General features: G+C 27.1%; 2 protein-coding genes across 5 annotated transcripts; one reads left to right on the forward strand and one right to left on the reverse strand.

Annotated features, from left to right (window-relative positions):
- Positions 1-17,235: 17,235 nt before the first annotated feature.
- Positions 17,236-88,859, forward strand: LOC101235859 (serine/threonine-protein phosphatase 4 regulatory subunit 4). Of its 4 annotated transcripts, XM_065800314.1 has the most exons (23): positions 17,236-17,373; positions 17,561-17,634; positions 26,448-26,698; positions 42,451-42,542; positions 44,949-45,055; positions 45,140-45,247; positions 46,222-46,343; positions 46,617-46,739; positions 49,965-50,074; positions 50,306-50,377; positions 50,449-50,568; positions 56,871-56,948; positions 67,605-67,670; positions 74,846-75,025; positions 77,357-77,462; positions 77,771-77,898; positions 79,224-79,388; positions 84,295-84,336; positions 85,170-85,235; positions 86,311-86,374; positions 86,686-86,739; positions 86,896-86,962; positions 88,715-88,859. In XM_065800314.1, exons 1-23 carry the CDS (start codon positions 17,272-17,274, stop codon positions 88,761-88,763), a joined length of 2,346 nt encoding a protein of 781 aa, XP_065656386.1. In that variant the 5' UTR covers positions 17,236-17,271; the 3' UTR covers positions 88,764-88,859. The 4 variants fall into 4 exon arrangements, with proteins under 4 accessions (XP_065656386.1, XP_065656387.1, XP_065656388.1 ...); XM_065800315.1 differs by lacking the exon at positions 86,686-86,739; XM_065800316.1 differs by lacking the exon at positions 79,224-79,388.
- A 9,186-nt stretch (positions 88,860-98,045) lies between these two features.
- LOC100212338 (protein Dr1) lies at positions 98,046-107,256 on the reverse strand. The gene is made up of 7 exons (XM_065800319.1): positions 106,933-107,256; positions 101,381-101,467; positions 100,449-100,543; positions 100,231-100,299; positions 98,891-98,923; positions 98,701-98,772; positions 98,046-98,621 (listed from the first exon to the last, which is right to left on the reverse strand). The coding sequence occupies exons 1-7, from the start codon at positions 107,006-107,008 to the stop codon at positions 98,364-98,366; spliced, it is 690 nt and encodes a 229-aa protein (XP_065656391.1). The 5' UTR covers positions 107,009-107,256; the 3' UTR covers positions 98,046-98,363.
- Positions 107,257-144,179: the final 36,923 nt, after the last annotated feature.

Below are 144,179 nucleotides of genomic sequence, written 5' to 3' on the forward strand. Positions count from 1 at the left end.
ACCATTCAGTTACTTTAACAATTCTTTATTGACTGTTTTAAGTAGAGTTTTTATATTACTATGGGAATAAAATAAATTGGTATCGTCAGCAAACAAAATAGTCTAAAATATTCGAAGCTCTGCTTAAGTTGTTAATGTATATTAAAAACAAAAGTGGTCCTAAAATGGATCCTTGAGGAACTCCACAAGTGATTGTCTTACTGTCAGTTTTACCACCATCATAAGAAACATACTGTTTTCTATTAGACAAGTAGCTTTTAAACCAAACTATATTTGTATTCTTAACTCCTTAATTTACTTGTTTTTTTAATAAAATATGGTGGTCAACTGTGTCGAAGGCTTTGCTAAAGTCTATAAAAATACCTAAAGTTTACACTTTTTTATCAAAGGCTCAAAAAATATCATGAAAAAGTTTAAGAATAGCATGATCAGTTGAATGACCTTATTTGAACCCAAATTGTTTGTTGTACAAAATATTATTTGTTTCTAGAAAAGAGAATAGTCTATTATACATTATTCGTTCCAGTATTTTAGAGAAGCAAGGAAGAATGGAAATAGGTCTATAATTAGAGACATTAGAAGGATCACCTGATTTAAAAACCGGTATAACTCTTGCAGTTTTAAAACTTTTCCTTATTTTAAAGAAAAATTAAAAATATGCAACAGTGGTGTTATTAAATAATGCATAGATTTTATTACAACATTACTGCTTATTTCATCAACTCCTAGTCCTTTGTTTTGTTTTAATGTTTGAAAAGCAATTAACAACTCATTTTTAGTCAGTTTTATTGTTGGTCATTATTGTATTGTTAGCAGTTAAATATGACTCTACGCTAAATTTACTAAGTTTTAGTTTCAAGGCTAAATTTGATCCTACACAAACAAAAACTTGATTAAATGTTTTTGCACTTTTTGATTCATTAAGTATATCAACGCCATTTAAGTTTATTGTGTTTGGAAGACAAGTAGTTGATAACTTTTTTTTACCAATTAATTCTTTAATGACATTCCAGGTTTTCTGAGTGTCGCCTTTGAATTTTAGTAATTGATTTGAATAATATATATTCTTTGAACAATCTATAACTAACTGAAAAATACCTTTATATTTTTTATAATTGGATTCATTATCAAATGTTCTTTTTTTAAGAAATTTTTCGTACAAACGTTGTTTCTTTTTTGATGATTTTAATATTCCGGTAGTTATCCATGGGTTCAAATACATTTTAGATTTAATAATTTTTTTTATCTCTGGAAATGCATTATTGTAATGTTTTTGAAATATTTGAAAAAAATTGTCATAGGCTTTGTCAGTGCTTTTTATTTGTAATATATTTCCCCAGTTTTCAGAAGATAAAGATTGATTATAAAGTTTAATAGCATTATTTAATGCAGTTCGAATGACTTTAGAAAATATCCTTCAGTTAATCTTTTGAATATCTTGATATTCTGCATTGATGCCTTCAGTTATGCAAAAGTTTATGTTAAAAATTTTTTTGTTTCCTTATGATATTTATTTCAAATGTCAACTACTTCTGCAAAATTTCAAATGTCATCTACTTCTGCAAAATTTCAAATGTCAACTTCTTTTGCAAAATTTCTGTGAAAATTGGACGTTAAATAAAACTTTAAAGTGGATTTCCAGCTTTTCAAAACTTCGGATTTTCAGCTTTTCAAAACTTCGGATTTTCAGATTTTCAAAACTTCGGATTTTCGGCTTTTCAAAACTTTGGATATTCAAAGTAAATTATTTTTCCCTGCGGATCACAGAGGTGAGCAAAACCCATCAAAATCAACTTTTATATTGGAGTAATTTTTTTTTGTAAATGTAATCTGGAGAAGCAAGCACTCTAAAACTGACATATTTTTTTTCTTTACTATGATTTTTAAGCTCATTTTATCAATTTTACCACAAAAATGGCAACAAATTTTTATTCAAATGAAAATGTAAAAAATCATATAAAAATGAAATATGACAAATAAGACAATTTTACAACATTTTAATTTCTTAAAGTTATATATTAGTCCATCGACATCATATGTTGAAACATGACAAAGAAACATGAAAATTTATTTTTTATGTTTACTTTTTCTCAAAGTGTTTTTCAATAAAACCTCTTAACAGGGGCGTCGCCAGCATTTTTTGGTCTTTGAGATAGCTAACTTCCAGACATGGAGCAATCTCCAAACATTTATATGTTTATACTTATATCAAATAAGGATGCTTTGAAAAAAATTGCGATGATTAGAGCTTGGGAACAAAAAAGCCCCAAAATTTTGTCCCATTCCAGCCCCAAACGTGAGAGCAACAAGTTGCTGAAATATTTTTTATAGTATTTTCAACTAGACTTGTATTCATCAATAAACTTTAAGTTTCATAGTGTTATCTCTTAGCGTTCAAAAATGATGACAATATAAAATTTGTAACCCCCTCAAATTGAGGGGGAGGGGGGTTTAAACTTTATATGGTCATAATTTTTGAACGCTAAAATATTTTACTATGAAACTTAAAATTTATGGATGAATATAAGTCTAGTTGAAAATAGTATAAAAAATGTTTCATCAACTTGTTGCTCTCACTATTGGAGCAAGGGGAGGGGACAAAATTTGGGGCTTTTTTGTTCCTAGGCTCCAACCATCGCAATTTTTTGCAAAGCATCCTTATTTGACATAAGTATAAACATATAAATTTTCGGAGTTTGCTCAAAAATTTATATGTTTATACTTATGTCAAATTTTAAAGACCAAAAAATGCTGGCGGCGCCCCTGCCTCTTAAAATGTGCAACCTATTTTTTCAACGCTTACCTTTACGCAAAGCAGAAAAACACTAAACCGCACATGTGATCTGCTTTAAATTATATTCTCATATACAGATAAAAACTTACAAAAAATTTTCTGAGCTCAGCTGAGCACAGTAGGTGCTAGGCTTATTATTATAAATGATATGCAATTGTAGATTTTGCTTTAAAAAACTGAAGAAGACGCATAAAAAACGGTTTTGGATTTTTAATCATTTAAATTTTATTAAAGACTTTTTTCAATAGCACAATGTTATTGTGGAAAGTTATGGAACATTTTTTTTATTGTGACTTTAGTTTAATAATTTTTTTTATTAGTAATTATTTTTGCTATGTTTATGAGGTTTTTTAATGTACATTTTTGTGGATTGCTGTACTGTGTTAACTTTATGTGAACATGTGTAAAAAGATGATTTATGGAATAGAAGATTTATTATTTGTACTTATGTATGCAAAAAGTATTTACTTATGGAAAAAGAAGAACTTAGTTAACTAAACATTTATTAAACAGAAATTAGTTTGTTTACGAGAAAAAAGGATTTTTAATTTCTCGTTGTGTTGAAAGCGAGATAACTACATCATCTAGTACATTTAGTTTTAATGTCGTCTAAATAACTTTTCTAAAATGCCGTTTTCACTTGAATATTGTACTTTAATTGAGTTAAATGTGTTTTGTTCATTTAAATAACGCCCCAAAAATGGGAAAACAGTAAATTATTTGTGAAAAATTATCATTTCATACACCCTAGCATTAATGTTTTACATTAAAACAGAGAGCAATATAAAAATAAAATTCTCCAGGCCCCAAACAAACTATGATCTTATAATAAAAATGCTTTACAACTATAATACTAAGGTGTCCAGAATGAGGAGGAGTCAGGGAAAAGTCAAAAACTACAATCAATCTGATACCATCTTGACAACCTATGACCACTCCTACTTGTGCAATCATAACCACTCCTGGAGACCAAATATAGTCATATTTGAATTCGCCAACCTTTATTACCTGTATTTAGAATACAAATGTTTCATCTAACTAAAAAAACCATAGGAACTTCTCGGAACCATCCTTTATCTTCCCTAAAATGACCACCTTTAGGGGTCCACTCCCAGAAACCAAATATAACCAGATTTGAATTTCCTGATCTCAATTACCTATAATTAGACATACAACATGTATATCTGATTGAAAAATCATCAAGATATTAAGACCAAGAGTTTGTTTCAAAAGAATACATAAAGGCTAAACATTCTCAAAAAAAAAATGTCAAAAAACTGTTGGTTTTTTTTTACCCTATATCTTTTATGATTAATCTTTACATTTTTTGACCTATAAACTTTTTTTAGTACTCTTTACTTTTCCTGTAATAAATATAAAATCTCTTTATTTTTTTTTAATCACAGTTATAAGCCTGTTAAGACATAGAGATGTCTATAAAAAAGACTACTGTATACAGTTACGATCGACAACGAAAAACCTTTAAAATTAATAATCTATACAAAAAAAACTACCTAATTACTATAATAGAGTCATTAATAAAATGGGCATATTTTACAATAACACATATAACACTATAATCAAATAACAATTATTATTAATATAGGTACCAATACAACTGATCTATATTATAACTAGATAGCGCATCTCCAATGCCGAAATTGACGCCGAAAATATATTTTGGCGGCCATATATATATGTATTATAACATAAAATTATTAATGATTAAATAATACCAGTTTACTTAATATTTTTTTAATGTTTTTCCCTGACACTTTCTCAGTGGCCAGATCATAAAGCTTGACTTTGCAATAACATTGAGAAATTATTTTGATTAATCTAAAAACATTAATACCCGTATCAAACATATGTTCATGCAAGTCTCTAAATATAACAGACCCTAAACTTTCTAAAATGGAAATAGATATAGCTTCTTGGATATTTTTGGACCGTGGCAGTTTTGCAGGTACTGTTGCTAGCATTTTTGTAATTTGTTTTTCAGTTTCTTTACAAACATTAATACTATCTTTTGTTGGTTTCATAAGACCACCATTGCCCTTTACCCTAAGAAAATTGAATTCTGGAGCATGTTTTTTAGAACCAAGTGTATTACAACATAACACACAAAAAATTTGCTTTTTTGCCATTTTAACAACGAAGCCAGATATACAAGAAATAGCTGCCTCTTTATACTCATTTAGCAATGAAATATCAGTAATAAAAGAATAATCATGATCAGTAACCTTGGATGTTCTTTCAGATTTGTTGTATTTTCTGATTACGTTTACTTATAAAGTATTCATACTGCTGTTATTTATCGTAACTGAATCATCTAAGACATTTAAATTATTTTCTGCTTGCAGTTTTTCACAATTATCTGATCCTCCATCAGGGTCGTTCCAAAGAGATTTTTATGGGGGGTGACGTATCTGTTTTTTGCCGACTAAAGCTAAAAAAATATTTAATTTTGCCAACTAAATATTTAATTTTGCCGACTCTAGTGTCCAATTTACCTACTAATAAATTTCATAAGGGCGCTTGACACCCCCTACGCCCTTCCCCTCCTTGGGACAACCTGTCCTCCATCAATATGGCTTCGAAGTGAAATTTGTTTATATGCTGCATTGAATTGTTGGGTTGTTGGGTTATTGTTAAATCCTTCTGATCCTTGTATTGATCCAAAAAAAAACTTAAGATGGTCTTGACTTAACTTATATGTTAGGGGTGTGGAGTAGTAAAAAAAAAAAGTACCAAATCCGACTCCGACTCCAATTGTTTAATTTTTTCAGAGTACAAATTCCGACTCCAATTCCAACTCCAAAGCGAAATTTTTGAAAAATTCTTTGAATTCTTTAAAAAGTATTACGCAATAACTGGAAATTTGTTTTTTTGCCAAATATATGAAAAACCTTTGATAGTTAAATATTCTGTTCATGCACGTGCAATACCGAGAAGTTTTACTATTGGAGACAGAGTCGCGATTTTGTTTAGCAACTCCGACTCCGCTAAAAATGTCGCGACTCCGACTCCACAGCCCTGGTTAGTAGATACTTCAAAGGTGCTTCAGGAATTTCAACAAGGTTATATATATATATATATATATATATATATATATATATATATATATATATATATATATATATATATATATATATATATATATATATAATACATACAATCAGTGACGGATCTAGGAATTTTCGGTGGGGAGGAATGTTGAAATATTTTTGTATTTTGTACCATATTTGCGTCTCCTAAAAAAAAAAAGTAAGGTTCTCATTTTCTATGATATTATTAGGACTTTCAGATTCTGTTGAGGGGGGGGGGGGGATGCATACCCTATCCCCTCCAACCTCCCTGGTTCCGTCACTGCATGCAATGTATATATAATTTTAGACATAACTTTCAGACATAAGTTTTAATTACCATTAAAAATCTAATGAACCTAGTTTTTTATCTTGATGCATTCAACAATCTATGAGATGAGTCCTTTAAGTTTGAAATATAATGATTTGTTTCATCAAGAAATTTATCCCATATATGCTTATTACTCATTTTTAGTGCAGGTTTATAACCTTTGGCAAAAGGATTTCTTGGGTTTGAAATGTCAAACAATCTATCAAACATTCTAATAAATTTGACTGTTGCACCACTTCCGTAAAACTGCATTAATTTAAGGTCTTTGCAGCAGATCTCTGTTGCATTAGCTACTCTTGAACTAATTGCCTGAGCAGCAAGATTCACTTTTATTTTTTGTTGCCTCCAATTGATTGTGCTAGTCTTAATTTATTTCCAAGGCGTAATTCTTCATTTTCTTGCAGTTTTTGAAGATAGTCTGTATATTTAAATGACATCACATTGTTTGCGCTATCAAACAAAACATCACTATCTGCAAAGCAATTCCGAATTAGCTTGAACATGTGACAAATATTGAGGAAAGTATGAACTTTTTTTATCAGAGTTGAGAGGGTGAGTAAAAGAAGTATTTATTTTTAAAGCATCAATTGAAACACCAAGGTTTGATAACATTGAAATGTGACACGAGGGCCCATCATATGTTTGTGATATGACTTCAACACCAACATCTGTCAATCGTTTAATACATAAGTTTACAATGTTTTCTCGTTCGGCACCATTTAACCAATCTATAAAAAATTATCTGCATAAAACTTTCCATGAGCTGTTTATACTAGCAGCCATTAGAACTAGGGTATCCTTTGCAACCGGGGATGATTCATCTTGTATGCCATTCCCAAGATCAACACACCCCTTAAATGCTTTTCCATCCCATGATATGTGTTTTTTAATAGCCATTTCATCTAACATAAGTGAGCAAATGACTTTAGATCCTAACTTTTTAGCTTCTAACACCTTGTATTTAAGTGCTACAAAAGCTGGCTTTGTAAAACCTGGTTCTGCTGAGACTTTTTCATACCGTTTCCTAATTTACGTTTGATATGGTAAATGAAAGTTAAATGTTTTTTGCACATAATCATAAACTTTACTTGAATAAAACTGCAGGAGGTAAGTACAAAGGATTTAATTTCTTCTGAATATTTAAATACTTTTACGCATAATCATTCATCTGGTTAGAGCCTGAGGAACTTCCAAAAATGTATTTAATAGCATTTCTTCACAATTTAATAATATTTTTTGTTTTTAACTTAATATTTTTACAACTGATTTATGAGATGTCTTTTTTTTTTTTCATTCTTAGAGATTTTTACCTTCCGCTTTTACCTTCTTTTTTAAAGACTCAATATCTTGTTATTTGTCTACAATCTGTTATTTGTTTTTCTAGAGTTAAACTGCAATTATGTTTCTTTTGGGGAGCCAACTTTCATGCAGAAAAGTATAACACTAATTTGAAAATAACTTTATTTCAGAACTTTCAAAAGTTAATCTCTTAACAGGAACTTTTCTCTCTTTCATTTTCTAATATTGCAAGAAAGAAAAAAATTTATATATCTATATATATACAGTTGTATAATTTTCAAGTTTTATATCAAATTAGAAGGAACCTGTAAGTTGTGTTTACTCACAGAGCTTAGCTAACAGTTCATGCAGCATTTATAAAATAAAAGCTTACAATACCGAAATGTTTTTACATGTTTTAGCTGCTTACCATACAGTTGTGTTAAAAACCCTCTAGCTCACTACATAAGGTAATTAAGAACTAAAAGGTACATATTGAACAAACCTGTACAATACATCAAAACATAATTGATTTAAGTGGTCTGGGAACTTTTTAATTCTTTTAGGAAAAGAAGTTTCCTTTCAGTTTGTCCGGTTCTGTCAATATCTTTTTTTAAAAAAAAATGACAAGAACATACCAGAGCGCATCAAACTGCTGCTCGTTAGATTTTATTCTTGACGGTATATTTTGATGGCACGTTCTTTTCTTTTTTCAGTGCTTAAAGGAAATCTGAATAAAATTAGTAGGAAAAATAACGTGTGAATTTTATTATGTTTGTTATATTTTTTGCCCAACTGATATTATTTAAATCCGTTTGTTTACATTGCAAGCAAACTAACACAGATCAATAAATTTTTTTAATGTTTTTATTTTTAAAAGTTATTAGATCACCTATGAAATGTTCTAGGAAACTTTCGTTTTAAAAATGATTCATCACCAGAGACTCTATCATTATCATTTCTTTTACTGTCACTATGTTTTCTTTTATTGCAACCAAATCCAACACACTGTATCCCTAGCTTCTTAGAGGTTTCTCCAATTATTTATAGAATGGATAATGAAAATATTTTACTGAAAAGTTATTATTATTATTCAAAAAATAATAACAATTTTCTATAAATTTTTCTTATGTTTAATACAAAAAAATGTAAATTAGATCACTAAAATAAAAAAATAGTTTGATTACCTAACAATATTTAACTAAATAATTTTTCCGTGGGTCCTCCCAAAATGGCGCAGGCGAAAGTTTTTTGGTTTCAAAAATTACGCTATTTCCTAAAGAGATGCGTTATCCAGTTATTATATCGATTAGTGATTAATACCGGTATACAAAATTACGGACCTTAATTATGCGTTTTTAAACGCACATAAACCAACGTAAGCTTGAAGTTTTCGGGACTTTTTTTATAAGATACTTGGAAAAATATTTTAATTTCTTAAATTACAAAAAAAATTGAAAAAATATTTTCCACTTTTCTTATAAAAAAATCCAAAAATTTCACGTTTACATAGGTTAGAAACTTGGGAGTTTTCAAACTACTTAAAAGAAATAGTTGTTTTTTTAAACAATTAAATATTTTAATTGTGGCAATTTTTTATTTAATTTAATGACTAAAATAATCTTTAAAGAAAACCGTTTTATTTTTTTAATAACGATAGCAATTTGATAAAGGTTTTTAAACCTTTAATATTCAAATAAAAAATTTTGTTATTTAAATACTTAAAATAAAGAATTAAAGTAAATAACTATATACATTGATTAGAGCTATCATGACCCCTACGGGGTAACTTGCTCCAATTTCATTAGGGTAAATTGAATCACAATATAACTGCAGGTTGGACGGATTTTAAGCACTATTCTAAAATAATGGATGCAGGGCTGGATTAAAGTACTGTGCTGCCCTAAGCATATAGACTATTAGAAATTTCATGGGCGGGATACAATGCTTTTAATGAAAAATCCCTAAAAAGGTAGTGGCTTAAGTACTTCTTCGCTTTCCAATTGAGGCGCTGCAAACTCTCCCAGCAAAGTCTGGGGGTCTTGGAATTCAAAATTCATGCTCAAGTATATCTTATAATATACTTAAGTTCTTATACTCTATGGTATTGTTTACCGGGTGTACTGGTATAAAGTGAGCATTAAGATACAAGTGTGTCCATAGGGAACATTTTTTGTGAATTTTTTTTGTTTAGTTGATATAAAACATCTGTCAAACATGTTAAATATACATTAAGCCATTTAACAAATAACTCTATACTTTCTTATTGTGTAAAATGAGGAATTTTTATTCCAGAAAGCAATGATTTACGAAAAGCATTAATTTTTTGTTTTCATATGAAGAAAAATGGTTTTAAAGGTTCAGAGCCAACGATTTCGATGTAAGAAATGAAGTACGCGAAAACCATCAAAAAAATTTTTAAAGACACCGAATCGCAAGCAATATTGGATAAAGATGATACTTTGAGTCAAAAGCAAATTTATAATCGTTTTGTAACACATCCTCATTTAACATTATTATGAAAATTAAAATGTTTAGAGTTTACATCATGCCTGGAAAATAATTACATTGAACATGTGAAAACAGTGGCTCCAGTTTGGCATATGTATAGTATTTCATCAGTATTTGTTGAGTTTTTGTAAACATGAGGAGCTGAGAATTGGATTGGTGTTTTGGATAAAATCAAGGAAGTTGTGATTAATAATCCCAACTTGTGCTCTGTGATTGAGAAAGAAGAAAAGATAAGGATGAATATTAAATTCTTTAAATCTTATGGTTTTTTCTTAAAAAATAAAATATCTTTTAGTTCAATTGGTAACACTTATTGTACACAAAAACTGTGCTGCTGCATTAAGAGCAAAACTAGGGAGCAAAAACCCGACCCGAATAACCGCGGGTACCCGTAGACGGGTAATTTTAATAACTTTAGTTACCTGATATCTAAGCTATCGGGTCCGTTATTACCCAAAATCAAACTACCCAAATATTATCCGTAGAAGTACTCAAAAATAGGGTAATAAAATTACCCGATTTCTTTACCCGAAAATTGGGGAATAATTGAATATATCGGATAATGAAATGACCCAATAATTCGGGTAATAAAATTACCCAATCCTCGAACCGAAATTTTCGCACAATCGGGTATTTTCGTTCATTTTTTTTTGTTATTATTTTATTGCATAAAAAAAATAAAAACAAAAAAATTAACGAAAAAAAGAAAGTAAAAATTTCTTTTTTAAAAACTTGTTTACTGTTTTATTTAATACGCTACCCGCTTTTGTTACCCGATCAAACTACCCGTATTTCGGTCTTTTTTTTTATTAATTTAATTACGACTATTTTAAATCCTTCCTATAAAATTATATATGTATGTATGTATGTACATTATTGTGCAAGTTAGTTCGGACAGTAGCAAAATTGGAATAATTTTCACAATAATCCCAACTTTTAGCTATGATACTAAAGATTCTCTTATTTTTTCAGATAAATAAGTGTTTTACTGTAGTCTAGTGGTGTCTGGCAACTCTTTGCTGCCGGGAAGACATTCTAGCAAACGCATCAGTGGCTTCAGTGCTACTCCAGGCTTTGTGCAGAAAGGTTGTGACGGAGATTGTGACGGATTATTCACCTCGCATTCACAATGGACATCACTCCCAAGAAACGTGCAAGCATTATAGCTCTTAAAGAACATGCTGGTTTGAGTATTAGACAGATTTCTAAGCAAATGAAGGTGGCCAAGTCAACCGTTGGTGACATCTTGAAAAGAAAAAAAGACGCTGGTGAATCTTCAACACTGCGACAAGGAAGATGTGGAAGAAAACGCAAGACAACACCTCGCGATGATACAGTTATCATCCGAGAAAGTATAAAGAATCCTAAGAAAACAAGTGCAGACCTTTAGAGAGATTTGTCCACATCAAGCGTAAATATTTCTTCTTCAACTGTCCAACGAAGGCTCCTTGAAGTTGGCAGATTTACCAGAAAACCTCTAAAGAAACAGTTATTGACATCGGTTATGAAGAGTAAACGTCTTCAATGGGCACGTAGGTGTTCTCAATGGATAGCAGACGACTGGAAAAAAGTAGCATTCTCCGACGAATCGCATTTTGAAGTCCATGGCTACAGGTCAAAGTTTGTGAGACGAAGCAAAGGTGAACCGCTTCGGTCAGGACATATTCAACAAGCACCCAAATATCCGCCTAAGAAGATGCCTTGGGGTAGTTTTAGTGCTAAAGGCCTTGGACGACTCATTAACGTAGAGGGAATGATGAATAGTGATAAATACAAGGCTATTTTGGAGACTTATTTGCTTCCTAGTATGACAAGAGACTTTCCTGATGGAGATGGCATTTTTCAGCAGGATCACGCACCATGCCATACTTCACGTAAAATGCGCACATTCTTTGGAGAAAGTGGATTAGAGATTTTAGACTGGCCTGGAAATTCTCCAGACATCAATCCCATTGAAAACTTATGGGCTATAATCAAACAAAGACTCCTGAAAGATGACTGTTCGACAATGGCAAAGCTAATTAGTGTTGTAATTAGGACCTGGTATCATGATGAGCAAATGACTAAAATGTGTTCATCTTTGGTCGAATCCATGCCAAATCGTGTTCAAATGCTTGTAAAAGCAAAATGAGGTCATATCTCTTATTAACTATATCATATTTTGTACCATTGGCATGTTTTTTTTGAATAAAACTTCAATGTGGCAATAATTCTGTTGTTTCAACCACTATCCGAACTAATTTGCACAATACTGTATGTATGTAAGTATGTATGTATGTATGTATGTATGTATGTATGTATGTATGTATGTATGTATGTATGTATGTATGTATGTATGTATGTATGTATGTATGTATGTATGTATGTATGTATGTATGTATGTATGTATGTATGTATGTATGTATGTATGTATGTATGTATGTATGTATGTATGTATGTATGTATGTATGTATGTATGTATGTATGTATGTATGTATGTATGTATGTGTGTATGTATGTATGTATGTATGTATGTCTGTATGTATGTATGTATGTATTTATGTATGTATGTATGTATGTATGTATGTATGTATGTATGTATGTATGTATGTATGTATGTATGTATGTATGTATGTATGTATGTATGTATGTATGTATGTATATAAATTTTATCTTCATATTTCCATATATAATATATATATAAATATTATTTTTCATATTTCCATATAATAATAATAATAATAATAATAATAATAATAATATATATATATATATATATATATATATATAATTTATACATTATTTTGGTATAATATATATATATATATATACATACATATAAAATAAAGAGAAGCCCATAAAAGTTTTAAGGCCTTCTCTTAACTATCTTCTTATTTTATTCATTTATTTATTTATTTTTTATGTAAAGGCCTTCTCTTTTTCACTAGTCGGGTAGTTAAATAGGGTAGCATGTCTTAATACGCCACCGGATTTTAATACGCAATCATCGGAACTACCCGATATACGGAACTACCCACTAGTCGGATAACATTTTTAAAAATTCAGGTAATATATATTTTTTTCTCTTCTTTTTATAAATTTTTTTCTTTTCTTTTCAGATGACCAAGCCATCAAAAAAATGGGAATTTTTCACTAAGGTCAATGACGACAAAGCCACCTGCAAAGAGTGTCATAAAGAATTTACAGCAACGCAGGGATGAATAAGAGTTTTGCGCAAACACCTCAAAGAAAAACGTGCAGATCTGTTCACAGAATTGGAAAGAAAAGGTGCAGATAGAATGAGGGCTAATGACTCTTTCAAGGTTAATTCTGACGATTCTAAATCGCAGTCACTAATTGGACCATCTGAACCACAGCAACCACCCACCAAATAGCCAAGAGAAGAACCAGAGAAGAGGAAAGCCCAGATTAAAAATGTCTGGGATGAGGATAATATTCATCAAGTAAGGCTAATCACAGAAATCACTAGGTGGGTGGTAGAAGAGATGAAACCATATTCAGTAGTGGAAGCTAAAGTATTCATTTTACATGCTCAAAAGTGCTACCTTAGGCCAATACAATGAAATTTCAGCACATGAGTTCACACTGAGTTGCAGAAAAATTCCAAAAATCTATAAGTTCATGAAAAAAAAATTATTGACTTATTAAATACAGAAAAAGATGGACTTGATGGAATTGCCTTAACATCAGATATCTGGAGAGCCAAAACAAATCATACTTACATAAGCTTGACAGGACACTACCTAGACAAAAATTTCCACCTGAGATGATTCCCTTTCGCAATGAAGTATTTTCCAGAGGACCATACGGCAAATAACATCAGTGCCAAGATAACAGATATGGTTTACGAAATAGAGTTGAATCCCAAAATTGTGAGGTGGATCACCATTGTTACAGACGGCGCTGCAAATATTCAAAAGGGATCAAAAACAAATAGTGGCATTGATTCCAACATGTGGAGCGTCGACCACAAGATCCACTTGATTGTCACGGGTTTGCTAGCTGCAAAAGACAAGGAAAAGAAAATGTACATATGTCCACAAAGGAATCAACTTCACAAAAAGATGACGGGTTTAGTAAACTATTTTCACAACTCAGGGAACAGACAATCAATTTTTTCAAAAAAGCAAAGGCCCTTAAAATGACAGCAACTAATTTGGTACAGAACTGTCCAACGCGCTAGAATTCAGACTTTGCCTAGCTGAAATTAATAATTGCTCTTCTTCCAGCCATGGAACAAATAGTTGGGCCTGATGGTGATACATCTTGTACACAAGATGTATCACAAGGTTGTACCCATACTTGTTACAATAAAGTTAGGACTTGAGACAATTTAAAAATTGATGAAGGATCCCTTAATCCAAGAAGTTACAAACTACTTTTTGCTGGAGAAGTATAAAAGATTCCCACATTGTGGAAGTGTACAGATAGATTACGCTGTGGCCTAATTCTCGGGTCCCAAAGCAAAAGGAGCAATGACAGAAAGACTAGACCGTTTTGACCTTGCGAGGAACACCCTTGTGAACACACTGAAGGACCTTGTTGACAGAGATCACACACTGCAAACCACACCACCTGAAACCTCATCCCAAAACATAGAAGCTGTGGACTTTTTGGATGCCGACAGTTTAATGGCTACTTTGTTGGACAATCACCACACACGAAGGTATGGAGCAACATATGCGCACAAAGGAGGGATATCAGTTGCAAAAGTAAATATAATAAAAGAGGTAGACAAATACCTTGGTGATGCACCAGCCGAGAAAACAGTGGACATTTTGAACTTTTGGAGGGTCAATGCTGGCAAATACCCAATGCTTGCAAGGCTTGCTAAGCAGATTCTGGCTTTCCCAGCATCATCTGCTTCTTCTGAAAGAGTTTTCTCAAGTGCAGGGAACATTTGCATTGTAAGGAGAACAAATTTAAGTGTAAGCAAAATAGAGCAGCTAGTGTTCATGAAAGAAAACAGTAAATTACTGGATAAAATTTCAAATTTAAGATGGTCAGGCTACTTTAAATTTTTTGCTTATCCTAAAACATTTCATATTTCAATTTTTTTCGTTATTTTTAATTCATTGTGATAAATGTATTTTTACTTCTTCGGGTATTTCTAGGGGTTTCAAGTATCAGGTATTCTACGGGTATTAAAAACAATCGGGTATTACCCGATTTAAAAAGAAACAGGTTTTTATAACTTTCGGGTAATTACCCGATTATTTAAATTCAGGTAATACCCGAAACAACTACCCGGATCCGAGTTCGGGTCCCTAATTATTATTATTATTGTTTTAATTATTTTTATTATTATTATTACTATTATAGTATATAGTTTTTATAATCTTTATTATTATTTTTAACCGCTATCATCCATATTATTATTTTTATTTACTCCTACTTGTATGATAATTATTATCTCCATTTTATTATTATTAAACTTGACAGGTGTTTTCTATATAATAGTACTAACACTATTTGTGAATATCTTTGATGTAACAGATTTCAAGTTTTATCTTAGTATCTCAGTTTTATCTAAGTATTTCAGTGTTCAAAAGTTACGACCGCGTAGAGTTTAAGAGACTTTACATGGTCATAACTTTCGAACATTAATTATTTTTTAAAACTTAAATAGTATTATTTTTTAAAACTTCAGTTTTTATGCTCATCCAAAAATCTAGAAAACGCAAAATTTTTTTTCCATGAAACAAATACTCTGATAAAAAATAACCTGCATAACAAAAATGACAATTCTAAAACAACTCTAAATAAAAAGACTTAGAAAATTGGTAAATCTTTTTAAGAGTTTTCATAAGAATTTATTAAGACTAGACCTGGTAACAAAGATTTAAATTGTTTTTAACTCTTCTATTTATCACACTGTAGTGCAAATACTCGAAACCTGTGTTTATCATAATAAAGGACAAAAAAATTTTGCAAAGCGATTACAGTGATAAACACAGTTATTTATTCAACGATTGATAAAACAGTTTCTAAATGTGAGAGTAGAAAAAAAAGTTCTTGAAAATACAAATATAGCTTTGTTTATAAAATATTTTTTTTTATAAAGAAATCTTTTATCTAAAAGACGATTGTATTTTAGTATTATTTTATTTAATGGTATCAGATTCTCATCTAATAGAATATCTTAATTATAGTGTTAAGTCAACATTATTACTTTATAACCGCTTTAAACTTGTTTATTTTACATAAAAATGGTTTTAAATTATTTCAGGTTTCATTATTCATGAGACTTTACACTGACCTGTTTCCATACCAATTCTTTTTTGAGTTGTAAGCGAAAAGTAAACAAATGCAAAGCGCGGAATTTCATTTGTCGAGATTTCCAATTTCCAAAAAATGTTTTGCAAAAAAATTTAATGTAATACCTTATACTAATATTATATTCAATATAGTTCGATACTATATTAAATAAACTATATTTGATGTATTTAGTGTAGAGTTTTAAACTTGATATGAAATAGAATGTAGTTAAAATACAAATGTTTTAATAATTGAGCTAAAAAACTATCAACAACTTATTTATTATTTCACTCAAATGGTTTTTAAGCATTAGTTAAGTGAATTAAATAGGTTAATAAAAAGGTATAAACAAAAATAATTTTATAATTTAAAGCTATCGCTGCTTAATTTTATATAAATGTATATCACAAAGATATTGAATAAACTTTAAGTTGCACACATGAATGTTATATATTGATTGTTTAAATCACCAAAAACTCATGTCCACTTTTGAAAACCTGTTTCAAAAAAAGAGGTTTTCAAAAGTATATTCTTTGTTAATTAACTATTTATAAGTTATTTCAGAAGATGAGTTAAAATGATAATTTGTTTATTAATAATATCATTAATTATTTATTTTCAATATTGTTTATGGCCAAAATGTGTAACTGTCAAATATGGATATAATTCTTTTGTGATTTAAACCATCAATATAGGCTGCTATATATATATATATATATATATATATATATATATATATATATATATATATATATATATATATATATATATATATATATATATATATATATAATTTTTAAGTTATAAATTGAAAATTAGACATCAATCTGGCCAAAAATGTGTTAGTACAAATACATAAAAAATAATTATTTAAATTTATAATTAGAATTTAAATGCCTTCTGTTAAGATGAAAATTAAAACTGTTATTTAACCTCTAAATTTTATACAACCTTTAAACAAGAAAAAAAATCTATTCTTTAGGTTATTTTAAATGTCAACAACTAATGATTAGATGGCTTGGGAAGATGCTTTTCACCAGCAAATAATTGAATTATCTCTCTCCGAAAATGTGGAAAATCTAAGAGATGAAAGAACTATAAAACATAATAAAGTTGTAAGAAAAGTTTTACTAATTTTCCAACTTCTCAAAAACAAAATCAGTTTAAATCTAATTGATTTTTTTTTCATTTAAGTTATAGATTAAAAGCATTAAAATTGGTGTTTTATATAATTTGATTACATTTTTTAAAAAAAATATTGTTTTGTTAAAATTTTTTTATAAGGTAAATAATTTATTTCAGACAAAAGAAGAAATAGAAAGATTAACTGTTGATGAAAATTTAAAGCCAACCCAGCGTGTAATTTATATTTTAAAGTAATAAAATAACCTTTTTTTTTTAAAATTTGTGTCAAATATGTGTAAATATATTTTTGAGGTAATTCCGCATCAAATCACCCAAAATTTAGGAGATTTTGAACCATGGGTCCTCTAATTTTTTAAAAACTTCTTTGGCTGATACATGTTAAAAAGGAAACACATAAAATTTCAGCTAAAAATGTTGAGCGGTTGACAAGATACTGCCATTTTAATATTGACCTGGTTTCCCAAAATGACCTGGCGGCTTTCATAACATTCTGAAAAAACATTTTTCTTAAAAAAATAAGAAATAAAAATGGCAAAAATATGAAAATAAACACATATAATGCTTTTTTGATGCTGAATTTAATAAATGTACTTAAAATGCTGAAATGTAAAAGGAACATGCTTAAAAGTTAATAAAACAACTAGTTTCTATAAACCAACTTTAGGGCCCAATATCTCAAAACACCCCTATCTAAATATTTTTTTTTTTTTGCTGTTAATATTTTCAGCTGCTTATAATCTTACTAGGCACAAAAAATCTAACTGGAAAAAAAAACTGAAACATATAGAACTTTAATTTATAGTTTAATTTATAATTTAAAGATATATCAAATTTTCAATAAATGATTTAAAATATTAAATTTAGTTTATAGACTCCTTAAAAGAAAAAAACAAAACAATTTTGTTATATTTAAGGAAGTCTTTATTATATGATAACTTAGTTGTTTGATCTTAACAACTGAAAAAAAACATCCTGTTTTGTTTTTATATAAAAACTGACTAAGTGTGATATTAAAGTGCATTTGTTTTTAAAATTTTGACAACTATGGCTTGTAAAAGTTTATAAAAACTAGTTTATAAAAAGTTTAGTTATAGAACAACATTTATTGGTAAAATTTTACTTAAATTTAAACAATTAACAATTTGATATATATATTGTATATATATAAATATATCTATAAAGAAAATTAACAATATCTTTCAGTGCAAAAAATTATACAACAGAAAGATTCTGAAAAGGTTTGAATTATTTCTATATTAAAAACTTTTTTTTTTTTACTGAAAATTAAATAGGAAAGAGTTCTCTTTTTTTTAGGAAATGCATTCATACTAAGTAATTTATCTTAAGATGTGTTCTATTGCCTTAATGACATCAGATGCATGCAATGAAGAAAAAATAACTATATCGTTACGCTGTAATATTGAACTATTAAACTTAACAATATTATGTGAAAGACATACTTCAAAATATTTGAAAATGTATCCTATATGGCAGAAAGCATGTTGCGATCCATTCAATAAACATACAAAGAAAATCACAAGTAAGTAGATTTAGAATTTTAATATTTTAATATATATACTTTTTTAGTTTGTATTTTCCAAAACATAAACAATGTTTTAAACAATTGTGCAGATAAGCTTTATACAATTCGATTACTTTTAGGAAATCTTAGAGTAGTTATGATAAATAAGTCACAATTCACAATGAAAAGTAGTTTGAATATTGCTCCTGGGAAGAAACTTTGCCAACCTTGTAAGCAAAAGATTGCCAGAAAAGAAGATCTTAAAGAAGAGAAGCAAAGTCAGGGTGAACAAAATTCTATGTTCTGACAAAAGGACTATTGTTCAACTTCTAACACTTGCACCCCCAAGTTGGTCGATATTAAAAGTACAAAATAACTTTGCAGTTACAGAATACTAAGCAAAGATGGCTAGGTAAATTTTTAATAAAAAGGGATTGTTAGCTCTCTCCATTGTATAAAGGTCAAGTCCTACACAAAGAAATAGAAGGTTCTGTTAAATTGTTCTATGAATCGAGTGATTTATGTAGAACTATGCCTGGAAAAAAAGATTATGTTAGCATTCAAAAGACTGTCCATAAACAAAAAAAACTGCTTTTGTGTAATTTAAAGGAACAATATGTATTATACAAAGAAAACATTCCAGAATTACAAACAAAATTACTGAAAATTTGCTTCACTTAGACCAAAGTGGTGCATTTGCCAGGTGCAAGTGGTACACATTCTGTTTGTGTTTGATCTTACCACCAAAATGCCATATTGCTAGTAGATGCCTTAAATATTGAACTAAAGTATTAGGATTTACTTTCGAAAACTGTTTGCTCAGTAGAAAACAAGGAATGCATGCTTGCACAGTGTGATAATTCTTCTGGTAAAGAACCCCTCACCAAATATTTATATGAGATTTTTGGAGAATACGAAGACGGTTTTGAGATACATTACAAACAATGGCAAACTACTGATCGTGCACCACTATTGAGTTTAACAGCAGATGTTCTGACGTTTGTTGAACTATTAGTATCTTGCTTTGAAAAGCTACAAAAAAGAAGTGAAGAGCAAAAAGAAAGGTACACTGGTGTAATAGCTCTACCCGGTACTCGTAGCTTTTATCAATTTATACATCTTAGAGATAACAGGTTTGGGGCAAAGTGGTGTAGTACAGAAACTAATTATACAATAATCCACAATCTTAAAAATAAACAAGATATATTTTAACTTGATACTGTCACTTTAGGAGGTTATGTAGCTATGATGATAAGTGGTGGATTGGCATTGTAACTGAAACCAACCTAGAAGAAGTTAATGCTAAAGTTAAGTTTCTTTACCCAAAAGGTCCATCAATCTGTTTTAACTGGCCTGAAAGAGACGACTACTATTTTATTCCCAACATCAACATATTGAAAAAGCTATCTGTTCCACAAGCTTGCTCTAGTTCCGAAAACTGTTCCGGTAGAAACTATGTATTTGAAAATGCTGAAATACATATTATTACAAAATGGCAACAATATTGTGAACTATTAAAAACGCAGTCAAAATAACTTACATTTTCGATACTTTTAAAATCTTGTATATTTAAGTAACTTTTTAAATTACGATTTTTATTTTATTTACAAATATTTTTTGGGAATTTCTTGAAAAAAGTGATATATCTTTGAAATTAAAGTTTAATATGTTTCAGTTTTTTTTCCAGTTAGATTTTTGTGCCTAGTAAGATTATAAGCAACTGAAAATACTAACAGCAAAAAAAAAAAAAAATTTTGATGGGGGTGTTTTGAGATATTGGGTCCTAAAGTTGTTTTATAGAAAAAAGTTGTTTTATTAACTTTTAAGCATGTTGCTTTAACATCTCAGCAAGTACATTTATTGAACTAAGCATCAAAAAAACATTATATGTTTATTTTCATATTTTTGCCATTTTTATTTCTTATTTTTTTTAAGAAAAATATTTTTTCAGAATGTTATGAAAACCGGGTCATTTTGGGAAACCAGGTCAATATTAAAGTTGCAGTATCTTGTCTACCGCTCAACATTTTGAGCTGAAATTTTGCATGCAATATTTTTTTATAATTAAGAATAATGTGTCAAAATATAACACAAAAAGAAGACACATGGTTCAATGGACTGGGTGATTTGATGTGGAATTACCCTTTGTTTAGTTTAATATTTTGAATTTATTTTTCACAGTTATAGTATTATATCTTTTATTATTATATTGACTCTATGGAATTCGGGCATTTAAACAGTTCTTTGTCTAAAATAGTGATAAGCGTGTAGAAAATCACTATGATTAGTTAAATTGTTTGAAAAGTTGCCCTGATTACTCCAAGAAACTTATTATATAGCTAACTAATTTATAGATAATATAAAAAACTATATATAAAAAACAATACATAAAATAAAATGGACAATTAAAAAGCAAGTTAATAGGTTTCTATTTTATACAAAATAAAACATTTATTACTTAAATATAATATAATAAAATAAATTACTAAAATAAATATAATAAGGATATTTCTTCAAAAATCTAATTATATTTTAATTAAAAAGTGAACATTTAGCAGAATTTGATTTTTTTAAATTTACTTTGAATATAAATCAAGTAATTTGTGGTAGAAATAATAAAAATAAAAGTGAAATAATTCTTCTGATTTTTTTAAACAGTAGTTTCTGAATATTTATACAAGTTGAGTTTGAATTAATAAAAAATTACTTATCAATTTTTTTGTAATTTTACAGTGTTTCATCAATAATGACTCATCAGAAATGAATGATCAAATTAATAAATTTCTATTTATACAAAAAATTAAATTATAGGAAGTCATAAATTTCAAAACTACTGTAATATTTTAAACATTTGTGGAATATGTTGACACTACTATTAATAGAATTTTTTTGGAATTACTTCTGCTTTTTTGTTTTTGTTTTAAAATTTTTCAAAAAGGAATAGGTTATTATTATTTTTTGAGCTCACTTATTTTTATAGTTTTTTAAAGAAAACTTATTTTCATGCCTGCATTTAGAAATCAATTTGATTTTTTATTTAATAAACATTCTTGTTTGCATGTGTAATCATTTCAAACTTTTCTTGTAGACATATGCATTTTTCTTTTAATATTAAATCCAGGTGCTGTTTTAAGGATTGACCAATTCAATATAAAGTCATCTATTTTTTTATCTGTCAGTTTCGATATGTATTTTGACTGCATGGTATCTTTTGAATACTTTTTATTTTTAAAAAATTGCTTATGATTGGCAAAACGTTTGTTCCATTCACCCTCTGTTAAGCCAATATATTGTTTATTAAGTAAATTTTTAGAGGAAAAAAAACTTATATATAACACGTTAATTGATAAACATTTTCCACTCATTGGGCTATTGTTTTTTTGTTTACAACTATAATTTCCTGTTTTTTGTTTACAATTATGGTTTGTTTTTTTTATCTAGAAGTTTCTTTTTTGTTTAACAAAGGATTATTATGACCATTTATAATTCCTTCCATATTTTTTATTTAACAAAAGATTATTATGACCATTTATAATTCTTTCCATATTTTTTGTGCAACTAATTAACTTTAATTTCATTTTAAAATTTTATGTAATTTATTAGAGAGCTGGAAAATATTTATACACCAATTTTAAAATTTTTATATCAATTTTAAAATTTGTTAGAGGGCAGAAAGTATTTATCCACCAATTTTAAAACACTTTTCCTATGTTAGTGGAAATATTTTTGCTATATAGAAGTTTAAAATTTTAAAATTTTTATTAGGATGGCATCTAGAGGAATTGAATACATTTTTATCAAAGAAGTTTTGGTTTAGTCTGTTATTAATTGAAAATTGGGGTTTGTTTTAGAATTTGGGTTGGATGGTTTGAGTTAATATTATGCAATAATTTATCATTTGGATTTTTGAAAGCCTTATATGAATTTTCAGAGAGGTTTAATGTGACATCAGGAAAATTCACAATTTTTAAATTTATTTTTATTTTGATTTGAAAGCCATTCTTTTTTAAAAATGTTATAGTATCTTATCTAATTTTATCAAGCTCTTGACCAGATTTTTTACACATTACTATTAAATCATCGCGATAAAAAGCTTTTAAAAGTTTTTAGACATTTTCTGGTCTTCTAAATTAATTAATTTTTTAAATCATAAAGTTTAAATTTTATGATAAATATATATATATATATATAAAATCAGGCTTGGATAGGAAGAGCGTGCGATCAAACGCTATTGCTGACCACGCAAATGATGTTTTGTTGTTGACAACTTGACCAAAAACTAAAAAAACTAAAGAAAAAAGAAAACAATTCCTTATAAATAAGAAAATATATAAGCTTTAAAATAAAATTTTAAAAATTCAAACTCCAAGCAAAATTACTTCTTGTTATGTTTTTAATTGTGTTTGAAATAAATTACTTTAAAACTTATCTTTTGAAACTTTTTATTAAAGTTATGCAAAACTCTTTTACTAATTGCTTCTAATGATTGTTAATGAATGAACAAATTTTATTTTAATTGTTAAATAGTGTTATATATTATTTTTAGATTGTAAAAACATTAATTTTTTTCACAAAGTCGCAAAAAAAAAAAAAATTCATAGTCTTTTTAAAATATTAATTTTTAATCATTTCATTAGAAATTAAGTTTAAACAAAAAACTACTTTTAAACAATTCTTTGTAAGAATAGAAACAAAAAAATAAAGCAATTAAATCATTTCATTGCAAGGAGAAGATTTTAATTTAAATTATTCATAATTTAAAGTAACTTAAAAAAATAATCTTCTAAAAGATTTTTAGAAAGACATGGAAAAATAGTTTCAAATGTTTAAATTTATCATTAAAAATACATGCCTACTAAAAATATTTAAATATAATATTAAATTTACAATGTGTTAATTTTAAAACTAAAGTTAATCTTTTATTTTATTTATAGACTTCGCGTAAAATAAAAACTTTAGATCAACGGTTAAAAGTTATTTGTAATGATTTTTTTATTGCATTTAAATTAAAGCATTAAAACAGCCGTGGTCAAATTGTAAAGAAAAAAAATAAGCGTGGTCCTGTCCAAGCCTGATAATATATAGATATATATTTTTTTCTTGCTTGTTCAACTTTAATTTTTACCATAAAATTATTAAAAAAATTTATGATTAAAAAAAAAAAATTTAGAAGACCAGATAAAGTTGAAAAAACTTTAAAAAGTTTTTTTTAATTGATAGATTGGCTTCCCAAACCAAAACCCTCTGTGAATGTAGCTGCACTGCTTGCATGTTCTACTATTTGTCAGCTGATGTAGCAGCAATCCTTTCATATTCTACCTATTTGTCAGTCAATGTAGCAGCATACCTTATATGTTTTATTAATTTGTCAGTCAATGTAGTAGCACTCCTTGCATGTTCAGCCTATTTTTTTAAATTAATGTATTTTACCTCTTCAAAGTCAAGAATGCCTCCTACAGTAGAGGAAGTGGTTACAATCCTTTTTCAACTCTTTAAATCTGAAAAATGAACCTTGACAAACAAGTCTGCAATGGGGAGAAACAAGTTGAGAAATATTTGTCAGTTGATGTAGCAGCACTCCTCGTATGTTCTAACATGTTTTTCCATAAAAATAAAATCATTGAGAGTCTATAAAGTTGTGTTTTTGTGTTTTTTAAAAAAATGATGTATTTTAATTGGTTTCCCCAAATTAATATAATGGTCTTTACATAAAGTGTACCTTATTTATAGCTTTTGCTATAGGAATATATATATATATATATTTGTATATGCAATGGAGTTGCTGCTACATTGACTAATGGTTTAGGTTGTAACAAATAAAATTTTTAAAAAATGTTTCATTTTTTCAAAATTTTTTTCTTTTTTTTTTCTTCTTGCAAAAAGCCATATGGATTTAGGTCCGTATAAAAAGTCAGCATATGCATATCTTTATATGCATACGCTATAATATATATATATATTTATATATATATATATATATATATATATATATATATATATATATATATATACACATATATATATACACACACATATATATATATATATATATATATATATATATATATATATTTATAATTAACTTTTTACCTAAATTCACATCACACCTAAATAACACGAAGTTTAAAAACATTATTTATAATAAAGAATAACAGTTTAAATTGAAACAGTTTAAATTTAATTTGGAATTTCATTTAATGTGAATGAAATATGTATATTTTAAATAAATTGAAACTCCTAAGTAACTTTTAGTACTAGATTAGGAAAAAAAACCTCAACATAATAAATTTTTTGGTATTAACTCATTTTCTTAGTTTCTTATATAATAAAAAATGTGTACTATGCCTAACTTGTTCACCGCACAGTAACCTTGTTCAATAAAATTAATGTTTTGGAGTTTAAGATTGAGAGTTGCGAATAAAAGGGGAAAAAATAAAGAAAATAATTTTTTCACAGCATAATGTCTTGCTAAAATGATAAGTATAATATATTATAATAAATAATATAGATATATATATATATATATATATATATATATATATATATATATATATATATATATATATATATATATATATATATATGTATATATATATATATATATATATATATATATGTATATATATATATATATATATATAAATTAGTAAAAAACACTTATCTAACTTTTTTCTTCAACTTGTAATTTCACCATTGCTGGATCATCAGGAAGAGTTTCTCTTCAAGTTGAAGAAAAAAGTTAGATAATTGTTTTTTTATATTTTTTATATATATATATATTTTTTTTTTTATATATATATAATATATAATATATATATATATATATATAATATATAATATATATATATATATATATCTGTATATATATATCTGTATATATATATATATATATATATATATATATATATATATATATATATATATATATATATATATATATATATATATATATATATATATATATATATGTATGTATATATATCTGTATATATATATATATATATATATATATATATGTATATATATATGTATATATATATGTATATATATATATCTGTATCTCAGATGACAAAGGTTGGCTGTCCAGTTTTTTGTGAAAATGAGTTATGTATGAGATCTTTTTAGTTTTTTCAGTATTTACACAGAGGTATAAAGACTGTTGTCCTACGACAATGTGAAACAAAGTTAGGTCAATATGAAAGGTCAATATAAAATTATATTTAGTATACTAAGTATAATTTTTAATTCTAATTATATTAAGTTAGGTCAATATAAAATTATATTTTATGTGCCTTAATACAAATTAAATAAAACACAAAAAAAATTACATAAATTTAATCATCAAGAATAGGCCAATAAAAGCTAATTATTTTACTATTTCTTCTCCCCTAAACAATTTTTAAAATGTGACAACCGACCTTTGACTTCTGAGGTCTGTACCTACATTTTTATTTTTATAGACAATTAGGTCTATATATACATATATGTATATATAGACCTAATTATGTGTATTTTTTCTAGAAATGGGCAGGATATTCAAAAAATTAGTACCATTGATTCACTGGATGTTATCTTAAAAGATGAACCTCCAGATTGTTACAAAGACATTTTACCTCTTATAAAAGATGCTATGATTATACGATTACGTGAAATTCAGATAGCAGGTGCTACTGTTTTGTGGAGGTTACTAAAGAAACATTTGTTGGACAGCAAAAAGTTTTTTACAATTTTTTTAGACCACATTTTAGCAGAATTATTATCTTGGGATATAGGTCTGTTTTATTTTTTTAAAATAAAATTTATTCAAGTCAGAAACTGACATTTTAGAGAAGAAAAAAAAGCATACATACATACATACACATTAGCATTGCTTTTTAAATGGAAAATTATATATATATATATATATATATATATATATATATATATATATATATATATATATATATATATATATATATGTATATATATATATATATATTTTCTTTTGCTGTTAAAGATGGCTCTGGTATATTTTGCACACTTTAATTTTAAGTAAAATGCCTACTCAAATCAAGACAGTTATTTTAGAAAAACAATAAAATACAAAACATATTAAATAAAACTAATTTTTTTGCTGCAATAAATATCCTTTGTATTTGTGTGTATGTATGTATGTATGTATGTATGTATGTATGTATGTATGTATGTATGTATGTATGTATGTATGTATGTATGTATGTATGTATGTATGTATGTATGTATGTATGTATGTATTTATTTCCCTAAATGATAGACTGCTGCCTTAACCAAACCCTCAGTCAATATAGCAGCACTCTGTTGCGAGTCAGGCTATAAGATAGTCAATGTAGTAACACTCCATTGCAAGTCAGGCTATAAGATAGTCGATGTAGCAACACTCCCTAGTAGCAGCAGGCTAAAAGATAGTTGATATAGTAACACTCCACGCATGCTTAAAAAAAATGTTTTTAAAAAACAAAAACAAAATCACTATTATTTAAAAAACTTTCTAGTCATTATTATTGCAGTTTTTTAAAAAATAATAAATTTTAATGTACTTCGGCATTATTTTAATTGCGTTGACTTTTAGACGGCATAAAAATGTAGCTTATTTGCTGAGGTCCTGTAATTGTTGTTAAAAAAGACTTTATATACCATAAAAGTCTCTTTTGACTACGAGATAAGGATATATATATATATATATATATATATATATATATATATATATATATATATATATATATATATATATATATATAATAATATATATATATATATTATTATCATTATTATTATTCATGAATATTTATACAGGATAGGCTTATCAATATTAAATACTGCTTTCCATAAATGTCCTGGTAAAATCAACAAACAATTAACAATAAGAGCAACAAAAAAAGTAAAATATTGAAGGAAAAAAAAAATCATTTAAAAAAATAAAAACCTTAAAAAAAAATAAAGTATTAAGTATTAGAAATGAACAGTATAAAAAGAAAATATTAAAAAGTTAATTCAACTTTATATTTTATAATGAGCTTTAATAAGTTTTTTTAACAAGCTGTAATTGTCAACCGATCAAATTGAAATCGGAAGGTCGTTGTATATTTTCGCACCCATAAAATAAAATCCCTTTCTTTCAAATTCTAATTTGACTTTTGGGAGCTTTATCAAGCAACATTGGTTTTATTATGAATATTTACAATAAAGTTGTTATTAAAATTAGAATAAATCGATTTATATATATATACATATATATATATTTATATATATATATATATATATATATAGCGGATACAAAAACTACTCCCTCAAATATCAGATCAAACAAAAAATATCCCAGAAAAATCGTAAACGCAATATCATATGGTTCAACCCCCCATTTAATAAAAACGTCTCCACAAATGTTGCAAAAATGTTCTTGTATTTACTAGAAAAAAACTTCCCTAAGACACAAAAACTTCACAAAATCTTAAACAGAAACACTGTAAAGGTAAGCTACAGTTGCACTGAAAATATAGAAAAAATTATAAAAAACCACAACAAAAAAATTATCTTCCCTAGAATTGAAAATAATGATCCAAAATGCAACTGTCGAAACAAAGCAGAATGCCCCCTGAATGGTAAGTGCAAATCAACAAATATTATATATAAATGCATCATCGCAGCAAAAAACCAACCCAGCAAAGTTTATATAGGATTAACGGAAGGTGAGTGGAAAACCAGATACAACAACCACAAGTCATCATTCAACAATATTAAATACAAAAATTCGACCGCCCTATCAAACTATGTCTGGGGTTTAAAAAACAATTTTAATGAAACCCCTATGCTAACATGGTCTATTCTCAAATCAGTACCCCCCTACTCAAATATTTCCAAAAGATGCCCACTATGTCTGTATGAGAAATTTACTATTATGTCATATCCAAAACCTGAAGAACTGTTAAATAAGAGAACCGAAATTATATCAAAGTGCCGCCACAAAAATAAATTCTTATTAAAAGATTACAAAGCTCGCTACAAACCTGACTAACAACTATAAATAAAAATAACTATACTAATCTGCTCCATATATCTCTAGGCTAACTAATAAATTACTCACATACACAGCTTTTGTAATATATTTCATAATATTATGTATATTTTTATATCAATTTTAATTCTTATTTTCTTATTTTTATTTTATTATTTTTTAATACACAAATAATACACATTAAGACATAAAAAATATTTTAAACAACATTAAACATATAACTATTTCACAATTATTAACCAACTATAAACAAATTAATAATATTATTAACCTAACTACTAATCAATTTCCGTCCCGTAACAATCTAAAATACAAATGTAAACCGTAACGTCCACTAAACAAATCGTAGCAAAATTAAACTTTTACTACTTGCCTGATGGTTGTGATAACACATGAAACTCAGAGTTGCAATATTAAATTATATTATAAACATTAGCATTTAGCTAATTCCTGGTACTGCGGGTAACAGTAACATATATATTATATAGCTCTAGTTTATCTATTGAGCACTCTTTCAAGTATACAATATTATACATGATAATATAAAGATATTTTCTTTATTCATATATATACACTTACGTATATATATATATATATATATATATATATATATATATATATATATATATATATATATATATATATATATATATATATATATATATATATATATATATATATATATATATATATATATATATATAGAACTCTTATATGTTGTCCGAAAGTTTTTTCCATATTTTGTTGACAAAAAGTAAAAATTAAAATGCAGGAATGGAATTTTTTTTTTTCTTAATTGATAGACTGCCTGCCCCAACCAAACCCTCAGTCGATGTAGCAGCACTCCCTTGCGAGTCAGGCTAAAAGATAGTAGATGTAGCAGCACTCCGTTGCGAGTCAGGCTATTTGTCAGTCGATGTAGCAGCACTCTCTTGCAAGTCAGGCTATAAGATAGTCGATGTAGCAACACTCCGCGCATGATTTACAGTAAAAAAAATAAAAATAAAAACATTGTTTATATTGTTAAAAACATTCAGAATGTTTTAAAAACATTTAGAATGTTTTTAAAAACATTCTGGTCAATTAAATTTACGTTTTTGTGGTTTTTTTAAAAAACGATTAATTTGTAATTAAATTAATGGTTTTGACTTTCGTCCAACACGCAAATGTTGGACGAAAGTCAAAAGTAATTAAAAGTGACGTATGTGTTGGCGTAAGAATCACTTTTTTCCTTCCGTGCTTCCCAAATGCAACAAACTATAGAACTATATATATATATACATATACAGGAGGGGGTGAATTAATTATAAACATCACTTATCTAGTTATCTCTTCAACTTTAAGGACAGAAGAAAGTTTTTTGGTGAGTTCTAAAAGAAGAAACTTAAAGTTTGAACAAACTTAAACAAATCTTAAAGTTGAAGAGAAAATTAGGTAAGTGGTATTTATTTACCTTTTTTTTTGTTAAATATTATTATTATTACTAATTTTTTTATAGATATTATAGTTTTTATTAATAACAATAATAATAATAACAGAAGTAATTATGACAATCATAATACTAAAAACGATAATTACAACAACAATATAGCATTAATTATAGTAACAATAATACTAACAACATGTGGGTTCATATTAATATATATATATATATATATATATATATATATATATATATATATATATGTACACATATATATATATATATATATATATATATATATATATATATATATATATATATATATATATATATATATATATATATATATATATGTATATATATTTATATTGTATGAGTTAAATATCTTATTATATAAAATCTTTATTGAAGATATTATTTAAAATTGAATTATTTATTTTCACATAGCTGTGACTGAAAGAATTTCGTTAATTCCTCTTACACAATTTTCTGTCAAGTCAAATATAGATACACACATATTGGTTTGTGTATCAAATCTCTAACAATATTCAGTTAGCACTTATATGAATACCTATAGAGATAAGATTGTTCTATTATTAATTTTCTGCTTTGTCTATAACAAAAATAAGGTAAGAAATGTCCCAATCCTGCTCATCATTGTTTTTAAATTGTTGAAATATGATATTATTTTCATTCCTGTCATCTTCTGTGATAATTTCAAAACACTTTAGATTAACACAGTTACATGGTATTCCTGTTGCATGATTTTTCAATCATAGATCTTGTTACATGATTTTTCAATCATAGATCTTGTTACATGATTTTTCAATCATCTTGAGCAAATTCCCTCTTTCCTCTTTTTACTGATTTTGTTAAAAATATTTTCATGTGAATGTAATGTTGTTTACATCATCTGACATATTTTTTTATTGAATAAAGCTAGTCATGTGACTTATTCTTTTATTATCATTGGTTTAGTTATAAATAACTTGGACAATGTGTTTTTAACCCCCTAAACATTGGAAAACAGTAGTTGCAAATTTGGTTTTTTTTTTGTAATGACCAGAAAACCTTATAACATAGTTTTTTGAATATGAATTTTTAAATTAAAATAGCTTAGTACTAAATTACTATTATAAAAAGATCTAAAACTTTAAATTTTCAAAAATATTGGACATCTGCAGTTTTAACCATGTGGTCTTCATATGTTAGTAAATAAACATGAAATCTAGGTCATATGCACAAGATTACAGGTTTAAGATACAGCTGAGTATACATCATTAATTGTTAAATAAATTTTTTTTTTGTACAACCTCTTATGTGTGATTTTTACATAGCAACACCCTTAAAGTTAAAGGAAAATTATAAATAAAAAAAGTTTAAGCATTTTTTTGTTCTGCATTTTTTTTTCATTTTTGTTGCTAAAAATGCTTTCTACTAACTCCAAAGTCATGTTTCGAAACCTCATTTTGGATTGAATGTTTAGAATAAAGTAAAACAATTTTATTGTATGAATACATGTTTAAAAACCCTAACAAGTACATGTCAGTTATAATAAGTGCATTTCAATAATTATTAGCAAAAATAAAGGTTAACTTGTGATTGTAATTTTTAATCCTTTATGGTTTAAAAAAAGTTGTGTATAAATATACAAATTTATTATTTAGAGTAGACTATAATTTAATTATATAAAAATTTCAAAGAAAAATTGCATTTTGATAGTGATTTAAAGTTATTACATTTAGCAAAGTTGGTTTTTGAATTAGTAGAAAAAAATGCGGCTTATTAATAAATTTTGGAATGTGCCCCTATTTTAAATCTGCATTAATTTCTGAAGTTCAGCTCTCAATCTTTGTTGTCTCTTATGATGTGTTTATGAATTGTATACTTCAAAGAGGAATAGATGGATGTTCTAATTCCTTATTGAAATGAGTCCTTATGTGTCCTTAAAACTCATTATTTGGACCTAAAATATAATGACTTAATGCTGAAAACTTAATCACAAAAATATATAAGGCATTAAAGGAATTATTAACAAAAAAATTGCTACAGCTCTCCATAGATAGACCAAATAGCAACTGGAATGATCTAGACCTTTTTAATAACCAACATTTTAGCTCTAAGTTACCATTGTACTTGATATTAAAAGTTGCAGGTTGCATATGATTCACGTTGCATTTGCTTTTGGTGTTAAATTGATACCAAGGAACTAAGATAAGATCCAAAAGTCAATGCGACAAATCTTTTGTGATTCACCTGTTAGAATGAATCTCAATGTAAAGGAAAACTGTTTTAAAGAGTTTACATTGAGGTAATAGTATTATAAAAACATTTTTAGATTTTTAATGTGTATAGTGTATATATGGGTTGTAAGCTATCACTTTATATGTTAAAACTCTATAACTATTATGCCCTCAACTTTCCACTTCCCATTGATATGCACACCAGGGAGCATATTCAGCAAACTTTTTTTTTGCGTAAGTATTCACCAAGCTGAAATGGTATTCACCAAACTTTTTTAAAATTTGCTTAGCTCAATTTAAGCAAGAAAAGTTACATTAGCCATGAGCTGCCTTAACTTTGGCATAACGTTAAAATCACTAGATATTAGAAATGGTGTAATATTAATATGATTCATATATAGCTATATTGTCAGATTGATATAGAATCTTATTATAATGTATACAATTTATATATGTAAATTGTATATATTATAATAAAGTTAACAATAATCATAGATATTAACACAAATATAAATGCATCTCAATAATTTAACTTCTTATTAACTTAAAAACATCTTAATAATTAAGATGTTATATTATTATAAATCATAGTAATAAAACATCGTATATTATAATAAAATTATAATATTGTTATATTTTTGTATAATATTATCAAGTTGTTATGTTATAATAATAATATAACAGCATGAAATATGATCTTAGTATATTTAAATTATATGCATTATGATGTGATATTATTAATAAATATTGGTATAACATCTTAATGACAATCATTAAGATGTTAAATTAATAGTTAATTTAAACTTAATGTATTTCAGTTATTAAATGTTGTCATATTGTTAATATAACACAACATCTTATATAAATAATAGTAACATAATTATATAAAATAAGATATTATAGTATATTATATATTATTTATAGTATAAAGTATATATTGTATATTTTAAAAGATGCTATACTGTTATGATGCAGTTATGATTTTGGTAAAATATTGAATTATTGAATTATTATATTAACAAAAAAGCAACTATATCTTTATAAATATTAACAAAACACTTTATATATTAACAAAAAAACAGCTATATCTTTATAAATATTTTATTTTGCAATTTTTTTAAAACGGTACGTATCTCATTAAGTGTAACAATCATAGTTCATTTAGTTGTTTTAATAGCTTTATTTAGTATTAGTCAAAAAGGAAATTGGTTAAGATCTAATCTGGCGTTAGGCACAACATGTTGCTTTAAATGATTACTCTAATGTAGAATGTGTTTACTAATTTCATTTGTCTAAAAATAAATTTAGATATTATCAACACATTAACAATGATTTGTCACCAATCATATCGAAAAACAACCTATTTTCTTCAGAAGCAAAAATGCTAATATCAATGAGAGGCTTTTATTAAAGTAAATGGGAGTTTTCAAAGAGAAATTGGTAAAATTATTAATAAATTCAAAAAAAATTAGCAACAAAGGAATAATGTTTTGATCATCAATTATTAAATATTTTTAATGGACTGTTACAAATGAATTTTAAAAGAGTTAATTTATAGACTACTTACTTAAAAATAGCTTTTTTCCTTTCATAGAGATTTTGTCAAAAATCCTGGATAAAGAATTTTTTTTCTAGTTCTGAATTAAAAAAGACATTAATGTATAATCCTAATGCAGGTTTCCTTTTTGCCTGTTAACAGTCATGATTACATTAATCAGCGAACTACACCAGAGAAAATCTGAAAAATCACACAAAACTACACCAGAGAAAATTAAAAAATCAGTCATGATTACAATTAATCAGCCAACTACATCAGAGAAAATACATTTCAATAAAGTTCACCTTCATGTAGATAGTGATGTGGAGTAATACTTTGGTCATCTCAAAAACCATCGGATGTTACATGAGATATGGAGCACTTCAGTGCTCCTAACATATGCTCACCTGAACTATGTACTGTAAACTATATATTTAACGTGTAATTTACTGGAAAACCTTTGCAATTGCTTAGGAGTTGAAATTCCTGATGACATAAACTATAAGGAAAAATTATGAAGTGCTAAATTAACACAAGTCAACCAATTCGACTTGGCATTGTAGAAAGAACACTAATTAAAACTATTTTTTGCAAATCGAAGGCGATAATATACTGTTGAATGCTACATAGGCAAATGTTACAAGGACTTTTGACGTTTTATATATATATATGACTTGTTTAGACATTATGCAAACTCCAAACTTGTTCATGCTATGTCAAATTAATATACAAGTTTTTAATTGTTTTTTAAATAAACAATGTTTACATGATATTTATGATAAAAGAAAATGAAAGTTTTTACAGCAAGATTAATTGTATATTAAACAATTGTCAAAAATTACCTGCCCTTAATAACCTCTTTGTAGATTTATCAATTCTGAACCCCTGTCTTCCCTTTTTCTACCTAAAATTATTTTTCTAATTTTTATGATAATATTTTTTACTAAATAAATATTCAGTAAAAAATATTTATTTACTTTTTATAGCAGAGTTTTATAAAAATATTATTGTCATTTTATTAGGTTGTAAAAAATATTAATTAGTGATAATCCCTAATTTAAGTTTGTTAGAAATTTTATGAATTCAATTCTCGAAAATTTTTTTATAAAATTACAAAAACTTACTGTTGAGTTTTTGTAATTTTATAAAACAACTTGATTGTTGTTTTTTTTGTGCAAAATACCAAATAGTTTCAAAAACAACCCTGAATGTATGGTTTCTGTAACCTTAGTTGAGTTACGCAAGAGTTATGAAAGTTTGGTGAATACACACCCAGCAATTGATACTTAAAATTTAAACAGATCTATCATTAATTCAAAGTTTATTTATTACTTTCTATTAGATTCTGTCCAACACGCTGTATTGAGGATGACGCAGTTACTGATAGAGCCTTTTTAAGGAAATGTTGTTAAGGTCCTTTTATACTGGTAAAGTCTTAGCAAAAGCCAAAGGCCCGATTGTAAATGGTATGATATACTGGTAAGTCATCATACAAGAAAAGTTGGAACTAACATTTTGAATTATTAAGGAATGTCTGTATCCTAGTTTTTACTTTATTATATAGTCATTGTGCTGTTAAGCAACGTTTTAGTGTCATCAAAGACTTTTTTATTGAGAACATGCATCAAACTTTTTGGATTAGTCATGACTATGTAACCACAACAAAATGAAAACTTATCACCAAAAAAAATATTGGTGTAAGAATAAGAAAGAAAAATATTAAATCGTGTATTGTTACCCTAAATGAAGAACTTGAATATTTTAGCAGAAGAATCTAATTTCATGGATTTGTTGGGTAAAGCCAATTTTTTTTTTTTTTTTAAGATCTTTGCTTCCTACAAGGCTGCAAGCAACCACTATTAGAGTTGGAAGTTATTGGAAGAGAAAATATGAAGTCTACAAAACATAATAATGATTAAAAGACGACTTGAAAGATTGCAAATTATATGAATCAGGAAAAGAAGATGAAAGCAGCAAACTCCAAAAAACTGCTATATCGAGAAAAAAAATTAGACAAAAAAGAATTTTTGGAGCACTTAGCAATAGTCACAGTAAAATGATGAGACTTAATTGAATAATGAAAAACACAAGAATGAATTTTAGTAGATGGCACAAAAAACACTAGCTCTTGAGAGCAGTGCCCATTATAGTATTTACAGAAAAGAGAAAGAGAAGCATTATTACGAAGATATGACAATGGTTGATAGTTGGCTGCAAGAGCAGGTCCAACCATGTTTACAATGTATTTTTGCACCTTATGTAAAAGAAAAAGGACATCATTTAAAGGTTGTTCCAGATATGGCAACAGTATTCCATACAAGGATGGATTTGAGATTTATGGAGATAAAAAATAGTATCCGGAGTAAAAAAGTGGCAAGCATGATAAAGAGATGCAACTTTAGCAGATACTAATTTTGCAATGGATTTTATATATGGTTTTCAAGAAAGATCAGAAGTAAGAGTTAGTCCTAGAAGATGAAGGCTAGATGACTCATCGAGTTTATTACCATTTTTAAATATAGGAAGATCTCAATTATTGCAACATGATTAGCTGAAAAAAGTAGAGTTTTATCTGAGTTAAAGTTTATCAGCCTTTGAAAGCCCCATGCTATAGCAGAAGTGAGATCCTCAAGCTCAAAAACCCCCTCCAAGCAATCAGAGCTTTTTATCAAGACAAGACTAAATGGTAGTATCATCAGTGAACAATGCAACCTTAGCAAAAGAAAAGCAAACTTTAATTAAACAGGTGGATAATGCTATTAAAATCAGAGACAGATCTAAAAGTTAATTGGCTTGATTAGGATTTATTCTTATAGTTTGTTTTGTTTAATATTTTATATTAAAAGCATGTATACTCATTTAAGTCATTTCATATCATGGAAGTAAGTTTTATTCTTATTGTAGTAAAGGAGTTTTTTTGTACATATTTTCATCATACATATTTTTGCTCAAAATTTTGAAATGTATCACTTTAGCCATTCAAACAAAAGATTCATTAATTCTTGCACAAATTATAGTTTTTAGTTATTTGTTAAATAGAAACCTGAAATTTTTAAAGTAAAGTCATGTTAGCCATTATACTCTGTATCATGTGCTGTTATATGTTTGTTCATAAATTTATCTAATAAAGATTTTGCTTATTATTTAGTTTTATAAAGTTTTTACATATTTTTGCATATATATTTTTTTGAAATTATATATGCATTTTCTTGCAAAATATTAAAAAGCGTAATATTTAATAAAGAGAGTTAGGGTGAAACACTTAGTGCTTGCCATGCGCTCTTGTTGGTACTTGGTCTCTAAAAAGATCATGTACCTTTATTTTTAAAGTTACAATCATCAAACTTTTGTCAAACATCTTTTTTAATTATTTCTGAAAAAAACTCAGTTTTTTTCAGAAATAATTTTGGAATTTTTTTGCAATTAGTTTTTGGTCTTCATATTTTTTTAGTGACAAAGCATCAACAGCACATGGCAAGAACTAGATATTTCACCCTAATAATTTATCATGAAAATTTAGGAAGAGTCATGAAGAAGTCATAGAATTTCATTTTCAAATTTGAGTGACCACCCTTTACTAGTTATTGAGTTTCCTAATATAAAGCAAAATGTTATATTTTTAACTGACATATCTAGAGATTTCCTACTATTAGACATATCTAGAGATTTCCTACTATTTAATTAATAGATAATTAGACATATTAATTTAATTAATAGATATTGAGACATATCTAGAGATTTCCTACTATTTAATTAATAGATAATTAGATATCCATTGTTATTAAACAGTATTGAACTGTATTAATATTTTATTTTTTGCAGTATAGAACTTCCATAAATTGGGTATTCTAAAAACTATAATATATATATATATATATATATATATATATATATATATATATATATATATATATATATATATATATATATATATATAAATGTTTAGTCAAAAATTTTTTTAACAAATATGAGTAAAAGTTCCAGGTAACAAAAGAATAGTTATTCAAACTAAGATGAGACTAACACAGAAGGCCTTTCTATATAATCTTCAGCTGTGTATGAGCTTTACAAAACTATAAAAAACTCTTTATATTGAACTTCCTATAAAAAGTTTAAAAAGGAAGTAATTAAAATTTATATAAAAACTATAATTAACAAAAATATAGTATAACTTGATTCTTGTTGGTAAGGAAATTTTAAAAGTAATGTGAAAATAATTACTTTCTGTTTATATGTTCATTGTGTCATGTCCCTGTTTATGTAGGTGAGCTTCATAAATAAGAAGTAAATCATCATTTGAGAGTTTTAACATTGGAAATAATTTAAAAAAAGGTTCATTTTTATGGCAATTGAAAACATGCTGATCAAATTTATCTGAACCAATACCTGTTCTGCATGTGTAGATGTGTAGATTAGTTCTTAACCTTAGGTTATTAGTTTTACCAATGTATCTTGTTTTTCCATCACATCCATTACATGGTAGAAAATAAATATTTTTTGAATTACATGACGTTGAAGTTTTAATGTACCATACTTTACCAGATGATGTGGTAAATGGTTAACAAACTGAAGATACATAGTACATAACTTACAACGTTTTAATACATATTTTAAAACCTTGCATTCATCGTTAATAAAAACTGGTTTCTTATTAAAGCTTGATGTACTTATGCATCTCAAAATATTTTTTGGTTAACGTTGTGACAGTACAGTAGAAGTGTTTTCAAAAACTGATTTTAATTTATTGTCTAAAACAGACAGTTTAAAAATGCCATGTAGAGTAGTTAACAAATTTTCAAAATTATTATTTGCAAAATTTGTAGTTACAAAAGGTATAATTTTTTTTTTTTTTTTTTTGAGGTGCTGGTCCCTGTAGTCGAGCTTTAAAAATTCCATTATTAATGATTTTCACTGAGTTTTTGCATCAAACTAAAAATTGTTTTAGTTGTTGAAGTCTGATTTCCATTTTTGTTGGATTAGATACAAAACAAATGATCCGTTTAGCTAATGTAAAAGGTGTATTTTCCTTTGGGTGTTTAGGGTGATGGCTATTTTAATTTAGGTCATGGGAATTTGCAGGTTTATATAAAATATCTGTTTCAATAATGTTGTTATTATGTAGAATATGTTATGTCTAAAAATGTAGAAAATGTTATGTCTAAAAAGTTTAAAAATTGGTACTGTGTGGTTTTCGTATACGGAATTTTAGATTGTTCTTCTATATATTTGATATCAAGGTGTAAAGAATTGAGACATTTTAACAGCAAATTAACATTAATTGATTTTAATAAAGCAACAAAACAATAAACATATAAACAGAAAGTAATTATTTTCACATTACTTTTAAAATTTCCTTACCAACAAGAATCAAGTTATACTATATTTTTGTTAATTATAGTTTTTTATATAAACCTTTTATAGGAAGTTCAATATAAAGAGTTTTTTTTATAATTTTGTAAAGCTCATACACAGCTAAAGATTATATATGAAAGGCCTTGTGTGTTAGAGAAAAATTTAAAATATTTGTCAAAATTTAACTACAAAATATATTTTACTCATCTTAGTTTGAATACTTTTTCTTTTGATACCTGAAACTTTTGCTATATATATATATATATATATACATATATATATATATATATATATATATATATATATATATATATATATATATATATATATATATATATATATATATATATATATATATATATATATATATAAATTAGTAGAAAACACTTATCTAACTTTTTTCTTCTACTTGAAGTTTCACCATTGCTGGATCATCAGGAAGAGTAATGGTGAAACTTCAAGTAGAAGAAAAAGTTAGATAAGTGTTTTTTACTAATTTATTATTGCTCTGTTCTTTAAGAACATTGAGCACTCTATTTGGAAAATACAATAACATAATTTACATATATATATATATATATATATATATATATATATATATATATATATATATATATATATATATATATATATATATATATATTGCCAAATGATCTGTTAAGTACAATTGAAATAAATATTTGAATACATAGTTGGTATTCAGTAAAATTTACAAAAATCATTAAAAAACTGTTTTATAAGAGATACAAATTAATTACTTTATTACAAAAATCTATTACAAAATCTATTGCAAAGGGTTAAACAGACCATTAAAATACAATAATAAAATGCATTAGTCTCAGAACTCAATAAAAAACACAATAGGTTTCAAGAAGTTAAAAAAAAAAAAATTGAAATAATTATATCAACGTCATAATAGTCAAAATAGTTCAAAAATTCTATGTTTGACTTGTTTGTTTAAACAGAGCCTTTGCCACTTTATATGCAAGCTTTCCTTCATTTCTAATTCATACTTGCTTTGAGCAGAATCCAAAATAAAAAAGTAATCAGAGGAGGCATTACTTTGGCGCTCAATGTTTTCATTAAATGATGAAAAATGTAAGACTTTTTATCTTTGTTGAAATGTTCATCAATGCGTTGTGAAAAGTTTCAAACAGTTTGTCCTATGTAGCAAACATTACAGTTATCACAATTAAATTTGATTCATTATTTCTTGGAAGTAAGTCTTTTAGTGAAAAGTATTGCTTAATTTTAAAAGAAAACGATAATTTGATAATTAAATCTTATTTACATATCTTTTTTTTAGTTCACTATTTTTGTTTTGAGTATTTCTAGAACTATCACCTATATGTGGCAACCAAAAATATTTGTAATTAAGGGATTCGTTATTGTTGAATTTAGATGTACCAAATTTTTTTTTTTTTTTGTGTGCAAACTACATAGAAAGACAAAGTTTGAGTTTCAAATTGACTTTTTTTGCTTACAAAATGTGATTGTTTATTTATTTTGCATAACACTGACTTTTTTTTGTAGTTTATAATTTAACTATACAAATGGCTTCCAACTTGTAGATGCAGTAATATAAGTTATTTTATGCTACAACAATTTTGTTTTTGGTAAAGCAGAATATAGTATTACAAATGTGAATAAAAATATTACATAATTATAATTATGCATAAAAATATTACATAATTATGCTATCAAGTTGTGGAAGAGTGAGTAAAAAATAAGAAAATTTTCTTTTCTTACACAGAGTGCATAGAGATTTTTTTTTTCTAAAATCTTTTGTGTAAAATACTGTGTAATATGACTATAATGTTAATGAGAATATGGTCAAGTTCATAAAATTCTTTATAAAAGAAAAGCAATATCATTGTAACTAAGAAGGAGTCGTTTTAAAAATAAACTAATAATTACATGATAAACTGCAATGCTTTATTAAGGCATGGTTATTACAAAAAAATAATAATAATAATTGAAATGCAAATGTTTTTTATTATTTTTAATAATTTAATAATTTTTAATTGAATTGGACTAACTGATTGGTTTCTTAAATAAAAAAACAGTTTCTTAAAAAAACCTATTATGAAAAAATAAATGAATAATATTCTTATAAGTTAAATAAATTTTGTATCAATGAGCAATTTATTTAATGAATAAACAGATAGCTTGCGCTAACACCAAAAGCTCTTATAAAAAGCTGTTAAAAGGAGCTGCTTGCATGGCTCTCAATGTTTGTTTTAAAAGACCTTATCTTCGCTCTTGCACTTATTTACTCCTGCTGAGGCCTACATATATATATATATATATATATATATATATATATATATATATATATATATATATATATATATATATATATATATATATATATATATATATATATATATATATATATATATATGCGGTAGTGGTGTAGTGGTAAGAGCGCTCGCTTCATAAGCGAGAGGTTCGAAGTTCGACTCCCACCACGTCCCTGGAAGTACCGCGCTCAACTTAGTTTCTCCGCGCAGCGGCCTTGCTCGGAAAGTTTCGTGTTTCGGAATTAAAGAGTTGAGAGAGGGTTGTACCACGAATAACAACTAAAAAAAAATAATAATAAAAATAAAAACACAAAAAAAAAAAAAAAATGAGTAGCCTCCTCGACTGTAATGGCTCCCCTCGGGCCTTGGGGAGGTGAATAATCTAAAAAATATATATATATATATATATATATATATATATATATATATATATATATATATATATATATATATATATATATATATATATATATATATACATATTCTCATGTAAATATACAATAAAATGTTAAACAACACAGTTTTTTATGTAACTTTATTCATTACATAAATTTTCAGTGGGTTAAAGTTGCAAATTAAACAGTTATTCTTTTTTTTGTGTGTAATTCAAGATAATATTTGAATTTGATTTTTTAGATGTATGTGATGCTTGGCTGGAAACTATAGTTTACTTACTACATCTTCTCAAGCAGCAAAATGATCATAGCTTAACTATTTTGGAAAGTAAAGTAAGTCATTAAAAATTTTATCTTATTAATCATTTGGCAAGTTATAAGTTTTGTTGCTATACAAATAAATATTTATTGAAGCAAAAAATCTTAATTTCATTTTTAATAATTTATTTTAGATTAAAATGTCAAGTTACTGCCAAAAGTAATGAATTATTGTGTGAAATTTAGTTATTTTAAAAATTTAAATACCATGTGAGAAAATAAGATACTACCTTGTTCAGAGGCTTAACTGAGATATGAAGATAATTTTGATAATGAGATAAAATACTTATTTTAAAATAGAATCAGTGCTATCATAGTGTAAAAAAATTTCAGGCAAGTTTCAAAAATGAAAATGTTATGAATATTTTATACAATGTATACAGTTTATAATGTATTGCATAACATGGTTTAAAAAAAAATAATTTTTTTTTAATTTTTCGAAAAAACTTTTTTTTTCTAACTTTTTTAGTTTAAAAATGCTTGTAATTTCAAATTTTTCCTCATTTCTAAAAAGTAGTCTGACATTGCTGATGGTATTTTTTGATTTTATTACCTACCATTATTACCATTACCTACTGCAAAATTGTTAATGTAATTTTCTTGCTTATCATTTACCATGTCTTCATCAAATCCTGTACTGAATTCATAGTTTTGCCTGCTTTACAAAAATAGCCTATACTCTAATACTATTATTTTTTCTTTGCCATTACACCAATAATAATATTTTTTGAGTTAATAGTCTTGCCTGTTTTATTAAAATATCATTTTGTGATTTTCAGTATTTTTTAATGGAATGGATTTTTGGTTAGTTTGTTGGATTTAGTTTTTTGGTATAAAATTTATCTCTCTCAATTCATACCACTTTAAAGTTTTTTTTAGCTTAAAGGGATCCCAAACCTCTGAGACATGTTGAGTTCATATTGAATAGAATGATAAAAAAAAAATGTTTAAGCTAAATTTTTTTGATTAAAACAAAAGAATGAAAGCATACCGAGAAAAACTAACTTTTTATTTTATTCGAAGCTTGTCTTCTCCGTTTTGTTGTGGGGCAAAAAGTCATCATAATATATGCCGCAATCTACAGACTTGACAATTTACCAAACCCATTTTATTCCTAAGAGTTTTAGTACACGATGTCATTGATTTTTTTGTTTGTGTAAATGATCGATTATGTAAACAAACCAAAAATTCAATAACTTCATGTACTAAAACTTTTAGGAATAAAACAGGCTTGATAAATTGTGAAGTCTGTAGGTTGGAGTGTATATTATGCTGACTTTTTGGCCTACAACAAAACAGAGAAGGAGAGCTTCAACTTGTTTCTCCGCGCAGCGGACTTGTTCGTCGAGGTTCGTGTTTCCGAGTTATAGAGTTGAGAGAGGGTTATAACCACTATTAAGTAGCCTCCTCATCTATAGTGGCCTTCTTGGCCTTGAGGAGGTAAATAACAAAAAAAAAAAAAAAAAAAAAAACTAAATAAAAAAGTTGATTTTTCTTGATGTCTTTGATGTGGAGGTTTGGGATCCCTTTAAAGACACAAAGCTAAGCCAGGCCAAAACAAACAAGATCAAGTTTGTTATCAAATAAGTAGCAAAACTCTAAAAACTTTTTCAGAAGTGTAAGACAAATTCTGAAAACAAGTTTCTGATAAAAAAGTTGACTACATTACAAATGTTCTGTTTTTTTTTTTTTGCAACAACAAATTATAACCATTAAAGTAATTTTTTTTTTGAATTTGTCCACAAGTTTATACGCAAAGAATAATTTTTCAAAATAATTTGAGCATTTAGTTGCTTGAAAAAACATTTAGTTGCTTGAAAAATTAGCATTTAGTTGCTTGAAAAATTATAATAATATAGTACTTGTAAATAATACTTCTTCACTTTCCTTGCCAAAGTATTGAAAAATTTATGTTTATTAGCTCATATTTTTATTAAACAAGTCAATTCTTTCAAGATTTTTTTTTCTTACCGATCCTTTAACTTGTTTGATGGAAAGGGAAACTTTATATTTCTTTATAACCCTTCCAATAGTAGATATTGCAATCCCTGAAGCTTTTAAGACTTTGCTAGTAGGTCCATGATGGGTTTTCCTTATGAATTTGTAAAATGTTTTTTTTAGATTTTCAACATTTTTCAATGACATTTTAGTAAATTTATAATTTGAATTGCTTCTTTTTTATGTTTTTTGACAACTACTATAATTGCTAAATTTAAATATATATATATATATATATACACACACACACACACACACACACACACACACACACACACACACACACACACACACACACACACACACACACATACGCCCACACACACACACACACACACACACACACACACACACACACACGCACACACACTCAAACACTCACATACACATAAATATAGAATGACTTTTTTTATGCTAAAAAAGCTTATAGATTTTCTTGTGAAAAACTGCTCTTTGCATCAGTCCCCTGCAATTAGAAAAGTATGCTGCAAAATTGTTGGTTCACTAGCTGCTGTGGTCAGTAAAAAGAGGTAATTAAAATGCTTACTAAACAATTACATTAACTGTTTTTAAGTTGTTGTTAATAACACTGTGTTAAAAAATGTGTTTTTTAGACTACTATCTGATCTTATGCCTAAATTAAAATCTTTATGCCAAGACATTGACTTAGATGTTCGCGCTAGGATGTGCATTGAGCTTGGAACTATGATACAAATTTTAGAGTAAGTTATTTATATGTGATTATTTTACATATTTATTTTTTTAAATCCATTTTTTTACTCTTGTGTTACTTAAATGGGTTTCTATTATGCACTTTTCTTATTTAAATATGACATTGTGGAAAAGTTAAAAAAAAAAACACAAAATGCTAAAATTAAAACTAAGTTTTATAAAAGAACTAAATTTACAAGTATAAACAAAAAGTATTATCGGTTCCAATTTTTATCAATAAAGCAGAAAATATTTTGATGTGTGAAGAAAAGTTTATGTTCCACCCAAGTACATAAAGTTGGCCATCTTTATATCTCAAAACATTTTAAATTACAAAATTAAATTATATATTAAAAAAGTGTGGATATTAGATTAGAGATTAAAAAAGTGTGGATATTAGATTAGAGATTAAAAAAGTGTGGATATTAGATTAGCTACTGAAAGTTTTTTGGATAAACTAATATTTTTTTCTTTAAAAAATTTTTTTTTGCCATTAACAAATCATTTTATAAATTTTTATGGCAAATTAAAAATACAGGTTGTCAAACTTTGAAGTCAATTTAGAATGTTGTGTGCATATGTTTTTTGTAATAAAAGATATTAATAGTAATACAGAAAAAGATAAAGTCTATATGGTGGCAGATTTGCACAATCTTTACAACATACTTTTTATTGCTAATTACAACAGTAATTAGCAATAAAAAATATGCCGTTTCTCACACCACACACCATCTCATTCATCATTATCATGAAATTTATTTTAATGGAATGAAATGAATTTTATTTAAATTTTGGATCTCATTTTCAAATCAATGAAAAACAATCTAATGAAATGTTATGATTGATGTGCATTTAAGAATACAAAATTAGTTTAGGAAGTTCAAACATTATATGGAATATAATGTTGTTGAAAAGTGTGATTTTAATGTGAGATTCGTGATTTTGTACTTGTAATTAATGCCTTTTGTTTTTTTTTGTTTTTTAGAAATGATTTATCAAAACAACACCTTTTTCCAGAATTATATATGCTGATAGATGACGAGGAAGCCACTGTTCGACAAGCAGCATTTACAACAATTACAAATCTTTTAACAAATTTAAGTCAAGGTTGACCTTTATTAAAAATTTTTTAGTTTTTCTTTTTTTCTTTTTTTTAGTGATTCTTTTTCATGAAATCTTATTATTGACTTCAATTTAATAAATATTTTAAAATTTTAAAACTAAGGACCTCTCAAACTAAGTACTCTTTCTTGTTATTAAATTGACAAACATAATTATTCTTGAATTGTCCACACTTTGAGAACAAATATGTCTGAGAACAACTACAAAAGGTTAGGCAGGGAATTACTTTATAAAATGAAAGTTTTTTAATTGATTTAGATTTACAAGATTCATTGAAAAAAGTTGTTTTGAAATTTGTTGCCAAGGCGTTAGTGAGAAAACATGGTGATGAACTAATTTCACTTGCTGAGCTTTTTGGAAGAAATTTTTTAGCTTTATCAGGTAAAAGTTTAAAAATAACAAATATGCAATTAATGTGATAATAAATGCTAATAAAATTAAGTTGCGATTTACTCTATAATACTTGACCAAGTTTATTCCTGTTTTCTGTCATTAGAAACAGATAATAGTCATTAAATATAGTGAATGGTTGAACAATTTTTAGTCATCAAAGATGTTGAATGGTTAAACAATTTTCATTTTAATTTGTTCATTTTATTTGTTGTCAAAAAGTTTTTGTGAGTAGAATGAATGTACTAAGCTCACTTAATTGATTATAATAAATTTTTTACAATGCTGAAGAACAGTACTCGTAACCTGCAGTATAAATATTGTTGGATTTTTTTTTTTACACTTTTTGTTTCAATTTATTTTTTCAAACTTTTTTTTGTTCCGATATATAATGTTGAATTATAGTTTTTTCAACAAAAATGATTGTAATTTGTTTTATTTTACTTAAATTAGTTTAAACTAAAAAATTTTTACAAAAAATTTTAGGTTTTTTTTTTGTTATTGAGGTTTTGATCAATTAGCAGCAAATGTGACACTTATCTTGCACTTTTTCTTTCAATTAATTAGTATAATTAGTATAATTCAATTAATTAGTATAATTCTTTATGAAAAATCATGTGACCATGCATAAATATTCAGTTGTTAAAGATAATAGTGGAAAAAAAGTTTATATGAAAGTTCTACCAACATTTTAGTGTAAATTAATGATTTCGAGTTTTGAATCAGAGGTAAATTCCAAATTCTTTCTCTTCCTTGTGTGTTCCTAATTTATATAACCTCTTTAAAGGTCTTTTATCAGCTTTCTCGCTCTTTGTACATTATCTTCTTGTAACTCCTTATTAAATAGTGGCTGTCTGCAGTCTTGTTAATTTATTTTCTAAAAAGATTTAATGCAAAATGCAAATACCAAATAATTTATGTGCATAATTTGTCTTATAAAAGTATCTAACAGAATATTATAACTTTGTTTTTCTTAGATTAATTTAATTACTTTTTTAGTTTATATTATTTTGTCAATTCCCTGTGGAATTAACAAATATTTTTTCAAAATTTTTGCTAATTGTGGAAATTTTCTTTTAAAAAAAATCAAAAATTTTTAAATTTTTTTTATTTTGATAATTTTTATGCATTTTATCATATCATCATTCATAATTTGTTGAAAATATATGAAAGGGCCTTCCAAAATATCACTTACATTTTCTAGACTAAAATCAATGAGTAAACGCTGCCAGTTCTGCTTCTGTGAGTTTTTTTTTGTATCTGCCATAATTTGTTTTATTGTCTTTATCTGTTGAACTGTAAGTCGCATTGAAAAAATATGATTTTTTATTATATACCCATTTTGATAAAAATTTTCCTGTTAAAATTATGCCAAGAATCTTATACACAAAACTGTTATACAAACATAAAATAACAAAATAAAACCGCTAAATTTTACACTTATTATTAATTATATATATATATATATATATATATATATATATATATATATATATATATATATATATATATATATATATATATATATATATACCCTCGTTATTCAAGCTATAATATATTATGAATAAAAATAAAAATATAACAACCAAATTTTCAATGGTATGTGTTTTTTCATCTCAAGAAGAAAAGTTTCCAAAACGGCGATATGGAATCAATATCACTTTTATTCTAGAAAAAAAAGAATAGAGTTATAAAGCAAGGAAACAGTTGACAAAAGACTTAAAAAGTTGAAGGGTGTATGAGTCAGGAAAACATAATGATGGGAGAGAGTTCCAAAGGGTTGAAGTGCGGGGGAAAAAATTTGGTGAATAAAAGTTTTTAGAGCTTGCAGGGGCAGATACAGTAAAAGAATAAAACTTTGCTGAATGATGAGTAAAGCAAGAACGAGTTTTAGTTGATGGAACTAGAGATGATAACTCCTTTGAGCAGCGAACCTGATAGTATTTGTTGAAAAGAGAAAGAGATGCAACTTTACGACATTGGGAAAGCGGCTCAAGCATAGCAGAGCGATCCAACTACATTTACAATGGGTTTTTTGGACCTTATTTAGAAGACAAAGAGCATCATTAGAAAAACCACCCAAATATGTCAGCAGTATTCCATACAGAGACGAATAAGAGATTTGTAGAGGTAGAGAATGGAATCAGGAGAGAGAAAATGGCGAGCACAATAAAAAGAAGCAACCTTAGCAGGTGCTAATTTAGCAATTGATTGTATATATGGCTGATACAAGACATACTGATAGCAAGTTACGTGTGAGTCAACACCATGTTTACACAGAACACGAACATACTGATATATACATAAGTTACTTAGTTTATATTAATTATTTTCTCAATTTACATAAATTATTTAGTTTTACATTAGTTATTAAATGCTTGTTTATTTTTGTAATTTGTAAATTTAAATATCCAGTTAAAAAAAAAAAAAAAACTTTTTATTTTCAAACAGATATTTAAAATTAATACCTAATACAAAAAATGTTTGGAATGGGTGATTAAAAAATAAAACTATTTGGGTAATAACTCCTCTAATTTACAATTTAACCAGGACTAGATTCAGAAAAAAAAGCTTTAAGCTGTTTGCCATATTTGGTGTGTTGGTTCCCAACCAACACACTAAATAGGGCACTGATCAGTTACAATTTGTCAACTCAAAGAAGAGTTAATCTAGCAGTTGGTTGAAAAATGGTATTAGGTTATTGGAAACTTTTAGGATCAAACCAAAAAAAATATTGTATTATCTAATCTTACCTTTTTAAATACTAAATCCTTTTTTTTTATGTTAATTCACCTCTCCAAGGTCAAGAAGGCCACTACAGTTGAGGAGGCTAATTAATTGTAGTTTTAACCCTCCCTCAACTCTATAACTCTGAAACATGAACCTTGACACTTGGCTACTGGGTGAAGAAACAAGTTGAGCACATTACTACCAGGGGCGTGTTAGGTATTGAACTCAGAACTAAAGCTTATAAAGCAAGCAGTCTACCATTACACTACTACCGCATATATACCACTACACCACATAATACATATTTTGACCAAATTATTCCAAAATTGCATTTGATTAAATACTTTGATTAACTTTTTTAACAAAAGGTGAAGTAAATTTAAGAAAATAGTGTAGATAACTTAAAAGCCCTGCAGCAATAAAACTTCAATAATATTTAACTGTGCATTATAAAAATTAACAACCAAGTACAGACTTTTATTACAGGTTTCCTAACTGAAGAAGAACGTTGTTCATTATTGAGCTGTTATCAAATGCTGTGTTTTCACGGAAATAATTTAGGAACAGTGTCTACAATTAGTCCTAATTTAGTTATGGTAATATAAATTTACTTTTATTAATTATTTTCACGTTGTTTTTTGTCTATAAATGTTATTTATAGATGAAAATCAATTTTATTTTTTCTACTTCACAAATGATTTTCTTTGGTATTACATTTTAATTTCACTATTACATGTTTGGTTTTCAGTTTGAAGTTATTTTTTTTATAGTTGTTTTAGTTACCATTTATTTTTAATTTCTATTTTAATAAATTGGGTTGATTTAAGAATGAAATTGTTCCACTTGAAATGGAAGATAAAAGAGCACAATGTCGGTACTGGTGTACTGTTAACTTGCCGGTAAATTTAGCTTAATATTTGATATTTAATTTTTTATTGCAATAAATTTTTTTTTTAATGGTTTTAATTAGATTATACTATCTTGTGGTAACAAAAATGCATTTCAAGCATGTCTTCTTCCGTGTTTAATTTCCCTATCAAAAGATCCATCAGTGCTAGTACGAAGAACAACGGCAATGTCACTGTATGAGGTAAAACTTTAAATAAAGAGTATAGTATGTATAATGCTTGATTTTCATGCTATGTAATCATACGATTGTCATGCTATGCAATCATACGATTGTCATACTATGCAATCATACGAAATAAATACCTTTTATAGACAATATTTTTTAGTAATCCAAGTCTAAAAAATAAAAGTAGAAAATTTTCTATCAAACTTTGAGGAGTTAATTTTCTACTCAACTTGTTCGTACCAGAGCATTACTTCAATGAGATAATTTTCTATTCAACATGCTCATGCCAAAGCAATTTGCAATTTATCTCAATTGAAGTCAGGTGTCTAACTAAAGCTTATCTTTGGCAAATGAAACCAAAACTATATAAAACTAATAGATTTAATATAATTTTGCTTAATTTTCTCAAAAGGAAACACTTTTATGTTTTTTTGTTTTAACATGTTCTTCATTCAGACTATTAAAAATTGATTTAAAAAAAATTTGCAATTTAATTAAACCTTCTACTTTTTTTTTAATAATTTTATACAAAAAATTTTAACAAAATATTTAAAAGACTATATTCCTCCTCAAGGAGGAGATGGGGAGATAATGGTGTACTAAGTCTTTCCAACTGTTTGTTTCCTTTTTGATCATTTTAAATTCTTTGATAATCATATTTTATAAACTGTTTTTGTTTTTACCTAACTTTTGGGGTACTTCCTTTGTTATTCTAGCATATTACTTTTAGATTTCCACAATTTCACAAAAGAAAAAAAAATAAGGGTTTGAACCTTAAATGAATTCTAAATCATGGAAATACAAAATAAAAACACTGCAGCCATATTGATCAAGGTTTTACTGTACTAAATACCAACAGTAGAAACAAAACATCTAAACACAAAAGATCTCAGCAGTCCACAAATTTATAATTGCCTAACTCACTCATTCTGCATTGTGCGATGGATCTAGGTTTTTAGGCCTTTTCTATATTGCATAACAAAAAAACATTCCTTTAGAGCTTGATGTTATATCATTGTTACTATTAACTTAAAGATTTTTTTAAAAAAGACCTAAGCAAAATTTTTTTAGGCCAGATAATTGCAACAATGATTCTTTCTGGCTATATTTGCCACAATGATTCTTTTTGCTCGATTTACTAAAGTGATTTTTGTACAAATCAAACACACAACAAATTTAAACGAGAGACATACCAAATAATCTCTAATATAAATGTTTTATTGGTTCGTAAACCCATTTAATGTATTAAAAAAAGAAAAAGAAAATTCAAAGTTGTCTTTTGTATATTTCATTTTTGTTTTAAAAAAAAATTAAATATACTTGTGGGCTTGACTCATAAACTTATATTTTGATATCTAAAATACAGAAAGAAATTATCTTTAGTAACAAATCCAGATTTAGTCATTAGTAACAAAACCAGATTTAGTCATTAGTTAAAAAACCAGATTTAGTCATTAGTAACAAAACCAGATTTAGTCATTAGTAACAAAACCAGATTTAGTCATTAGTAACAAAACCAGATTTAGTCATTACTAACAAAACCAGATTTAGTTATTAGTAACAAAACCAAATTTAGTCATTAGTAAAAAAATCAAATTTAGTCATTAGTAACAAAATTAGATTTAAAAAGCAGTGATAGCAGTGAAGAAAAGTTTTAATAAATACTTTTTTTGAATGTGTTGTTTATATTACCTTTGTATAGTTAAATATTTTAAAAACATTGCCAATCCATTCAATTTTCGATTTCTCAAAAATACTACTTTAATAGAATATCAAGTTCTTTATCCAGAAATATTAAATGACGATATATTATAAGAGTGAAATAAAATTAAAATAAAATATTATAATTTTGTTCTAAGTATATTTTATTTAGTATGAAATTCAAGTATTTTAGTATAAAAGAAACTTTAATTTTATTTCAACCATATAATTTACAAATTTCAATTTAAATGGTATTAGATAAAAAAAAAACTATAATTAAATTTTCAATTCTATTTTAATGTTTAAACTACTCCACAGGAATCTTGGGAAACTGTTTTAATCTTTCTCTTTCACTTGTGCATACTGTAGGAAAAACGATTAGTTTATATGTTATATATGACATCAACAACATTGGTATCATATGAGGTGTTTAATACTATTTTTATAGTATTAAACACCTCATATGATTGGTTTATACCTCATTTATTAGTTTATACTGCTTAATCTTATTAGATTATAGCTGACAATGGTAGTAATTGTAGAATAGGAAAAAAGGCAATGTGACAGTGGCTCTAGCATGCAGCTGTAACAGGTCTAACTAAATTTAAAGTTTTTTTCAGACCTTCTCAAATAGAGAAAGATCATTATTAGAATAATCAACCTAAATATTCACTATTCTATACAAGAACTGATATAGGATTTATAGAGGTAAAGATTTCAATCAAAAACAAGGTAATTACATGCATGATAGGAATGGCAACTTTAGCATTTGCTAACTTTGCGATGGGTTGAATTAATTGTTTCCATTAGCGGTCAGCAGTGAAAGATAATAAAAAAAACATGTTGCCATTCATTAGAGTAAGCATGTTGCCATTCACTAAAGTAAGCATGTTGCCATTCACTAGAGTAAGCATGTTGCCATTCATTAGAGTAAGCATGTTGCCATTCATTAACATAGTAATATCAACATTATTGTGATGATGGTTACCATAAACAGATAATATTTAAGATCAGCTGCTTGCCTTAAACAATATAAAAGTGATGTCTGCTTATCAAGACAATATAAAAGTGATGTCTGCTTATCAAGACAATATAAAAGTGATGTCTGCTTATCAAGATTGGTAAATATAATTGTACCAATAGCAATAGAGCAAATTTGGAATTAAGATTTTCAGGAAAATTACTCGTATAGATGCAATGCAGGACAAAGGATGGAACCTTGTGATATTAAAACCATCAAAGAATAATTAAATACTAGAACTCGAAAAGGATGGTTTGATAGTTTTGAATACTTTTCCATATACATCATATTAAGAAAGCTTATGGAGAAGATCATTAGGCTAACTTTGTTGAAAGCTTTTAATGTGTTAAGCAATTTCTTTTGTTTTACCACTAATCATGCATAAGCAACGTGTTGATCTTCTTTATCTGCATATTTAGACTATAAGATGGCTTTGATCATTTTACTTGGGAGTAAGGAGCTTCCTCTTGGTTTGACAAGTTTTTTTCTGTAAGCTTATTTGAAAGTTAAATTTAAAAAAGGGCTTATTTTTAGATTAATAAATGATCTGTGCATTCCTCTGTTCTTCCATTAGTTAACAGTTCAGTCAGTTTATCTTTTGTATTTTGATCTTTTCTAGGTACTATTACTTCTTTTAGATGCCCATAGAAATAAAAAACTTTAACCGCATTCAAATAGTTGGTTTCTTTTATTTTAGACTATAGAATTTATCCTACACACTTTAATTGAGTGTAGGACATTCTACACACTTGGATAATTGAGTTAAAATGATTGCCTTATCTTAAGATAAATTTTTATGGTTGACATGATTGTTTATGCTATATGTGAGCTATTGATGTGAAATGAGTCGCATGCCACAACGTTTAATTTTGTGAAAATTACACTATTGTGGTTTTAGAATAAATATTTATATTCTGATACTTTTAGTAAACAATAAAATTTTAATCAGGTCTAATTTGATATTTAATGGTGGAATAAATACCTTTAATGGCTCTACAAGGTTTAAATACAGAAATAAAGGATGTGTGTTTAGCATTTTGTTATAATATTGGTTTGCTCTGTCTTGATATGACCTAGCAGAAGTCAGAGTATTGGAGCAACAGCCCTTAAACAGCAGGATTTGAAAGAATATATACTTTACTTTGTTTTGTCAAGTGATAACTTCATATTTTCTAAATTTTTTGTCTATTAACAGTTTTAGATAGAGGTACAGAAAAAAGTATATTTTGTTATGCTCTAAAACTGCTTTTAAACTTGTCAATTTTAAACAAGTTAATGAATACCACACTGAGGGATCAAATTAGTTTCCTAGATCTTCACATCAAAGCTCTCTTTTTTTTATTCCAATTCATCATGTTTTCATTCCAATTGACCATATTTTCGTTCCAATTCACCATGTTTTCATTCCAATTCACCATGTTTTCATTTTGTGAAAAGTACAATCTAAAGTGTTAGTCGCGAATTTAAAAATAGTAGAAGTAGTATTTTGTTTCATAATGGCGTTCATGTGTAATAATTTTTTATTAATAGTTAATCTTAATAGTTCTGACTATTTAATTGATAAATTTAAATTGCCAATTAATTCAATTAGCCCTCGTTTTCAAGTGTGACTTGGTTAAAATTTATTCAACCAAGTGTGAAGTGGAAGATTGTGTGTCATCAATCTTAACAAACACACATTGGTTTGGCAAAAAAATACTAATTTTACGAAAAAAGACTGATCTTACGGCTGATGATAACCTTCCAAAATAGCTGCATGTATTTTTTTTAAATTTATGCTATTTAAGAAAAAAATAGTAGTTTGAAATGTAATCTCTTGGTTTAATCCAAATCATGGGTACATCAAACAGTATATCGCAAGACCCTTTCTTTCAATTAGTTAAATTTTTTAAACACGCTATGCAGCAAATGTCTGTACACAGAGTTAGAAATCTAATGCATAAGTGCAACTAAAATTAGGGTTTTTACATTTGGGTTTGTAATTAGATACCCAAATAGTTTAAGCCCACTTAGATAAAAAATTGGATGCAAACTTACCATGCAACTTGAGCTATCAAAATCAAATTTATGGATAAAAATTTTATTAAGAAAAACTAATTAATCATGCACTTTTTTGCAGGCAAAAAATTTCCATGTAGTTAAAGAGTAATTAAGAAAAATATAATTTCGAATTATCACAAAAATTTTGTAAAGTAATTTTTTCAAAAGTGTTGCTGTAAGTGTCTACTTTAAATCAAATGTTGTATGTGTCTACTTTAAATCAAATGTTGTATGTGTCTACTTTAAATCAAATGTTGTATGTGTCTACTTTAAATCAAATATTGTATGCATCAACTTTAAATCAAATGTTGCAAGTATCTACTTTAAATCAAAGGAGTATTAAGATGTGCAAATGTTCAAAAATAGTTTAATAACACATTAACTATATAAAAAATAATAAATGTTTTTAGTAATTCAAAAAGTTGTATTAGGTTTATTAACATTTAGCCAAGAATAAAAATTGAAAATGAAACATCTTCAATTGAGAATGATAAAAATTAACTATTAGTGTTTTGGATTGTGACACTGGTGTTATGGGTTGCAACAGGCAGGATATCCAGAAAATAATTAAAAGGCTTTAATATAACAGGGACATGACTGATGGCATGTAAGTACAACAACTTCTTAATTGTCTATTAGTATTCTGAATAATTTCTGCAGAAATCATTTTTGAAAATTATTGTCCCTTTTCAACTTGATATTGTTGGTCAATTTGTTTCTCGTTTTTGAAAAAAACTTTGGAAATTTTAGAAAATAAAAAACAGTCTATAGAGTCCTAAACTTTTCACTTACATCCTTCAATTAAAAAAAGGGACACCAACTTTTGTTGTTCCATCAATTAATTTTCACTATGATGGTTGATAAAGTTTGTAGGAAAATCACTGAGACACTTTTCAAACAAGTTTTATTTGTAAAGCCAATACATCTGAAAAAATTTTTGTTAATGGTTGTCAGAAGAGACCAGTAAAAAGAGACAGCCTCAAGTTTAGACTTTCAACACTGCATGCTAGAATTTGGTTTTTTGAATAATTATTGCATATTTCATACTGAAAAAAAAAAGGTAAATAGATCAAGGGAGTGACAAAATAGAATTTGACAGGAAGAAGAAAGCCCAAGCAGAATTTTTTTAAAGATTATAAAGCTCTTCCAGTAGGCCAGGCACAAACAAGCAATAAAGTCTAAAATTTTAGCATAAAGTTTTTGTATATTTTTATTAAGTGGACTAAAATAAACTTGTTTAACTTGGAAACTTATTTTTTTTGCTTGCTCAATAATATAAAACATGGCTTATATTTTAAACTATTGAACAATAAAAAAAATAAAGTGTTAATCATCAGACAACAAGATTGTTATTGCTTGATAATGGGACTAATGTTTTTCATATTTGGCTCTTACTTCTTAAGTGCCAAAATATGGAAAATGTTAGTTCTATAATGATTAAGATGAATAAAATTATCAATTATATTAATTATAATTATATCAATTATCATTTATATTGGTAGGAAAATATCAAGTATAAAAAAAAAATTAAAAAATTGAAGAATTGTTTTTTTAGATTGCAAAACATTTGTCTGACGACACTTATCTAATGCATGCATGTATTGCAGATATAATTAAAGATTCAAGTATATATGTAAGTTTTTTGTTTTGTTTTGTTTTTAATTTTTGTTTAAAAAGTACTCTAACTATTTATTTGTTGTAAAAAATTTTTTAAATAATCTTTCTTATCTGAGAAGGCTTTTCCGTTTCTTTTTTTTAAAGTATATTTTTAAGGTTATTCTTTTATTTTACAAATGTTAGTTTTGCATTCTGGAGAAAAGGAAAAAATCAAATCAAAATCAAATGAGAAATTTAATAAAAATATATATGCGTTTATACTTTGAAACATAAAACCTTGAACAAAAGTATTAGGTTTGTATATACTTTTAGTGAAGTTTGTTGGCAAAGCAAACCACTATCTTTGGCCTTAACTTTTTTTGATTACCTTTTTACTTAAGATTTTAACCACACATTTTATGAAAACAGATTTATTACGTGTGCTTTGTTAACTCCGAAAATATTTTTTCAAAATTAAGTTTACGTCTTTTAGACTCCAAGGGGGCTCCTAAAGCTTGATGGAAGAAAACACTGGACCAAAACGTTAATTATAGAATAAATAATCTTTTGGTCCAGTCTTTTCTTCCATCATAGTATAAAAATGGAAAAGTTCATCCTAGAGTGGTGTAAAAGAAGTATATAAGTGTAACTCGGAAGCCACCGAGTTACACTTATATACACTTCATAAAATAAGATAGCTAAAGCACTTTATAAAGTGCTTCAAAAAAAACAATTGTACTGAACCATATGTAGTAATAGATGAAAGTTTAACTAATACCAGCTCAGGATGGTCAGAGGGGTATTCATGAGAAAATATTGGGGCATAAATGCTGTTGAGTGATTTGCACAAAACATACAAGTAAAAGCTAAAACATTTACTTATATTACTTAAAAGTTTAAGAATAGCAAGGATGGATTAGTTTGCTAAAATATTAAGTATGTAAATGATATGATAAAAATAAACTATGATTTTACACCCCTGCTAGATGGAAAAAAACTCCAAAAACTTGATGAGAAATACATAAAAAAAGTTTTTAAGTCAAAATTTATTTTAAACATTACTTTAAAATTTCTACCAAACATCATCTAGAGGTGCGAACCAAGGCACGTTTTGTTTGAACTTAAAGTTTGTATGACATTCTCACTCAATATAATGAATATTATCCCTCCATATATAGAAACCAGGGCTTGGTCAATGAGATTTTAGAGAAGTTAGAGGGTATAATGAGTTAAGTAAATCTTCGAAAAAGAATATCTCCAAAAATTAACCTTGACACAACTATTCTTCAAGAATTGATTTCTTTAAATAGCAAATATTGTTAATAACCAGTATCTACTTGTAATCTAAACTTGAGATCTCCAACTTGTTTGAAAAGTTCTAAAATTCATCATTCACACTCAAGCAACAAAAAGTTGCATCAATAGCATTATGGAAGCAACTGCCATTGTTTATGGCCAAGATAAGAACAGATGGATTCAACAACAACAAAAACAACAACAAGATATTTATTCTCCTTTTCAAATCATACAATAATATTATAATAACAATAAATATAATAATAACAAAAGTTAAAAAAAAAAAATCATAATTCTATTGATTGTAGGAAGTAAAAATAATTGATTAATAAAAAAAATATATATATAAATAATAATAATATAAAATAACATAATGAGTAAATTAATTACAAGTATTTAATAATAATAACTAAATGATTGATAAGGATCGTATCACTCAAACAGAATTCTAATTAAAGGAGCGACGTCAGTTCTTAAATATTATATGACTAATAATAAGCATACACACATAGAACTTAAACAAAGTAAACATTTAATAATCATACTTTGATGATAATAATAAAAAATAAACAAACAAGAAGTTAATGATAGTAGTTGTAGTAATCATAATTAAAAAAATAAGGCTATATTTTAAATATTAAGTGAAAATTATGTCAATATGTTAGAACAAAATTGTTCTAAGAATTTTTTTAAATTGATTTTGTTTAAGATTAAGAAAAGAAAATAAAGGTGTTTAAAGTTGTAGTTTTTTAAACTCACTCACTATGCATACAAGACTCTTGTTCCATTCACAAATACACTGATAGACAACAGAATCTTTACCATACTTCTGAGTTTTAAAAAAAGGTACACTAAGTTTTCCATTATATATGCTTCTAGTAGAGTATGTGTGTGTTATTCTACTTTCTGTAAAAAAGTTTTTTATAGAAGAGGGTAAATTTTTATTAAGAGAGTCAAAAACAAAAAGAAGATTAGTAAATTTTACAAGCGCTAGGAAGGTTGGAATTTTTAGTTTTTTGAAAGATTCTGATGTTTCTGACTTAAAAGGTTGGAAGTTGATGATTCTTATGGATTGTTGAGAGGATATCAATTTTTTAATGTGGTAGTTGCCATTTTGACCCCAAAATTTGACAACAGTAACTAATATGCTATAAAAATAATGCACAGTAAATATTCTTTGTGTGAATTTATCAACATAATGACAAATTATTGAAAGTAAGCCGTTAGCTCGAGTTAGTTTCTTGCGTAGCTTATCAATATGAAAATTCCACAAAAGATTGCAGTCAATCAAAATACCGAGATATTTTTTAACTTTTGTAGGGTATAACCGTTTATTATTACTTTTGATTTGAATTTTAGAATTGTTGTTTAGATGGTGTTTTTTTCTAGAAGATGAAAAAAAGATTAGTTCAGTTTTTTTGGTGTTAAGACAAATTAGGTTAGCATTTTACCAGTGAACAATACCTTTTAGATCCAAATTTATGTTTTTACATAGAGAATTATACGATTTGTTGATATGCAATAGGTTTATGTTATCAGCTAAAAGATGAATTAACAAGAAGCAAGTAGAGTTGTTTATGCCATTAACATTAATTAAGAACAAAAGAGGACCTAGAACAGAGCCTTTAGGAACACTGCACTCAACATATTTATTAGTAGAATTATAACCTTTAATACTTACTAGTTGTTTCCGATCTGTAAGATAAGTTCGAAACCAGTTACTTACAACACCACGAATACCATAGTGTTCTAATTTAGAAAAATAAAATGTTATGATCAACGGTATCAAAAGCTCTTTGTAAATCTATTAAAATACCACAAACAAAATGACCAGTGTAGAGAGCTTTTCTGATTTTTTTAGTTAAACTTATCATTGGATGGTAGGTAGAATGTTTAGAACGAAAACCAAATTGGAGTTCATTTAAACAATTAAAAGAGTTAAGAAAAGAGTACACTCTAGAATACATTAGTTTTTCAAGAAGCTTACTAATGTTAGATAAAAGAGAAATAGGTCTGTAGTTAATACATAAAAGTTTAAACCCGTTTTTAAATATTGGAATAACACAAGATAGTTTTAAAACATTCAGAAAAGTTCCATTTATGAATGATAAGTTAAATAGTTTAGAAAGAATATTTGAAAATTCATAGTTATTCACTTATTTTATAGTTCATAGTTTTATATTCATAGTTATTCACTTATTTTAAATTAATAAGAATGTTTGTGGGAATGCTATTTAGGCCTATTGATTTTTTCGACTTCAAATTAGATATAAGAGATGAAACTTCAGAAATATTTGTTGGAGATAGGAGTAGACTATGTAAATTTGGATATTTAAGATATTTTGTATAGTTTATGTAAGACGAATGAATATTGGATTTAAGTTTTTGTTCGACGTTTGTAAAAAAAGTGTTAAACTTTTCAGAGGTTTGATTTTTTCAAGATTTGGTTCAGTTATATATATTTTATTATCTTGTAAGCAGTTGGGAGATGAGTAATTAGAGTTTTTGACATTTATTAAATTAATAATTCCTTTCCAAATTTTGCAAAGAGTTTTTACATTTTCTGTGAAGAACTTTTTAAAATGCATTTTTTTACTTAGCTTAATTAAGGTAATTTTCATGTATTTATACTGTTTGAAAGTAGTTTTAAATGCGTTTATGTTCCTAATATCTTTTGATCTTAACATTTTTTTTTTAAAGATTGCGTATTTGAATCGATTTTAAGATTCCCTTTGTAATCCAAGGTTTAAAGTGACACTTGAAGTTCTAAATACCAATTTAAGCGGGGTGTAGCAATTCAAAATAAAGGTTATTTCAGAAATAAACGTGGAAACAAGAGTTTGGAAACAAGAGTTAACATCGCTGTTCTCTATAAGATTATCCCAATTACTTTTTAATAAATCTGATTTGAAGTTTATTTTATTAAAGTTTTTAAAATATAATTGTTTGCGATACAAATTGTGATTGCGTGGTATAAATAACTTATTAAAATTAGGACAAATACAAAATTGAGGTAAGTGATCAGTAATTGAAGTTGTCAAATTTCCTGAAATTATTTCATTAGTTATTAAATTAGAAAAAATATTGTCAATGATTGTAGCAGAGTGGTTAGTAATTCTGGTTGGTAAAGTGATAAAAGGGCGAATATTATTAAAAAAAAGCAAGTTTAAAAAATCAGCATTGCAGTGTCATTATTTGACTGTATCAGATCAATATTATAATCACCTAGTAAGAAAACCGATTTATTTTCAGCATTTATTTTTTGAAGTAGGACAAACATGATAATTGTAAAATCGTTTATATCCATGCAAGGGTGTTTATAAATGCAACCGACAGCAATATTAGATTTTTTAGAAAAAATTATTTCAACAAATGTTGGTTCTAAACAATTTGGTGAATAAATCAACCCCTTTGTTTATATATTAATTTTTTTGATAAGTATAACAATGTACCTCCACAAGAAGATTCTGTTGGTGTGTGCTCAATGTTTTAGTTATTAATGAGAATTGGATGAATTGGCGGTGTTCCTTTTTTTAATCGTGTTTCGGTTATACCACTAATAGAAAGTTCAAAACTCATTAACGATAGTGATACATTTAATTCCTCAAAGTGTTATACCAATAATAGAAAGTTCAAAACTCATTAACAATAGTAATACAGTTAATTCCTTAAAGTGTTTTTGCAAAGATGATATGTTTAGATGAAATAAAGAGAGAGTGTTAATTTTGTCAAAGTTTAGTGAACAGAATTTACTTATACCATAATATTTGCAAACTATGTCTATTGACGTATGAATTTCTTCATCTGAATTTAAAACATGAGATGAAACATAATCATTAATTTGAGTAGAAACTTTATTCACAGAGGTAAATAATCAGTTATAAGAATTTTGTTAGAAGAAAATAGTAATTTGAATTCATTATCTGGTACATCTGTGAATGGAAAGACACTCTTTGTACAACTTACACAATGCTGCCGTGAGCTACTTAATTGTAGTAAATTATACTCAGTATCAAGCCTGCTGCATTTTGAGTCCAAGTGCATTTTGAGTCCAAAACAAAAAATGTCACATTGAATTGAGCGGCAACTTAAACTTTTTTTTTTTTAAACCATTGACTGTTTAAAGCCATAGTTAAACTAGCGAAAATGACTAACTTTAGCAATATTTGAAAGGACCTGGAGATAATGATTTATAAGTAAATAGTTATGTAAATAATAGTAGTAAAAAGCTAATAATATCAATAAGTAAGATTATTAGGTATAACAGGGATAATAACCAAAATATAACAGCTATAAAAAGTCTTAACAATAACAATGATGAATTATATTGAAATCACAGTAAAACAAACACCCAACTGCAAAATAATGATTAAAACTTAATTAAATGAATAAAAAATTAATTATAAGTTAAGAGTATTATTAACTTAAAATATAATAATAAAATATTTATTATAATATAACAAAATAAGTAATGTAATGATAAATTAGTATCTAAAATAAATATAAATAAAAATGTGAGAAATAAAATAAAATAAAAAATGTATATATATATATATACATATATGTGTATATATATATATATATATATATATATATATATATATACATATATATATATATATATATATATATATATATATATATATATATATATATATATATATATATATATATATATATATAATAACAGCAAAAAAAAATATTCTTCTCTTTTAATAAATCTTTTTTTTTGATCTTTTGATCTTTTTTATTTCCTCTCTCTTGATCTTTTTTTTCTTTTCTTTTCTTTTTATTATATTTAAAATCGATTTAAAATTCGAAATTTCTTTTGCGCCTTTCTTTTTAAGTTTTACGTTTTGTTATATCTTTCTATGATTATTTTTTTTATTCACTTAAAAAAGATTTACTGTTTTATTATTTTTGCTTTCTTTATTTCAAAATTTTCTTTAGATGATTGAAATGATTTATTCAAAGTTATTAATAATTCTAAAAACTTTTTTTTTTCCTTCTTTATTTCCGTTAAAAAAAAAACGCCCGCCATCCTTGAAGATGCTGCACTCTCATTCATTCGAGGGAGAGGGGATGTTGTAATTACTAAGAAAATTTATTTGGTTTCTGGAAAAATAATGTCATTTGACTTAAGTATGAATGTAAAAAGATTTTTTTGAAAAGTTTTTTTAAAATAAATATTATTACTTTTCTGAAAAATATTTTTAGAATAATATTATATTTGCATACCTAAAGGTGTCAAAAGTGCTCAAGTTAATATATCCAGACATTTTTTCTCAAAAAAAGAACTTAAAAAAACAAAGTCATAGAAAAATATCCAATTTTTACTGTAGTAAAATAATAAAACTAGTACCTGCAAAATCCAAATGCCAAAAAACAGATTCCATCGTTGTTGACCAGCTTCTCACCCATTCTTTATCTATTACGCTGGCGTAGATGTATTTATATACATTGTTTCCAGTTTATGATGTTGAATGCTGGATCTTCTTAACTCAACGCATGGGTTTTGCTTATGTCTCCGTTTTTATGACTAGGCAACTCATTTTTTTATCTTCTCATGAGGGTACAGCTCTAAAACTCAGTTTTATGGTTCTGTGGTAGCTCTATAAGAGGCTAATTTTATAAACAGCTGTAAAGTATTATAGTGCTAACAGGGCCATGTTGTGCATGGATAATGTCCCTGTTTGTACTTTTAGTGTGCATTGACAAGGGCACATTTAAAGCCCTTTGTTACGGCTTAGGGTTTATTTATAGTAATGAGTCAATTGCTTCGACAATTAAATAGTTTACTGAGTACTATCTGTGCTTTGAGTCAAGTTCTTAAACAAATCTAAAAATGACTTAGGTACAAAAAACTATAAAACAAAAAAAACCATTGTTGTTATTAAGTACTTTAAATCTATCATTTACTAATATTTGTGGTCTTCAAAGTAACTTCTTCTATTGAGTCTTTTCTTTTGCAAAGTTCACCAGACCTACTTGTTCAATGTGAAACTAATTTGAGTTCAACTGTTTCATCTTGTGATCTTAGTGTTGATGGTTATCTTCCTTTAATTTGTAAATGCTCCAATAGTCACATATTGGGTTGGGCATTTACAGTTGTAAGAATTCACCCATTTATTGGGAAACTAGGTTTGAATCCACAGACTGTTTATTTATGTGCTTTCTTTTAACACCACCTCACTCTATCACCTTTCTCTTTGTTCTATATATATGTATCTCCTTCATCTCATGACTGCACACTTTTTGATGTTATTTCTTATCAAATCGACCAAAACCTTTCTCTTTATCCTTTAGCTAATATTGTTGTTGTTGATGAGTTTAAAGCTCATCACACTCAATGGCTTGGCTCTAGTGTCAATGAATCTGCAGGCTTTAAGCTTTAAGACAACTTTTGCCTTTCTCAATCTCTAACACAAATAGTCAACTTTCCAACTTTCCAGACAATCCGAATCATTTACCTTCTCTACTCGATTTATGTCTTGTTTCTGATCCTAGTCAGTGCTCAGTTTCTCTAAATTCATCCTTAGGTTCTTAGATCAACCTAGGTGATCACAGTTTGATCTCTCTAAAACTGTTATTTCATTATTCTTCATCATCAGAATCCCCCTATCATCATACCTCTTACAACTAGCTTAAGGCTGACTGGGGCTCATTTTGTGATTTTCTTCGTAAAGGCCTATGGGTAGAAATCTTTTGTCTTCCTGCTGACAAATTTGCTTCTTATTTAACTTCATGGAATGAGGCTGGCATGGAATCTTTTATTCCCTTGCGACAATGGTCACAAGGGAATAAAAGAATTGGAATGCCAAGTCAAGGTTTACTCTTCTCCATGGTTTTCCTCTCATTGTGTTGCTTCAATTTCCAATTTAACCGATACTTCCATATCTATTACCAAAGCAATTCTCCCGAAACAGTTGTCTGTTTACTTTTGCTAGAAATCATTGTTAAAAGGTTTTGTCTAATTCCAAAAGCCGCTATTCTCAGGTCATGAAATCTTTTATTTCATCTCAAAATTAGACTCTCGAACCTTCTGAAGAATTTTTAGCAGTGCCTATAGTAAGGGCAAACCTGTATTCCTCCTCTCTTATATGGTAAGATTTTGTCACTTCACCTAAGATAATGCTGAATTATTTGCTAAGAACTTTTCATCAGTCTCATCTCTTGATTCCACTAATCACATTCTTCCTGATATAGCCGACAAACAAGGTGATTCATTGCTTGACATTCGTATCACTCCAGCTTCTGTATCTAAAGTGATTTCCTGCTTAGACTCTTTTTACAGCTTGTGGTCCGGACAACATACCTGTTATAGTCTTACAATAGAAGTGTTTTCAAGAGCTATTGTCTATACTTTTAAAACTATTTAACAAGTGCTTATCAGAGTCTTGTTTTCCAGCCTGCTGGAAAGCGATCTAACTCATCTTACTATTGTTCCATTAGTCTTCTTCCTATCATAAACAAGGTTTTTGAGTCTTTAATTAACAAACACTTAATCTCTCATTATAAATCTAATAACTTACTTTCTGATCATCAAAATGGATTTCAATCTTCTCCTTCTACTGCTGATTTGGTATTGTTAATAACCGATAGGTTTTATTGTGCATTAGATAGATGTGGAGAGGTTAAGGCTTTAACCCTCTCACTAATTACTTTCCACATTTCTATAGCTTTTGTTAAAGTTTGGCATGTTGTTCTCCTCAATGAGCTCTCTTTCTTACAGTGTATCAGATAACATCTTTAAGATTATTAAATCCTTCTTTACCAATCTTATTATAAAAGTTGTCCTTGATGGACAGCACTCTTCTTCATATCTTTTAACTTCAAGGGCTCCTCAAGGTTCTATCCTTGGCCCTATAATTTTATAAATTTACATTATTCTCCCAGAAATTCTCGCATCTAAGGTGTCATTGTTCGCTGATAATATTATCATTTATTCTTGTCTTGATACAAAGCCAACACTTCCGATTGCTTGGAGGGGGCATTATATCTTGAAAAAGATCTCATTTCTGCTACAGTATGGGGTTTACAGTGGCTGGTGAACCTTAGCTCAGATAAAACTCAATTTTTTTCAGATAATCATCATTGCAATAATCTAGATCTTCCCATCTACCCTTTGTCTTCTAGGATTTTCTCTTATTTTCAATCTTTCTTGGAAACTATATATCAAATCCAATACTTGTCATTCAATTAAGTCCAATCCTTTTACTGTGACTGTTCCTAAGTGCTCCAAAAATTCTATTTTATCTAGTTTATTTCCTCATACGTCTTTTCTTTGAAATTTGCTTCCTTCATCTTGTTTTCAAGTGGTCTGCTAATTGTTATCTTGCTTTATAAACCTTGTCATTTTTTAAGCTACACTAACACATTTTTCATTTAACATAATTTGTTAAATGAAAAATGTGTTAGTGTAGCTTTATCTGAAAATTTTTGACTTTTATATGAGATACCAATATTTATTGCTACTAAAGCACAAAGCAATTTTTTTATAATATAGCCATCTTGTTTTCTTTTTTTCTTGTCACCTTGTATTTTATGATATAGCCATCCTGTTTGGCAATAACTATTTTAATAAGAGTATGTGAATTGACAAAAATTAAATCATAAATTAAGGTAATAAATTTATTCTGAAATCTGTAGTTTCTTAAATCAATTTATCACCTTAAATAACATTATAAATAAACCTCAGTTTAATGGAAAAAGTTAACTTGAAGTATAACCAACACAGATAATTGTTACATAATCAGCATGATTACATAGATGTAATGTGTAACCAATTAATAAGACTAATGTACTTCTGGTTAAAACTTTCATCCAAGTTTATTAATTCTAATAATTGCTGTTCTTAGAATTTTTTAATCAGGTAAATAGTAGAAGCACTGTTCAGTTAAATCAAAAAAATAATCTATATTTAAAATAGATTGTGCCATTAACATTTTTTAATAGTTGATATAGGTAAGCTAACGTGGTAAACTAGGTAATAGGTAATAGGTAACCTAGTGGTTGATATTGGTAGCGTATAAAAACCAAACTTCTCAAACTTTATGTTTATGCCAGTATAAAATAAGGTTTTATAAAAAATCTTTGTAGTTGTAACTTGGGACTAAAGTGTAACAAATTTTGTTTTCAAGGTCGAGAGCTTCGAGTTATAGAATAAACAAATGTCTAAATTTTATTTAATGAATTTTCTGTTGTTTTTTTTTAGTTAAAGATAAAAAATACTTTATTAATAAATAGAGATTTGTTTTTTTGTGCTGTTTTTTCTCAGTTTTTAGAGGTTTACGTACTTTTTTTCTTTCAAGTTTTTATCTTTTTATCTGATTGCTTTTTTAAAAATATATTTTATTTTTAAAAATATGTTTTATTTTACTTAAGTTTGTTCCATCAGGTATTGGATGGTTTTCTATTAATTATGCCGTCAATATTTGAAGCTCTTCAGACTTCAGGGGGTAAAGTATGTATGTATAATATTTTAGTATTATATAAAAGTTTTATATAAATAATTTGTTTTCTATTTTTTTATTATACTAATATGTTTTAAAAAGCGATAATTATAAAATTGGAATTTTTTCTTTTTCCTTTTTTTTTACTATGCAGACAATTATTTATACTAAATAGTTCTATTTTAAAAAGTAAATACTATTATACTGATTATATTGAAAATATAGATAAACAGAGTTTGCATTCTGTTCATATCCAAAACACATATAATTGATCGAGCTTTTAACTACATTGATTACCTATATGCAATAAAAAGTTATATACTTACAAATTAAAGTAAGAGAAACATCAAGTATTAATATAAGTTTATTTTTTCCAAATCTAATATATATTTTTTAATAAATTTATTTTTATAAATTATATATTTATTTTTTCAAAATAAACCAGATTTAATATGTCCTACATAAGTATTTGCAACATATTTGATCATGATATGACTGGTTGCATGCATGAGAAAGATTAAGTTTACGTAATTTTACAAATTTCAATCCAGCAAACCGATAGTTTTTATGTTGTTTAAATTTTAAAGGAAAGTGTTTGATTAATACTCTTTTTTTTAATAACAAAGGTAAGAAGACATCAATGCCATAGGGCTAACAATAAATTGTCTAATGAATTGAGGTGCCTATTTAAAAAGGCTTTAAAAAGACTTAGTTATATACTTTATGGAATTTTTTTTTTAAATATGAAGTTAATATAACTCAGTGAAGGTGTTATGTTGCAAAAATACAAGTTTCCACTTTTTTATTCAAATAAAGTCCCCATTACATGCCTGGTAGTACCATGCTCAACTTGTTTCTTCACCCAGTGGCTTTGTTTTTCAAGGTTTGTTTTTTGGAGGGAAAGAGTTAAGAGAGGGTTGTAACCTCAATAGAGAGAGGGTTGTAACCTCAATAGAGAGAGGGTTGTAACCTCAATAGAAAGAGGGTTGTATCCTCAATAGGAAAAATAAATAAATAGTAGGATCCTAAACTGTAGCGGCCCCTTAATCTTGGGGAGGTGAATAAAATTAAAAGAAAAAAAAATGCATTCATTCACTATAATAAAGCTATTTTGATTACTGTATTGCTCTATAAATATTTATAGAGCAATACAGTAATTTTTCTAAATATTTTTCTTTGCTATAGAAAAATATTTAGAAAAAAAGTGTTCAATTTTTAACTCCAATTATCTCAGTTCCATATTGGAGTAACATAACAACTTTATCCAATTATGTGCTTAATTGTTAAATCCTAAATCTTTTCGTAAAATTTTAAAACAAATTTTCTATATAAAAATTTTGGTAGAAAAAAAATTGGTAGTCAAAAGTATATCTAAGTCTTATTTAAGTCTTCATGTTATATTATTAATCATTTAATTAAAATAAATAAAATACGTCAATACAAAATACAGTTGCGTAGAAAGTGAAAAACATACACACAAATCTACTTTTACTCTTTACTAGCAACTAAGTAGTAATTATTGAAAGGTCTTTGATAAAAGAATTTTGTTGACCTCTCTAAATAAATTCATACAAATCATAATGTAGTGCACTATTTATGTTGGGATTAGTAGATTGGGTAGTAGAGAAAAGAGTTAAAAAGTTTGGGTAGTAGAAAAAAGAGTTTAAAAGTGTAGTAGAAAGAGTTTAAAAGTGTAGTAGAAAAAAGAGTTAGAAACCATAAAATTGTTTACAGTTAAGAGTCAGGAAAAAGATAGGCAAGAATCCGAAAGCACCAATGTTTAATGAAAAAAGATGAATAAGATTTTTTTAAACATAAAGTAGCAATTATATTAAAACTTCTAGCTGAATAAAAACTCAATGAGATTGCGTTTTGGATGGTGAAGCATAAAATAGTTGTTTACTTGAGCAGTATTTGAGCATTATAGCATTATTTGCAGAAAAGAGAATAAGACTTATTCTTAGCACCTAGATCAGATCCAGCAAATATTTACAATACAGGGAGATACAGTAAAAGGATGGGACTTTGCTGAATGATGAGTCAAACGAGAATGAGTTTGGTTGATGAAACTAATGATAGCTGATTTGAGTAGTAACCGTGGTAGCATTTTTAGGAAAGAGAAAGAGATGCAACCTTACAAGGATGGGACAGCGGCTCAAGAATCAGAGGTAGAGCAGTTCCAACTATATTCACAGTGCCTTTTTGAAGAGAAAAAGCATCATTAGTAGCCCAAATATAACAGCAGTATTCCATACAGAGATAAATAAGAGATTTGTATAATAAGGGAGAGAGAGATTGAAATCAGGAGTAGTTAAATAGCAAGTATGATAATGAGAGGCAACCTAAGTAGATGCTAGCTTTGCAAGGAATTTTATATATGGTTTCCATAAGAGGTCTTTAGTGAATGATGATCTCCGTAACAACACTCAGTAAGAACGTTGCTATTCATTAAAATAGAAATATAAACAGTATTTCAACAATTTTAGAAGTAAACAATTGATTTTTGTTTGGGTTTAAATTTGACAGCTACTGCAAGCCATAAGCTGTTATAGAAGAGAAATCAAATTCAAGATAAGTTGCTTGTTCTAAGTGATAAAAAATTGATGAATTTTTGTCAAAACAGGAGTTTATTGTTGATTTGTCAGCAAGTACAACTACTTTAGATGTGAGGTTGTCGGGTAGATCATTAATATAAATAGGAAACAACACATGACCACGGATAGATCCTTGCAGTGCCACAGAAGTTACCAGAAATGAAAAAGAGTGTTGGCCTTCAAAAAAAGCTATAATACTGTGGTTAGAAAGGAATGATTTGGTAATCTTTAAAATTTTTCCAGACCATATGAAGCTTATGGAGAAGAACAGCATGCCAGACATTGTCTTAAGCTTTTAATATGTTCAGAGAAATAGCAATTTTCTAGCCGCCTCCATCTAATGCACAATAGAACTATTATAACAGTTATTTTATTAAAATAGTCAGTTTATTAGATGAGATATTAGAAATTAGTTGGAGATGAGATATTAGAAGTTTGTTAATATAGGACTCAAAGCCCTTGCCAGTAGTAAAATACAATTATAATAGTAAAATATAATAATAATAAAAGAGAAAACTAATTAGATGATAGTTAAAAGGCTTAATGGATAATTTTTTAATCTAGTGTCTCCTTACTTTTATAATTGACCCACAACCCTCCCATCTTCTCATTTGTAGACCCCCTCTTCCCCTATGAGCGTATGTACTTTATGAACAATCTCTAATCATTTTTTAATCTGTTTTTTTATTTATTATGATTATTAATTTTTAACTTGATATGGAGCAGAAGTTGCAGATCCTGCTCTAAGGAACCACTGATTGTAAAAGATGCCAATAAACATAGCTATATCATCAATTCCTTTTATACTTTTTTCTGATATATTTGGAATGGTTTCAAACCGTAAATACATTATAAGGTAATACAATGCTTTTGCCATGAATCTTGCATGATGCAACAAACCAGTAATATGAAATTTGAACCTCTCTAATTGAGAAAACACCATCAATGATATTTTAGCTAACTCCTGATAAGCTTTTCTTGCTTTACCATTCTAAAATTAAAAAATTTAGTTTTATATATTTTGATTGTACAAAACAGATTGTTAAAAAATTTTTTTATTAAGCTAGTACTAACAATGTAGTTGCACTTTTTTGTAGATCCTATTATCTATTACATTTCTGTAGAACTTTTTTTTTTTTTTCTCTGTCGAACTTTTTTGTAGATATATTACATCTCTGTAGAACTGTCCAGCTTCAAGACGTTGTTTGTTTATCCAAGTTCCTGTTTGAGATTGAATCCCTTTTAATGAAACTGTGTCTTTTTCAAGATTCTTCCAGACTAATTTTAGGTATTTAAAGTGCTGGTTGTCTGGACCAGAGGTTTTACTACCGGGAAAAATCTTGTTAAAGTGGGTTGTCCATCCAAAATATAATGTCTAGAGGCAAGGAGAAGTAATGGCTGCCCAAACTTATATGCCATTCTTGTTATAAATCCTGCTAATCTTTATCTTGTGGCTGACACATTACGTGTTTATTCTTTAAATAACTTTCTGAACAGAAATTTGCTTACATGTAGATTTTGTCAAGTCTTTTATATACTGTCTAATTTTTTGAGTCCTTCTCCTACAGAGATTATCCATAAAGGACGTCATGCTAAGTTTAACTAATGGCAAGAAGTCAGAGAATGTTGGCTGTCATGCACAGAGATTTTTAGAGTATTATAGCACCTTATGTTCATTAAAATTTCTCCGCAGAAGGAAGCCAATAAACTTCTACTTATGGTTAGTATTTAAATTCTGAATGATGTCATTTATTGACGACCTCACAGCAGTTAGCGTTGTATGCTTTGGAATATTTTTAGGCAGTATTATACTTTGTTCTTCTTTTTTTGTATTATCATTTAGCTTAATTTAAACAGTCTTTGCATTCTGAGCTTATATAATCCCTTTCTGAGCTATAAAATACATGTAAATCTTCTTTTTCTGAGGATTCCCTTTTAGATTTTTATTTGCAGATCTCTCAGCAGTCATTTTAAAGCTAATATCAACAAAAACAACCTTGCGTTTTTTCCATCTGCATTTTCAAAAACATAATGTCCTTACATTTAGTTTCTTTCATTCTTTTTCTATCCATTGTTATTTCATCAATCATGATTATGTCATGTCTCAACCAAAATATCTTTTTAGATTTTATTAAAAGTTTTTTTTATTCTTAATTGCTCTTTTGGTGTCAATTTGTTTTTAAGGGATTGCAGGGATTTATAATTCTTTATAGAGCTTCAACTTCTTTTCTAAAATTAATATTGATTAGATAACTATATAATTTAAGATTAAATAAGATAAATAAATATAATTGTTTGTAAAATTTTTGTAAGCTACAAGTTCTGTATCTTCTAAGTTTCCAGAAAGCTTTCAGCTTAAATATTTTGTTTTAAATGTATATCCTTTGTTTGGACAACGGACTAGGTTTTTAAAAAGAAATGCATGGTTTGGACTCTCGTAGGTAAAAATAGTACTAGATTATTTTTTTAAGGGTTGAAAACTGAGTAGATAATAGTGTCTTCCTTGTTTTTTTAAGTACAATGAAATCACACTGCTGTCATGGAAACAATTTTGTGTATAGAAATAATAAAAAACTTTATTCATATAAATTCAACAGTTGACCTAGTCATTGAATAGCCACTTCATAAAGGTTTAAAATTTATTTATAAGGAATTTTTTTTCTCTACAGCACATATTGTTAAATATTTTCTCTTGACAATTCTTTCGACTTTTCTATTATTTTAAGTTAAAAATTATATTCAGTAAATATGTAAATATAATATGTAAAATTTTATTTAAATAAAATTTTGATTTTTTTTGTTATGATGCTGTTTTGCAAGATTATATTATCAATAGAATTTTAATTTCGTCTGTCCTTACAAGATATCATTTTTTTTTTAATTAATTATTCTATCTAGTATACATTAGAGAAACAATTGCTGAGAATCTCATTCATTTTCATTCATTCATTTTCATTCATTCATTTTCAGTAAAAGCCAGAAAGTTATGAAAAAAAAAGCTTTAAAAAATTAAGAAATTTAATGTATATATATGCAGCCCTCGGAATTAGGGTTGCGTTTGGCAATGTTGACCTAACTGCCGACCTGAATGCGTTTGAGGTCAGCAAAAATCTGCCAACCTTGTTTCTATGTTTTATGGTAAAACCTTTGTATCAAATTTTTTTTTGCTGACCTGATGCTGACCTCAAGCAGATTAAGGTCAGTAAATTATTGCTGTCCTCATTTTTTCTAATTCCGAGGGCTGTATATATAATAAAAATTTAAATTAATATTATACATTTTGGTAACATTTTTTGCTAACTTTTTTAAGTTCTCTATATCTCGTAACTAGTATGCTTATTTAGCGTACTAATTGAGAGATATAGTGACCGTAAGACACTTTAAAACAAACAAAACGCACCTGCATTATCATAATTTGTTCATTTGCATTGGACTTTCAGAGTCTTAACCAAAAGTCTTATTCAATGAAGAATCAAAGTTTTGCTTGTATGGTATCAAGTACTTGAAAAGTCCAAAAGGTTACAGGTTTGGATAATCAAGAATGTTATGTTGCCGCATGGAAAAGACAAAATGCTATGTGGCTGGATTTTTCAGCAAGACAATGATCCAAAACAATTTGGATCATTTTTTTCCATTTAAAAAAATTTGAGTTTTGGACTGGTCTTTCCAAAGCTCAGACTTGAATCCATTAGAATATGTTTGAGAACATCTCGGTTGTCAATTTAAAGGCAAAAAGCCAACCGATAAAATGATTTCAGATTGTTGGAAAATATTATTAAAGATGCTCTTATTAGATTGGTTAACTCTATGCCTTGTTGTTGTCAAGCAGTATTATAATCTAGGGGCTATCCAACAAAATAGTAATGTGCTGTGATGAAAAATTTGAAGTATTTACAAAATCTATTTTTTTAATTATTTTATTTGTTTATAAACTTTTGCATTCAATTAATTTTAAATTTCTTCTATCCGCTACAAGTTATCATTTTTTTGAGTTAATTTATGTAGTCTCTGTAGTCACATTAGAGGAACAATTTTTAAAAACTTCATTTCTTTTTAGTCAAAAATTGAAAATTTATGAAGAAAAAATTTAAAATACTTTGCTGTTTATATATACATATATATATATATATATATATATATATATATATATATATATATATATATATATATATATATATATAAATGTATATGTATATGTATACATATACATTTATATGTATATAAATGTGTGTGTGTGTGTGTGTGTATATATATATATATATAATATATATATATATATATATACACACACACACACACACATGTATTTATATATAGCACACATGTATTTATATATAGCACACATATGTATTTATATATTATATATAGCTCTCTGAATTAGGGTTGACATTTGGTAATGCTGAGCCGACTGCCGACCGAGAAATCCCTGAGATTGAATATATATATATATATATATATATATATATATATATATATATATATATATATATATATATATATATATATATATATATTATTCAATCTCAGGGATATATATAAATATATATTATATACATATATATTTATATATATATATAAAATTTTCTTCCCAGAATTTTATACCAGAGTTAATTCCACAACTACTTGAATCTGAAGATCGGATATCATCTTCTCTTCATTGGAGGATATATGAGCACTATCTAGAAGCTATTAGTTGCTTGCATTTTTATCAAACATCAGATCAGATTATGACAAAGATTGTTCCTAATCTTCTTAAAGTTTTAACTGCAAATGTAAGTTATTGTTGTGATTTATTTTGTTATCATGCTATCTTATTATTTTATTATCTTGTTATCTTGTTTTACGTAACTAGTTTAAATCAGTAGTGGTGCATTGGCTAAGAATTATATGTACAACTAGCCTAAAGATCAGGAGAGTGATTACATATAATTTACAATAATAAGATATAAACTCACATAAATAAGGTTAGGTGTCACTTGTAAAGTTAAAAACTAGTCAGTATAGTGACATCTAAAAAAATATATGTAAATAAAACATAAAAAGACGTTAAAAGAAAACAAAACAAAAAAACAAGAATAAAAAAAATAAATAAAGAGTAAACATAGAAAACTAATATAAAACATAAAAAAGTATGTTTTAATGTTTGTTTTCTTTGTTTATTTTCTTTATTTTGTTTTTTATGTTTTCTTTTATTTTAAATTCTTTCTATGTTTTATTTACTTAGTTTTTTAAAGAACAGAAAAATAAACAAACGAACAAAAAACACTACATTATTTTATTACTGCAATAATCATAGAAATTACTGTGGAATAGGAACAATAAAGATAATGGTGTGTTGATCATTTTCTTAATATTTTGTAAAGTAAAATGTGTAATATTGTTAAAATGTTAAAGCATGCAATATTTAAACTAGAATAAAAAAGTTTTTTTTAAACAGTTTTAAGTATAAAATGTTTAGAAAATTCAAGGCCTGTATTCAACTATTTCAAAGTTATTTTTTTAAATCTGATTATCAAGGTGCTTTTAAATATCTTAAAATTGTTGTCATAGAGTTCTGCAAAGTTTACTGATGACAGAATGACTTTTTAAATTTAAATTCAATGCAGCTATTTTTTTTAATTTAACTGTTTATAGCTTAAATATGTATAAGATATATTAAACTGGATGACAGGGCTTTTGCTGTTATGAACTTGCAGTTATGTCTGTGTGTATTTTGGGGACCAGCTTAAAGTACTTTAGTTTGATTTTAAGTAATTTTAGGAAACATTTCAGGATTCTGAATAGTTTGAAATTGTTTATAATAAAGCATCATTTCACAAACCTACTAACTTTCACATAAATGCAGTATTTATAACAGTATATCTTTAAACATATCATATATTTTATAGATCTACATATTTAAACATATCATATATTTCATACATCTATATCTTTAAACATATCATATATTTCATACATCTACATCTTTAAACATATCATGTATTTCATACATCTACATCTTTAAACATATCATATATTTCATACATCTTGAAAATAGAAAGTGAAGTATTGGTATTCAAAATGTAAAAGTGATTGATATTAGTTGTGACAAAGTGATGTATTAACCCTTTAACAGTCCAGTGTTTTTTTAAATTATGGTCGCCATTAGTCCGGCTTTTTTTTTGAAGTGGTCTCTAAATGTCCTGTGTTTTTGAAAAACATTGTGTTTTTTTACTAATAAATTAAAAAAATTTTTTTTATCAATATTTAACACTATTTAACACTACAAAATGTTGTTACTGAAGTTTAAGAATATATAATCATACTATATAAATAAAAAAATTTTAAAATATATTCATTAATATTTACTTTTTGTTTAATAATTGGCAAAGCATGGAGCTGCACTCCATCGCATTCTACACATTCATATTTTGAGTCTTTTTGAATTTTGTGTTTGTAACACACCACACACCTTTTCAGAGCATTAATCTTTCATTATCGATTTCATTAATTGTTCATCAAATATATCTTTTCATTAATCATTCATTAAATATATAATTTTCTATCTCTTTGTGAGTAAATATTCGCTTTTTTAATAATTTACCAGTTTTACTTTTTAAAAAGTATAAATTTTTTGTTTTAAATTTATATTTGAAGGAAAAAAAACTTCAACTATTTTGTACTAATTTTTTATATTTACTATTTAGTAGTGGTGAAGTGGTAGAGTGGTGAAGTGGTGTAGCACTGCAGTAGTGTAGCGGTGTAGTTGTAAAGTGGTGAAGTGGTGTAGCACTGCTGTAGTGTGATGGTGAAGTGGTGTAACACTGTTGTAGCACTGTTGTAGTGTAGTAGTGTAGTGGTAGAGTGGTGTAGCACTACTGTAGTGTAGCAGTGTAGTGGTAGATTGGTGAAGGGATATATAACATGTCTAGGTTGTTTAAATATGTCTCTTATAACTCCTGTTTTATGTCTCTTGTAACTCCTGTATTTGTGTATTTTGAAATTGTAGGCTTAAGAGAAGAGGCTGGGAAAATTTTAATTTTTTTTATCTTTTATTTAAACTTATTTTTAACTTTAGTTATTCCACTTTAAAAAGTATTTCTATTAAGCTTCTTTTTTTTAAGAAAGTGCGCCCTGTCATGTTAGCTGCAGGCCAGTGTCTGTTAACCCTTTTAAAGCATAATGGGAATATCAGAGATAGAGAAGAAATTTGTGAAAAGTTAATTAATTGTAAGGCTATTTTAACTCTTATTTTAATATATATATATATATATATATGTATTTTGTATATATATATATATATTGTGTGTATAAATATATATATTGTATATTATATATATATATATATATATATATATATATATATATATATATATATATATATATATATATATATATTGTATATTACTATATATATATATTTATATATATACATATAAATATTTGTATATATATAATGGAAATATAGTATAAATAAATATATATTTATGTATATATAAAATAAATATTGTATTATTTTTTCTTTTGAAATGTTATAGTGTTGGCTCGTTCAGAACACTGTAAATATCGTATACTTTTTATGAATTTGTATCCCTACATTGCTGAGTTATTTTCAAGAAGATTTTTCAAATGTATGTTCTATGATGTTGCAATGCAAATGGCATTGGTAAAGAGTTTTTAATGATTTTTTTCAGTTTTTAATTTTTTTTAAGTTTATATTACATTTTTGTTTTTTAATTTAATTTTTTCTTACAAGGGTAATTGAACCTTGCACTCAGCTGCCACCCTCAGTATTAGTTTGTTTTGTCTCTAAAAAAAATGCAGAATCTACAATAATTAACAAGAATAGCTGAAACATTTAACAACTTATTTTAAATGTGAAAATTCTACAAATTTATGTATAAAATATGTAAAAGATAATATCGCTTTCTTTCTGTTTCAGGTTCATGGAAAATTATTGTAGATGAATGTACAATACTTACTTTACAAAGCTTAAAGAGGAAACAAAATGAAATTTTCAGCTGATTAACAGTCATTTCTAGGATTTCGTTAAAAATTAAAGTTTTTATACAAGCTTAAAGCTAACACTTATATACTAGTTTTAATTTTTTCAGTCTTTGTTACTTTTCTAGTTTTGTTATAATTGTTATTATTTAACAAAAACTTTTGTTTGTAAATAAACATAGTTAAAATATTCAAGATTGCCAGTAATAAAACATCTAAAGATTTAAAAATGACAACTTGAAATAAATAAATAGAAAAGAAAATTAGAGATTAAGTTAAACCAGTATATTATATAAAAAAGTGAATTTAAAATTTTTGTAGCATATCACTGATTTATATTCTTATCAAAATATGAAAAATATATTTGTCATCAACTTGTATCAAAACATTTGATAACTGAGGCAAGTTGCAGGTCATAATGTGGAGCAATTGCACAAGATTTGAGCAGGAGCAACTTACAGGGTGCAGTTTTTATTTCAAGTTCCCAAATTAATTCTATGTGTAAACACATAACAGTAAACAAATGCAAAAAGGGAAAACACAAAGAAAAAAAATTGATAGGGACAGTAAAAAAAAGAAAAGCTATCTCTTAAAGGGAAAATGCTATAAACTTAACAATAAGACATCTTTTAAAAATTTTGAAAAAATAAAAATAAAATATTTGGTTTGACTCAGGTTGGTATTCAGTACTTCAATTGACTCAGGTTGGTCCATTTCTTGCAGCTGTTTTTAAAAATTTCAAAAATTTGAAAATGGCAAACTTCAAGTTCACAATACAACTCCTATTTATAAATAGAAGTAATTATGTATTCTATCAATTTCTCCTTTTTCTCAGCATATCATCTGCTATTTTTTTTTTTTTTTTTTTTTTTGAATTGTGAAACATGTTTATTTAATTGTATATTTGTATACTTTGTTTTCTTTGAGCTAAGTTTAGAAATAAAGAGTAAAAAACATTAAATACTTATTTTATATGTATTTTTTTAGGATCCCATTATTAATGTTCGTTTAAAGTTTTGCACAACGTTGCCACTTTTAAAATCTTTACTATGTTTACCATTGGACAGAATGTTATTACAAACATTAGAACTAACTGTAAGAAGAATTATGGCGTTAGAAAATGATAAAGATGTTTTAGATGCTATAAAAAATGTAAGTAGAAAAACAAATTAAAATGTGGAATAAGCATAAACTCTGTTTTATTTTATTGTCTTCTGTTTACTATTTTTTTTAAAAGATTATGCTAATGGTGCAGTGGTTAAGGGCTAACTTTAAAATAAAAAGGTTAACATTTTGAACCCCACAACATTGGTGGTAATACAGTACTCAATATTTTTCTTGGGGATGTGAATATATATTAAAAAGTTCAAATGCTATTCTTAAAACAAATTTTTTTTTTTTTTTTCTTTAAACATCTTTATTTCCAACAAGACTGCAAGCAACCACTATTAGAGTTAGAAGTTACTGGAAGAGAAAAGATTATAGAGAATTTTATATATTAAATATATATAGAAGTTTATAGAGCAAGATAATGATTGACAGACGACTTAAAGTATTGCAAATTGTATGAATCAGGAAAACAAGATAAAGGAAGCGATTTACAAAGAACTGATGTTTGAGGGAAAAAACCATACGAATAAACATTTTTAGAGCACTTAGGAACAGTCACAGTAAAAGGATGAGACTTAATAGAATGACAAGTAACACAAGAATAAATTTTAGTAGATGGCACAAGAGACGCTAGCTCTTTAGAGCAGTGCCCATTATAGTTTTTATAGAAAAGAGAAAGAGGAGCAGCATTATGAAGATGAGATAAGGGGTGGAGGTTGGCTGCAAGAGCAGGACCAACTATGTTTGCACCTTGTCTAAAAGAGAAAGGGCCTCATTGGAAGATATGGCAACAGTGTTCCATACAAGGACTGATTTGAGATTTAATTTTCTTATATTCTTTTTCTTTTATTCTTATTTTATATTTATTATAATTATTATGTATATTAATAGTCATTTTATACAGTATGCCTGTTTATCGAGAGTTAACTTTTTCCAATATACTTTTAAAAAACCCATGGGATAGCTTAAAATAGCTGATACCATTGTTATGCTAATTATTTTCTGTTTGCTTAAAATATAAATTTCTGTCTAATTGAAGAGTTTTAAAATCAGTGACTCTAGGTACAATGAGTTTTTAAGAAATTTTACATTATGGTGCATCTAGTGTCCCAACATTTTCAAAAATTTGTTAAAATTGTTTCCAATTAAATTCTTTTTTATTTACCAAAAAATAATTTCTGGTTCAATCATATAAAATTTGAACATTATCTAGGTGGTCCACCAAGCAAATAAAGTTTTGTATATATTCACAAAATTTGCTATATTTAACGTTAATTGATATTTAACAAAACTACTTTAATTAAAGCAACTATGATTCATACATTTGGCCTACAACACCTCGTATAATGAATAATAGTTAAAAAAAAGAGCAGTAATGCTAAGAATATTTGAAAATAGAAAGTCTTAATGTTCATTTCTTGCGTTTTCTAATGTATGGTCGCCTGTTTCAGTTCTTCTCGACAACTTGCAAAACATTTTGATAATGCTCTTCACTCTAGGCTGTAGCTAAGAAGTCAGAGCTGAGCTTAACCCCTCTTTCTACACTGTCATTTACCACATTCAGTGCTTGAATGTTGATCATCAAAACCTGATATATACAATTAGGCCAGTTCGCAATTTCCTCTGTCAAAAACTCTGGATTGAGCAACAAGCTGTGAAATATGAACCACAAATTAATTCCCACAAGATCAGCAAGCGTTGTTGATAATGTAATTGATTCAGGAAAATTAGGCTTCCCAAATTCTGTTCTGAGTCGGTGCTGTGGTTGGAATGCAATAGTATCTGGCTTGATTGCCAGAAGATGGTCAGCAAGAGCTCGCTGTTCTGTTGGTGGAACTTTAGTGTTTCAAAGTCCAATTGGCATCATTTCTTCAGTTAAGTACCACAAGTGTTGTTTAAATGCTTTCAATACACTCTGATAACTTGGGGTGTAATTATGCGTACATTCCAGATAATTGTCTCTATGATAATCTAGTTCAGAATGAGCAAGCTTCATAACATCTTCTCTACAAAGCTCATTAAATGCTTAGCGCTTTCGCTGAAGGAGGTTGACTTAAACCTCGACAGTCAATCAGCTGGATGCAATTGAAGCAGCATAAAGTTTTTAGGAAGTCTTGTAAACAAAGTGACATCTGGTGACTTAGAAACCTCGATCTGGAGGTTCGAAAATACATGTGTTAAGATTGTCTCTCCAACATGGTGACAACAAGCATTCCAAAAAAGACATCGACCCAAGCGTTGCTGAATGGTCACACAAGCTGCAGTGACATGCCCTGTGTTTGATACAGTTGTGTCAAATGTCATACTGGCAATAGAGTTGTTGTAGTTCCATGACTTCAACAGGTCGACTGCCAAATCTGCGATTATACCACCCAATTTTCTTTTCTCAATTACACCAAGTAGATTAATTTCATTACCACCTGCTTTCTCAAGGAGAGCTCTTGTGTAAATTGCCTGCTGTGCAGGTGCCATTTTCAAGTGAGTTGCTAGTGCAACAAGCCTTGGTTGTTGCACAATGTCATGAGGTATAAAGGCAGGTTTTCCTGTGTGGACAAAGTGACTATGGCTTTTAGGTGTTTTAAGTGAAACATCAACAGAAGAGTCACTGTCATGAGTGTCCTCACTCAATTTACTATGATCTTCAACACTATCAATTTTGTCATCACTGCTCTCAGTGTCACTTTTTGGTGCGGCCACCTCAGTAATAGTTGTCAGAGGGCTGGATATTTTCTCACTTTTTGCCTCACATTGTTCACCTTTGTGCCAACGCTGAAGTTTACCAGCCAACACTTTGTTGGATGGACCAAAGGTGGCCACATGATCAGTCTTCATTGACTGCAGGAACAGCATGTCTGAATTTTTTACAAGTAGTTCCACACTCGCCGGCCATAAAGGAAATATCTTTGTTAGCATACATCCCATCTCCATTACCTTCTTTATACAACTGGGACTGGATCTATGTTTGAAAGACATTGTCCGTATCTTGGCATAGTCATCAAGAAGTTTAAGGATCTTCTCACATGCTTTACAATTGTTGATTATTGAAATATTAGCCTTTTCATAGAAGACCTTCAACTTTACCAAGACAAATTTTACAGACTCCCATTTGGTTGGATTATCACTTGCACCTTTATTAAAGTGATTCATGACACAACGCAACACTTGAAGAGTAGTTGGAAGGTGGGAGTTATTTTTGCGTCATTATCAGTTATCGTGTTCCCTAGACCAAATATGATGTATGATTTTTCCATAACTATGTTCTTGCTCTCTGGATTGCCAGATAAACTATGGGTAAGGGCAGGATGTTTGCACCGCTGTGCCAATTTCTATATCAACCTAAAACAATAATTTAATTTGAATAATAACTACAATTAAATTAACTCCTAATTGTCTTGGTCTGATGGAGTGATGGGCCCTTATAGGCTGGTCTTTTGGACAGACCTTAACCTAGCTTAGGATGTGCAAAGGGTTTGTTCCTAATGTAATATGATATTGCAAATAATCTTTTTAAAGTTACAAAATGTTCAAAAGTTTCAAATCTTTTTAAAGTTACACTATACAAAATATATAATGTATATTATTGTAAATAATATCTTATTTTATAATGAGAAATTATTTACCTTTTTGATGAGATAATTAATTGAAAATTAAAAAATTTCAGAAACAGTCTAGTAGTTGACAATCTAAAATGCAAGATGGCAACTAATAAACTAGCACAAGATTTTTTTTAAATATTATGTAAGGTGCTCAAAATGTGTTATGTTATAAAGTAAAAAATATTTCAATATATTGAATTTATTTTTGCACTTTATTATTTCTACATTAATTAATATTTATGTTTTTATTTTTTTGTTTATTAAAACAAAATAGATAGTATTATATATTTATTTTAAATCAATTATAAAAATAATATTCAATTGATATCATAGAAAAAATGCTAAATTTTGCATTTGTTCTGGATTTTTCGAGTATGTCGAAATTTGGTACAATGGACAAAAGTTCAGATTTGTGGTGGACTCCCTAAATCAATTCAAATCTTGAAAAAATTTGACAAGTTTACATTTATGATACAATGAAACATTTTGGAAGTAGGGACAAAACATTTCTTTGACATGAGTGTGTTGGATGCACCCTACTGTACATAGGTTAAGTAACTGTACATAGGTTAAGTAAGTGAATGTAGGTTAAGTAACTGTATGTAAGTTAAGTAACTGTACATAGGTTAAGTAACTATATTTAGGTTAAGTAACTGTACGTAGGCTAAGTAACTGTATTTCAGTTAAGTAACTATATTTAGGTTAAGTAACTGTACATAGGTTAACTGTATTTAGGTTAAGTAACTGTATGTAGGTTAAAGAACTGTACATAGGCACTTAGCCTATGTACAGTTCTTTAACCTATGTCGGTTAAGTAACTCGAAAATTATAATCTCTACTATGATAAGAAACATAAAGTTTAAGTATCGTAGTTAATACAATTCTCATAAATTTCTTATGTGTGAAGTTAAACTTTTGGATTTAAACTTCTTAGTTAAATGAATAAGAGTTTTTGATTTTAGACTAAAAAATTTGCTAATGATTGTTAAAAAAATGGGCACTAGTTAAAGAGATCAGAGTTTTTAAAATTAAGAATTTAAAGTTAGAAAAAAAGAAATCCTGAAGCAGGAGTAACTAGAATGTATGAAAAAGTTCTGTTAGTTAAGGTTGTCACAAAAGGTGAGTGCAATGATAACTTTTTATGAATAAAAGGACGATAACCAGACTAAGGATGGAATATAAGATACCTGAATTTAAATTAGTCACACCAAGAGTCAATTCAAGACCTCAAATATAACTAAATAATAAAAATAATTAACATTAAAGTGAAAATGATTTTTGATATAAATACTACGAACGCTAAATGAAAAATTTGTTGAAAAACTGATAGTATAATGCATTTTTACTTATAGGTAATTGAAGAACTAGACACTGTACGTGTATGCTTAGATCTGGTAAGCTATTGGTTGGTTTATTTAGTATTTTAAGGAAAAATTATGTGTAGAAAAGAAATTTTTAGTGTAAGTGTTTAGTTTGTGTACTTCTAAAATAACACAACATTTGTTGTGTCAAATCTAGCACACAACTAATGCCTGCATTTCAAATCACTAAAACTTGTTTAAAGAAGATTTGATTTAAAGAATAAAACAAAAAAAATAGACTTCAGATTTAAAGATTTAAACAAAATAGAAGTAAATAAAGAATAGAAAAAGATAGAGATACTAAAAGGTTTTTCTTCTATTAAAATGGCAGCTCTTCTATTGAACCAGCAAAAAATAGTATTGTAATAGTAATATCTATTTATGCAAAAATATTTCGCCGAGCATTTCTTAATTTAAATTTTTATAAAATTATTCAATTTTAGTAATATCTTTTTTGAGGTATGGTTTCCATGCCAACAAACATTTGATCACTTTTCAAACATTTGATCACTATTAACGTAAAGTAATGAAGTGTTTAAAAAAAAAACTTAAGTAAATTGTCAAGTTAAACAATTTAGGCATTAACTTTTTACGTTATAGTGTTATTCTCATTCCAAATTAATTAAAATTAACATACTTCATGTACATACTATGATAAATATTATAAGACATACATATTATAAAACACTAATATGGGTTGGCTTAAATACTTTATCTGTTTAAAAACATTAAGTATTCACGAGGGAAAATGTGTAAACTTTAATGAATTTCAAATGTAACTTGATAACAAGTATTATAGTTTTTTGATTTTAGTTTAAATCAGACTTTTATCATTAAACTTCTCATTAAGTTTTTTTTTTGCTAAGGCTAACCCTAGTGAAGCTGATATAAAAGATCTTGAGAAAGAAAAGTTTGAAGATAGTGTTACAGAGGTATGACTATTTAAAATATGTAAATTGTAGTTAATTAAATTACCTGAATTATTTTTACTGTACAATGTAATCAACCATTCAACATTATTAAAATATTATTAAAAAAATAATAATAGTTCTTAAATAAATTAATGAATAAGTACAATGATAAATGTTCTTTACTTTTAGCAACAGAATTTCAAATTGTCACTTACAATAGAAATAGTTATTTATATTTTTTTTAACTCGAGAGAAATAGATTCGTATAAGTTCTATCTATAATAGCATGCTTTTTAACTTGGTATGCGATTGATTTTTTTATGAGAAAATATTAGGTATTGTTAGGTATTACATTTCACAACTAAATTTTTAATTTAAAGTTAATTTACATTAAGACAAGAATTTATAGAGTTGAATGTAATTAGTACTGAATGTGAGAGCAGATACATCTGAAGATTAGGCTGATTTCTGATGTACCATTAACATGGGATAATAATTAACAGGATGATAGCAACAGTTTTAATAATACTTAACCAATTTTGAATATATTAGGGAAAAGTTATGTAATTTACTTTGACATTTACAGCAGCCATTTACTCATGCAAATTGTAAGCCTTGATACTATTGGTGAGCCTTGATTTTAACTTATCATTAAAGTTGGAGTTACAAATTATTCAAATCATTTATTAGCAGATATTTTAAAAGAAATTGTTGTTTGTTGATTGTTGTGCTAAATTAAAAATTAAAATTTTGCTTATTATATTCGACATAAATGAAAACACTAGAAAACACATTCATATTTATTTTGCTTTGAATATGGTTCTAAATGATGAACCTGGTTTAATTAATCTTTTTGTGATTGGCGTGATAATGCACAGTCGTTAGTTAATCTTTTTGCGATTAACGGGATAATACCAATTTTTGCCAAATATAAGAAAAGTTTTTTGAAGGTTAAATATTTTGTACATGCACGTGCAATACCGAGAGGTTTTACTATTGCTAAAAATGTCGTGACTCCACCGCCTTGGTTGGTATGTTGTTGGTTAATATTGTTATTGCATTATTTAAGAATTCTTTTTTACTTATTGTTTTAAAGGAATTTCAAATTGAAAAAAAATCACGAACAGTTTCGTTGGGTACGAAGGACTCTGTCAAAAAAGGTGGAGTTTTTTTATTATGTTAAACCGTTTATATATATATATATATATATATATATATATATATATATATATATATATATATATATATATATATATATATATATATATATATATATATATATATATATTTTAGAAACATTTAAATGATATGTGAATAATTGCGTAGTTATTATTTGAAGACTAATGTTTTGAAAATAAAATCACAATTTTGATATGTGCTAGTCCGAATCTTTTTCGTATATCTGAAATTTTAGTTTGTAAAGCGTTTTTACAAACTGAATTTACCAGTTACTTGATGATTTTCTATTTAGTAACATCAAAAGGCACGAGGAGTAGCTCGTCTGTTGTACTTATGCGTAAAATAGGTCGGTATTTGCTCCCCAAAGTTTTTACATAGTTGTTGCTCTTTTTGTTGCGATGCTAGCTGCTTGAGGAATTCAGTTTTTTGTTTTTATTTCATATTTTATTTTTTGGTTTTTGTTACAAAGTATTGAAAATAATTTTTAAGGTTATCTCTTCAGGTGTTAAAGACAAAGAAGTAACCTCCAAGGTAGCAGCACCAGCCAGTGTAAAAACATCTAAAAAAAGGTATTACATTGACAGCAATCCTTTTAAAAACAAAACAAAAGATCTTTAATTTTATTTTGATAAAAAAAAGTTTGTTTAGCATAAGTTATTCCATTAGTTTTAAAATATTTAAAACTAGAAGTGGCAGAAAAATATTTTTCAAGATAAATTTTTTTTTGTATTAAAATATGATTAAAAATGGACGAAAAACAAAAATTTTTATTAGTTATATATTTTTGTGACTCTCAAATTTCTCAAAACTTTTTTCTGCAATTTTCATAAAAAACTTTTATAGATATCAACAAACATAATGGAAAGTAATTTTTTAATATATACCATATATTGTTAATATTTATTAACATTAGTGACGGGAACCAAAATAAACCAGGCTTAAATAATTAATTTATAAATAAAAAATTTATATTTTTATATGTTGCTGTAAATTACATTGGTACAACGTTTATTGCACTTAATTAATTACTGAAAATTACAGTAATAATAATAATAATAAAAGCACCAGAAAAAAAATTATATAAAATATTGCGTGAAAATATAGTTTCTTGGTTTTTTTTATTTTTTTATCAAGTAAAATTAATAAATTGTTATCAATAATCAACATTCATGTTTTAAAAGCAATGTTGTTGCAATGTTGCGCATTGTTTCTGCAGTGAAATCTCTAGTTTCAACTGTTTTTGTAACAGAAACAAGATCCGGCATTTTTTTGTTTTAACTTGTGCAGAAACAGTATATCAGGTTATTTGTTTATTTTTGTTGCCATGAGTTATGCTGAGTTTAATTGTGTATTTTTGTTGTGGAAGCTTCTGTGGTTGAAGTATGTATATAGCGGATTATAAAAATTTAATAAAGATGCATTCAGCAGTTTCTTAATAAATGTTTTTGAGAATTTTATGTAAAGAAGAAAGAGTAGAAAATGATTTAGAAAAATGGTAAAAAATTATGAGGTGTCAAGAAAAATGATAGGAGAGTTATTCAGGGGCGATTTTACGAGGGTGTGTTGTGGTGTGAAACCCCCAAAGAATGCTTTTTTCAACTTTTAGTCGGTTTTTAAAGGAATGTAGTCGGGAATATAGCTAGTTAGCATTTGACACATTTCAGTTATCATATTTATAGTTTTGAGGTCTTTTTGGTTTTTATTTGAAGGCAGTCGACAAATTTTAAGGATTCACCCGCCCTCATTTTATTCATAGAATCGCCCCTTGAGGTATTACGAAATCTTTGCAGCTTCAAATAGTAATAAAAGTAAGAAACAGCAGGAGACATCTCAGGATGATTCAAGTGTCAATATTTAAGCAAGATGACCTGACACCAGTTAATAGCATTCAGTTTATTGTCATATATTTATAAGGGTTTTTTTTGTATGTTATCCATATATATATTATGTTATCCATATATATGTTTTTAGTTATCTCATAGTTTTATAAGATATTTGCTGTTTTTTACGGTAATTGCTTGGCTTTTCTTACGCTATTTAGTATTTGTTAGGGTCAAAATTTACAAACTAAACGTATACAATTTAAAACTTTGTGTAATTATATTAAATTTTCTCGGACTTTAGGTGTATAGGGTGGGAAAGTTTTATGTTGTTTTGTTTATTTAAATAGCACCTCTAAATTTTTCTGCCCTTGCTCGCAGCGTTTACTTTTAAATCTGCTGATTGAAATGTCTTTCTTGCAATATGGCAAAACTTTTTCAGGGATTAATTTCTTTGTTTTGTATAAAAATAGTTATTAATATCTTTTATTTGCTTTTTAGTTCCGTATCGTCCTCGTCATCATCGGCACCATCGTCTTCAAGGAAATAATTTTCGGATTCTTTTTAACTGACTGTTGCAAGATTCGGAAACTTCGATTAATTAAAAAAAACTTTACCAACAACTTAAATATAAAAAAACTATTAATTAGCTTTTCTCGATTTTTACTGCGATACAGTCATGCGTGAGTTATTGTCTCCTTTTCTCTCTCTTTATATGCATATCTCTCTTTATATATATATATATATATATATATATATATATATATATATATATATATATATATATATATATATATATATATATATATATATATATATATATATATATATATATATATATATATATGTATATATATATATATATGTATATATATATATATATATATATATATATATATATATATATATATATATATATATATATATATATTCAAAAGTTGTAGTTTTAAAGATTTGTAATTAGAATATTTTTTTAATTGTTCTTTTATTGAATTACTTTTTCCGCTTAACAAAATATATTTATAGTTACTATAATGGGAAAACAAACTTGTGGAGTATACAACAAATAGTATAGTTTACTTAATCACAAAGAAATATAAACAAAAGTTACTAAAGAAATTTACGTGGGTTCTAAGCAGGGATGCGGAGTCCCAAAAGGTTTTAATTTTTTTTTCTGGTCTCAGGTGTCCAGGAGCTTTAAAAATATTGAGTGACTTATGATCTGGAATAATAAAAAAATGCATTCTTATTATTTTTTAAGCCTGGAGTGTTTGCCGCCATTTTACATAAAGACTCTGGGTTAAAAAATTGATTGTTCCTCGTACCTAATAGTAAAAGTAAAAAATTTTTTCCCTACAAGTACTCCATGAGCTTCTTTACATTTTTGAAGCTCCTGGATACCATAAACCAGAATGAAGTAATGCTTTTGTGACATTCAAATCCAAAATTTATATTCGGACTGCGTCGGCGCAACCCTGTTACTGAGCAGTAATAAAAATATCGTTTTTTTTCTTTTTCATAGTTTACATTATAAATAGACTCAAATATTTTAAAACTAATTTTAGATTTATAAGTATAAAGAATAAAATGATTATAATTAATAGATTTTTAAGTTTTGTAAAATAAAAACAGCTCGAACAAAGTAAGAAAAAGGACTTCAAATAAACTTTGACACTCAACTAATAGTTTTGTGAATATAATAAAGTATTAATGAAAAAACTAAAAGATATAGTTGGAAGAAACGCACTTAAGTCACTCTTAAATGTTTTAAAACATAAAAATTATATTCATTCCTTATTTTCTATCCAGAATATAATAAAAATCATACAGCAAAATAAGCTAAACTTATTCGCCTTGAAAAATAAAATAACATTTGATATTGTTGAGTTACAGTAAAAAAATTCAACAGCTCCAAACCCTTTTTTAAATAAATAAGTGTCAAAATTTTGTGCAATAATAATGAGCTAAATGATAATGCAAAGCAAAAAAAAAAAATTAAAATTTTTGTTTAAAAAAATATAATTCCCAGAACAAAGAACAGTCTCCAAGGATATTCTTGAAAAAAAAAATTCCATGATGATGATATTGCGTTTATCTTTAATGTATTTTTATTTACCTTAATTGTATTATATAGTGGGTGTTTAACAAAAATTATAGTTTTTGCGCAATTTTTTATACCCTCTGATTGTTTGGGTAACCTTTTATTTTTTGACTTATTTGAATTTTTTTTTTTGGCTGCAAGCAACCACTGTCAAGTTGGGAGTTCCTAGAAAACAAAAAATAGAGTTAAGCAGCAGCCAAACGGTTGACAGAAAATTTTAAAAGTAAAAGGTTGTGTAAGTCAGGGAAGTTTGAAAAGATAAAGGTTGTGTGAGTCAGGGAAATATGATGATAGAAGTGAGTTCCAAAGCATTAAAGTGCGGGAAAAATCTATTACACAAAAATTTAAAGAGCACGAAAGAACAAATAGAGATAAAAATGCAACATAGCTGAATGACAAGAAAAAAATGCGGCATAGCTGAAAGTCAAGCGAGAATGACTTTTGGTTGATGGAGCCAGAGATCCGAGCTTCTTCAAGCAGCGACCATTATTTGTAAAAAAGAGAAATAAAAAAATTTTGATAGAGAACGTCATGCCTATAACAATAATAGATGAGGTCTTTTTATTTATTTTTTGAAGGCAATTGACAAATTTTAAGGATTCACTCGCCCTCATTTTTATTCATAGAATCACCCCTTGAGGTATTGCGAAATCTTTGCAGCTTCAAATAATAATAAGAGTAAGAATCAGCAGGAGACATCTCAGGATGATTCAAGTAGTTAAGCAAGGTAACGTGACACCAGTTAATAGCATTCAGTTTATTATCATACATTTATAAGGGTTTTTTTGTATGTTATCCATATATATGTTATTATCCGCTATAAGACATTAGCGTCTTTTTTGATTATCTCATAGTTTTATAAGGCATTTGCTGTTTTTTACGGTAATTGCTTGGCTTTTCTTACGGTAATAAAAAAATTAACAGTTTTTTTCAAAGATAAATTTGTTGTAAATATTTTACATTATAATATAATCATTTATTATTATTGATTCTCTAAAACAATATATACATTTACATATTATATGTAATATTAACCAATGAATCACAAACTTTATACGTGTTTTTACTTATTGTAGATATTATTTAAATAAATGTTTAGCTTAAAAACTGTTCTTTACACTTTTTAAACGAGCTCATTCAAATTTTAAATAGGGCCAGAATTCATTATTATTAATTTTAAAAGCAACAACAATTCCCCGTTTACTTAAATGCTGTTGTCTAATGTTACACATTGTAAACTTATAAATCAAAACGATACCTTGATTGATTAGAGGCTTATTTTTATATTGCACTCTAAAAAAAAATAGGTTATAAGTTCTAGGGTAGGATATGTGATATACCCCTAGCAAGGTATAATTTTCTACCTTATAAGTTTTTATTTTTTTATTTTTAATGTTTGTTTACATTTGACGTAATATATATAAATTACATATTTTTCAAATACAAACAACGATTCTAATATGACATTAATAATTAATAAACGATTCATACATGACATTAATAATTATTTTTTATCACAAGAAAGTTTAATATATTATGATATTTTATAGAGAGAATGAAATCTTTTAATTATTTTTTAAAAGTTAGGGGTAAGTCGAAGTTAGGCAAAATAATTTTTCTCCAGAGATGAGCTGCATGATAAGTGACACGAAATTAATTGAATTTTGTTTGACAGAATGGTTAATTTAAATAATTGTTATTTCTGATGTTAAACTTGCTTAATGGTTTCAAAATAAAAAGGTTTTTAAAAATTAAAGGTGATAAATTATACATGTAAACAAAAGATAAATTTTTATATACGTTTAGTTTGTAGCGAAGATTTTTATTTAATTATAGCATTTTGCGAGAATTTTCATTTAATTAAAAAATATTGAGGAATGTGCGAACCGATTTGCAGAATTAATTAAACAAATCGCATGTTTCTGACAACAATAGAGACATTGTAACTTGCTTCGATCAAGGTTACCCCAGGTAATAACTCCATAGTTTATATTACTATGAATAAAAGATTAATAAAGTTTAGTTAAATTATTTTTATCTAAATGAGCACGCACCCTATATAAAATTCCGATACTTTTTGAAACTTTCGAGTAGTAGTAGTAGTAGTAGTAGTAGTAGTAGTAGTAGTAGTAGTAGTAGTAGTAGTAGTAGTAGTAGTAGTAGTAGTAGTAGTAGTAGTTTCATTTATTTCGCCGTTAAGAATATATGCGACGTACAAATATAACAAAAGGAAATGGCTGGAGCAAGAAGAAGGCATCAATTAGCCTTATCACCGAGCCCCATTACAATCGTATTTTACAAGTCCGTAAATTATTAAAAAATCTTTACAAAACGTCAAGTATAAGTAGTTAAGAAACAAAAAAGTACTAAAAAATTAAAAGTAAACCTAGTTAAAAAAGATATGAAATCTATAAATATATATGTGTATATACATACATACGCACATGAAACATACACACATACATATATATACATGTTGCCTCGTATTGTCGTTTTTATAATAAAATGAATAAAATTCCATCCACAACAACATAAAATTTATAAAAGTGTCAAAAATAAAATAAATATAGGATAATTTACAAAAAGATACTGCATGTTTAGATTAAATGTAACGAAAACAAAAAAAAAACCTTTTAAACTTCAAGACTAAATATTCAAATGTAAACATTTTTAAAGAAGTGTGAAAAAGACATTGATATTCTTAATAATAATAGTTGATCTCCTTATTATTTTTAGTTTTTGGTAGTTAACATGTTAAAGTTGTTTAAGTTAATCTATCATTATAAATTTATTTTGATAACTTCTAAAAAAGACTGGAAATATTTAAAACATTAAAATCCATATTTACGAAATGATATTTTAAATTAGCTTTGAATTGCTGAAGTGTTTGTTTTTATTATGAACAATCTATTCAAAACTTTTCCATTAAAAAGGTCCCCGATACTGAATAGAATAAGAACATAACTTTAGATTAAATTTTGGAGTTACAAAATTGTTTCCGGAAAATCTGGTGGGGTATTTATGGCTTATTTTACAAAAATATTGATTAAATATTGTTGGAGATAGTTCGTGTTTTATTTTATACATGAATTGTAAGACTAAATATATATTAATTTTGTACACGTTTAATGATCCAAGCTTACTTAGAAGTGGCTCGCAAAGCACATTTCTTGTTGCTCCAAATACAATTCGGCAAGCATGTTTTTGTTTTGAATAAATTTTTTTCAACTTTGTGTAATTTGTGCTTGCCCATACAATATTTCCGTAAGCTAAATAACTATGTATAAAAGAAAAAAGAAAAAATAAAAAATAAAAAGAATTTTTTAAAGACCTAATGTTTAAGAATGGTTTTACTTTATACATTATTGCAATATTTCTTGAAAGTTTTCTTTCCAGGGAGCTCATATGAGTCTTCCAAAATAAATTTTCATCTAAAATAACACCTTAGAAATTTACAAATGTTTGTCTAGTAATATTTATTTTATTTATTTTCTGATCAGGTAATTTTAGGGGAAGATTATCTGTTTTATCTTGTTTATGAAATAGTATGTACTTAGTTTTTGTTACGTTAAGTGATAGTTTATTACATGTAAACCATTCGTTTACTTTGTTTAACTCTTCATTAACTACTGTAAAAAGCGTTTTAATATCCCTATGTGAATAAAACAGGTGGACGTTTTACTCGTTTCATATTGTATAAACTGTTTTCTTATTGATAAATATCCTTTAAATCAAAGTAAGTTACTGTTTTTCATTCCATAATGTTCAAGTTTTTTAAGAAGAATGACATGATTGACGGTGTCAAAGGCTTTAGACAGATCAATATAAACTCCTAATGTCAAACAATCATCATTGAAGGCATTTGTTACATGGGTTACTAGCTCGGTCAAAGCGTGATCGGTTGAGTGATTTTTTTTAAAACCAAATTGCTTGTTGAACAACATGTTGTTTACCGTTAAGTAGTTATTAAGCCTGTTATACATTATGCGCTCGAGTAACTTAGAAAAGCATGGCAGAACCGATATTGGTCTGTAATTTCAAGTATTTGTGTCATCGCCAGATTTAAAAATAGGACAGTACCTGATTTAATAGAAAGATCAAAAATGTTATATAGAGAGGATTCTATAATATTAAAAACTGAGTTTACAACATGCACGCTAATTTGATCAAAACCTGCACTAGTGTTGTTTTTAAGACTATCTAGAGCAGATTGCAACTCATAAATATCCTGTTTAGATTCATCCATTACTTTATCATAGGTTTTTAAATATAAATCATATGAGGAACTTGACGGAATTTTTTCAAGTTAGGTCCAATATTAAGAAAGAAGCTGTTCAAATTTTCAGCAATTATTGCTTTATCGTATATAAATTTACCATCTACTAAAATTTTTTTTAGCAGATTTTTTTTTTCATCATTTTTTGAATTGCCAATAATTTCTTTAATTACCTTCCACATCCTATTATTTTTTCTAACAACATTGAGTATTAAAGTTTTTTGGAGTTTTTTTTAGTTTTTTTAAATATATTTTTATAATGTTTATAGTTTGTTTCATTTTTAAATGTTTATTTTTTAAAAACTTTTCATTCAACTTTTTTTTTAGATTTTAGTAGACCCGTAGACATCCAAGAATATAGGAGTGACTTGGTATTTATAACAATTTTTTTCTCAGGAAACGCATTTTATACTGATTACAAAAATGATGAAGAAATAGTTCGTACGCATTGTTTGCCTCACTTGATTTCAGCATAAGGTCCCAATCAATTTTATATTTAAAAGGTCTTGGAATTGTTGTAAGGAGTTTTCATTAATCTGCCTCTTGTATATAGTAGTTTTTGAAGGCTTATTGTTAATTGTAATAATTTTAGTAATTAGAAAAGTAGCAAAATGAACTGATAAGTCTGTCTTAATTATACCAATATAAATAGGGTTTTATAAAAATCGTTGGTGATTATATTGTTTAGGAATGTAGAAGAGTTTTTAGTTATTCTGGTTGGCTTATTTATTGTTGGAATTATGATGAAGAAGAGTATCTATAAAATATTAAATGTTATTTGAAGCTTGTCTCATCAAGTCCAAATTGATGTCTCCAACTATGTATACATGCTTTCGTTCTTTATTGACTTTAGTTAAAAATGTATTTAAAAGAGTTTTAAATACTTTTAAATTACCAGCTGGTTTCCTATAAGAAGTATTAAATATGTCTTTTGTGGTTTTATTAACAATTTCAATGCATAATGACTCACAATCTGTTTCATTAACGCATAGGTCATTACGTGGGACAAAGTTAATTGAATTGCGAACAAAAATACTTACGCCTCCGCCACAATATTTTTTCCGCGGTTGATGAATTGACGTGTAATTAATTAATTCAAAATGTAAATTTAGTTCATCGAATTTGCAGTAGACATTGTTATTATGGTGTTTTCATCATGTTTTCGTAATGAAAACCCCCCAAGTATTTAGCTACAAAATCTCTTTTAATTTCAATTTGGTCAATAAAATTTTTTAGCAGAGTTGGGGGTAGAGAACGTTTTTTGGAGAGCGGGTGGAAAAATATCTATTTTCTTTTGCTTACATTTAATGTTAATCTGTTTCTTTTAAACCATTTAGATATGTTTTGAAGTTGTTTGTTCATCATAGAGAATACTAGATAGATGTCACTGTTAGAGAGAAATAAGTTTGCGTCATCAGCAAACATAATGCTTAGAAGATTTGATGTTTTATGCAAGTCGTTGATATATTTTAAAAACAAAAGAGAGCCTAAGATGGAACCTGGCGGAACACCACAGGAAACATTTAAAAACTGTTTACGATTAAGTTCATTACAAGAAAGTAATTGTTTCCTGTTAGATAAATAACTCTTTCATTTTTTCCATAGTAATTAAGTTTATAAAGCAAAGTATCACGATCGACAGTATCAAATGCTTTTGAAAGATAGATAAAAAATTCTTAATGTTAATTGAGATTTTTCATAAGAATAAGAAATTTCACGTACCAACTGAATAATTGCATACTCAATTGAGTTATTCGTTTTAAAGCTGATTAATTTTTAATTTAATTTGATTTAATTTATTTTAATTTTTAAAGCTGGTTAAAGCTTTTTAAACTGATTGTTGTATAATAAATTATTTAAACTAAAGTAATCAAATACTCTAGTGAACATGATTCTTTCTAGTATTTTTGAAAATATAGATCAGATAGAGATAGGCCGGTAATTACTAATGTCAGATTTGTCACCACCTTTGAGTAGTGGAATAACTTTAGCAATTTTCAATTGATCAGGAAGCATTCCTTGTTCGATTGATGATTTAAAGACTTTAAAAAGAATATATTTTTTTTGTTCAAAATCTAAAACTATGTTACCATTGATTTCATCAAGTGCTTTTAACTGCTTTAATTTTTTTAGTGTTTTGAAGACTTTTTCAAACTCATCAAATAATAACTCTTTAGATAACTCATCTTAGTAAATGTAATCTATCGGTGCTAAGAAATCTTTAAATGAGGCTTTAGTATTATGCAGGTAAAAATAATGGAAAAATAATAACAAATCAATTTGAAAAGTAATGCATTGCAATGAAATGTTTAATTTACATTTTTTTATGTATTTAAATAAATGTATTATTGCTAGACTATAAAAATCGATAAGGATATTATAATTCTACAGAAGAAAAAATAAAAGATACATCCTTTTTGACTAGGGTTGTTTTTAATTACAAGTTCTCTACGAACCGAGTAAACTACGTAATCATCTCATGAGTCCAGTAGAAAAATTTTTATACTACGGTATTAAAAAAATTGTGACTTAAATCCAATTGGATTTAACCGGACATAACATCGTTAGGTAATTTTTTTTTTTAAATCGAATAGTTTATTAGATAGGATTCATTTAGATTTTATTGGAATTCTATAACCTGTCACTTGATTGACAGAGGATTGGAAAATCCCCTGTAATGCATAAATGTTTTAGATATATCAAAACCTAACTCGTTTCAATACTAACATTTATCTATAAATATAAAAACAACCTTCCTATAGAATTTTCTGATACTTTTACATTAGCAGTTTCTCAAAAATCACTATCATCAGTGAAATACCAACCACAAATATTGCTTGAGTAAAATCAGAGTTATTAATTTTTTCGTTTGAGGAACAGTGCGTCATTATAGAACCAATTGAAAATGATATTATTTAAGACTTAAAACGCATTTTCTCTTTCAATTCATAAAATTAAATTTGATTAAAACTTACTTATATATTAAAGGAATTTTACGAAAGCATTTTTCACAAAATATACTTTAAACTTATACTTTTCGTCCGTATCCACATTTCCTGTTTTTATAAATCCTTATTTTATGTAAACGATTGTTTGCAATTTTTTATTATATAAATAGCAAAATATCTTTAGTCATCTCACATCGCACAATCGCACAAGTCAATTATTTATGTTTAGAAAAATAAAAAAACAATTTCTTTAGTAACACTTTATAAATTGTGTATTGTTGTAATTGTTGCGTATTTTTAGTTTTAAAGTTTTAGTGTATAGTTTTTTTTTTTGTAAAAGAGTTAAAAAGTAAAAAGATGTTTTTGAAATGTCCGTTTTTACCTTTTAATGTTAACCTATTGAAAAGTTGTTTTCGAAATATCCGTTTTTACCTTTTACTTCATGTCAACCTATTAAAAAGGTTTAAACAATTCAAGCACTTAGAATCGCAATGATTACGCAGTAACTGAACAAGAACTACTTTTAATGAAATATTAAACAATCTTGATGAAAAAATCAAAATGCATTCAATTCCGCAACGATTTCGCAATTGACAACGATTTTGCATGTTTGATAAGATTATTGCAACGAGAAGCATTCTTTAAACCAAATCTACAAAACATCGTGTAATAAGATACCATATCATACACGAAACACTGCAACAATGCAAACAGCATGCTAAAACGTTAGTATTGTTTTAACCCCTAAAAAGGACCTCATAAACGTAACCAGAGAGCGTATGGTTACACTTTTTCCACCTAATCAAAACTAGTCACATCATTAGGTCACGTGTTAGCAAGAGCATCAGTGTGATTAAGTCCGTTTTGAAGCGCGTGAACATTTTCGTTAGAGTCATTTGATACAAATGAATTGTTCATACTCTTGTCGAGGCAATGTGTGTAGTTCATCGAAGAATGCTGTCCAAGAGAATTAATCCCATTTTCGGAATGTACTTGCAGCGTATGCACGTTTTGCATTTGAACTGTACCAGCGCCTGAGGAAGTAGGGAGAAAGCATTGTTGCTGTAAGTGAACCCACTCTTCCTATAAGTAAACAAAAATAAATAAAACAGTTAGATAAGTAACAGAAAAAGTATAAATAAAAAAGAATGAAAAATATTACCTGAGCTTGTTCAGCTCGTGCCTGAGCAATTAATGCTTGTTGTTGCCGCAAAAGTTCTTCTTCAGATACGCCCTACAAAAAAATTTATCTTCGATCACCCTGCAACATTTTGTTTATTATAATTGACGGAGCCAAATATTAAAGAGGTAAAAAAAACAAACAAATTAATTCTGGATAATTATCAACTTACCAGGTTTTTAAGCTTGTTGTTCTTTTTTCGAGTCTAAAAGTTCAAAATTTAAAAACTTTAAACACTAATTTATTTGCTTCACCAAAACTAGTTGGCATAAACGTCAAAAAAAATTCAGCCCTACCACATATTTTATCAAATACTATAAATAATAATCTCCAAAAAACACTCTAAACATCCATAAACTGTCATATTCACTCTAGTTGGAATTTTCTTTTCAAGAAACCTTTTTTTTTTCATGACAAAACTTTAGGCCTTTAATTTTATTCAGTTTTGAAACTTCAAACTTTTAAATATCTTCTTTGTTTTGGAACTCCAAACTTCTAAATATCTCCTTTGTTTTATTACAAATAACTAATGCAAATCTTTTTGGGCTTAAAAAAATTGGATTAATCAGTAGCTCAAAGTGTGTCAGCCTGTCTTGATACATGTTTATCATTTCATTATGGCTAAAATAGATTAGCTGGATGCCTTAACCACTTCCATCAACTTGTGATCAAAAAAGAACTATTTTCAGATTCAATCTTAGACAGACTAAACCAGCTAAGCCTCAGCACTCTTATGCTATTATCTCTGAGAACAGGCAGACTATACACCTATTCTCAGCAGTCTAAAATATAATTTTAAGCCCAAAAAAGTGCTAACACTTATGAAGGGTTGATAATACTTTAAAAATTATATATAATTTATATTTAAATGTATTTAGTTTTGAACTCTTTATCTTTTTTTCATTCAAGAAGAGAACATTAAATATTTTTCATTTAAGAAGAGAACATTAAATATCCTTTTTTGTAATAACTATGACATACTAACATAAGTGAGGATACCTAATAATTTACACATAAATTCAAATGTAAAGTGAGGATATATATCAACAAGCATAGGTAAATATTTATTAATCCACATATAAGTGTTGGGTAATAAATAAGTTTTGCAGAACTGGAAAAAAAAAAAAGTGAATATAAGGACGCGTGATCCAGCATTAGTGTAAGAAACAAGAATATAAATGAGGCCTAGGATAGAATTTGAAAATAGAAGTAAAGAGAAACAGGTACATTTATAAAACTGAAAAATTATAAAAACTTAAAGAATCAAAAAAGACCAAAGAGCTGATTTAGATTAAAATTTTATTTTGAGGTATGAGTTTTTAAAATCAATGTGATCCAAATAAATACAGATTTTTTTTTCAATTTAGCATAAAATGAGGATTTCAAAAAATAAAGCTTTTAAATATAGTAATTTATGCAGTATGATTACTGCAATTAAAATTACATTTAAATTAAAAAATTACAAAAAAAATTACATTTAAATTTAGCATAAAATGAATCAAATATAACAACCTGTGCTTGCGTTTTAAATTGCTGATAAACACCTTCAACATCTTGGATGTAGCTCTGAAAACCCAGACTCTAAATGCAAATTTCCCCAGCAATTAACAAGGTCTTGAAGTGTACCTCACTTAAGTGTAGATCTTTAAATTTGGTCTTTTATAAACTTATTATCTATTATGCAGACAGATGTGAAAATCTACATAAAACTGAATTAAAAACAAACATACCTCTAAAGCAGCAATTACATGTTCTGGGGAAATTGTCTTCTTTGTCTGTTTATTACATATCTCATTTGCCTCTGATGCAATTAAATGAATGAACTCTTAAAAGATAAATTCACATAAATATTTATCTGAGCACTGCAACAGATTAAAGTTAGATAGATAAACTATCTAGCATTGCAAATCTATTGCATGATATATTTTATAATAAATAAGAACCTAACAACATTAACCGGACTTTTAATTTATTGTAAATAAATTACAAAATTTATTGTAAACATATGACAAATTTAAAATTAGGTTAGAAGTCACTTATATTATTAAAAAATAGTCAAACAAAGGGTACCTAAATAAAAAAACAACAAAGAAATTAACAATAACATTTTTATTAATCCAACAATAAACACTATAAATTAGGAAACCCATGAAACTTTTATACTTAGAAATCAAATTGAATTTTTGAAATCAAATGAATTAATATGATAATAATAATATATAATATAGCAAAAATTGACATTAGAAAAATAACAAATAAATAAAAAATTTAACAAGGATTTGGAGTCCTAAAAGGATTCCAGCTTTATATATCTATTTTTTCCTGGTCTCTGGTGTCTAGAAGCTTTAAACATTTTGGTTGAGTTATGATCTACTATAAGAAAAAAATTCATGAAATTTAATGATTTGGAACTTATTGTTTTTAGGCCTGGAGTACTTGCTACCATTATACCTAAGGACTCCTGGTTCAAAAATTGATTGCTCCTCAAACCTAAATGTCTTAATTTTTTCCCATAAGTAATCCATTTGCTTTTTTATATTTTTCAAGAGCTCCTGAATACCAAAAACTAGGAAGAAGTAATCTATTTGTGACTTTCAAATCCGGAGCCTTTTTTGGGACTCCGCATCCCTGAAATTTAAGGATTAAAATAAAAAAAATAAACCTGTGCAACAGTTAAGAACAAGTTCTCTAGCATCGTTTGAAACTCTAATGAATGGCACCATTTCTTTGATCATTTTGTTGACAGCCGCTAAAGTTTTAATCATACAAATTATGAAAATTTTGTTTAAAAGCAAAAAAAAAAACTTCAATTTTGAGCATTTACACAAAAAAATTGATAGAGATTTTAACGAAGAAGTTTGATATTTTTTTCATACTTGATCAATGAACAATTAACAATGGTAGTGGTGTAGTGGTAAATTGCTTGCTTTGTAAACAAAAAGTTCTTAATCCCCAGTATGCCCTGGGTAGTACACACAACTTTTTTCTCTGCAAAGCTTTTCCTTGTTTGTCAAAAAACATGTACTTATTTTACAGTTTATTTTTAATTACTCCCTGAGTTCAAACAATCTAGATTTTACTAAAAATAACTTCTTTTCTTATTTTCCCATCTTCTGAAAAAAATTTGCTAAATAAAGTTAGCAACCATTAAGCCACTTTAGATCTAAATAATGGTTAAAAAATAAGCAAATTGGGAAATAAGCAAAAAATAAGCAAATCCATATAAGATACATATTTAGAATCGCTAGTTGTTTTATTGCAAATAAAAACCATTGGGTTTTTTTTGACTAAGAAATCAATAACATTTTTTGTTTCCTATATAAGTTCTATTTTTTATTTTATTTTAAACTATAAAGTAATTTAAAATTTGTTCTTTAGATGAGATATATTTAAAGACTGTTTTTTTTTATGTTAGGCATACCATTAATGTTGTATAATTTCATTAATTATTTCATATTAAGTTGAAAATAAATAACAGATTATATATATATATATATATATATATATATATATATATATATATATATATATATATATATATATATATATATATATATATATATATATATATATATATATATATATATATATATTAGTGATGTACCGATTAAACAGCATCCACCACTTTTTGCACAATAAGAATCAGTATCGGCATTGGCCTTTTTTTATTAATTCAACTATTTTCCAACCGATGGCATTTTAATACTTTTATCCTGCATTATGATAATAATTAAATAATAAACTAAACTTAATGCATTACTTAGAATTTTTTTGATAAATTGTTTATTTTGACTTTGTTTACAGACAAATTTGTTTATTCTTAAGATGATATTTATAAGCTTTAATTTAACAGCTAAATTTACGCATACTTTTATTACAATAATTTTGTTTTTAGAATAATTTTATTTTGTTGTTCTAATGTTACACTTTAAAGTAACCTATTTAAGCATTGTTATCTATATGTGTTCAAGTATGGCCTTTTATATTTCTATGATTGTTGCTTAGATATCTAAATAACTAATAAATTAATAAAGAATTCTAAGTAAACTGCTTATCTTAGTACTATTTTCTTTTTAAAATTTAAATAAAAAGTGTTCCTCTAAAATTGTATTTATTTCATAGTAAAAAAAAACTAAAAATCGTATATTTTTTTAACTGAGTTTTTCTAATACCTTTTAAAATAATGGTTTGGCTTGGATTTGGGTCAAAGTATTTGTTTACCAGTAATGATTCCATGAAAAAGTTTACACGATTTAAAGTTGTATGGCTTTATATTTTCAAAATTTTAATAATTAGCTAACTCATCAGTATCTGCATTAGCCTTTTCCCACCCATCATCACAGATATTAGTCACAAATGTACTATCGGTACATCACTAATATATATATATATATATATATATATATATATATATATATATATATATATATATATATATATATATATATATATATATATATATATATATATATATATATATATATATATATATATATATATATATATATATATATATATATATAGGCCTTGGCGGGAGTAAATAAGTGCAAGAGCGGAGAAAAGCTCTCATAAAACAAACTTGGCTATGCAGGCTACTCCTCTAAACAGCTTTTTACTAGAGCTTTTGCTTTTTGGAAAAACTATCGTAAAAATTGCAAAAAATCAAGTTTGTTTACTTTGTAAAGCTTTCAGCATGTTGTTTATTTTTATACTTTGAACCAGATTCATATCTAATGAATTTCTATGCCGAAAGCTCATTCTGGGTCAAAAATGTTGCCATCAATTTAGATAACTGCATAAATATAAGCAAAGAGCAACAAACTAATAGAACATGTTCAATCATTTCATTTACTTCAAACCAAAGTCAAATATTAGTGCTCCTTGACCTAATGGAAATACTTATTTTATTATTGAGCAGCGGTTTCTTGCTAGATTAGGTAAAGGATCGTTCATAAATAATGTAACGCAAAATTTCACAATAAACAAAACAAAAAAAGATCAAAAGTTTTCCCTCACAGAGTCCTAATCTAAATAAAAAATCAAAATGGTTCATTAAGTTTAATGAAAAACGCCACTCAAGAGCTTAATATCTCCTACTTATGTTTTTAAAATACAATTTGCATTGCATAATTTATGGACGATCCCTACGAAGTAAAACCTAATTGGATAAGATAGCAATTTACACAACTGTTAAAAATTTTAAAATTAATCCAGTGATTATTTTTAAATCTGGAAAAGATTCAGAAAAAGGTTAATTTAATTTGCCATTAAGCCTTTGTTGGTCTTTTTTTTTTTGGTTTTTCTCATGCTAAATCAATAAAAATTGACAAATGCTTAATTTTTCAACCTGAAGTAAAACATTAGCTTTTTGTGACTGTTTAAGATGCTTACTGAATAAAAACTATTATCATGATAATCTCTATCTAAAAATGGTTAATCTTTTAATAGGACTTCAGATTGATTTCTTCAACTTAGACAATGATATTGCCCATAAAGGGGTTTATCCCAGAATAAATACTCTATCAAAAATACAAATAAAAATTGCACAGTGTCTTTTTGCTTCTTATAAACTGGTTGAAACCTTAAGTTTCTTATAAACTGGCTGAAACCTTAAGTTTCTTTCAAACTGGTTGAAACCTTAAGTTTCTTATAAACTGGTTGAAACCATAAGTTTCTTATAAACTGGTTGAAACCTTAAGTTTCTTATAAACTGGTTGACTATAAACTATAAAGTTTTTTTGCACTTTTTATAAGTAACTTGTAAAATAAAAAAACATTTTTTTAAAATATTTTTTAAAAACCTAAGCACACATGCATTAAACTATGGAACCATTCTATTTTTTAGATGATTAGAATAGTTTTTAAGCTTTATTTACTTTGGTAGAGTTTTAACGAGTTGTGTTTTTTTAATTTCATTTTTAGATCTCCTTTTTATTTCAAATTTATATCTGCAATTGCAAACTAAAAGATGATATTTAGTCAGATGATATTATTAATTATAAATGTTAATTATGTTAATTAAGTTAATTATGTGATGATATTAGTTAATTATGTAAAAAATAGTATTGTATTGTAGTATTCTTAGAAAAAAAACTTTGTATTTGTAATTAGAAATAAAAAAAAACTCTAATATTAGTTGGCTTAATTTGTTTTAAATAACGTTTGTTAATATTTTATGCTGGGTAATAACATGATTCTTATGAACTTACTTCATATTTTTAAAAGAGTTTTCAATATCTAATTTTTTTTATTCAATATCTTTTTTTTTTTTAATAATAAACAATATATAATACCATTCCTGAAACTACAAGCTAAATCATAAAAAATGAGGTTGTTCAAACATTCAATTTATAATAATTTCAAGAATTTTCTGATTTTTTTTTTGTAGTTTAAATTTCATTTGTTTTACATTTAACAGTTCCTGACCTTTAATAAAAATTTTTTAATAAAGTTTAACTGATGGAAAGAAAAAATACTACCATTTTCAATGTTTTATATAGAATGTTTTATAGTTCAAACTGACAGGTTGAATTAAAATTTTATTAGAACTAATTTTTTTTGTTTTAAACAATTTTTTTCAACAAAACTTGATATTGTTTTTTAAATACTTAAACGTACTAGTTCATAAGTATCATAAATAATATAGACAGTAAATTTGATCCATACATTATTGTAAATGTGTTTCACTATTAGCTGAATAATTATTTTAGTGAGTTAAGAAATTAATATGATCTGATACTAAATTTAAAAAACTTAAACAGAACTAGTTAAGAATTTTTAGAAACAATAAAAAATTTTTCTGAAAAGTTACACAAAAATTTTATAAAACATACACAAAAATCAAAAGAACTTCCAAAAATGCTTTTTTTTAACAAAAAACAAAAAAAAAGTTTTTCTTTTGTAACTCTACATGCCAAAATGTACTGTTGAATTAAGTTTATAATTTAAAAATATTACAATTATTTTAGTGTTAAACTTTACAATTTAAAATATAGTCTTAATTCATTTTTGAAATTAGCTTGTTTTAAAATCCTATACTTGATTGAGGTATTAAAAACTATGTTTGTTTGGAAATCTTTTATTAGCAAACATGATAGCTTAGACACTAAAATTCAATAAAAAAACTTTGATACCACTATATTATATTATTACAATTAAAAAAATATATTAATTAATAAATTACAAATTCTTGAAAAATATTATTTGTACTTAAGTACTAAGTTCAAAGTACTAGAAATATTCAAAGTTCACTAAAATTTTAATAACACTATTGTTTTATAATAATAAACTATTGTTTTAATCACTTTTACTTTTTATTAAATCTAAATACATATTGTATATATAAACATCCAAATTTTAAAGATGAATGAAAATGATTAATAGTTTTATTGAGTGAAATTATCTAAATACAAAGCAACACAGATCTAAGGTATGATTCTAAAGTACGTGGATATATCACAACTGTGGATTTTTATCTGAGTAAAAACTGTTCGGTTTGGCATTAAGCAATTCAAAATATATACTACAAAATTTAATGTGTTTAGTAATGTTCAACAAAGTCTTATGAAATAATATGAAGTCCATTAGTTCTATGGCATCATTGCCAGACAAAAGAAACATTTTTTTATTCAGCTTATTAGCATTTAACCTTTTAGAATAAGGTTATGTATATCTAAATATTAATAGAAAATATCATAACTTTATTTATTAAAAACAAAAATCTGTGTACTTTTTTTACATTATTTGTAACACATTTTAAGTCAGAAAGTTTAGAAGAAGTTGTTTAAAACTAAAAATGACTTTTTTTTAGATAGTATATTTAAAAAATTGTCTTTCAGAGGTAAAATGAAGCTTAATTTCTTTACTGAATAATTATGGTATTAATTGACATAGACGCTCTTTAATGTTTACGTTTTAATCTTTTAAATGCGAACATATATATATATATATATATATATATATATATATATATATATATATATATATATATATATATATATATATATATATATATATATATATATATATATATATATATATATATGTATATATATGTATATATATATATATATATATATATATATATATATATATATATATATATATATATATATATATATATATATATATATATATATATATATATATATATTTGAACATGTATAATATATTTTTAAATTAAATAAAAGTTATATATATGGCGAATTTTAAAACCTCGTGGTAAACTTAAATCGTCTTCTGGCTGTTGAGAACTAGGTCCAGCAACACTCGACGCTGAACTGTCCGCCATTATTGTTTTCAATTGAACTTAGCACGGTACCTGCACTGTGTTTCTGGTTGAACAATCGAGAAAAAGCATTTTTTTTAAAGTTTTCAAATGTTAAGTTTTTATTCATATTAAACTCAAAAAAATACATATTAATTTTCATATTTTTGGAAAACTATTCAGTGGCATTATGAGTCATTGACACCCGGTGCGGATCTTAAATTTTTCGTCCAATCATTTTTGAACTTTAAAGTTGATCTTTCCATTTTCTTTTTTATTTTAACGCAAATTAGAGACAAGTAAAAATAAAATAAACTTTTCTTTAAAGATAAACTTTAAAACAAGAAACACCTAAATACTAGATGAGAGCCGGATATGACATTTTCATACCACAAAACAATTTTACAATACTTTATTATCAAGCAAAGCTATATTCGCCTAATTATATATAATAAACTAAAAAACGCTAATAAACTCTTTTGTCGGCGTTAAAAGAGTTCTTTAAGAAAAAGGTTACTGTAAAGACAAATTTCCTTTGCTCATTCTTTCCTCAAAGACAGAAAAGAAAAAAGAAAAAAAAATTGAATGCAATTAACATCTACTATTACTTGTATTATTTATTATCTCATATTTTTAGTTAACATAACTGTTTGATGTTGTGGTTGAATGTTACGCTTTATTGGTTATAACTGTTTGCAACTGTTTTAACTGAAAAAGCGTAAAACAGTCTCAAAATTGATATTCTTATTGTTATTTTTATGACTATTGTTCATTATTGTTGTTGTTATTATTGTTATGGGTTTATTTAATATTACTAATTGCTAATTACTAATTTAATATTATTACTTGCACTATTTTGAAGTAATTGCACTACTTGCACTATCTTGAAGTGTAAACGTTAATTCTGAAAAATATTGATTAATTTTTTAGACTTTCTGAAGACTTACGAAAGCATGCTGATTTCGTTTTGTCCAGGGGCAGATTCAGACCATCAATTTAGGAAGGAGAGGGGGGGGGGGACAATTTTTAGATTTTTCCAGCAAGCCTTTAAATCATATAACTTTTTAAATCATTTTTGTTTAAATATCATAATTGCTTGTGCGTTATAGGCGAAGTTTTTGATTCTTTTAATGCTTCTGCAAAACAAAATTTTGTTATAAAAAAACATGTTAAATTCACAACTACTTTTACTTTGCAAAACACAATAGGTTGAGAGGCATGACGCTTTGCTGACATTTAGTGTTGAGATTCTACAAACAATCGATGCACTGGAAAAATTATACTTAAATTGAATGACAGAACATCTTTTTCAGAAGCAAGAGTTTTATTAATATCAATTAGAAAAAGGGATTTTATTGTGTCTTTAGGCTGTGCTGTACATGTGTTCTCTCTAACAAATGGGATCAGTCAGTTGTTTCAAAAAAAAAATAATTTAGATTTACATAAAGTAAAATATTGCAATAAAGATCTTTCTATTGTTTTTAAACAAAAAATAGAAAACTGAGAAGAATTATTTACGGAAATTTTTAGAGCAGCAGAAAAAAAATAAATTAAAAAACATGGTAGTTTTATGTCAATATATACCTTCAAAAACAACGGAAGAAGATTACGGGTAATCAATTTATACTCCTCTTCTTGATGTGCTGATTTTTTGCATAAACAAGTTTTTCTTATGAAAATTTGCAATACTTTCAAATCTATTCTTTAATGTCAAAAAAATTATTACATGAAGATATTGTTGAAACTTTCTGCAATCAGTTATGTCTATAGTTTCATTCTTTGGGTTAGTTTCCAAAACTTATTTGTTCCTAAATTTACATTGAAAGTTAAACCATGGTAGTGCAAATGTATAAGGATAAGAGATGAGGAAGGAATCACATCGCTACCTACTAATCTTTCTGTTGTTTTTGGTTTGTGTTACCAGGTGCAATATCCATTTACTCACAAGTAGTTTCAAATTATTAAGTCATGTCCCGTAAGTGTTGCCAGTGCTAAACTTAGCTTCACAACTAGAGCATCCAATACCGGTATACCGAAAACCGGTATCCCAGTTTACCGGCCATTTTTCTATTACCGATACCGAGTTCTCAATACCGGTATATACCGGTATTTCCATAATTTTTTTCATCGCACAGAAACTGTTCCATTAGACTTCGTGTGTGTTTTGACACAGACATTTTTAGAGAGTTATAGGCATGAAAAAATCACAGAAAAAAACTTTGATTATAAAAATGGGTAACAAAAAAATATTTCACTTTGTTTTTTGCAACTTTGTTGCGTTGTGCTTCATTTTATTTGTTTTATATATATTTGCAAATATAACAACAACAAATAAAGACAAAGAATAAATTTAAAAAGAATAAATATTTAACACACGTATTCATAGGCAAGATAAAAAAACCTAAAAACATCTCTACATAATATAAAGACATAACTACATCTCTATTACAGATTTAGTTATGTTTTTTTATTCATATAATACAGAGATGTTATATTTTTTTTCATGTTTTAAATTTCGTCTGATATTTGATATTTTGTAATCACTGGTTTTCACGTGCTTAAAATAACGATTTATCAAAATAGAAAACGATTTTGGAAGTAATGACTTATAGGCTTGTATAAGCACGCTTTTTAAGACTGCTTGGGAATTGCGATTGCGAAATGATGTGTATATATATGTGTAGTTTATATTATTTTTGTTTAAGATTCACAGTCAGTTTAAAGCATAACACATTTAACGAAATAAAATAAAATTATATGAAAAGTTCATATAATTCAATATGTAATTCATATAATTATATTAAATTCATATAAGTTCATATCTTTATCTTCATTTTTATAAATTTTTAATATTTATTTATTTTGTATTTCAATATTATTTTTCATATTTTACAAATTATAGTATTCAAAAACGTGTTGCCATGGCTGATAAACCAAAAGTATTTGAAGATTTTAAAAAAGGACTTCGGGACAAAAACTCTGTGTGGAATTACTTTTTGTGCGAAAGGTCTGGAACTGCAGCAAAATGTAAAAAATGTGCTAGAGAAATGAAGACCTGTGGTGGCTCGACTAGTGGACTCCATACACATTTAAGGACTTCTCACCAAATAAATTTATTGAAACATTATCAAGTTGAAGTTTCAACTTCTACTGCTGGTGTTTCGACTGCGCCTGATTTGCAACTCGTTAGGCCCAGAAATAAAATTACAACTTTTTATACGAAAAACGAAGACGAAGATACACTGCCAAATGTTTTAGCTAAAATGACGGCCACCGATGGCTTGCCATTCAGAGTTTTTATAACATCTAATGAGCTTAGAAAATCGCTGGTAGCTCGAGGTTTTGATGTGCCAAAATCATCTGAATTCGAAATTCGAAATTCAATAATAGAAGAATTATCTGAACTTCAACGTCAAGGAAATCGATTTAGTCTAACGTTTGACGAGTGGACTTCGGCAAAAAATAGACGTTATTTGAACATTAATGTTCATTCTAGAAATAGATTTTGGAATTTGGGTTTAGCAAGAGTTAATGGACATTTCCCAGCAGAAATGTGTGTTAAGTTAATTGAAAACATACTGAAAGAACACAACTTAAAAATTGATCGCGATATTGTATGTATTACCACAAATGGTGCTTCGGTTATGAAGAAAGTAGGCCGATTAATGTCCATCAACCAACAACTTTGTCTAACCCATGGAATCCATTTGGCTGTGGTTGACGTCTTTTATAAAATAACAGTTGTGGAATCGACAAATGATTATTTTGAATATGATGAAGATAGTGCTGGTGAGATTTCCGATGAATATAATGAAGACCATTTAGACGGACTAAAGATTTTTCAGAGCTCACCAAATTCAAATGAACTTGCAAATAGTTTGGCTCCATTGATAAGCAAAGTTAGAAAAGTTGTAAAGCTGTTCAGACGATCACCAACAAAAAATGAAACCCTTCAAGTTTATGTCAAAACTGAACAGGTTAATAACCTGTCATTAATATTAGATAATAAGACCAGATGGAACAGCTTACTTTTTATGCTAGAGCGTTTTTATAAACTAAAAAATTCTATTCAAAAAGCCCTAATTGACTTAAACTCGAGTAATAATTTTACGGAATCTGAACTAGAATTAATATTATCAACAGTTTCTATGTTGTTACCAGTGAAATTGGCTGTAGAGGCTTTATGTCTTAGAGACGCTAATCTACTATCAGCTGATGCGACACTGGCATTTATGCTGCAAAATTTAGGCGTAGGACCATTAAGTAACAATATGAAGACCTCCTAAATTAAAAGAATAAAAGTAAGACGCACAAGTTTTATCTTATCTTATACAATATCATCATAAAGGAGATCAAGCTCAAAATAATTTTAGTTCAGATATCACATTTGATCGGCTAACTAAAACTGCTTTGGTAAATTTAATTGTGCATCTTATCCGGCGGCTCTCATCCGTACAAACTGAAACTACAGCATTCCTTACAGAAACAGATGATGACGACGGTAACATAATGTGCAAAGACAATCCTTTGAGCTTGACATTAAAGGAGCAGCTAGACATCGCCATAAATAATGAAATGAAAATGAAAACAGTACCAAAAACAAAACGAAGTATTAACGATTTGACTAAAATGATACGAAAAGAACTTTCTATACTTGAGGAAGACGGTACACGTGGTACCAACTTGACGTTGGTCTACGATTATATTTTATCTATTCCCCCAACGAGTGAAGAAGCTGAACGGGCTTTCTCTTTATTCGGAATGTTATGTACGAAAATTCGATCATCTTTAAATGACGAAACTTTAAATAACTTAAAATTAAATATTTTTTGCGAGCCTATTTTAATAATAAATAACTTCTTTATGTTTTTTGTTTCAAATTAATTAATTATATTTATTATTTTAACTTAAAAAATAAAATTTTGGAACCGTTTAATTGTTGCTTTGGGTTTTACTTAATTTTTTTTTTAGTAATTGTAAATATCGGTATTTCGGTTTTCACTTAACCAAATACTGAAAAACCGGTATTCCATTTTTGGTCCGGTATTGGATGCCCTATTCTCAACACTGCAAAAAATTAAAAATTTGCTAAGAACACGAATGACAGAAAACAATTTCTGGTTGGTCTTACGTAATGTGTACAGAGAAATTCCAATAAATGCTGAAAATATGGTTGACCGTTTTGTTGGCAAATAGTAAATTAGAACTTGTAGTGTATGTTGTTAAAATAATCAACAAATCAAGGTTTAAATACATATTTAAATACATAAAACATTTGACAATGAGTTTAGTTTAACTCAACTCTTCGAGAAATAGTTGTGTTTTAATAAATTTAAATTACTTCAAGATATTTAAATATTTTAGTTAACATTGCATGCTTTTTTATAAAGGGTTCCAAACACCAAGTATTTATCGCAAAAAAAGTTTTTAAATCATGTAAGAAAGGGGGTGGAGGGGAAAGGGTGTATGAGCACCAATCGCCCCCCACCACACACACACACCTATGAATCCCCCTTTAGTTTTGTTATTATTTAAGAAATGTTTATTAGCTTTAAACCAGTCGTTGAGATTTCTTAGTTCAGTGTGAACAGTAAAATACCGAAAATTATATTATGGCCAAAAAAGAAAATATTGATATTATCCGCAAAAAGAATAAAATTTAGGAATTTGGAGGATAAGTGGATATCATTTATATATACATACATATATATGAGAAATAGCAGAAAACAAAAAATTGAGCGTTGTGGGACAATTAATAATTTCTAACTGTGTACTAGTAAAGTTATACGTAGCACTTTGTTTACAATTCTGAAGATAAAACTAAAGCCATTTTAAATTCAAATTCAAAATTCAGTAGTTTTGCAATTTTTGGAGAAATATTTCATGATCGACAATGTCAAAAGTCTTTAAGGCTATCAAAAAATTTGTATCCACTCTCCCAAAACTGTTAGAAATCATGATAAATAGATTCAGAAGCTTGGTTAACATAAGTTTCTTTGTATTTGTTAATGCTTGACTCATTTCAAGTAACAAACTAGAACCAAAACATGCAATTTTAACAGATCTTAAATATTTAAAGGAATTAATTATAGAAATGGTATGTTCATTTTTTTTCAGATTTTATTACTTTTTTAAAAGATTTTGTTAATTCTTGTTAGACATGAATATTTTTTAGCAGTTTTGAACATTCTCCACCTTTAAATTGACCACTATGCAGTTAAGGCCTTTGAAGACCTAAAGTTTGGTTCCACTAGTTTTCAGATAAAGTGGTATCCATTGGTTGCAAATATTTGTCAAGATTATCATAAATTCTGTTTGTATTTCAAGAAAGTAAATAAAGTTCAATTGGAGCAAGGATTTTAATAACTTTTGCTTCATCAGGCAGATCAACTAGTGGAAGGTTAACGCAATTAATATAAGATGCAGCTGAAAGCTTGAATTTTTTTTTTAATCTTTACAGGCGGCTTTACAGGCATTGCTAATGAATAGATACTTCCAAGAGTTTGGAACTCACTATGATTTTCAAAATCTTGCATTTTTTTCTTTGCTAATGTTACACCAAGAGGAAGGATGTGTTGAAGCTGCACTTTCAATTCCAAAAAATATGTTAGCCAATTCATATCAAAAGCACAAAAGTATTTTAAACTATTTACCTTTAAAATAGTGATAATTTTCTCAAGATTTGAATGAGATTCAGTCACGTTTTCTGTCAAACATATTATAACCAATTTGTTTACGCCACCATCTTTGTATTTCTCATTATCTTTTCCTTCCTCATAGCTAAACTTTTTTTTTGTTATTATATTCAGTCACTTTTTCTATAATATTTAAACAAACTTTTAAAAACCCGTCTCCAACGTTAATGACCACCTTTAGCATGAAATCTTTTGACAATTTTCTCTCGTTTGTTACTGCCTCAAAAAGTCCTTTAATTTTTTTACAATAAATCAACTGTCTGTAATCTTTTTTTAAAATTATTTCTTTAAAATCAAAATAATCATTTAAATCATCTTCTTCACTTCATTTCTCTCTTAAACTGTCTTCAAATAATTCTCTTCCCTTCCAACTTCTAAACATGCTAAAAAATTTGGCTCCCTGTGTATTACTAAGTTCACAAGTGTTTTTAAATTTTTTTTCAATTTCCAAATTTGGGATTTTTTCAACTGGAAAAAGCGCTTTCGAAGAATTTTTCGTTTGTTCAACGGCAATGGCTTTACCTTTGGCTGCACCCTTAATTTTATCTTTCTCCTCCTCAAATTTTCTTTTCAATACTTTTGACCATTTAAGTTTGGCACCTCGTCTAAAAATAGAGGGAGAATCAAGTTGGTACTCTTTACTTTAAAGAGTAAAGAGTACCAACTTGATTCTCCCTCTATATTTAGATGTTGATCCTGGAATAATTGTAGTTCCAGCAATTTCACTAATGTCAAAAACACGGTGACCTATAACTCAACCTAATTTTCATCTATAACTCAACCTAAAATCATAAAAGAATTCATTTTAGAAATAAGGTTTTTATATAATTATTATTCACTATTATATTATCTTTTCAACGGTGTATTTGAAGTGGATTTTTTTAAATTAAAAAATACCTTATGTACCCACATTATGCCTAAATACGGACATTTTCATGATCAATGGAAAATGGATTAGAATTTTTTTTTTTTGGGTCATTCGAGACATTTTTTTAATTAACTGTTCTAAAGAACTTTTTGTTTTTTTTGTTTTTGTTCATTATTACAATATTTAATGCAATGTTTACAAATATATCAATAAGAAAAATTACATGCAAAGAATTTGTTAAAAAATAAAAAATAAAGATAAAGAACGCGGATACTCAAAGAAGACCATACAGGTCTTGTCACCGAGAACTGCTGTTGAAGAACTTTGAACTTAATTTAGATTTTAGAAAAAAAAAAAAAAAAATACAAATCTTAAACTTTTCTTTAGTTATGGTCTTTATGGCTTGAATTAAAATACCAATTCTTCTGAACCGCATGACTCAAGCAAAAACAATAATATCATAATATTCTTGATAAACAAATACTTGTTACTCAAATGTATCTTACAATTGCCCTAATCTTAATTGTTAATTAATTAATAAATAAACGAAAATAATAAGAGTATTATTGCAGTAGTTGCATCCAAATGCACTTTAAGGTTGTCCAAATGATTGTGTAGAAGAATTTTGGTGCGTTTACGTTTGAGCTTTCACCGACAAAAATGCTAAACCACTTTCAAAGGATGGTTAACTTCCAAAAGTATCATACATTTCAATATTTGCAGATACATCCATTCACATCCATTTTTTTAAATGGATTTAAATATTTTTTACCTTATCCCACTGTATTAGTTTGTAAAAAAAATTATAAACGCTAGTAAAAAGTGTTAAAAACACAGACTTTCGGTTGAAATAAATATCGTCTATAATCGGTTGAAAATTAATTTATATCAAATTGGTTGAAAATGAAAATCTATAAAATCGATCGGAAAAAAAATCGGTCGAAAATGAAAGCGTCATAAATCGGTCGAAAACAAAAAATGCTATAATCGGTTGAAAATGATATAGGCCTCAGCAGGACATCTGAAAACTAGTTACACTTTTAAGTAGTTTTTTTTTTTTTCGTAGAACATCTTAGTAGGTCGAGATTTATGTAGATCTAACTATCTGACACGACAAACACAGAATGATTGGTTTCTGGTAAGTATACTTACTTAAACTTTTCAGAAATCTTACGGTTTACTCAGAATAATTTTTATGTCTCTTTTGTCTTTGCCATTAGGAAAGTTTTCGTTGTTCAAATCAAATGGTTTTTAAAAGAACTTGTGTATTCTGTTGAATGTCACACTTTCTCTTTAACTTTTGTCATTCCTGATCCTTTCGAAAAACAAAATAGCAGACTATAGCTCTATTATCTTTATGAGAGTTTTTAATGTTTGGCATTTTTAAACGATTCGAGCAATACTAATCAATTTTTAAATTTTTTTTTCAACTATTGCAGCAGATAAAAAAATTTCATAATATCTTTTAATAAATTTTTGCGGTATACCACAAGGAAGTATGCAAAACAGAGGAATGTTGTTTATACATTTAACCTGTAAAGAAAACGTTTTTTTTACCGTAATTAACGTATTGTTTAAAATTAAAATTTTTTATTAAATTGGGGCCCAAAAGTCCCAAGTACTGTTATGGAAGGGGGCAATAATAGTACTTAAAAAACCTCTACCATTATGAACTCGAGTAAAATTCATCTATAAAATTCTCATTTAGTAAAAAACTATTTTAAGGTTCTAAAGTTATTACCTGGTAAAGTTGACAACCCCTTAAATAGAGGGGGTTTCAAACTTTTTTTGGTAGTCATTTTTAAACAATAAGAAATTTTTTTTAGATAAATTAATTTTTTCGATGAATTTAGGATCTATTTAAAATACTGCAAAAAAAAGTTTTTTTTTCTTCTTTCAACACTTGGGACAGTGGACAGTTTCTTATTTGATACCGGTATCAATATTAGAAATTTAAAGTTTACACTATCTCTGGAAGTTATCTATTTTAAACATCAAAAATTTATGAACTGCTCGTTTAAGCCCCCTTTTTTTTAAAGACTTCGACAGAATATTTTTAAAATTTAGATAACAGTTTTTCAAAGTATCGTGTTTTCGAAAATGTAAACCGTTTCTGGTGAACATTTTTTTTAAAATAATTTATTTCTGCTAGAGTGTGAGTAGTATTGTTTCAATAAAAAGTGGCTTAAAACTTGATCTTTTAATGATAAGTTTTGTTAATAACGAATCATTATATAGTTTAAATAAAGTTTAAAGCTCGTGTTAACAAGTGGTCTGGGTAATATGAGCACTTTTTTTGAAAGATATGTGTTTTTAGAAAAAAAACTTTTTAAAAAAGATGTGTTTTGGAAGAAAAAATTTTAGGTGCCAAAATATCTAAGTGGATCATGAGTAGTGATCCCTAAAAATTGATTATTCGCTAAAATTTTGGATCCAGCACAATTAATTTTGAAAATATTCTAATTTTCACTTAAGGTGCTCATAATACCCTAATCTACCTTATTGCCGCTTTTATAAAAAGGGGTTATTTCACACCAAACTGTCCTATTTCCAAAATCATTCCCACTCGACCATCTCAGATTTTGATAAAACTTTGTCAGTATGCAATTAAATATGTCTCATTAATATAGCCAAAGTTTCAGTTCAAAATATTTGTTATTTTAGATTTTGTGGTACTTTTTGTAAGGCTCATCCAAATTTCAATATTAATTAATAGGTAAAAATTATATTTTTTGAGTCTTATATTTTTTCAATGAAACGGTAATATATCTTAAAAACGTGGATTCTTAGTAAACTGAAGGTGGAGATTGCAAATTATTTATTACCACTTTCATTTCATGCCTAGATTTTAGTCTACGGTTCAAAAAATAGCGTCACAAATTCAAAACCATTAATTTTTCTTGTTTTCTTGTAGGGTTATATCTCCAGCACAAAATGTTTTTCAGTATTGTCATTTTTTCTAAGGTTCTACGTACTAATATAATAATATAGATAAAAAATCAGCTTTTTTAAAAATGCCGATGCTGAGTTATTCTGAAAACAAAATAACATGTACTTGAACCCCTAATACTTAATGAGGGCAAATTTTTTTTGTTTTTTTAAATTGCATCATTGGAAGAGCTTATTTTACATTTCTAGAAACAATAAAAACCATTGTGGAGAAATTTTTCCTTTGAGCTAAAACCAACTAGTTTTTATGAGCTAAGTTTGGTCTACAAAGTCTTAGATATTTTAAAAACGATATTAGGGTACGTTAAATCAACTTGCCGTGTAAAGCTAATTTTAGTAAGTATATTTTTATACTACTGGACAAACTCTCTAAATTAAATTCGAAAGTTTAATATACATAAGTTTATCACTAACATCGAATAGCATTTTTATAAGACAAAAGTTAGAATTAAAAATAAAACAAGAGCTTTTTTAAATATATCTACATCCTGACATGTGTGTTGAAAAAAACTTAAGTACTTGTTGTATTGGAAAGTTTAACAGAAGTTTATTTCATTGAAGTACTTATTCACGAAAGAAGGGTTTTATTGACTTTTGCTCAGAACTTTCGATCAAGGAAAAGAGTTTAATTGTCAGGCAAACTTATAACTTAATCAAAAATATTACTTTAGCTTGCTTCCACCACTGCTGTTGGTTAAAAACACTCATTTGCAGCGCTATTGTTTAAATCTTTTTGGTAAGGCCAATTGTTGCTCAGTTAAAGGGTTGAGATGTATTGACCTAGAGACTGCAGATTGTATTTCAAAGCATCCAAATTGCCGCAAAGCTTATTCAACCCCTAACTCAAGTGAAAAAATTGACAATATTGATGACATAGTTGTGATAAGTCACACTATTAATACTAGCCATTCTTAGATTAGAATTTCACCTTTAAGAATAAATAAAACGTGTTAGTAAGAGAGAGCAAGCTATGTAAACGGAAAAAATCGATTTTTGGTAGAACAAGCTTTATTTTTATTGCAGTATGATATACCCTTATGTTTAGTTCAAAATCGTAAAATTTAATACCATCAATGACTTCGGGAAATGCCTTTTGACCATCAATTTAGCCGCAAAATTGTTCTTCAAACCACGCTTGAGAAGTTGATGAAGATTCTGGGAGTTGTGGATAGGCTGAATCGTAAAAATCTTCTCGTCCGTGAATAACACTCGCTTCAATCGACCACCAGCAACCAGACGCAACATCTTCTTGGCACGTAGCCTTCTGTTTGCCTTCGCTTGATCACCCAAGAAGTGGGCCCGATTGATAACTACGCAACCCAAGCTATTTTAGGACAATTGTTCGCACAGTTTTATCATCAGTTCCCAAGTCTCCGGCCATCTTTCTCATCGAGCGCAAAAGGTTTTGGCGGATCTCGCAACGGACCTTGTTGATGTTGACTGGAGTGACTGCAGTTGGCGGGCGGCCGCTCCGAGTGCGGTCCATCTCATTTCCTAACTCTTTGTATCGTTTTATGGCCCTTTTAACCATTTGCTTTGGATAACCCGTCATAGAAACAATTTGCGGACTGGATTTTCCGGCTTTCAACAATTCAACGATTGTGATTCGTCTCTTTCTCGCGTCCATTTTCCTAAAAATAGCAAATTTTATTTTTGAAATACATAGTAAATAGCAATTAAAATTGTAAGATAAAGTTTAAATTATAAGAAATTTTATAAATAGAAATTAAAACCAGTAAGATAAAGTAAAAACAAAGGAAATTCTCTGAGAAATACACGCGTTCAATGATTTTTTAGAAGTGGGACAATATTTTCAATATATATATATATATATATATATATATATATATATATATATATATATATATATATATATATATATATATATATATATATATATATATATATATATATATATATATATATATATATATATATATATAATGAATCTATCGAACCAAACATTGTTAACAACTTTAAAAAATTGGTGGACCAGGTTTATAACTTTTTTTTCAATTTCGTTTCAAAAAATATTTATTCGAAAGTGGTTTTTATAAAAATTACTCATTTGGTCAGGTTTTATGTGCGTCGCCTAGGCTAACTTTTGTACAATCTTGAAATCTGTTTTTTTCAGGCAATAACTGACCCTGAGATCTAGTTGGTAAACTTATTAACATGTAAACAACTTTTATGCTTGTAGTTTATTTGTAGCTGGTAAAGCACAGCGTAATGAGTCTAAACGTAAGAAAAAATATTCACGTTTTTACATATTTAAATTAATAAACTTTGACATATATTTTGCTTTGTCGTAATGTATTGACATCATAAAATGTTCGAACCGTTTCAATTTCAATAACTCATTGTTATCATTGCTAACTACGGGAAAACTTTTTACTTTATAGAAGGTCTCTTCATCAACAATATAAGCAATATTTTTTTTCATTAACAGTATAAGCGATATAATTTTTTAATAACCACCTACCTTTCAGACGACCCACATCTCTGTATAAAAGATACCACACAACTCTATATAAAAGATAGGTTTAGTCTTTTTGTTTGTTCATTTCACGTTGTAATCGAGTTTCCTTTTTTGTAGTGGTAACTAGAAGTATTCAATCACTTCATTTTTATCTCTCGTACGGTTTTTCTAATTTTCAGGATCGGATAAGCTTATAAGCAGTTGATCTCAAGCAACCTTCCGTCAAGAGGTGGTTTGCTGCAAACAATTCACCGATATTCTCATAAATTTGTAATTTGAATTTGTACAAAGTGATTTTCAATTTTGATTTTAATTATTGTGGGTCTATAAGATTAGTTTTGAAGAAAGAATAATGTTAATACTCAAAGATATAAAGGTAGTGAAAGTTATTGAAAAAAAAATTGAATTAAATAAACTTTATTTATCATACATCAGTAAATTAGAAAACAGCATTTTGCTTAAAAAATATATATTTGTTTTATCATTTTACTTTCATTTGCCAGAATATGAGCAAGGTAAATTTATATATTTAATATATTACCGGCAGGACTTTAAGAAGATCACAGGAACTTATCATAAAGCCCTTTACAACCTATATTACAACAAAAAATGCAATATTCTACCATTCTTTGCAATCTATATAATAAACAAAATAAATTATAAATCAAAACAACTAACTTATATATATATATATATATATATATATATATATATATATATATATATATATATATATATATATATATATATATATCATATATATATATATATATATACATATATATATATATATATATATATATATATATATATATATATATATATATATATATATATATATATATATATGTATATATATATATATATATATATATATATATATATATATATGTATATATATATATATATATATATATATATATATATATATATATATATATATATATTTATATATATATATATTAGGGTGAGTCAAACGCCCTTTATTTTTGAAAATCAAAAGGCATTGTTTTTCATGTGCTGTGGACGTACTCTAGGACTAATAAAAAACAAAATTTAACTTATTTGCTCAAATTTTAAATCCCCGCTCAACGGGCTCGAAAAATAAACTTTTACCCAAAAAGTCATATTATGAGTAGTTAAACCCCCTTAATTAATTTTTTAATAATTTTTTTTGTTTGTTTAAGTGAATAGGGACATTTGTGTGATCAATTAAAACAATAATTCAGCAAAAAGAGACTATTAGGACAGCTTTAGGTGCTGTTTTGTAAGTTTTTTATGTTAAAACTTTGACCTGGTTTCTCAAAAAAACCCGGTTTTTACGTAATATTAGACTAAACAGCAGAAGAAATATACAACTAGGGATAGTTTTCTTATTGTGTTATGCATAGTTATGCACATATGTGGGTTTAGAAAGCTTTTTTTTAGCACATTTATAAATGAAATTTACAATTTTTTTAAATTTTTATTTTAAAATCATGTTTTAAAAATATTTTTTTTTATCAATTAACTTAACATAAATATATGACTTGACATAAATTTATAAAATTATATAATTTTTTACAATTTAACAATCACATAAACAATGTAATAATTACATAACACATGTTAAATAATTTGTAACAACTTTTCTTTAGTATTGACTGAAATTTTTTGTCTGTGACTTGAAATTGAAAGCATCAAACATTGTTTTAATTCCTCATCCTGGCACATGTGTGCAAAGTCTTGTCATCCTGACACATGTGTGCAAAGTCTTGTCATCCTGACACATGTGTGTAAAGTCTTGTCATCTTGACACATGTGTGTAAAGTCTTGTCATCCTGACACATGTGTGCCAGGATGAGGAATTAAAGTCTCGGATAAGCTTTACTCCTCTCTCAGCACAATCATTTACTACAGTTAACTTTTCTATAAACTATTTTAGGACTCGATATCCTGAAAAATTATTCCAATCTCTAAAATAAAATATATACAGGCATTTTTAAATATTTTAAATGCTAAAAATTTAATAAAATTAAATCAATTAAAAGAAAAACTTACTTTGAGCTAACTTGCATTCATTCTGTTTCTATTGCAGATAGATTTAGCTGTTTGCACATAATCTAAGCAAGGAGAAGAGACTGCTAATGGTGCTTTCAGAAACCATCTTGCATGAAATAGCCAAGTAAACTCAGGAACTTGATGAACTGTTGCTAATTCTTCTGCACTAGTTATATCAAATTGTTGCAAATGAAATGTAAGAAATTCTATTGCCATGTAGTAGAAAGCTTTTGATAAAAATCTTGCATGATGAAAAGTCATAGGTTTACAAAACTTAAAATTTGCCAAACCAGAACAAGCTCTGCCAAAGGCTTGTAGTCAAGCCAAGTGGAAAACTGTCTGTAAACAAGGAACATTCTAGATAAATTTTGGTTTCAAAAGCCTTCGAAAAAATGTAATTCAAATAGAACAAAAGTACTTTATAAATAAACAATCAGCTGGTGGAAACTTAGGTTTCCACCAGTTGAGTTAATGACATTAGCCAAAGTAGCTGTATGTGCAAAACTCTGAAAACTGTATCTCTTTGCTGTAACAGCAGTAGCCTTTAAGATTTTCCTAGGTAGCATAACTTCAACAAAATCTGATTTTCTTTTATGAGATCTTGGTTTTCTTTCCTTTTGATATTCTTCATCTTAGTTATCCTCTTTGTATTGTGATTCTTCACTGCTAACCTGATTTACAGTTAAATCTTTTTTGCCGCACATCTTTTACACTTATATCAAATAAGCACTTTATTTCACGTTTGTAGTTATCTATAGCACTTAAATTTTGTGGTGTTTTACATGATCTGGTTTTTTATAGCTTCTTTCTACGATCTTCTAAGCACAAGATCTTACTTCTATATAAAGAAAACAATGTTATAGTGTGTGTATGTATGTGTGTATTTGTTTTAAGAAATTAAATTTAAAAATAAATATATACTGTGTCATTCACCCAATATATTGGTCAGCTACTATTGGAAATGAACTTCTGCTCCAGATTTTCTTCAGTGACAAAACAACAGTGCTTTTAAGAAAATTACATCTTTCAGGGTTATTGCAACCAATTTCAAAACTCCCATGGGAAAATTTGCAAGAAACTACATCACTGAGTTAATATTGTAATTTTTCTTTCTGACTCTACACTCTTTTTGACTCTACACTCTTTGGTTTAATCATTATTAAAAAATCAAATCACCCCGAGCATTACTACTTTCAAACAGCTGCATTTCTTTTGATAATTTAGAAATAAGAGTTTCTAATCTTGAAAAAGAATTTCTGAGTGTTGTTAGAAAACCTTTTTATAGGGCTTTATTTAGTTGCACACTAATAGTTTTCAGCATTTCATTATCTGCGCTTTTCGGTATTTCATCAACTTCTTCACTTTCCAAATCTTCAATGTTGTTCAAGGAATTTGTAGGGTGGATTAATTTGTTACATTTAATCTATTTAGAAGCTTCAACATTATTTTTTTATTTTTAAAATTTGAAGATGTTTTAAAAACTTTATCTATGGGCATTATTTTGTTATGTAGATGTGCAGTTGACTACTTAATTTAGTCTTTCGCTCTTTGATTCGGGAGGCTAATGCATTAAAAAGTTATTAACTTGTTGTAGCATTCAGTTCTTTTAATTTAAATAGTATAAACTCTAACGCAATGTCAGCAGTTATAAGGTTTACATCGCGTCGATAAAGCCATTCTACTGCTACTTTTGCTGGAATAAGCGCGTTCACTTGATCAGAAAGCGCGTTCACTAGATCAGAAACAATTTCACACTCATTATCTAACATTTTTATGGAATCATTAATACTGATATCAACAAGCTTTTTTTATGCCATTTTTTAACTTACAAAACCTTTCAAGTATTGATAGTATGCTGCTCTATCTTGTTTTACAATCTTTGATTAAAGAAAGGTTTTTTCCAAAGTCATTTTTTACGTATTTTTGACGACAGTCGTCATTTTTAGTTAGTGATCTTTTAAAAACCATGACAATTTTTTTAACTTTATTAATCACAGGACCAATCGCTTTGTTTTAATTATTGCGTCATCAATAATTTGATTATCCACTGTAAAGCAGCTCACATCACTTTCGTCATCGCTACCTGATTTACAGATTTTACTAATTTCAGATTCATTTTCTAAATTTTCAATGTGATTATGAACTTCCTTGACTAAATGTTTCTGCGTAAAAATTGAAGCTGGCATATTATATAAAACTGAAATAATAGCCAGTTGAATACCGTGAGCAAAGCATGGCTGTTGATTAATCTTTAATAGTTTTCCAATTTTTTTTCATTACGCTGTCTTTGTCAGTCATCATGCACACAATACTAATTTCAAGATTTAAACCAAACACAGAGTTTTTCTTTAAGTAAAATTAAATACTTTTCAGCTGGCATTGTCCCTACAGTCCTAACAAACTTAAATTCCAAAAATTTCTCTATTATGTAAATTGAATTTCAAATAACGGATTACAACATACCTAAATTTCAAATCGATATTTAGGGATGTTGACAAATTGCCTCATAGCCAGCCCAACAAGTATATCAATAGAAGTGCATATTACGTTAAAAGAAATCCCATATTTACCCAGCAAACATGTCAGCGTTGAATCAACGTTGAAAACCGGTCGCAAAAAATGTTGCAGAAACGTTGACAAGATAATCGTTTTTGCAATTGAATGTAACGTAGTTTAATAGACGTTGATTAAACGTTATTGCGTAACGTTGAAAAAACGTTACAAAAATGTCACAACTAAACGTTACTTATAAAGCGTTGCATAAACCTGTTAAAGCAGTCTATTTTGCAAGGATTTTGTAACGTTGTTAGTAAAACGTCGATTTAACGTGACTCAAAGGCGTCTAGTAAAGATTGAAATATAACGTTGAATCAACGTTTAAATGTGCTGTAGAAAATATCGCAAAATATTATTAAACGCAATTAAACGTGGCTATAATATATATTGAATTGGCAGATAAAACTAAATTGTAAGTTGAACTCTGCACTTGCAATATTTCCAAAATTAATTTTTAATACAAACAGTAATATACAATGATAAATATAAAAAAACTTAAAATATACAATTTATAGATATATATATAAATATAAATATTTTCTTTAAGATTTATGTGTGTGTGAGTGTTTGTATATATATTTATACAACATATAAAAATACAATTTACAGGATATCGTATCGATAGGTCAGGGTATCATTGAGATACAGAATCTAAATCAAAAAATAAAACTTGTACCATTATTAGTTTGAAAGCAAATGTAAAAAAAATGTTATTGAATTAGTTAAATTATATATATACATAAATTATATATATATATATATATATATATATATATATATATATATGTATATATATATATATATATATATATATATATATATATATATATATATATATATATATTTATAAATTATATATATATATATAAATTATATATATATATAAGTTATATATATACATAAGTTATATATATATATATAAATATATATATATATATATATATATATATATATATATATATATATATATATATATATATATATAGACATAAATATATATAAATATACAGTAAACTCCCGGTTATTCGAACTGGCACTTATTAGAAATTTCTGCTTATTCATAGCAATTTTCATTTCCTGTGAATTTTCTTTAACAAAATCATGCAAATGCCGTTATGCAGAAATGCAGTTATTCGAACCTGCAGTTATTCGAAATTTCGGTTATTCGAAACAATTTTTTACTCCCCTTGACGATAAAAAATACATTTAAGGAACAAAATATAAAAATAAAATGGAAAATTTTTTCAATAAATTGTAAAATAATGTTTTACAAGGAAAAAACTTAAGAAGCATCTCATTCCTCTTTCTTTTTTACTTTTTACTTTTATTAAAATTTGAAAGTAAATTGAAAATGGTCACTTTAAAGAGCATTTTCAGTTATTTGAAATTTGGGTTATTCGAAGTAAATTCTTATACCCCTTGGAGGTTCGAATAACCGGGAGTTTACAATATATATCTATATATATATATATATATATATATATATATATATATATATACATAACATTGATGATAAAATCGAAACTCAAACAATAAAAACAAAATTATTTACGTCAGGATCTACATAACGGCAAAAATTTTATGTTTTTTTCAAAATTTGATTTCAAAGAGAAAAAAAGATATTTATAACTCTTTTTAACTTATTGCAAAAGTAACTCTGTTAAATGAAATTTGCTAACTTACAGTTTTTCTGTCTAAAATAAATGTGACAAAAGTAAGAAATATCTACGTTTTTATTATGAAATATAATGTTTTGTCAATAACTATTTACTAAAAAAAAATAATATCAAAAACATTTTGTTAAATTTATTAATAATAAGCATTTAAAACTATATTTTTTGGAATTTAATTTTAGAAAAACTAAAACTAATAATAATAATGGTTTATCATCAAAATTATACCTTGGATCGAAAAAAGAGCCTAACCTACAAGCAATGTGATGAAAAATATCAAATATCAGTAAGTGGCGTTAGGAAGATGTGTATAAAATATGTAACAACTGGTTCTGCTGAAAATCAGAAAAGACTTAGTCGCCCGCTTAAGACTTCAACAAGAACCAATATCCTAATTGCACTGATAGAAAAAAAAGTTCAACAACAACCTCAAGACAGATTGTTGAAAATCTTAAATTAAATGTTTCCTATCGAACTGTACTGAGAAGACTTAACTTAAGTAGTTATATAAACCTTCTTTAGAAAAGTAAACCCCTCATTAGTCGTATAAACAAAATAAAAAACTTTTAACATTTGCAAAAATGCATATTAGCAAAGGTAAGACATTTTGGAGCTTAGTGTTATGGTCTGATAAGAATAAATTTCAAATATTTGGCTTAAAAAACGACAAAAAGCGCAGACCTTATGATGCACTCTTAGATAGAAATCTTACAAAAACAGTCAAACATGGAGGTGGCTCGCCTATGGTTAGGGATGTTTTGATTCAAATGGTGTGGGAAGACTGGCGAATGTTGAATGTATAATGACAGGGAAGTTGTATGTTGATTGGCTTTCAAAAAATTTACGTCAATCCGTTAAAGAATTGATCGCAAATTCTTTTTTTAACATGACAACGACCCTAACCACACCTGCAAAGTGGCAAAACAGTTCTACTGATTAAAATTACCTTTTAAAATTTTTATGCATGTTTTTTCTGTTAACAAGCTATCGCGGGAAACAACTATCGATCCATCTTTAATTACCCTAATTATCAAGTACCTACTTCAATATAAAATCTTTCACTAATAATGAAAGTATGCATTATCAAGTTGTTTTTTTTTTGTATAAAAACACGTTCGGATGAGTAACTTTATTTCCAATTTTTAAAAGAACTTCTAATTTTATCAGGAAAAGTATCAAGTCCTAATTATTAAGGGTCTGCGTCTTGAAATAAAAAGTCTTGTTAAACTTATTTTAGCCAGACAAGACAAGACAATATTAAGACAAGACAAGACAAGACCATTTCATTTTTGTCTTGAAAAGTCTTGAATGAATCAAGACCAACCTTAAAAAATAACTAGTAATTCAAGAAATAACAAGACTTTTCTTGGTATTTTTTAAATCAAGACTAACTAATCAACCTGAAAGATTTCTAAGATGAGTTCACAAATTTAGCCTTGTACTAAGGGGTCATCAATGAGGTACGTCACGCTAGTTGGGGGAGGGGGAGATAGGAAGAGCGGGGGAGGGGAAGCAAAATTTTGTGACAAGGAGAGGAAGGGGGTTAGTCGAATGTGACGTCACAAAAATTATTTTAGTATTACAGTTTAATTACTACACGTTCAATTGAAGGAGTGTTTTAGATTGTCCAAATTTTTACTCACTCTTCTTATTTTTATGTGTATTTTAAATAGTTTTAAGTTCGCAAAAACTGCTGTTACGTTTTTGAAGACATTAAAGCGCAGCGATGCGAAATCATTAAATTAAGAACGTAAAAATTAAGTTTAGAATTTTAAATTCATGGTTTAAATAAGTAAATAAAACATTTTTAAAAAATTATAATAAATAAAACAATAACATGTAAGTTAATTATCTTTTATATTATTTATTTTTGTGATTCTTATGTTTTTAAACATTAGAATTTGGCTCCGTGCACATTTAAGCAAGAATATATAATAATCTAAATAACCAAATAAATTTATAATAATTAAGTTAAATAGACTTGCTCATGCTTTTTTTAATAACATTGCATCTATTTCCGTTCTGTAGCCAAATTTAAACGCAAAAATTGAATTGTCTCAGTATGTCTCAGAATGTTAATCAGTTCAAGTTAAACTAAACATTTACATACTGAAAACAGTTCTATGATTTTTTACGAAAAAATATGATAAATAACTATTTTGATAAAAAAACTAATTCCTTTCCAAGTTTTTAAAAGAAAAATGCACTTTGAAGTCTTGTAATTTAAAAAACAATTTCAAGACTTAATTTTTGTTCTTGTAAAGTCTTCATTTTCTTGAAATTATTTTTATGTAACAAGACGACTTTGAAAAAGTATTGATATGTCTTGAAACATTTCAAGACTATAATGGAATTGTCTTGGTATTAGTATTGAAATAAATTTTTTACGAGACGCAGACCCTAACTAATTATAGAATTGGTGTTATATATTAAATTCTAACATTTATTCTTTATCATATATTTTTATTGATATATATTTTTATTTATTCTAATAATATATATTTATGCATGTATATATGGGTAAATTTATGAATATATATAATTTTATATAAAGTTTAAGGTTTTTCAAATAAGTTAAAAAATTTAGTCTGTTAACAGACTAAATTTAGTCTGACTTATAATGTTTTATTAATTTTGATATTACTTTATGCATCTGAATCTTATTAAAATTATGTGCTATTTCTAACTAAGAAATAACATATTTAAAACAACTTAGCATTTTGTTAAAATGGTCAACTTAAAATAAATAAAACATCAACAAAAATAACCTGAATAAATCGAATATACCCTGAGATTTATGAATATTATATATAATTTGATACAAAATCTGTTTTAAATTAGTCGCAATAAAAATAGGTTATAAAACATAACTTTATTAAAATATTTTTTATACCATCTGCATGCATTCTATAAAGTTTTCCTTGCCTTTCGTTTACGGCAAATATTTTTTGTAATGGCTAGTTAATGAGAAAATAAGTGTCAATGTGCCACTTACTCAATGTTGTCAAAACAACGTTTTATTAACGTTGGCAGAGTAACACTTTTTCAACGCTTTTCAATTACCACATTTTCAACGTTGGTGTATGTAACGTTGAATAAACGTTGTTTCATAAATAGCTTAAATACGTTGAAAAAGCAGCTAATGTCTAACGCTGATAAACCTTCAACTTTGCGACGTTTTTACAGTGATTATTTGCGTACTTTTATTCAACGTTGAAAAAACGCGATTTTTTGAGAAGATAATATACGTTGAAATATATACGCTTATTCAACGTTGAAAATGTGACTTTTAAAAAGCGGTTTATTTTTAACGTTGATATAGCATAAATTTTAAAACGTCTTTAAAGTCGCTTTTTGCTTAAGCTGATTCCACGTTGAATAAACGTTTTTTTTTGAGAAGCTAAATTACGTTACAATTTCTACGCTTATTCAACGTTTAAATTTACCGCGATTTAGTATACAAAAACAAACGTTGATTCAACGTTGAAAGCACGTTGTTTTTGTGGCTGTAACGCTTGTTCTACGCTGCGACCGGTTTTCAACGTTGATTCAATGCTGACATGTTTGCTGGGTTAGCTGTTAATCTTGCGACCACCTCAGACAAACTATCTTCTTTATTCATTTTTGACGAAAACTATGAACTAATTTTCAGTTACGGATCCAGGATTTTTTGGTGTTTGAGATTTCCAAACATTTGTATGTTTATATTTATGTTAAACAATAAGGCTTTGCAAAAAATTGCGATGATTGGTGGCTGGAAACAAAAAAACGCTTGGATATTATAAGTATATAATTTTAATTTTATTACAAGTATATAATTTTAACATCTTACGAAATTAATATAATTCCAAAGGCAAAAAAGAAATGAGATAAAAAAAAGCAAATAGACAGATCGAAATGCACAAATTAATGGACAAAATTAGTAATGTAATTTGGAGAGCATTAAAGGAGTATTATGACGCTCATTAGCATATAATGCTAATGAGGAAACGATCATTAAAACAATTTAAGTCTTCAAAATATCCGTTGCGTTGAATCAAGAAGGCTTCATGTCGCTTTGGTTATTTTCAATCTGTGTTGAAGACAAAGCGAGATTGAAAACACAATTTTCGGAACCAAGTTAAATAGAATTAAAACATGAGTAATTATGTATGCGTGTGATTTATGTATGCGTATTATGGTTTATTAGTCTTGTGCGATAGTTTACAAGATCTACAAAATATACTTAACATAGCGCAATCCTATTTTTATAAGACAGAAATAAAAACTAATGCAATATATCAGAATTGGCTGCAATCAAAAGCTACTTTTACGAAAGTTATACTTAATGAATCGAAACTTGTAACAGATGGTCAAAATATAGAGGAGATCCCTAAACTCAAATATTTAAGAATAAGAGTTAATAAAAAATTAGACTCGATGGAACAAATTGACAAAAAACGAAAATGCACAATATATTCATTACGACAAATTGGAATAACCAATATTAAAACCGGAGCATATTTGGAGAACTTTTTGTTTAAAGTATACATGTTTACAGTAAACTATAAACAAAAAGGTTGAAATTTTGTATCCCATCGTATGTGCTATACTATGGGGATGAAAACCTACACCTTAATAAATCGGATTTCAGAGTTTGTGTTCCTTTTATTGGTAATTTACTGCATTTTATATTTGTTTTTTTATTTCTTAAGTTTTGATTTCTCATGCCTTAACGTTTTTAATTTACTTTGACTGTTTTTATTCAATTTTGATTTTTCATTTTTATTTAATTTTAATGATTTGAAATTTAATTTGTTAATGAATGACTTTCGAAGCATGTTTTTTTATTTTTATGAAATTGATTAGTGTTATTTAACGTGTTATTGCTAAGTGGACCTGTTCATTTAAAAAAAAAAATCGTTTTCTAGTTTAAATAAATAACTTTGTCTACTCGGTAGATTTAATGGGTGTCCACAGGATCTTTCAGATATGACTTTTTCACATGGTTATTCCGAAATACCAAGTTACTATCCTCTAGCGCAGTCTCTTACAAACATTAAAATTTTAAAGATGGATATGGTCTTTAGATACAAAAAATTTTTTGGATCAACAACAATATATTTAAAGTTTCAAGTAGTAGTCACCAATTCTATATTTTAAATAGAATTAAATAATTATAAAGAAAACTCAATTGTTGAAAAGGAAATGGTAAAAAAAAAGATCAAGATGTTTAAGCGTATAAAAATTGCCATTCTCAGCTATAATCTTCTAACTGTTAAAAGTGTGATTCTAATATTATACTAGCTCCATTTTCCTTTAATCTTTGAACTTTAGAATTTAAAATTTAGAATTAAATAATCTTTAAAGATAACTTAGTTCTGTTTTTAAAATACCGTTGTACATTAAATTTAAAATTTCAGAAGCTCGAAGAGGATCGTAAGATCCTTTCACCGAGAACTGTTTAACAGTATAATAAAAATATAACCAGGTATTTAAAGAATACAATAACATACCGTCAGCAAATAAATACCGTTAAACAACAACATTTAAAAACTCCAAATATTTGAAATATAAAACTTTCTTTATATAAATATCATATAAATAACCAAATATTTCTAATATCACGTTAAGGAATCACACAATACAGATCACAATAAGGATCCAGCTCAAAAGAACTCGAATGTATTATCAATTAACCAAATAAATTTTTACCAATGCCTTTATTAACTCGTTGTCTCTGTTTGTTCGTCTGTGAGCATCAAATCTCTGTCTGTTTGTTCGTCTATGAGCATCAAATCTCTGTCTGTTTGTTCGTCTGTGAGCATCAAATCTTGCAATCAATTTTTGAGTCATTTCCTGATAATAGATTTGCTTCAAATTTTGCATACATACTCTTGCTTGATGACAATATAATATTCAATAATTAGTTTTGTAAAAGGTCAATTGGTTTAGTTAATTTAAATAAATTTATTTTTTATATAGAAAAAAGAGTAATAATTTTTAAAATGAGTATACTTATTGTTTTCATACTAATACGCGCGCTTACCATATTTGGATAAGGCGTTGAAATCGTAAACGGAATGTCTGTGGTTCGAGACCCGCATTTTCTTGAACTTTTTTGTTTTTTTACACACGCATACCGCCGAATGTTAATAAAATAAAACAGTAATATCATAAAAAATTGATTGCAAAATTTGTGTTTCAATAACATATAAAAGCAATGGGTTTTAAAAATTCGTTTTTAATTTTACTTGTTTCGGTTTATTTTTGAAAGAAAGAGAATTCCAACTTCGAGAAAAATCAAAGTTTTTTTAAACTATTTGGTTACTCAAATAAGCTTCGCGATATAATATAAGAGATTTTCCAAAATTTGTATGCGAATAATGCTGATGAGTGAGATTCATTTCTTACGTCATACTTGCTTTTCTGTTTTATTGCATATAAATTTTGAAAGGATATATGCCAAATTTACCTGTATTTGACCTGATGTATGATGCTATTTAACTTTTTGACTTTTCTTTTCAATTTATAGATAATTTTTGTAACTTCCTATATCTACATACTTTATATTTTATTAATAAGACTTATATTTTGTTAATAAGACTTATACACATATACATTTTTATAAAAGTTGTTTAATATTGGTTTTTGAAAAAAAAAGAGGCAGCTTATAGTCATAAAGAATTTGCTTCTATAAAAATATACAATGATGATGATACAAATAGTATCATCTGGTTAACATTAGTAAGAAAGTAAAAAAAATGCCTTATATACTTTTAAAAACAATTTTCCAGTAAGCTTTTGTAAATGTTATTTTCAACTCATCACGTTTGCCTTCGATAATTTCAGATAGTATTTTACTGAGAAATCGTGATATTTTTGCATTATCAATTTTGGGAAACAATTTAAAGATATTTTAAAGAACAACAAATGAGATCGTTGAAAAAACAGAAGATGGTTCAAAAATTTTAGGCATCATTTATAAAGATCTTTTTTTAATATTATTCAAAAATGTATTCAAAGAATGCCTAGAAATGAAAAAACCTATGAAGAAACTTTGTCAAAAACACAGGTTTAACAAGTATAAAATGCATTTGTCATTTTTTTGTACGTAACAGTCATGTTTTTAGACTATCTTTAATAAATGTAATCACACATATTAGTTTAAATAAAAATGGAATATCCTTCAGATATAAAAAAGATGACATATAGACTTATCTGACGAATGATGGGTTTGAAACAATTTTTGTTAATTGTTTAAAAGGATGACTTGAAAACTTCTCAGATCCAATTCAACCGGGAAATCTTCAGAGTTGTTTTAAATTAGTTAAAATAGTGGAATAATAATTGATAAACGTTTTATGACAGCTCATTTTGACAGCTTTTATGGAAAGTTACGTTAAATAAAAATAAGTTTAAAATGTGTTTTGTAAAATTTCAATAGCATGTATTTTTTTTTCCTTTAAAATTATTTTGTACAGATTGTTCATAGTCCCACTTAAAGCCAGTTAAAGTCTGTAAATATTTTTCACATTTTTATCCGCGCCAACAACTCTGAGAGACCCTCCCAGTGTTGAGGCAAACTCCTTGCTCCATCCCTCCCCTCTCGTCCGCGTTAAGACCGTAATTACCAATAAGCTAAATAATCTTTAAATATCAAACAAAAATTACCAAATACATAAAATGAAAAATAATTGAACCCTAAAAATAAATTGAGTTTGAAATAATTGTTAAAAAATTATATACTAATACAAATAAAAATTATATTCAAAGTTAAATCGAAATTATTTTATAAGTAAAAAAAAAGAATGTTGACCCTCTCTAAACATTATAAAATAGAATTCTAAAGACAGAAAAATGTGAAAAAAGTTTCAGCAGGACTAATCATAGCAAAAGCATTTCATATAGGATAGAATTTTATGAAATTTTCAATCGAAAAATTGAAAAATGAAAGTGAAAAAAGTAATTAAGGTTGCAATTCTTTAATTATTTAATTTAACTTTTTTTTTCTACTATCCGGTGATAATTGCTAGTGTGTTTTCACTGTGGATCCTTCAGTACTTCTTCCAATATATTAAGAAAAACTATAAAATAAATTCAGAATCGAGTGAATTTTGCTTTCCTTTTTAATTTAATCTACAAAATTTTGTTAGTTTGAGATTTTTTTATTGCTTACCTTTTTGCTTCTTTGGTTTTTTATGTGAGACGAATGTTTGAGTTTATTAAGTTGTAATTACGGATTTTATATTCTGATTTTATATTGTTTCTATTCTGCCCAAATCAGATCAATGCTATTTCTAAACCCTTTTTCTAGCGAAGCACAGTGGGACAAAGAGTGCCAAAATACCAAAAAATCAATGTCGGTACTGCACGGTGAAAATTTGTCATATGGGGGAAGACATGTTCATTAGAAGAAATATCTAGTTAAAAAAACATTAAATATTAGTTTAAGCGTAATTTTATGCGGTTATTTACACGTTTGTTTGACATGTGTTCCAAAACGCTATTTTGCATTTTTTATTTATCAACTTTCTTACGCAACTATTGTTTTAAATTAACTTTATTGACTTTCATTTTAAAATATATTATTTTAATTAAAATATTTTTTTCGCTCAGACTTTTAAAAACAATTTAACGTAAGTGTAATCATTAGTTTAAATGCATCGAAAACAGACGGTTTCAATATTTTTTTTGCTACTAACCTTTACTATTTGGTATCAGATAAACTATCCTTTAATATCCTTCAAACATTTGACTATGTAATTCTCATGCTAAATGTATGTAAATATCCATGCATCATAAGTATTTTGCTACTTTTTGCAATAACAAAAGTTATAACAAAAGATTGGTCTTCAGTTCATGGTCAGTTGATGAGAAATACTCAAAATGTAAAGAAGAGGTTTTGTACACAAAGAATACCTACAAAATTTTTCATTACTGTTATAGTATATAAGTTCACCAAAGTTTAATATTTTTAATATTTTTATTTATATTATATAATTACATGTTTATTACTTTATTTATGCATTTTATATATAAATATAGCTATTCTAATAAAAAAAACTACGAAAATAATTTTGGCACAAAAAACTCGATTTTGTCCTACTGAGCAAAGTGGTAAAAACTGATGATTTATTTTGTGTAACATTTTTCAAAATAGTCGGACATAAAACGAATGTTTTACAAAATATATGCTAATTTCTGTAACTGTGAACGAGTATAGGTATGAACTTTAGCGGGATGGTACCAGTAAAGGTATTTTTTGATTTTTTTTTCGATTTGATTTTTACTTGATTAATGGTTCAATTTTCTTCGGTTCGGTTTAAAAACATTTTTTGATAGATTTTGATTAAAAACAATATTTTATCATCCAGAAGTAGTTAAGCTTCTACTCATGCGAAACCTTTTTTTTAACATTATTTTTTACTTTATATTGAATTTTTTTCTTTGATTTTTCAAACCAAAAAACTTATTTGACATATATGATGTATATATATGACATATATGATCATCAACTTTATTTTAAATAAGTTTTTAAGTATTTTAAACTTTTATACTTTTATGGTTTTTTGGTTTCGGTTTGCTTTTAATATTTTAAATAGTTAGATCAGTTTGGATCAATTTTGGATTTTTGTTCCGTTTTCATTAAATGAACGGTTTGGTTCGATTAAAATTCATCAATCATTTTTTTTTTTTTTCTATACACATAACCAGATGTACCATATGGCACACTAGCTACATGTCTAGGATGTCAAGTTTAGAAGGCAAGTTATTGGGGTTATGGTCCCCATTTCCGTTGGCAATGGATTAAACTGAAAATTTCAGAATTCTCAGGTAATCAATCTAACAAAAAAATGTCGCTGAGATCGTTAATATGTAAATTTTAGCTCAGATTTGCTTAAAAAGTTTTAGAAAAATATTTAATCCTCTAAATCTAAATAAACAACTAAAAAATGTCAAAATTGCGTTTTTAGAAAACATTAACGACGAAATGACATCTAAAAACAAAAGTTTACATTAGATGTTAGATTTAGACGTTTGATTGAATTATGAATCATGTTTCATCACATGTTTCCTCACATGTTTCATCACATGTTTCATCACATACTTCATCACATGTTTCATCAAACCGAGTTTAATAAATTGAATATGAATATTATTAGCGATATCTAACTACTGGTAAATATCTCTACAAAATATTTTTCAATGTTATCAAGTAATCTATGTTTAGACTTTTAGTAAACTTTTCAACAGAAATTTTGTTTGATACCGAATTTTCTTTATAAAGTGTACCAAAACCGAAAATTTAAAGAATCAAATTAATTTACATAATTTTATCCCTTTTGCAATTATGATTTTTAAAACGAAACAATGCCAACCTGGCATCTTCTCAAACAATTACTCCAAAATTTAAGTCAAAGCTAACTTAAAGTCAAACTTAACAAAGTCAAAAAGGCCTAACGTTTTTAAAAGTTCTAAAATCAGGCATTTTTGACGTAATTACAGTTAAATAAAATAAGATAGGGTACATAAAAAAATTTTGATTATATTTTATTATGCATCTTCAAAGAAAAAATGTAGTGGGTTAAGTTTACACGTTAAGCAAATATTTTCAAAATTATAAACCATTTAGAAAATTAATTAGTAAATATTTGAAATTTAATTGCCGTGTAACATAATAAGGAACCACCCATATATAAAACAATTATAGACCAATCTCAATCCTTTCGGTATTCTCAAAACTTTAAGAACGAATAATCTATAATAAATAATATGAATTTAAAAACTAAAAAAACTATCAATAAAGGTCAATATGGTTTTCAAAAGCTACACTCAACTGAGCATGCAATCTTTGACCTCTCAAATAGGATAAGTAGATCATTAAAAAAAAAAGTGCACATTTAGGATTTTTATTGATTTGTCAAAGGCATTTGACACCGTCGACCATGAGATTTTATTAACAGAATTGAAAAACGATGGTATAAAAAATCAAGCTTTAAATTGGTTTAAAAACTACCTTAATAACAGACAACAGTGTGTTATTATAGATAGAAAAAGCAACTCAAATTTACTAAAAACAAAATGTGGTGTACTTTAAGGTTCCATTCTTGCTCCTCTTTTGTTTCTTATTTATATAAACGATCTTCCAAACGCCTCTAATATCTTCGAAACTATAATGTTTGCTGACGATACAAACTTATTTTACTTATCAAAGACAATGGAAGACCTATTTGAAAAAACAAATGCTTAACTAAAAAAAGTTAATATATGGTTTAAATCAAATAAACTGTCACTCAATATAGAAAAAACTAAGTTTATACTATTCCACTCTAATCAACAAATTAAAAAAATACCCCTGAACCTACCAACAATTAATATGGAAAATATAACCATCAAAAGAGCTCTGAATACAAATTTTTAGGAGTTCTAATTGATGAACACATCTCCTGGAAACCCCACATTAACTACATAAACACAAAAGTATCAAAGAACATAGGTTTACTTTACAAGGCAAGACTATCTTTGTCACTAAAAAGTCTGAAACTTTTTTACTTTTCATTCATACATAGCTTTCTCATGTATGCCTTTATGGCATGGGGCAGTACCCATAAATCTAAAAATGGACCACTTTACTTACGTCAAAAACACGCTTCAAGACTAGTATACAACAAAAAAAAAATTTACTCATGCTCAACTCTTACTGGAACAAATGAACGCTCAAAATATATTTCAAATTATTATTTTTAAAAATATACTTTTCATGTTTAGATATAAACTAGGTCTGGTTCCAGAACATTTTACAGCACACTTTTTTAAAAACAATATAAATAAATACAATACAAGAGCAACAGGAAACTTTAAGATACCGTTTAAAACAACAAGACTGTCAAAATTCTCAATTACATATCGTGATCCCTATTTATGTAACAAATTATTTTCCAGAAACGAATCACTATTAAACTCAAACAACAAACACTCTCTGAAAATAAAGTTAAAAACTACAATAATCAAATTAAACAACTATAAGGAATTTTTTTAAATTTAAATAAAAAAATAAATAAATGTAACTTACATTATATATTTAACACATACATTTATACCACGTATGTAACTGATTTTTTATGTGTATTACACGTCTCTGAAAAAGGTACTCGATGACAAGACAGACTTGAGTCTTCTGCGAGCTTCCTATAACTATAAAAAAGTAATTCTTTTTATCAATCTTACACAAATTTCGTTTTTATCATATTTATACACTAACATTATTTTGAAATGTGATAAATAAACCTAGAGTGAAACATCTAAACACTCCTCCAAAAAATCAGCAGATTTATTTTTTTGTATTTTTAATTTTAATTGGAAGAATATATATTTCTCAGATTGTTTTTACGTACACGTTATTATATTGTTGTAATTGGTATTTATTTTAATCATTTCTCGGAGTTGTATGCAACTAAATTTTTATTTACTTTGTATGTTTCGAACTTTATATTTATGATATATATATTTGTATATCTTTACCGCCAACCTGTGATTGGTTACTAGTAAATACTTTGTAGTTGTAAAATAAACATGTATTTAACGTATATATATATATATATATATATATATATATATATATATATATATATTACGTACGCACCGAAGAGAGAGGCTGGGGGGGCAATAGATGTCCTAAGTTCAGTAACTTGCGTATCATGCGTATAAAAGAAGGAGGGGGGGCCGGCGGGGGGGGGGGGGGCGGGAAAGGGTCCAACAAACGTATGTACGCAAACGCAAAAAACTGAGGCAATTCATGTTCATTTGCCCATTAATAAAATTGAACGCCGCTCTCGTTCACAAGCTGTTAAGGTCGTGAACGTGAGCGGCGGGAGAAGGGAGAGATTTTAAAGGGGAGAAGGAAAACCGCTGTGGATGGGGTAAGACTTCCAAACGATAGTACGCATGGGTCGAGAAGGAGGGGGGACTATAATTATGTACAATGTGCAACAGGAGGTTAGGGGGTCCAAACAAGAAGAATGGAGCAAATTTCAAAGAACTGATGTCCGAGAAAAAAAGCTAGACGAAAAGTAATTTTTTGACCATTTAGGACTGGTCACAGTAAAAGGAAGACACTTAATTGAATGACGAGTAACACGGAATGAATTTTCGTAGTTGGCACAAGAGATACTAGCTCTTCAGAGTAGTGCCCATTATAAGTGCCCATTATAGTATTTATAGAAAAGAAAAAGAGAAGCAACGTTATGAAGATTTGACAATGGTTGAAGGTTGGTTGCAAGAGCAGGTCCAACTATGTTTAGAAAGAGCATCATTTGAAGATACGTTCAAGATATGGCAAGAGTGTTTTATACAAGGACGGATTAAAGATTTATAACCCGTCCTGTAATGATCTAATCTATAATACCATTTTAATCACTTATTGAAATGGATTTTATCCTTTTTTTACTTATGATTAGTGAAACAGAGAGTGTAAATACATCTAAACTAAAGGTCATAAATTCTATAGTTACCAGACATGTTACCATAGTTACCATAGTTAAAAATGGTTCAATTCTAGCTTAAACTCCAACTCTTTTTATAATTTATAAAAATATAATCCGAAGTAAGAAAGTGTCAAGCACGATAAAAAGATGGAACTTTAACAGATGCTAATTTTGCAATTGATTTGATGATTAATATCCAAGAAAGATCGGAAGTAAGATTTAATTCTAGAAGAAAATAAATAGTAAAATAGAAGTAAATAGATGAATCATCGGGTACAATACGTTTTTAAAAGTATTTAGGTTATTGCAATGACAGTTAGCTGAAAAAATTGAGTTTTATCTGAATTAAAGTTCACCAGCCACTAAGAGCCCAATGCAGTAGCAGAAGTGAGATCCTTTTCAAGCTCAAATGCCCCTCCAAGCAATCAGATAGTATTAACTTTTTTAACAAGAAAAATTAATCGCTACTATCATCAGCAAACAATGCCACCTTTGGTGAAAGAACTTTTTAGCAGATTGTTAATGTAAATTTAAAAAAGTATAGGGCTAAGGATAGAACCTTCAGGAACCCCTGAAGTTACAGGAAATGAAGAAGAGTGCTATCCAACTAGGACAACTTTTATACTATGATAGGTAAGAAATGATTCAATAATCTTAAAAATGTTAAAATCGAAATACCGCAACAAAAAAAAATCCAGTAACAAAAACTGCTAAATACAAAAGCCTTAAATTTCTCCTGATACAATGTATAAAAAAGAATCCAAGTTTTATATGCTCAAATATATAGCATAATGGTATTAATCAATTAATATATATTATAGTGTTGCTAACTCGCCAACGATGTAGAACTTTACATGCTCTCACGTAATTATTTCCACGCCGTTTTTTCCAGGTAGCTTCTCTCTTGTAGTTTTATAAGTTAAAACCTCAATTTTATACAAGGTGAAAAATCTTTAAAAGACCAATCATCTTTTTATAAAACGCAAAATATTTTATTGCAATTAAGTTTATATGCAAAATATTTTATTGCAAATAAATTTATAAACAATATAATTTTTCAGCTTATTTAGATGATGAGTATAAAGAAATTTTAATTTTGAATATATAAAATTGATTCTCAACAATTGATGAGATTTTTAAACTTAAATGTATAAAAAATTCGATAAAAGGCAATATCTGATAAAGAGTGACATTTAACTGTAAGCATCGAAATCTTAAATGGAAGTAGTAAGAATTTTTTTTTCTTAATTAAGTTGGTCTGGAGCATGGTGACTAAATTAAGTTTGATTGAAATAAAAAAGTTTAGAGAAATGCCTGACTTTACATGTTAAAGAACGTTTTTCCGAAAAATTGGGCAAAGAACTTTTATGATAAACAAATGAATCGCTAACCACAGAAAGGCAACAAGTCCACAAATCCTAATTTTACAGGAAAGACAAAAAACTGTTTCGACCCTTTATTTTCAAACTTGGGGTTTTAAATTTTTTCCTAGTTATTCAACAGTCAGTAGGGGTCTGAAAGATATATATATAATTTTTTAAATGTATTTTGTTATGAGGACATATTTTTAAACATGGACATGATTCCTTTTTGCAGTAATGAGGCTTAAAAATAAAAAAGACCTGCTAAAATCTTAAATTAATGCTATTTTATTGTATTATTATTATAATAAAACGCACAGTACAACTTAAGAACGTTATTTATTCAGTTGGTTGATCTTCTTGAATTGACACAGTAGTTACAGACCATAACGTTACTTCATTCCAAAAACCGAGCTTTTCATCCAGAATATAAACCAAAGTTTTCTTTACATCCACAATTTTTAAGTGGTTGATGAATAATACAGCTGAATAGGCTTTATTAGTTGGTAGTTCCCCTTTAGTGTTTTGTAAGCGAAAAATGTCACTTATTAATCCAGCAATATGCATACTGCATTCAGTCTCCCTTGGTTCATCAGAAAAAAATGATACTGATATCTCACAATATTTTGAGATTTGAAACGTTATTTTGTTAGATTTTAGTGCATTTTTCCCATAAAAGTCATTGCTTAAGCATGTTCTCTTGTAAAACTTGGGACACCAGGCCCCATAGTCAATAAAATCTTCAAATAACATTTTTTTAACAGTAAACTTTCCAGGAATTTTTGAAGAGCTGTTAATCAGATTAATTACTTCATCAGTTTCATAATTCTCCTTATAATTCCAAAATCACGGTCATTAAGCATAAAACAATTTCTCCTAACAGGAAACACCAAGTTTAATTTTTCAAATCTCTTAGTTTCACAAAGAGCCATCATAAGTCTAACAAGGGTGTGGTTCTTATTTTGACCAGCGCAGTTGTCACCAAAAAGGTGAAAAGTTTTAACTTCATCTGAAATTTTTTTTTTTACGTACCACATAAGCATAGAGCATACTTCGTTTGAACCTTTACCTCTCTCGCCTTCATTACAAATAAAAACAGTCATTTTTTGGGAAGCAATGTCGTGAATTCCAAAGACGTTTACTGCGAATTTCCGGAAATAGTACGTAACTTGTACTGGTATACACGGTAATGTCACATTAGACATGTAATCTACATATTATCCAACTTATTTAGGGTCTTTTATGCATTTCTCTGTGGTACCTTTTATTTTTCTGTAAAATATTTTAGCCCTACTATTGTGGATCATAAGCTCTGCTATTGTGTGTCTTTTCTCACTGTCATTAAGAAAATGACTTTATTTTCAACTTAAGTTCCTCACAGGCAACACATGCGTCTTTTGCAGGTTGAGCAAAACGTATTGAGTAATTTTCTTTGAAAAAATGCCAGAAAAATTTATATAACAGCCTTTTCTCACTGCCAAGGGTAGTTAAAAGGAAATGTTTCTGTTTGTTTATAAACATCTCATACATGGTTTTTGCGTCCAAATTAGCAGGCAAGTATTCTTTACCTCTTCCAGTATAGTGTTCAGTTTCTGTAGGATATTGTTCAATATGAGCTCTCAAACGAGTGATTACAGTGCCAGGAATGGCATTAACAGAAACATTTCTGCCTTTTTTATCTACTGGAGTTTTGCTTAGTTGTAACAGATGCGAGAGCCTGTAACACCGTTTGGAAGTACATCCGTATGATTTCATAAATCCATTTTTACATATCTTAGTACGATTGTGCATAATATGGTACTTCACTAAGAAAGGTTTTGCAAAAGACGAACCTGGTCTAGATCTTTGACGGTTAACTGGGGAAACCTCCATAAGTGACAGCAAGTAGATATCTTATTGAGTTTTGGTTTCCATATCATCTAGCTTGGTAAACACCTCCACCATGTCATCCGCCGTGTAAATCTTCAAACAGTTTTCCTTGCAACTGAAATAAAAAAGAAAAGGTTGGGCTAATCTATGTTCTAATATCTATGTTTGAAAACAAATAAGCTGGGTTTCTACCAAAAACCATAGGCATTTCCTAATTAATTAGGAAATTAGACTAATAATTGGTTTTTGGCTTTATTTATGTAGTTGTAATTAATTCTAAGGTAGCCTAGTTTTGTTCAAAAATCATAAATGCAAAATTTTGTGACACATAACCAAACACAACGGTCAGAAATCTACAAGTGTTGTGCATTTCCCTCAGCCGAAGTATTTATCCAGAAGACACGACGTATAACAGTATTTAAAAAGCTTTCTAGATTACTGTAATATTATAACAATTAATACAAATAAATCGATATAAGCTTACCTGCAAACATTAGATGCTGGTTTCTTGGCTGGTATTGTTTTTCCAACCATATTTATATGTTCTTTTCCTGCCACTTTAGCCTTCTTAATTACATTCTTTTTATATCTGTTTGAATTAACAACTCCTTTCTTTCTTCTTTGTAAAGGATTGTCATCTCCATCTGAAAAACTCATTTTTAACAACGAAATTTGTCACAAGCAAAATGTTATTATTTTATGTTCCTAATGTTGACCGCAGAACGAGAACAAGTCCCGGATGTGTTTCCTTTCTGCAAAAAATGCAAAATGTTATAATTTTAGGTTACTAATATTTACCGCAGAAAGGGAGCAAGTCCCTGACGTGTTTCCTTTCTGCGGTAAACGCAAAATTCTAACTGATGCCATGCCAATAAAAAATAATGATGGCAGGTTTATCCCTTTTAGCAGTAAATGGTGTGTCTACCCATTTAGAATTGATTTATGTTAAAAAGTGAATTTTTGTCAACTTGTTTCCTTTCTGCAGTTTAAATTTATTATAATAAACACAAATTTATTATAATAAACACAAATTTAAAGTTGAAGTTTCAATAATTAGTGTTGCCAAAACCCGGTTTGGGCATGTAAGCTATAAGGCTTAGCTCTTAAACCTTTGTTGAATATTTTTCTTTCTACTTTTTACTGATGTTTTTCAGCAGCGGATTTGGCAAAGTATTTTTTAATGTCCATCTTTTATCCTAAATATAAAATATAATAAAAAAATCTGAGCCAGCAAAGTAG

Source organism: Hydra vulgaris, chromosome 06 (assembly GCF_038396675.1).
Source record: "Hydra vulgaris chromosome 06, alternate assembly HydraT2T_AEP".
NCBI classification, from domain to species: domain Eukaryota; kingdom Metazoa; phylum Cnidaria; class Hydrozoa; order Anthoathecata; family Hydridae; genus Hydra; species Hydra vulgaris.

Coding starts and splice junctions, on each gene's coding strand:
- LOC101235859 (XM_065800314.1), top strand. CDS start 17,272: ATGGCTTGGGAAGATGCTTTTCACCAGCAAATAATTGAATTATCTCTC. Junction 46,740..49,964: donor AAATTTTTTAGCTTTATCAG/GTAAAAGTTTAA, acceptor CTTTTATTACAG/GTTTCCTAACTGAAGAAGAA. Junction 50,075..50,305: donor TTAGTCCTAATTTAGTTATG/GTAATATAAATT, acceptor GGTTGATTTAAG/AATGAAATTGTTCCACTTGA.
- LOC100212338 (XM_065800319.1), bottom strand. CDS start 107,008: ATGGCGGACAGTTCAGCGTCGAGTGTTGCTGGACCTAGTTCTCAACAG. Junction 100,544..101,380: donor TGTTCTTAACTGTTGCACAG/GTTTATTTTTTT, acceptor TTATCTTTTAAG/AGTTCATTCATTTAATTGCA. Junction 98,773..98,890: donor ACAACAAGCTTAAAAACCTG/GTAAGTTGATAA, acceptor ATTTTTTTGTAG/GGCGTATCTGAAGAAGAACT.